At 35.3% G+C, this 144,179-nt stretch overlaps 1 protein-coding gene across 3 annotated transcripts; it reads left to right on the top strand.

The window, feature by feature from the left end:
* Positions 1 to 30,545: 30,545 nt before the first annotated feature.
* Positions 30,546 to 118,612, top strand: CD47 (CD47 molecule). Of its 3 annotated transcripts, XM_051985240.1 has the most exons (11): positions 30,546 to 30,691; positions 40,674 to 41,021; positions 66,517 to 66,606; positions 94,736 to 94,843; positions 98,046 to 98,138; positions 99,411 to 99,503; positions 101,549 to 101,641; positions 106,836 to 106,867; positions 109,345 to 109,369; positions 109,933 to 109,965; positions 112,492 to 118,612. In XM_051985240.1, exons 1-11 carry the CDS (start codon positions 30,646 to 30,648, stop codon positions 112,494 to 112,496), a joined length of 966 nt encoding a protein of 321 aa, XP_051841200.1. In that variant the 5' UTR covers positions 30,546 to 30,645; the 3' UTR covers positions 112,497 to 118,612. The 3 variants fall into 3 exon arrangements, with proteins under 3 accessions (XP_051841200.1, XP_051841202.1, XP_051841203.1); XM_051985242.1 differs by lacking the exon at positions 109,933 to 109,965; XM_051985243.1 differs by lacking the exons at positions 109,345 to 109,369; positions 109,933 to 109,965.
* Positions 118,613 to 144,179: the final 25,567 nt, after the last annotated feature.

Here is a 144,179-nt window from a genome sequence, read left to right as displayed (position 1 = left end):
GACTAATCTCTTTATAGTTAAATCACAAGAATATACAGCACAAATATTATGTTTTGATGCATTTGTAAAGATAGTTGGTCCTTTAAGAGAAACTTTAGAAACTTTTTCTTCAAGAATCCATCACCAATTATGTAATAATCTGGTTATCTTTAATGGAGACCTGCATGCAAAATTTGGAGCTGTGGACAATAAAATTTGCCACTCTGGGATGGTTTCACAACATACATTAATTTGTGCATTAGTATAAAAGGTGTATATCTTGTCAGGTCTTATCCCAGATAATTAGACTGCTTGCTTCATGGCCTTTAATAAAATTCTAGCCATAAGCACTGAGTAAGGAGTAAGGCTTTGTTCTGGTTGTGCTGGGAGGTTCACCCACTTTATCATTTGATGTCTCTTTGATGAAGGACTTGTGTGGGTGCCTCTTGTGTAGCAAAAACTGATTTCCAAAGATTTTTGAGTCACTCTTTCCATCAGATTGGATAAAGCCAGTTTAACTCCTCTCAAAGCCTCTTGAGCTTCTTTTGTAATCTGGCATGGTGAATTTAAAGCACCGTCTCCCCTTAAAATGTCATATAATGGTTGTAATTGATAGGTAGTCAAGCCTAACACTGGATGCATCCATTGGATATCTCCTATCAATTTCTGAAAGTCATTTAAGGTGTTTAGCTTCTCCGTCCTTAAGGAAAGTTTTTGTACTATAAGCACCTTAGGGTATACTTCATATCCTAAATATTGAAAAGGAGCAGATCTTTGAATTTTTTATGGAGCTATATGCAATTTGTAGTTCCTCAGTGTTTCTACGTTCTTTTGTAGACATGCTTCTAACATTTGTTCCTCAGGTGCACATCCCAATATATCATCCATGTAATGTAATAATGTAATAATATATCATCCATGTAATGGAAATGCTTTTCTTCCTGGAGTAAGAGCAGCAGCAACATACAGTTGACACATAGTAGGGCTATTTTTCATTCCCTGTGGCAAAACTGTCCATTCATATCTTTTATAGGGCTCAGCTAAGTTAACACTGGGGACTGAAAAGGCAAATCTTTTCATATCTTTCTTATCTAGAGGGATAGAATAGAAACAATCCTTAATGTTTATAACCCAAAGAGACCATTCTCTAGGCAACTGAATAGGAGATGGAAGGCCAGCCTGAAGAGTTCCTATAGTTTCCATCTGTTCATTTACTTTTCTTAAATCAGTCAACATCCTCCATTTTCCAGATTTCTTTCTTACAACAAATACTGGGGAATTCCAAGGACTTAGAGAAGGTTGTAAGTGTCGTTGGTCGAGTTGCTCCTGTACTATATCTAAGGCCTGAATTTTATTGCAACCTAAGGGCCACTGTTCTATTCACACTGGTGTATCAGTTTTCCATTGCATAGGAACAGGTGAAAGTGTTGGCAGGCCTTCAACAACAGCCCTGCCTGAAAAAAAACGAAGTACTCATTTGTAATCCTAATTGTTGTAAAATGTCTCTTCCCCACAGATTGATGGGGATTTTTTCAACCACAAAGAAATAAAAACTCCTGTTTCACCTTCAAATATCCGTCTCAAAGGGGTAGCACTAGCACTAACTTCAGCTGCTATTGATCCTCCTATACCAGACATGTAGGTATCTGCCTTAATCTTTGGCCAATGACTGGGCCAGTTGGCACCTCTAATGACTGTATGATCTGCACCAGTGTTTACCAATCCTTTTAATGGTATGCCATTTATATAGATAGTGAGCATGGGTCAGTCAGCTGTCACAGCTGCTGTCCAGTATATTCATGGATTTTGTTGCTTGGAGTCAGAATCTGGGTGACTATCACCAGATTGCTTATTAGGAGTTTGTATCAGTAAACCTGATGCTACTACTTCTCCTGGGTGATAAATCACACAGTGTCTACCTGTATTAGTGACTGGGATATTATCTACACATTCTCCAGTTTCCCACATCAGTGTATGGATGGACACCTCTTTGACATTGACTGACCCTCAGAGGATTTGCCAAAATTGATTTTTTTTCCTAAAGAAATCTTTAGCTTATTTCTTTTTCAGAGAAACAATTTGATTGCTTTACATATTGAAATGAATATGTGCTTTGAACAAAATAACCCATATAGAATGCATATCTTGAATTCAAAAGGTAAATAAGATGGCTTGTTTGTATTTTTTTAATTTTTAAAAATAATTTTTATTTCATTAAATATTTCCCAGTTACATGTAAACATTTATTTATTTTCTTAATTATAGTTTTTTATTTACAAATTATATGCATGGGTAATTTTACAGCATTGACAATTGGCAAATTTTTTGTTTCATTTTTCCCCTCCTTACCCCCACTTCCTCCCCCATATGGCAGGTTGACCAATAACATGTAAACATTTAAATTCCACTTGATCATAGTGCATGATCCTTTTGATATATTCCTATATTTCCTTGCTAGTGTTTTATTTAAAAATTTTGGCCTGTTAGTTTTCTTTCTCTGTTTTTGCTTTCTGTGGTTTAGGCATCAAAACTGCATTTGTGTCATAGACAGAATTAGTCTTCTTTGCCAATTTTTTCCAAATAATTTATATAGTGTTCTTAAAATATTTGCTAGAATTCACTTGGTCAAAAGGAATTTTTCTTAGGGAGCTCATAAGTGGCTTGCTCAATTTCTTTTTCTAAGATGGAGTTATTTAAATATCCCATATCTGTTAAGGTTATTGGGTACAATCAGACTCTTCCCCAACTAGACCACCAAAATGATGGGATATAGGATGATATCCAAAAGCATATCATGATTATGGACCAGTAACACAAGTCATCTCAAAAGAATTTGTAGGTATGGACCTTTAAATCAAAGGGCAAAGATTTTACTGTATTGCTAAGAGTAAGCTTAATTCCAAGAGCAGTTAGTAGGGAAAGAAGTTTTAGCAATTAACAAGGAAAAAAGGCAAGTTCCAAAGAGGAACTTACAATTAGCCAGAAGGAATATGCCATGAAAACATGTTAAGTGGGACTTTATCGAACTAATCCTAAAAGAATTAAAGGTCCTAATATGCATTAGTTATTATGACTCTCAGCAACCAGACTTTAACTCAAAAAGGAGTGAGCTAATAACAAGCAGAAAGATATCATAAGGCAGGAGGACACAATGGTGGGCTAATCCCAAAAAGGATTTCAGCTAGAAATGCACCATTCACTGATGAGCTAACTCAAAGAGAAGTTAATAAGTTAGTAAGGTACAGTTAAGTCATTTTGTAAGGGAAATATAGCTCTGAAGGTTTAATATCATAACTTGGCTTTCTGATTGAATATAATAAAAATGGAATTTCTGGAGATTTCCATCTGGGGTGGGATTGTAATCAAAAGGCCCATTTAAAGCTGAGATGATCCTAACAGTACTCTTCCCCACTTGCCTCAGGGAGTATTATAATCCTATCAAAGCTTCAAGCTTTCTCTAACATTGCTCCCCTGGATACCCAGGACCTCATAGTTTTCTCTTCTGTTAATTTATTCAATGTATATTTTCTGTAAATATTCATCCATTTCACTTAGTCAGTTTTATTGGCATATAATTAGGCACAATAAAATAATTTCTTTAATTTCATCTTCATTGGCAGTTAATTTACCCCTTTTTGATAACGATAATTTGATTTTCTTCTTTTTGAAATCAAATTAATACATGGTTGATCTTTGTGTTTCCCCCATATAACAAGCTTCTGGTTTATTGATATGTTCATTTTTTTTTTAATTTTCAATTTTATTAATCTGTTCTTTGCTAGAATTTCCATTTTAGTTTTTAATTTGCTCTTTTTGCTGGTTTTTTTTTTTAGTTGCATGCCTAATTTATTGATTTGCTCTTTTTCTCCTTTATTGATATATACATTTAGAAAAATAAAATTTCCCCTAATTACTACTTTGGTTAAATCCAACAAATTTTGGAATATTGTCTCATTGTTGTCATTCTGTTTAATGAAATTATTGATTCTCTGATTGGTTCTTTGACTCACTCATTCTTTAGGATTGGCTCATACAGTTTCTAAAGAACTATTAATTGCTTCCAAGATCTTTTATTAAATGGAATTTTTATTGCATTCTTATCTGAAAAGGGTACATTTAATATTTCTGCTTTTCTGCATATCATTGTGAGTTTTTATGTTCCAATTCATGTTCAGTTTTTGTGAAGGTGCCATGTATAGCTGAGAAAAAAAAAGATATACTCCTTTCTATTTTCATTCATTTTTTCCCCAAAGGTCTACATATCTAATTTTTCTAAGATTTTAGTCATCTCTATGGTGTCTTTCTAATTTATATTATGGTTTCATTTATCTAGCTCTAAGAGGAGAAAATTGAAGTTCCTTACTAGCATACTATTTCCTCTGTAATTTATTTAATTTTTCCTTTAAGAATCATGTTGCTCAAGAGAACTGTTTGGTTCTGCAAACATATATTGTATCTAGGATATACTGCAACATATCTAACATATATAGGACTGCTTGCCATGTAGGAGAGGGGGTGGAGAGAGGGAGGGGAAAAATCAAAACAGTAGCGAGTGCAAGGGATAATGTTGTAAAAAATTACCCTGGCATGGATTCTGTCAATATAAAGTTATTATTAAATAAAATTAAATTAAAAAAAAAAAGAATCATGTTGCTATGCCATTTGGGTTGATGATGATATTAGATATCATTGTGGTTCATTTTGAGCAAAGTATAGTTTTTCTGCTTACCCCTTTTAATAAGGTTTATTTTATTTTTGCTTTTCTAGAGACCATGATTGCTATCTCTGCCTTTTTAAATATGAGTGAAGTTTAAAGTTTACTTAACTCATCTCTAGCATTTTCCTCTTCACTGTAAATGTGATTTCTTCTGTACTTCTTTTATATGACATCCTTTCTCCCATTCTCCTCTGTTTCCCTTTTCCCAGGGCATTCCTCTTTCTCAATTATCCATTTTTCTTATAACATCCCAATAAAATACACTTCCATGTCCTCTTTCTATGTAGAATCTTAACTTCCTTAATAATGATAAAGTGCTTAGAATACACATTTATCTTCTTCCTATATAGAAAGGTAAGCAGTTTAACAATTTTGAGTTCCTTATGATTTCTCTTTGATATTTACTTTTTTTAGGTTTCTCTTGAGTGTTATATTTGAAAGTCAGATTTTCTATTTACCTCTTATCTTTTCACCAAGAATGCTTGAAAGTTCTCTATTTCATTTAATATACAACTTTTCCCTTTAAGGATTACACTCAGTTTTGACGATACATTATTCTTGGTTGTAATCCCACTTCTTTTGCCTACCAGAACATAATATTTTAAGCCTATGTTCTTTATGTTTCTTTTATGTGTTATCTCCTAAATCTTGCATGATCCTGGCTGTGGCTCCATGGTATTTGAATGTTTGTTTGCTTTTACCCCTAGGTGTTTAAAGTATTTTCTTATTGATCTGAAATTTAGCTATAGAATTCCCAGGAGTTTTCATCTTGGAATCTCTTTCAGGTAGTGATCAGTGGATTCTTTCAATTTCCGTTTTACTCTCATACTCTAAAATAGTGGAGCAATTTTCCATGATAGTTTCTTGAAATATGATGTGTAGGTTTGTGTTTTTTTTTTTTTTTTTTTTTTTTTATCATGACATTCGAGTAATCTAATAATTTTAAAATTATCTCTTCTCAATTTATTTTTCAGGTCAGTTGTTGTTCCATTGAGATATTTCACATCTTCTTCTATTTTTTCATTCCTTGGACTTTGTTTTATTGTTTCTTGATGTCTCATAGAGTCACTAAATTCCACTTGCCCAATTCTAATTTTAAAGGGATTATTTTCTCAAATTATTTTCTTTTTTTTTTTTCTTTTGGCTAATTATTTGTTTTTGTAGTTTTCTTTTCTTTTCTTTTTTATGCTTCTTTTACTAAGTTGTTAATTGTTTTTTCATAATTTTCTTCTTTTGTTTTAATTTTTTAGCTAATTTTTTTCTCTATCACTTCTATTTGATTTTGAAAATAATTTTTTAGTCCTCCTAGGAACTTTTGTTGGACTTGTGTTCAATTCACTTTTTTTTTCCTTTGAGGCTTTGCTTGTAGTGTTTTGACTTCATTGTCTTCTTCTGAGTTTGTTTCTTGATCTTATTTGTCATCCTATTAGCTTTTTGTGATCAGGTTGTTTTTGTTGTTGTGGTTTACTTGTTTTTCCAAATTATTTCTTGATTTAGCACATGAGCTCTGTTTCTGGTGTGAGGAGATTAGGGGTTCTATCTCAATATTCAGGCTTTTTTGTATGCTGTATCAGAGCTAGGTCTGGGGGTTTGGAAGTTTTTGATGTTTCCCAAGTAGTATGATCTGGGGAGAGATGGTTATCCCTACCCTCTTGGTTTGCATTATGTTCTTTATCCAGCTATACCCATGATCTTTTGAGATTGTAATGAATATCACTTCCCAGGGGCCCTCCATACTTGTAATCAGAAATGATATTCTTCCTTAGGTTCCCTAAACCTTGGGCAGGAAGTTATACTGCTCCTTGGAATTTCCACTCTCTCTTGACTGAAAATGGTTTCCTTGAACTGTATGTTCTAGTAATGCGTACTGGCAATGGAGCTGCCAAATAGTAGTTTGGTCCCATGACCAATTAGCACTGGAGTCCCTTGCAAAATATTTATGACGAGTTGCCAGGTCCCATTACTATCTCTGGCTTCCTGAACTTGCTGTTGCTTCTATCATTAATATTTAGTATTCATCATCCATGTGAACTCTGGGCTAGCCTCCATCCCAAGTTGTTTTGGGCTGGAAGAATGTCTCACTCTGATTTTTTGTTTACTCTGTTACTCCAGTATTCAATTGGAGGTTTTAAAGTTCTTTGGAAAAGAATATTGGGAGAGCTCAGTTGAGTTCTCCAGTTTGTTTGTATTTGAAAAGTAGAAGCAAAGCTTAACCAAAAGCAAAAACCAGAGCTCTAAAATATTTGCTATTAAATCCACAGAACTTACCATTCTTATTATCAGATCAAGAGCTGAAATAGATCTTTAAGGTCATATGAAGAAAATGAGAAAAAGAAAGGTCACATGACTCACCAAGTCACATAATTTGTAAATATGAGGTAATACATATTCAGATTTTCCTGACTCTTTAATCCAATGGTCTGATTTTCACAAATCTTATTTAAATCATTAAGATTTCAGAGAGTTAAAATTTTGAATGAGGAAGCCACAGAATAAAAAGTTAGGAGATAACTATGAGATTATCTAGTGTAGCCATTTTACACATGAGAAAGCTGAGAGATTGTGATTTATCAAAGTCCAATGAATTGCAGCAAAGCTAGGATTCAAACTCAGAACTGTGAAGTCAAATTCACTTGGACTCTCTCCATTATGCCCCCCTAACTTCCTAATTTATGTTGGATTCTCTCTCTTCTGCTTCTCTCTCTCCCTCCTGTACAAAGTAGATCTTTGAGTAGCTTAGGACTCAGAGGAAATGTTTTAACCTGCTGTGTAAAGGTCACTTCTTAGTCTTCCTTGGCTTGATGCATTGGCATCAGCTGGGTCTGGATGGTGCATGCTTTACACTTGACTGAAACATTCACAGCCCACAGTGCTGTGAGCTCAACTCTGCTGCCTCCATCTGCCGCTTATGATAAACATTCACGTTTTACGTATATTACTATCGATTCATCCCCCTAGTGCTTTGATGGCTCTTCACACAGCATGCAGCTCCACTGGCATAGAGCCAGTCCTTGGGTGGAGGATGGAAGCCAGACGTATAAAGGACTCAGAGCCCAGTAGGAAGGGAAGGAAGAGAAAATTGCCTGAAGGAGCTAATGACAAAAATTGTGAACTGTGTGCCATAGGCCTCCTGGGGCTGTACACATCACAAGGTAGTGTAACACTGTGTGTATTACTATAGAGGCTGGAGCTAGCTTAATATGTGTGGCATTTGTGAGGGGAGGAGAAGGCTGAGATGTTGCTTTGCTTTCTGTTGAAAAAAGGAGATGAGCATTCCAAACCTGGTAGCCTGACAACATTCTATTATGAGGAACCTCTAGGAAACTGCACTACATAGGAATTTGCTTCTAGCCCTCAAAGGCCCTTTAGGCACACATGCCATCTATGCCAGTCTTCTGAATTTCCCTGCTAGGTTCAGCTGGCAGCTGGCTTCCTTTTCAGTGTTCCTCTCCAGCATCATCACCAATTGTATTTGGGAAAGAGAGATCCATGTTTTGAGAGAAGTCTCTCTACTAAACATCATTACAGCATAAGCCAAAATGACTGGTGTGTTACCATGCATGGCTATTCTTTCACAGTCACAGTGACATAGAACATTAAATCTGAAATGGAAAGAACCTTAGAAATCTTTTTTGCCTAAACCCTTCCTTCTTAGGAAATATGATACTGAAGGGTCAGAGGCAACAGCAGATTATCAAAAGTGTCATTAAATTAGCAAATAATGAGGAGCACCAAACACCCCTAGCAGAATTGACCTAAATTCACATATTATTTTTGCTATTAGACAAAATGGTTAAATAGGCAGCATTAGTCTAAAGTGCTTCCACAAATCACTTCCTTAACATATGGGAGGCATTATGGTGCAGTGGAAAGAAGGTTGATTTAGAATTGCAGGACCTCATTTCAAATTCAACTCTATCACATACTATCTGGATAGTAGTTATTTAAATTTTCTGGGTCTTGGTTTCCTTGTCTGTAAAGTAAAGGGAAGAGACTAGATGACCTCTAAATACTTTGGGGGTGGGGATATTTTATATTTTTAAATTTTTATTTATTTAAAATTAAATACAAAATAAGAAAAAAATAGAAAAAGAAAGAAAAACAGAAAAAAATATTGTTTTGTGCCCATCAGAACATTAGGGAGGATTCAAAATCTGGAACAGTAAATTTCCATTTCAAGAAAGCATATATAATAAGTAAGAAAAGATTATATTCATGACTGTCTCCTTTTTCTTTGCTTTCTTATAGGTTATTCTTTTGATCCCTGCTGTGTTCTTTTCACTTTATTTTTTCCTCCCTTTTATCCTCCCACCTCCTCAAAGCAGACTACAATTAAGCACAGATATATACATATATATATTCCCACACACATATATATCTACACACAAACGAATCTATATTCACACACATATACACCCACACATGCATATCTGCACCCCATATGTGTGTGTGTGTGTGTGTACAGCATACACACACACACACACATATGTATATATATATATATATATATATATATATATATATATATATATATATACATATACACATTTACACATACCTAGACATGCACCTAAAACAATATTAATATGGCTGACATATAATATAATTTCTCTCTTAATTGAATCTTTCAGTTTGATTTTGTGTGAGATCAATGATTACTACTACTACTTTTTTCTAATAAATTCTATTCCTGATCATTGTTATTATATTTGTGTATATCTCTTATTTTTTATTCTTGCTAACTCTTCTACTTTAGTTCTACTCCTTGCTATTATTTAACATCCATCCATCCATGGAATCCCTCCCTTATCTTCTCCTCCCACCCTTTTCCTCCCTTTTTATCTCATTCCCATTAATCTACACCTCTTGTCCCATTACTGTGCTTATTTCCTCCTCACTTATTTCTTTATAGATTTTGGATGGTGCCACAAATATTGTGTGTGTGTGTGTGTGTGTGTGTGTGTGTGTTTATGTATATATAAGCATTTATGTGTGTACACATATATGTTTTCATGTGTATGTATGTATGTATTTATTATTCCCTTTTTAACTCATTCCCAACGTGAATAAGTTTTCAAACTACCAGGCTTTCTCTAATGCCGCTGTTTTGGTTCTTTCTCTGTATCTCATTCATATAGCATAATTACCATTTTTACCTTTTCCTAGATGGTTTTGCTTTTTAGAATCAGATCGTACTCAGCTCTGTCCCAATGTTTCTTTTGAACTTCCCAATTACTGATGTCAATCTTAGACATATAGTTTACATTTGCACATATAAAACATGAATACTTTGTCCTTGAGTCCCTTGAAATTAGTCTTTAATTTTGGCCCTTAAATATCACACTTTTTTTTAAATTGAGTTCAGGTTTGATTGAGACAGAATCCTGAAAATCTGTCATTTCATTTGATGTCTTTTTTTCTCACTCAAATATTATGGTTAGTTTTGCTGGATATGCTATTTTTGGTCATAGGCCTAGTTCTTTTGATTGTTGATATATGATATTCCAGGTCTTTTCTTGTAGCTGCTGATAAAAATTGTACAATTCTAATTGTAGCTCCAGTACATCTGAAGCATGTGAGGTTTTTTTGTTTAATTTTTATAAAATTTTCCCCTTGATCTAAGAGTTTCTAAATTTAGCAATAATGTTTCTGTGTGTTTCCTTTGTAAGATCACTGAGACAATGACGAGTGGATTTTTTTCTATTTCTATCATTCCCTTGTGTTCTATCACTTTAGGACAATTTTCTTTGACTTTTTTTTGTGTGTATTTTTATGTCAGGGTTCTTTTTTTGGTCACAGTTTTCAGATAGTCCAATTATTCTTATGTTTTCTCTTCTCGATCTATTTTCCAGATCTGATGTTTTTTCTTAAAAGATGTTTCACTTTTTCTTGTACTTTTCATTCTATATATTTTGTTTTGTTATTTCTTAGCCTCATAGCTTCACCAGCTTCCCCTTGCCCAATGCTAATTTTCAAAGAATTATTTTCTTCTTTAAAACTCTGGATCTTCTTTTCTAGTTGGTTGACTTTCTTTTTATAATTTTATTTTCCTTGAATGATTCTTTTTTTCTCTTTAGTCTTTTCTCTCATTTAATTTTCAAAATCTTTTTTTTTTCAAAGTCTACAATTTCTTTCAGGGTAGGTAGAAATTTAACGTTACTCTTTGGGAAAGGAGAATCTTTTTTTACTTCAATGTATTCCTCTGAAGAAAACCCTGACTTCCCTTCTTTCCTATTCCTACAGTATATTTCTATGGTTGGGTTCTTCTTTACTCATTTTTTTTTTTTATGAGAACTTATTAGTGTAGCTTTCTGTAATCCTACATTGTTGGGAGATGGTATCTCTAACTTCACCTCAGTTCTTCCCTATAACCTGGAACCAAAAACCAAAAACCCTACCCTCCTGCAAGTGCCTGCAGTCAGTAGCTTCCCTGTCCTATTGCTTCTACATTCACTGATTCCAAATCCTCCAGAGTCACATCTCTGCAGCACAGCTGGATTTTGGAGTTCCTAATCAGCCAAAGTTCTCTCAATCTTTCTGGACTCAGACTCCTTACTCTCCACACTGTCTGAGAGCTTAAAGTTCCTGTGGTTTGGGCTGAGGCTCCATCAGAACCTAGATGGACCACAGGTACTGAATATTATATATCAACAATCAAAAGCACTAAGCCTTGTGGCCAAAGAAATATCCAGCAAAATTTTATTCCAGTCAGCAAGGAATATATTGAGTATTAGAGAATAACAGAGCTTTCCTTAAAAAAAAAATAATTTCTTTGTAACTGGGCAGATGTTTTGGAGTAGCAAAAAGTTAGGAAGGGAGACTAGTTGCAATAGTTCAGAAAAGAGGTAGATGAAGGCTTTAATTAGGATGCTAATGGTGTGACTAGAAAGAAGGGAATACATGTGAAAGATATGGAGGTAAGAAACAACAAAATTTTTTAACAGCCCGGATATATGGATGTGGGGTAACATGTCAAAGATGATAACAAGGTTGTAAAAACCTAGATGCATAGTAGGATCCTTGACAATAATAGGAAAGTGAGGTATTTTTGAGAAGAAAAATAACATAATGAGATCAATGATATTGTCAGGATCATTCCATGAATGCTGATCCTATATGATTCATTGTTAAACTCAAAATGAAAAGGGGAAGGCAGGCCTCTTACTCATTGATCCCATTTTCAAAGCCCTTCCCTCAAGGACCTCTGTCTGGGAAGCAGTGGTAAGAGATGGTATTTTTCCTCTGCCTAGCTACAATGATAGTATATAACTCCAGACTCCAACTGCCCTGGGGAAGCTAGGTAATATAAGGTATAGAGCATTGGCCTTGTAACCAGGAGTACATCTTTATGAATTCAAATCTGTCTTCGACACTTTATAATTGTGTAAATTTAAGCAATTCACTTCACCCTGATAAGCTAGGATGGTTGTATTACAGACAATCCCTCCTGACTGGCTGAGTCAACAAAGGTGGGGTGTGACCTGTCTTTGCATCCTCTAATTGGGATTGAGCCACAGCCCTATTAGGGCAATTCTCACCTGGAAACCCATGAGATTCACCTTGGAGACCATTGCTTTAATATCCTTTTCAGCTCCAGATCTATGATCCGTTGATTATTCCTCCCAAGATATCAAAAGCCCACACTCTACCCTATGATTATGTGAAGAAATGTCATGTCTTTTTTAACTTTGTGGGTGGTGTTTTTGATAATGGTCTAACACTCTACAAGATAACCTATATTAAATCTGTCTTGTTTGTATGATGTGATAGTGGAAATAATTTCATATTGATTACAAAGAGGAAGTGTGACATAGTATGTAGAATGCTAAATATGAAATTAGGAAAACCTGGGTCAGAATCCTATCTCAAATACTTATTAACTACTTGATAGTGGGTTAGTTTATTAGTTTATTAACCTCTGTGAGCTTCAGATTTGGGCAACAATGATATCAACTTTACAGAGTTCTGAGGACCAAATGGGATAATTTTATGTGAAACATTTTGAAACTCCAAAATGTAATACAAATGGCAGCTATTATTAAGGTAGATAGTTCATGGCTATATAGAAAGAGTACTAAGATCAAATCTTGATTAGGGTGTTTTTATAGAAAGCGGTGATAAAAATACACCCATGGTTTAAACCCAGAGTCAGAAACAACAAAGCTGGATTCCCACATAGGCTTAGTGAGAGAGAAATACTATTATGACTGGAAGGAACATAAGAAAGTAGGCATCAATAACTCAGAACTGGGAATTCTGGTTAGAAGATAGCTAGTAACAGTAGAACATTATGAGAAAGGGGATTGATCACAGAATTTGGAAGTATTAGAACCACTTAATCAAATACTGATCAGATACTTATATGCATCTTAATCACTTGTCATTCTATTGTACAATGTCAGCAAACATTTATTAAGCACCTTCTATATACGTGACCCTGTGTTAGTTAAGGATAGAAAAGATAGATAAGAAGTTAAGGATATAAGAATAAAAATGCTTCCAGAAACTTACAGTCAACGAAAGGGATGTCATATACATGGAAAAGAATGATACAAACTAGTGAATGGTAGAATAAAAGAAAGATTTAAATAAAGTGAAAATGTTGTGAATTAGTGGAGTCAAAAAAGGCTTTATCATTCTTTATCTTTTATAAATTTATTCTCATTCTAAATATATGTAAGACTAATAGCCACTCCCCTATAGATAAATGATCAAAGAATATGAACAAATGTTCTCAAAAGGAGAATCGCAAAATATTCACTAACAAGAAAAACTGTTTCTAATCACTAGTAATAATCAAAGCAAAAGAGAAAATAACCCTGAAGTTTTTCTCACACCTGGCTAACAAAAATGATTAAAAATAGCTCTATGTTAAAAGGGTTGTGAAAAGATAGGCATACTAGTACATTGTTGGTAGAGTGGTGAAATGGTGCGACCATTTTGGAAAGCAATTTGAAATTATGCAAATAAATTTACCAAAATATCCATATCCTGTGAATCAGAGATTCTACTACTAGAATGTCATTAAGTAGAAAAAAAAAGTCCTTATAGATACCAAAATAGCAGCACTTTTTCTACTAGCTAGGAACTGGAAACAAAGTAGATGTCCATCATTTGAAATATAGCTAAGAAAATTAATGTACATGAATGTTGTTGTTTTTCTTGTTTTTTTATCCTTCTTTCCCAAAAAGGACCATGAGGTCAAGAAGATGATACTATGACATACAAGTGAATTAGATTTAAATGAGATACAACTATGTAAAATTACCAACCTCACTTTCTCCTCCAGAGCCATTTTTGAGTCCACTGGCAAGATGTAGCTCAGGATGACTAGAGATAGTCTAGATGCTGTGGGATACCTTGGCCTTTTTAAGCTAAGATCTTTAATAGTTTGACTGAGGCAAGGCCCAATCAGTGATTAAGAGTAGGTAAGAAATGAGGCAGAAAATGGTTTCTTTTACTCACTTAAAAAATATCTGGGAGGGGAAGATTTTTAGGGTTTCTGGCCAAAAAAGAAACAATTGCATTTATATTTACTTTGAGCCAATAGGATCCAAACAGTGATCAAGTGGGGCTTGACCTGGAACCTATTGTTGGCTAATCAATGAGAACAGAATGATATAAGAAATAAAATTTGTGATGAACCCAGAGAATCATGGAAAGATCTATATGAACTGATGTAAATGATGCAAATGAAATGATGCAGAAGCAGAACTAAATATATATATATACATTAATCACAACAATGTAAGGAAAAGAATGACACATCAAAAAACTAAAAGTGACTGCAACAAAAATTTACATAATTAGGATATTGCATTAGTAAGTTTTCTTAGCCAGCAATGAAACCCATAGATTAGAGAATCAAGGCATTAAAAGCAAGAAGGTAAGTTAGGAAGTTATTATAAATAGCCCAGGCAAGCTGTGATAAGGGCCTCAATTAGACCTAATTATAATTAGGGTATGGAAAGGAGAGCATGTATAAGAGAGATATTACAGTTGTGGAATCAATAAGACAAAGCAGTTGAATAGAATGATAAAGTAAAGGAAAGAGATATTTCAAAGATAATAAGTTTGGGACCTGCTAGGACAGTGAAGCTATCAAAATGGCTAGAAATAGATGAGAAATATGATGAGTTAGTTGGGTCGTGCTGACTGTGAGAAGTTTGAACACCATCTAGGAGGAATTACTCACCAGATAACTAGAAAAGAGAAGCTGGGTTTTGAAAGAAAGGTAGGAAAAGAAGATAGATATCTGAGTAATTTGATATGGAAGTGGATGATATTAGTATATACAGAGAAGAGAAAAATACCAGGAACAAATCTTTGAGAAACACCCATATTTAAGGGGCAGGAAGAGGGTGAAATAAGCCAACAGAGAATAGTTTATCAAGAAAGACAGATGTGTGTTTTGTATGCTACCACATGTATAACTGATATATTACTTGCCTTCTGAGTGAGGGGGAGGGCCATTATGGGAAGGAGAGAATTTGGAATTACAAATTTAATAAGAAAAGTATGTTAAAAATAAATAAAATTTTAAAAAATTTTAAAGAGAAGAGCAGATCGTCACTGGTAACAGATGTAGGAAGGCTAACGAAGAAGTAATTAGTAACCTTGGGAAGAACAGTTTAAATACAGTGGTTAGAATGAAAGCTGAGTTGCAAGAAGATATGTGGGTAAGGATGAAACGAAGGCAAAGAGTGACTTTCTGTTAAGAATTTTAATAATGAAGAGGAAAGAGGATTGGTTTAGGAGCATCAAGGAGAGAGTTGAGGAATGGCTTTTTCAGTAAAATGCTAACATCAGTAAAAGAAGAAACCAATATATCTGCATAAAGTGAAAGTATAGGAGATAGAATTAGGGATTTATGGAGAGAAGACAAGGTATGGGACAAATATCCTAAGGAATGTCATGGGGCATGCAATCATCAATGAGAGATGAATAAAAAAAATTTAATTAGAGAGAGGTCAGTTGAAATTAGATAACTTTGTAAGGGACTAGAAAAGTCATAACCAACAATCTTGGGACCCATGACAACAATCATGGAAAGAAAAGATTCTTTAAATCAACTATGTGGAATAGGAGATAGGAATGGATTGATACAACCTCAATAAAGGAGACCCCTGGACATCTCTAGACCACTTATAAGGAAGCTGTCATTCTGGAAGAGACTTAATTAGCATTTGGCCCAAGGCCAGGAGGAAGCCTGATTCTTATTAAATTATTTATTTTCACTAACTAGTTTCCACATTACAAAATGAACAAAAATGTTGTCAAAATGTACATGCGTCACATTTTAATTTGAAAAATCTTTAAACAATAATATTTTAACATTTTGTACCTCAAAATATTGGTGCCCCAGGGTAAAGTCCTAATTATAACTTGGGGACTCACTTATCCCAGTTCCTTGATTTCTTCCAGTAATGTTTGGCTAATTACTTGTTAGGGGAATAGAAGCAGACCAGGTAGATACTAGGAATTACTCAGTTTGAGGATTGGCAGAAGAAGAATGGCAAGAGGTCAAAGAGGCAAGGGACTTGGAGGTATTATACTTTTCAGAAAACATCTGTATTTTAATGCTGCCTTCAATGATTCAGCAAAATAAGTGAATAATGGGGAATTTCTAGACACTGTATCTAGGCCATTGAGGGAGACAGAAGAGATGAGAGGGAAGAAGGGGTGTTTCTTGTGCCTCTCAAATCACAATATATAGCCTTCTGCCTGCTTTGCCTTTGGGGAAGGCCAGCCCTGTACCAAACAACCAGAGTGGGGGTAGGAGTAGGAATGCATCCTTAGAGATGTCTGGAAAGGAGGAATTGAGTTTGGAAATTTCTTCTATAAAAATGAACCAGATGATTACAATAAACATTCCCATCTTATGCATACCAGTATCATTTCATTCCCTCAGTGCTTTGAAGGCTCATCACATAGCATGCTGATCCTCCTGGCACAAAACTCCTTCTTGGGTGGAGAAGAAATGCCAGATATAAAAAGAGTTCATAGTCTAGTCCAGAAAGATGAAAGGAAGACAAAATTAATTGAAGAAACCAATGACAAAACTCAGGGTCTATATGCCACAGAGTCCCAGGGTTGACATATCACAAGGCAGTGAGTATTTAACTGCCAATGTGACTGTGGAGGGCAGAGTTATTTTAATGTGCAGCAGTTCTGAGGGTGGAAAAGAGAAAGAAAGCTGAGCTACTGTTCTGCTTATCACTGACAAAGGAGATGAGCATTCCTAGTTGGGGAGCCCCAAAAGATTTTGTTTTTTTTCTTGGAAATCACTGGAATCTCCCAGGTAAATGAGGTACTAACATAGAAAAGTCATCTGATCAATTCAGAAAACAATAAATTCATTGGCCGGTCCAATTGATTTCAACCAGTGGCCCCTCTTGTCATTCTTATAGAATGGATCCATGCCTCTAAATCATTGACAAGGGTCTTTGTTTTCTCTCAAGGAGCTTATACAACATTGTAGAGAAATAAGAGGTAGTATAAGGAAGATTAGTTCAGGGGAAAAAAATAAAACAATTCAGTATGCCTTAGTCCTTCATAGACCGGAATAATTCAATTTGTTTTGGGTATTGCTAGAATGTGACTGAGTCTATCTTGTACGGAGAATATTACAACCCCGAAATTTTCAGCCTACTAAATTGATAATAAGCTTTTTGTACAGTTATACTTCCAAAGAGATTTTAAAAAGGGGGATGGGGAATTCTTACAATTGTCATTTAATTTACTTTCTCAACAAAGATGCCCAGCTCATCAGAAGGCCCCTCTATATATAGAAACTCAAAACATATTTAAAAACATTTCAAGCACGAAATTTTGAGAGCAGCAAACTATATTCAATTAGTTCTTTGTGCTACCTCTAGATTCACTAAAAATGATGGGTTAAAAATATAACATTCCAAAAAGGCACTGAAAAAATGGTGCAACAAGAGGAAGAAGGTGATTTCTTCTAAATTAAAAAAAAATACCTCAAACTAAAAATGAAAACAAACATCTATCAGCCCAAGATTCTAGCTCTTAGAACAATATCTGACACATAGTAGGTTTTAAATAAATGCTTGTGGAAAATGACTACTATTTTATGTTTTACATGTAATGTTTTACGTTGATGTTTACAATATTATAAATGTATTGTATAATGTATTACAATACATTATAATTTTGTTTATAATAATGTCTTATATGACTGTACTTGTTTAACTGTATCAGATGACTTACTATCTCAGGAAGGGGAGAGGGAGAGAGAGAATCTGGGACTAAAAACCAAAAAATGTTTAAAAAATTTTACACATAATTGGAAAAAAATATTATTTTAAAAAAATGCTTGTTGATTTAACATGAAGACTTAGGGTTAAACATCACAAATCAGTGACTAAAGGAAATAAATTCCCTGTGCTCAATGAGACAATCATGGGAGTTTCCCAATTCAGTTTTCTATCCTCCCAAAGTTCACTTTTTAGCCAACTGTTTTGTAAGTTGAAATATATTTATTCTTGGAACCAATGCTATAATTTGCATAGACTTCCAAATTAGACCACAAAACTTTTAAAGGTATGATGAAGCTGAGCTGGCCTTGAAGAAAGAGTGCTATACTTGGAGTTAAGAATTGCTGGGTTTCCATCTCTCCTAAAACACTTAATAATTATGTGATTCTGGGGAGTCACTTACTCTCTCTGATCCACAATTTACTAATCTGTAAAATGTTGATAATAATACACCTATCTCTCAGGGTTGTTGTGATGATGAAATGCAATAATCTATACAAAATGCTTTAAAAACTTTTATTGTTATTCACTTGAATTCTAGGTGGATATGATATTCACCTAAATTCTACATGGAATAGGATCAGACCCAGAGAAGATTTTGAAATAAGCTGTTTATCTTTTTACTTTCCCATCTTCCTAGGGGTATTATTTGTCCCCTATTAAGCCCTTCACTCCAACCAAGCTTGCCATGTCCCATAACCAAAATTCCCATCATTTTAGGATAATGTAAGCATATCCAGATTTTAGGGTAACAATTTGTAACGTATATGACTGATTAATAACCCCTTAATTCTCACAGAGATTTTTGCAGGGTTTTTTGTGGGTTTTTTTGCTTTTTTTTGCTGAGGCAATTGGGGTTGTCATTTTCTAATGTTACACAGCTAGGAAGTGTTAAGTGTCTAAGACCAGATTTGAACTCAGGTCCTCCTGAATTCAGGGCTGGTACTCCATCCACTGTGTCACCTAGCTGACTGGATTTTTACTTTTTCCAAAGGACTAAATTACTTACTCAAATAGGTCTCTGGTAGAATGTTAGACAATACAACTTTTTTTTTTTTAAAGGAGGAAAAATTTTAGTGTGGAAAAAGATAATATTTGGTCAGGAAGTACATGTCACAGGCAAGATTGCGTTTCTAGGTTTCTCTGCTCATAATTATTGCTTCCTTTCTTCAATTCCCAACTCACAGATTCCCTAAAAGATATATTTCTCCACTTTAGTAGGGCTCCTTTAGTAGTAATGTTGAGAAATCCATCTAAAAAGAAGTAGGAGTAAGGAGTTGTGGCAAGTATTTGATTGTCGGGGTCATTTGTAAATTGAATGTGAGTTTAAAATTGTTTTATTTGGGCACTATTATTGTTCTTGGAGAATTCATAGTTTTGAACTAGGATTGGTGTGAATCACCTTTTTTAACTTTCCAAATGGGAATGCAAAATAATCTTTAGCAAGTCAATCTTTAAGCATAGTTTGCAGAGTTCTCCTCTGGAGAAAAGTTGTTTCTGATTTACCTGTAATGTCATTAGAGACAGCCATATTGAACCTGAATTCTTGATGATAACAGAAAGCAAAAGAAATTAGGAGCTCTATGCCTGTTATTTGGGGTAGGAGAAGTAGCTAAGGTTGCTTTTCTGAGTCTAGTGAGTAGAGCAGGACACCCAGACGGAGAGTAGGAGTACTCTGTACTCTGCTGTAGTCAGTGAGCCCACTCTGCCTGATGAATACCCTGGTTAATTGCCAATGAGCTCTAACTTCTCTTTTCTCCCCAAAGTTCCTCTTCTGGAGTGGCGTAGTTTTGTGAAATTTTTCTCTCTCCCCATGCGTCAGTTCCCACATGTGAGTCACTGTTCCATTTGGAGCTATCCATGTAAGCTATCCAGATGTGCATTTGAGTAATGTGCCTATCCAAGAGTATTTTTAAAGACCAGAGAGAAAGGAGTCATATGTTACAAATGAAAGGCAGGATAGTATTAGTGGAAAGCACTCTGGGAAGACCTAGATTCAGTCATGACTACTGTATTGTTGTTCAATTGTGAACGATTCCTCATGACCCCATTTGGGGTTTTGTTGGCAAAGATACTACAGTGTTTTGCCATTTCCTTCTCCAGTTCATTTTTACCACTGAGGAAACTGAATCAAACAGAGTTAAGTGTCTTGCCCGGGGTCACCCAGGTAAGTGCCAGAGGCTAGGTTTGAACTCAGGAGGATGAGTCTTCTTGAGTTTAGACTCTATACTTTTACTGTGCTATGTAGACATGGGCAAATCACTTAAATTTCTCTGATGTTCTATTCACTTGTTCTATTTATTTCTGTTATTGTGTGGACAGCATCTTATGAACTATAAAGTGATGATTTAAGTGATTTTAAAAGTATTTATTAAAAACTTAAGCTAAGCAATAGGGATACAGCTTTAAAAAAAAAAAAAGAAAATGCCTACTCTCAAAATATTTCTAAAACCTCTCAAATATAGGAGATTTTAAAATCCCATCATATGAAAAAATGTTATGTTCCCAAAAGTGCTGCAGCAAAGCAGGTAGCAATGTCTCCTTTTTAATGTCATATCCATTAATAAAATCACACCTGTTTCTGACATTGAAACCTTATTTTAAATAATAATAATAGCATTTTATTTTTCAAAATACATGCAAAGATAATTTTCAACATTCACTTTTGCAAAGCCTTGTGTTCCAAATTTTTCTTTCTCTCTTTCCACCTCATTCGTCTAAAAAGCAAGTAATCCAGCATAGATTAAACATATGTAGTTCTTCTAACATATTTCCACATATGTCATGAAGCACAAGAATAATCAGATCAAAAGGGAAAAAATGAGAAAAAAAAATGAGCGAACAACAATAACAAAGGTGAAAATACTATGCTGTGATTCATATTGTCTCTATGTCTTTTCTAAGGATTATGGATGGCTTTTTCCATCACGAGTCTATTGGAATTGCCTTGAATCACCTCATTGTTGAAAAGAGCCAATGCTCAGCATTTCTTATAGGACAAAAATATTCTATTACATTCAAATACCATAACTTAGTCAGCCATTTCCCAGCTGATGGGCCTCCACTCAATTTCCAGTTTCTTGCCACTGCAAAAAAGGGCTACTACAAACATTTTTGCACATGTGGTTTGTTTTCCCCATTTTATGATCTCTTTGGGATAAAGACCTAGTAAAGACACTGTAGGATCAAAGGGTATACACAATTTTATAGCTCTTTGGACATAGTTCCAAAAATTGCTCTCCAGAATGATTGGATCAGTTCACAACTTCACCAACAGACACTGAAACTTTAAAGGGTATTTATAGGCAAGGAGCTTATTTTATGGGTTTTCGATGGCTGCTGAGGAGGTAGGGGTAGCAGCAGTACATTCAGAGGCAATTGTGTGGTCCCACCTCCTCAAGAGTTGCTATCCTGGATGATGGCCTGGATAGTGATGGGAACAGTGATCTGTGTGATGGAGGTGGTGTTGGGTGAATGTGAAATGTGAGTGTGAAGCAGGATGTGTGGTCTGGGGAGACTAATATTCCTGGGTCTTTGGGCTTACATGCCAGTCAGTGGCAGTAAGTCAGCAGTTGATAGTGTTTATAGGAATGTTGTGCTATTATGTAAATATGAGTTATTATTAACAAAATAATAATAATTAATAAAATAAAGGGGAAAGTTGTTAGTTGAAATAAAAAGTTGCTTCTTTTTAGAGACTTTTGGGACCCTGATGGGCTTGGCTATGACATTATAAATTATTCTGAAGCAGCTTCAGACATGGTGGTAGCAGCAAGAGTCATAAGTAACATAAAAATTCTACCTTGGCTGGCACTATTCTCGCATCTCACAAAGAACAGAGAATAAAGCTAGGTACCAAGCTGCCTCTCTGAAATTCATGCATACTATTTGTAGTTGCAGAAAATAAGCCTCCTGCAATTTCATGGTATCCAGAAGCAAAGCTTTTTTTTTTTTTTTTTTTTTTTTTAACCCTGATGCTCTCTAGCAGAGCATCACAGGATGTGGGTGTCCTATATAAACAGACCCTAGGAGCAGCAAGAAGTGATGCCATCTTGGCACCCAGGCTACAATAAGGTGCTAAGATTCCCAAGCTGCACACCAAGACTTGTGTTTTTATTAACACTTGGGAAGGAAATCGAAAGCAGTCCATGTAATAGTTAGGAAAAATCCTGGATTGGGAGCTGAGGACCTGGGTTTGAATCTTCAACCTGACACTTAAAATCTATGAGATAATTGTTAAATCACAACTTTTCTAGCCCTCAGTATCCTTGTTGAAAAAATGAGCATATTCTACTCTGAGGTTTCTTCTTCTAGCTCTATCTCTATGCTCCCAATATAAATCAGATTCCACATCTCCGTGGAAGAATGTTGACCATGTAAATTCCTCAGGCTCACAAACTGCCTGCCTTTGAGACTATTAGTTCTTGTATTCAGCCCTGACTTAAACTGAGTGGATAAGAGATCTCTTCTCTCACTCAAGCCTCTTTTGTTTATTTCTGTTGCACAAATCCATCTCTCCATTGATCACAGCCCAGACATATCCTTCATCCCAGGCCACATCATCTATCACTCATTGCTAAATAAAATTCTAAACTGGAAGCTCTCATACTGCAGAGGTTTTGGGGGAAATTCCCTCAGGCATCCTAATCCTCCCAGTCAAGTGGCTGAAGTCTGGGTTCTTCATTAAATGATAAAAAAAAGTTAAGGTTATAAGGAACTTTAGAATTATCCTAATCCAGTTCAAATCTTTCACTTTTCAGATGAAGATGTTGAGACCTACAAGAGGTAAAGTGGCTTGTCCAATATCCTATCACTTTTCAAAATGGCTAAAAATATGCTTGGCAGCAGATAGAGATGCATCTAAAGACATATATATATATATATATATATATATATATTATCACAACATATGTATATCACTAATATGTGTGTGTTCATGACTACAAGGATAGTTAATTTATAAGATAGTATTTTTTTTATCTTAAAATAGTAACCAAAGTTATATAACAATTTTAAAAGATCATAATTATAACTGGTTCACCTGCTGTATCAATAACTGATCACTGAGTCTAGAACATATTGGGAAGTTCTGGGGGAATTGGGATACCTGCTTAGGGATTTTAGCTGCTTAGGGAACTTCTGGTGTTGAGACTTCTTTCACTAAAGCAGATCAGAGTCCTCTCTAACACAGTCTTAAAGAGCAACTTGAAGGCATATTGTGTCTTAGTCATATTATAGAAGGAAAAACTGAAACTAGATCTTACTGATTACAAAGCCCATCTTTTCTTCACTGTGCCACACTAGTCGGAGAGTCCATCCTTGGGAAGACCTAAGACATTCAACTAGATGACATGGCAGATAGATAGATCAAGAAGATAAGTTCAAATATTACCTCAGATATTTATTAGCTATGTGACCTTTAACAAGTCACTTAATCTCTAATTGCCTATGTCATTCAGTTGTTTTAGTGTTATCTGATTCTTTGTGACCCCACTTGGGCTTTTCTCGGCAAAGATATTGGAATGGTTTGTCATTTTCTTCTCCAGATGGGGAAACTGAGACAAACGGGGTTAAATGAATTGTCCAGAATCACACAGCTAGTAAATATCTGAGACCAGATTTGAACTAATTAGAATAAGTATTCACTATATCATGAATAGATAATGCTTTACCTACTGTATCATCTACCTATCTCCTAAGTTTCCTTAACTATAAAATGGGGATAATAACAACACTTACTTCTCAGGGTTGTTTGAGACTCAAATGAAATATCTGTATATTAGTATAATTAGTATAGTAATATAATCGGCACATATTCAGCATGTAATAAATACCTCATTTCTTCCCTTTTCTTTCCCTTCTTTCCTCCCTCCCTTCTTTCTTTACTTCTTTTCTTCCTCCCTTCCTTCCTCCCTCCCTCCCTTCTTCCCTCTCCTTTCCTCTCTCCCTCCCTTCCTCCTTCCTTCTCCTTCCTTCCTCTTTTTTCTTCCCTTCCTCCCTTCCTTTCTTCCTTCGCTCTTCTCTTTTCCTCCCTTCTTCCTTCCCTCCCTTTCTCCTTTTTTTCCTCCCTTCCTTCCTTCCTCAATTCCTCCCTTCCTTTCTTCCTTCTTCAGTTCTTCCCTCTCTTCCTTCTTTCCTTGCTTCCTTCTTTCCTTTTTCCTCCCTTCCTCCCTCTCTCTTTCTCCTTCCCTCTCTCCTTGCCTTCTTTCCTCCTTGCTTCCCTTCCCCCCTCCTTCCTTGCCTCCCTTCCTCTCTCCTCTCTTCCTCCTTCCCTCCCTGCCTCCTTCTCTCCTTCTCCCCTCCATTTTTCCCTTCCTCCCTCTTTCCCTCCTTTCTTTCATCGTTCCTTCCCTCTTTCCTTTACTTCCTTTCTCTCTCCTTCCCTCTCTTTTTCCTTCCTCTCTCCCTTCCTCTCTCCCTTCTCTTTCTCTTCCTTCCTTCCTTCCTTCCTTTATTTTCCAACAATCATTCTAGGATTATGTTTTTTTCACTCTAGTCATCAGCAATCTAGCACATATGACATCCATACATGTGATATATATGACCTCCTCCCCTCAAACTGACTGCCTCTTGATTCAGGAATTATAATCAAATCAATACTACCATAACTTCTAGAAAGTACATTTCAAACTGATCTGCTGTTCTACTTACTGTCTCAGGAACTTCTCAGACTAATCCTAATCACTATTTTCCTATATGGATTATCTTTATCATTTAGAATGTAAGCTTCTAGAGAGTAGGGAAAGTTTTATTTAAGTATTTATATGCTCAGATTTTAGAATAGTGCCTGGCACATAATAAACAGTTAAATGCCTTCATTAATTCATTCATTCATTCACAGGACAGGCCCTAATGGTCCCTTCTGATAATTGTTTATATTTTGGAGGGGAATTCTGGTCCATCATAAGAGCCTTTTAATATTCATGAAAGGAACCATCAAAATTCATCTAATTGTGCATGGTGTTATATTAGATATTGCACAATGGGAATTATATAGCACAAATTTTGTTGAGCCACAGTATAACCTGTCAAAAAACAGAATACCAAGCATATAGGAATATAAATATGACCAAAAAATGCAATAGCTCAATACATAAGTAGACTAGATAATACATATTTGCCATGAGTACACATTAGGAGTAGAAGCAATTGGAGTTGATCAGTAATGATTCTATTATTGGGGCAGAATATGAGGGCAGGAATAAACTATGGAAATTCTAAATTCAGTCAGGGGCCATCAGCTCTCATCTAATCAATCCAGAAAGGCTTTTGGGGGAAGATAGGCTTTCAGGACCAACCTAAATAATAAGAAATAGCTATGAGTACAATGGGAAAGACCTTCTTAATATATAGCAAAGTTTTACTGGTCAGAAACAGTATAGAGTAATCAGAGGGAATATAAAGAAAAAGAAAGAGTCTGTTGTTGGGAATCATTTTTTTAAACCTGGGTCTCAAAATAGTTGTGTCACTGATTCATTTCCCACTGCCTTGCCTCCCTTACCTAGTTGTTGTGAGGATAAATTCACAAATACAGATGAAAGAGCCCTGAAAAAGCTGGGTTTTTTAAAAAGTACCTTATAAATGGAAAAATTTTTTGTCATTGTTGTGTTCAACTCTTTGTGACCCCATTTGGGGTTTTCTTGGCAAAGATACTGGAGTGGTGTGCCATTTCCTTCTCCAGCTCACTTTATAGGTGAAGAAATTGAGGCAAACAGATTTAAGGGATTTTCCCAGGGTCTTGCAGCTAGGAAGCTTCTGAGGCTGAATTTGAACTTAGGTCTTTTTGATTCCAAGTTTTGTGCTGTATCCACTGAACCATCTATTTGTCCACTTTTGTTATTTTATTAGAGACAGAAATAATACAGCCCAATTGGGCTCCACAGGAAATGACAATACAGGATGGATTGTGGATTGCTTGGATTAGAACAGATATACTCCCTCCTGCTCACCTCAAGCAAATTCAAATTATTGACCCAGAATGACCCAGAAGGTCCATTATTGTTCTCAATTCCAATCTTTTACCTCTTAAGGTTGAAGGCTGTTCCATGCAGGCCTCTTATTAGTAATTTCTTAATTCAGGTTTAATATTGGGATAAAATGAGGAACTTGTATGTTATCAAGCAAAAAGAGGTTTACTTTGCTCTAAAAAAGAAAGGATGCACAACAAAGGTACCATGGTACTTAACTTCTCTGAAGGGGCTACCCTTGGTTCCATATGGAAATCAGTTTAGTCATCAGGGAAGAACATGGCAAAAGCATGGTGACTCATGTGGTCTTCAGAAATCCACCAAGGTGGAGTGGCCTAGACTCCAAAATGGCTATGACTTTTTATCATTTTAGGTGACCAAGAAGTTGCACTCTGGACTAACTTGTCCTGGGACAGCTTTGTGTTCTTTTAGGGAAAAACAATTCCTCTTGAAAGAAGGAAGGGGATGAAGACTGAGCTCAACCTATAGTGAAAAGGCTGAGTCAGGGAAAAGACCCAGCCAGGTCCTGGGATTACTTTGCCTCCTTTTAGAGACAAAATAAATCCTGTCACAAAAGGAGAGAAAGAAGAATGTGCCTAATCTATTTGTGAAGAAAGTAGTAGATATTAGTCTTTTCGTAGGGTCACTTCTTGACTTTCATACTCCTATTTTGGGATAGCTCTTTTAGACAGGATCATTTTTAGGCAACCAGCTGTTCTGTTATCAGTAAAGGAGGTACACAAAAAGTCTCTGGATCACTTTATTGTATGCAAATACACTATAATTGAAATTGAATTAATGAATTTTCTTGGTAGTGGCTTGGAGTCATCGCTACCATTCTTATTAACACTATTGCTTTTATAACTAAGATAGTTTTATTTTATTTTCTGTCTCTCTGGATCTCCCAAGTACCTCTGACTATTCAGAGAAGAAAGATGCAAAATGAGATTCTTGAATATTTCTACTAAAGAACTATCCTAGAAATCAAGCTAATATATTACCCCCATCCCCAATCCACCAAAGAATTTATAGAAAAGAATGGAAGTGATTTGCAACCATTGAGATTATCTGAACTATCAATACTTTGTGGTTAGGAGAAGTTGACAACAGAATGGTTGGGAGGAGGAGACACTAGTAGGACTAGGATAGGTTATAGTGGAGTCAAGAAAAAAGCTGATTAGTCATAGTTCATACTGGAGAGTAGGATCTTACTGGGGCTTTGCTCTTCCATCCTTCTTTGTCTTTAGGAAAAATTGCCTCCATCCTCCTCTTCCCCCATTTGCCATAAAGCCTGAGGAGTGTGTAGAAATCACAGAAGGAAGTGGGAAATCCCCAAGCCAGAACAGCAAATTGGGAGGAGTGAGAAAAGTAGTTGGGTAGGTTTAGGAAAGTGTGCCAATTTTACTTTCACTAATTTTGAACTGCAGTAGCTTATATGTTGCTTTCCTGAATTTGTTTGGCACAGGGAAAAGAAATTTAGAGAATTATTCTAAGGTTGAGGGCTGAGCCAATATAATTAAACCAATTACCATTTGAATGTTAATTAATACTAATGATCATTACCAGGCTTAATTTGGGGAAGCTACAGTGTGGGGGTAAAAAAGATGTAATTTTCAGTCCCCAATGATTCCCTGACTTTCAACCCACCTCCCCCCACAAAAAAAAAACAAACAAAAAACACACACACACAACACAAAATGACTAGTTTTCTTGGTGGAGAAAGTTCAGTCAGAGTGCCACCTGGTGGTTGACTCAAAAATTTTACTAAATCTTTTGGAATCTCTGCTGGATTTTAAGCCATGTGACAACTGTCTCTTTGTATGTTAGGGAAAGGGACACAGTGCTGAGTCAGTAGTGACACTTTTTTATGTGTGTATATGTGCGTGATTTCCAACAGAATATTAAGAACACTAATTCTTTTCTGCCCTTTAAAGAAAACTAGATCATTAGTTTATGAGCTCCTTGAAAGCAGGAACTATCTTTTGCCTTTTTTTTTTTTTTTTTTTTTTTTGGTAATCCCAGCATTTAGCAAATTCCTCACACATAGTAGGTATTTAATAAATGATAATTGAGTATTCATTTGATTGAAATCAGTCATTAGAATCATATAATTAGTTAGAAAGGACCTCAGACGCCATCAATTCACTCTTCTCAGGGTCCTACAATTTACATATGAGGAATTGAGGCCCACAGAGAATAGTTCAAGGTCAGACAAGGATTCAGACTAAGGACCTCTGATCCAACATTCTTTTCAATGCATTAGAATTTTCAGTAATGATCTGTTCAGTACTCCTATGCCCTGAAACTGTGTTAGCCTGTGAAGGATACTAAAGAAATGCAGTAGAGTAGTAAAAGACCTGAAGTCCAGTCCTGCCTTTGTCACTAACTCTTTGACCATAAGCAAGTTACTTTTATCACTACAACAGTTTCCTCATTTGAAACTGATAGGGGTTGGAAGTGGGGGACGGGTCACACCCCTTCCAATTCCAAAGATCTAGGCATAATTCAGCGTGATACTATCTCTGCCTTTAAAGAAAATATAGTATCTATGGTGAGGAATCTGATGAAATGGATTTACACATATAATTTATAATAAACTGTTAAATTGTTTGTTTATTGATTAGTAAAAGTAACAGAAGTAGAACAGGAAATGAAGTGATAGCTACTCTATAAGTTTTATAATATGAATTTTTTTTTTTATGATGATGACATGGGGATTGAGGAAGAAAAAAGTGAACAAAAGGGGGCATTAGTCCCTTTCTGAAAAGCTAGTAGGAAAGAGAAATATAATTAAGCTGGTGAGCAAAATGATATAGACATTATTATAATAACCCATCAAACTTCACTTCATCGAGAAGAGTTCATCATTTTTGGATAAACTTTAAAGATACCTTAAAAGGGTATTTGCTTCTGGATGACTGATTTTGTACCATATGATTCAATGACATATTCAAAGGTCTTGTCCACATTACTGCTTGGAGCCATACTTAAACCTATTTTTCAATCATGGCTAAACCCAAATACAGCACAGTCATAAACTATGTTCAATAACAGTGCTCGAGGGAATGAGTTGCCACTATACTTTGCTAACACATTTGTTTGTGACCAGGCTTAGTCTCCACTGGATTGTCAGCTTTAATCACATTGGAAAAATACAGTTAAAATAGTGGAAAGAACTTTTCTAATAGACCTTTTTCAGGAAAAACAAGTTCAGAGGAAACAGTCTATGAAAGATGGATAAAACCAAGGGGATAGGGGAAGGGATGAAATATAGAAAAGCAAAAAGAGAAAGGCGGCAGAGAATAAAGTGGAGATCCTAGGACTGACTGACAGTCAATGAGCATTTATTAATTGCTTACAAAGAAAGGTAAAGGACAGTCCCTGATCTCAAATAGTCTAAGGTAGACAATAAGGAAACAACAACGTATAAACATACATTGATGTACAAGATGGGAGATAATTAGCAGAAGGAAGGCATCAGCATTAAGTGACATCGGAAAAGGTTCCTTGTAGGACAAAAATAAAAGATAAAAGGACAGGAGAGATTGGAAAGAGAGACGAAGTATGTGTTGGAAGGGTTATCTGGGAGAAGACCTGTGTACTAGGGTAAAGGAGGAGGAAAAGGGAAACCAGAAGTGGACTAGGGTCAAGATGAAGAAGCGGATGGTTTAATACAAAGAAGAAGGAAGCACAGCGAGATAACGCAGGGGGTGAAACTAAAGGGTGCCGTGGAAACGTGGGTCAGAAAGAGGAAAAAGCAAGGGTGGAGTGGGGTAGGACCGGAGATGTGGAGTGTTGGAGTATGGGTGGAGTCACAAGACAATGGGGAGGGGGGGATACGGTTAGTAGACCGGATGAAGAAAAAAGAAGAGAGCACAAGGTTTCGTAAGCTGGAGGAAAATAAGACACAAGTGCAAAAGCAGCCATGTGAACGTACACACAATACCCCAAGGGGAATGCAAAGTGCAGAGACTACGACTGGAGTGGGGTGATTTTTGTATATATGTGATCCCCCCCCCACACACACTAGTTTATTTTATTTAGGGGGGTTAGGGGCAGAGTTCGCAGAGGGTGGGAGGTAGGAACACTTAGCATCTCGGCCAGCTCAGCAGAGCCCCAGAAGCTGCTGCGTCTGCATCCTCCAGCCGTCTCGCTGCACTCTCCCTTTCCTCGCCGCCGCCGCAGCCGTGCGCACTCCGTCCCCCCGGGGGCCAGGGAAGGCGCGAGGAGGCGGCGCGGGGATCCGAGGAAAGGAAGCAGAGAGGGAAGGAGGTGGAGAGCAGCAGAGTACGCCGCGTCAGCAGCGACTGCCGCGGCCAGGGCTGGAGGAAGGGGGCGGGGGGGTGGGGAGAATTGGGGGTGCAGCGCGTGCGCGCCGCTAGGGCTCCAGCTGCGGGAGGGAAGCGGAGAGCGAGGGAGCGCGCGCGCGCGCGGCAGCACGAGCAGCGGCGGCGGCGGCGGCAGGGGCGGCAGGGGCAGCGCGGGGTCCTGTCCGTGACGGGCGGCGGCGTGTTTTTCCAGACACCTGAGGAGGAGGAGGAGGAGGAGAAAGAGGAGGAAAAGGAGGAGGAGGAGGAAGAAAAAGAAGGAGGGCGGGGGGAAGGAAGAAGAGAAGAAGGAGGAGGAGGAAAAGGAGAAACAGGAGCAGGAGGAGAGGCAGGAGGCGCTGGGGAGGCTGCAGTGGTCGGGGCTCTGCGAGAAGATGTGGCCCTTGGTAGCAACGCTCCTGCTTGGCACCGTGTGCGGCGGTAAGTGTCCCTCCGGCTCCCCGGGACCCAGCTTCCTCCCGCCCCCACCCCGCGTCTGGCGGAGCCCCGCTCCCCAGTCACCTCTCATTTTGCCAGCGGCCCCTGGGGAACTGCGCCCCCGAGGGAGGGCTGCTGGGCGGCGGCTGTGTCCTCCCTGTGCTGGCCGTGCCGGGGCCGTGGCCGTGGCCGGAGGAAGGAGCGAGGCAAGCGGGCGTCTGTGCCCTACACAAACACATACACACACTCGTCCCCTTTACTTTCACGTCCAAAATGAGAACGTGGGAGCGATCATCTCCTCCCCACCCCCTACTTTGCTACGTCTTATGAGGGATCCCCTTACCCTGTTTCCCTTCTCTCCCCCTTCTCCCTCTCTAGTGCAGACGCAGGTCTTAACTCCCCCTTCCACCTCCAAAATGCAGACACCCGAGAGACGTCAAAACATTCATTTCCCACTCCTCCCCCCAAAAAAGAATGAGATGGGGGCGGGGACAGTTGCATTTACCCTCCTCCACTCTTCTTCCCCGCTTTTCTCTCCCCCCTCATCCAGGTCTCTGTGCTTTAGATGTATTTGGGGGGAAGAGTAGGAAAACATGGGCCTCTCTCTTACCAGAGGAGTACGCATTCTGGTGAAGTGAGGAAAACCAGGTCTGTAGTTTACCCTCTCACATGTTCTTAGTACGGAAGAGGACATAAAGGACACAATCAAGTTTCATTTCATTAGGGGAGAAACCTTCTGGCTTTGACATGAGGCCCAGATAATCTCCCCTCAATTAACCATTTTTATAATATATTCTGTACTCAAGCTCACTTACTTTATTTGGAAAATTCTTTCGTAAAGTAGCCATATCTTGTGCTCCAAATATGAAAAATAATATCCAGTAGTTAAAAAATCATTTGCCTGGGACATATTATATAGTTCCAGACAAGCCCGTTTTTTAGACTTTCTGGACCCAAAGCGTTAGGGCTTCACCACACTTTGGAAAATGTCAGCGGTTATGTAGCTCCTATTACATTCAACATCCTAGGTCTGCTTTTTTTTCCTTGAGCTTTTTGTAAACTCTTACTGTAATACACATTTCTGCTCTGAGTAGCATACAATAATAGCAGCAATGAAGTTGATTTGTTACTGCCCTTGAAGTCTTGTTGATAATGGTTTATGACTTTAGACTTATTAAGATTCCAGTAGATCTCTTTCACTTTCCTTTCCCTGAACATACTGCAATGTGCAGTAGTTAGATTATTCAGAGTCCTGATAGTCAAATGCTTCATTTTAGAAATAATGCAAGAGATACTGGTTTTTTTAATCATCATACCTGTAATAATAATTCTGCATTGGTTTCATTTCAAAAATCAGTGCTTTTGGATTTAAATAGTAATAATTAAATAAGCAATAATTCTGCACTGGTATTTCAAAAAGCAGTTTGTTTTTTTAAAGAAAAGGGTTATGGATGTACAAGTATCAACATTTCAGACTGATTGTTAATTCAGATTTAATTCAATCAACTCTAGTCTGAGTTAGTTAAAGGGTTGAATTAAAAAAAAATTTTAAAAAAATGTTCTTACTGCAGATCATGTTGTTAGAAACCAGTATTATCAAAGTAGCTCCCAGGTGTTCCTTGTGGACCTGGTTTAAGGAATAGATAAGACTCATTTGTAATTAGCCATGTTCATGTATATTTTCATTTATTATGTAACAATGAATTTGTGGAGGAGGGAAAACATTTATTTTGAAAAGTTTTAAGTTGAGTTTTTAATAGCTTATGCACCTCTAAAATTTGGTTCAAATATGTAATAAAGAGGATCTACATTGATTCAAAGTAAACTCAGATTTAACACTTCAGTATGCTTGTTTCCAGTTTCATTTCTTATGAGTAGGTAATGTTTTTTCCCGTAGCATAGCAACTTTTTTACAATATCAGGGTCTTTCATAGTAAAGCAAATTCTGATCTTAAAAATTCCTTCCAATTACAATATAGCAGCGTTATACCTTGTGGCATTTCATTACAAGACACATCTCTGATAATGAGTTATTTTCTCTGAACAAATGTGTTTTTATTCTTCCTTATTTCTCAGCCTTCCTATGATCTATTGCACTTCCTCTAAAAGGACATCATTACTCTTGTTGTCAAGCGTTTATTTAATGCAAAATTGATAAATAAGCCAAACAAACCTCAAATAGATGATGACAGGTATATAAACTGCCACTTTCAGGAGTTTTCTTTGTTGTGAGCTTTCAAAAAAATCTTTACTGTCTGGGCAAAATGGTAACTTGTTTTGTTCAAAACAAATGGCTTTTTTTTCTCTAAGAAATATATTTTTAAAACATGACTTGCCATTTTAAAGAAGTAAATGCCTATTTAAAAGTATATTTCTAAGAATGACCTAGTGGTCTGTAGATAGTGTACCATCAGGCACTTGCTCATGCTGCCGCCTATGTTTTGGCAGATGTTTTATCTTTGCCTCTGAATTGGAAATGGAAATTTGAGAGGATAGGTTATGAAAGATAGATGTTTCCCCTCAAATTGATAAGTAATCTATAGGCTCCAAAATCATTCACACAACAAAGCATCAATTCTAGTTCCTCAGTGTTAGTGATGCTATTACAGTACTAAGGCTTTTTTTTTTTTTTTTAATAATTTATTTTAGTAATGGTATTTTTAAGTGTTTTATCACTCTTTTTAGTATTTTCTTCCCATTGAGAGTCCTTAAAGCTAACTTTTCCATGTTATTTTCAGTTCATGTCTCTTGCCCTCCAGTAATGTCTTAATCATGATGTGGAGTTGACTACAAGTTTTCAAAAGCTATTCCAGTAGAGCACAAGCTCTTTAACCTTAGTGGAAAGGTTTTGAGTGTGATGAGTTTGTTGATGAACTATCTGTCTTCCAAGAACCCAGCCTATTTAATTCTTAGCTTGGCCTTAGGGTGATGAATTTTTCAGCCGTAGTAACTTTCTAAGACCATCTACTATGCCTAGAGGGTTAGTGATCTGTTTTGGGAAAGACTTTGTCCATACCAGTGAAATCACAGATCTTTGCAATGTTGGTGTAAGCATTTTTCTTATTATAATGTAATGGATATTTAACACTTGATGAATTATTGCAGTCATTTCTTCTATGTTGTTGAAAACAAGAATATTATTACTGACTAGCAATTTTTTTTTAACAAAAAACAAGTTTATAATTATATTTTATATGTAATCTTTTAAAGTTGGCAAAGCACTTTATATATGTTGCCTAATTTAAGCCTGATAATAACTTTGTAAAATAGGTTAAAGAAATTATTCCATATAGTGAAACATTCCATTCCCTGTAATAACATGATTTGGATTTTTTTTCTTTATAGGTTTATGGAAAGAGAGATTTTGTTTTGGTTTTCATTGCCTTAGACACCTTGTGCAGAAGAAACTACCTCTACTAATCCACATGTGTAACTTCTCAATTTGCAGCCTTATAGTTAGCTAGGGGCAAGTCTTTAACTCAGGTATTCCTGACTCCTCCCCTCCTCCCCAAAAAAATCTACCCATTATTTCATGTTGCTTCTCATAAGTGGAGTTTAGTATAATGGAAGAAAAATAAATGGAATTCTGTCTTTTCAGCAACATGTTGAAATGAAAGGTAGCTTGATGTAGAAGAAGTATTGCATGAGTAAAGGGATCTCAATTCAAGTCCCTACTATCTCACTTAGTAACTATATGAATCTGGATAAGTCTCATAGCTTTTCTGAGCTTTGTTTGGTTTTTTGATAAAATGGGGGTTACTACTTAAGTCAGAAGAGTTATTGTCGGGATATATATAAAATGAAGATTTATGTAAAGTACAGCAAAGCCTCTTGTTAAGGCTCACTAGTAAATATGACTTGAATCCTTGGAACTCTTTTAGGAGTTTCAGAGACTTGAGACAAACAAAAAAATTGTTTATAAAGGGGACCATTGCGCATTCTTGAATGTAATCAGATCTTTTTTTGGAGGGGGGAATGATTATAGGGAAGAAAGGCAAAGATTTAATCCATGTTGGATTGTGTTTCATTCTTTTTTCCATTTTAGTCATCAATAAACAAACAATAAATATCTACTATGTACTCATCATGTTTGTTGGCTTCATATGGGAGCCAAAAAATAACTTGAACCTAGAACTTTAGACTGTAACACAAATGTTGGGATTTCAATTTGGTACCATTTATTTTGGGTGTTGAATAAATTTTTACAGGTATTTCATTTACAACTGTGTTATTGTGCCACCTTAATTTAAGTTCATAGGGTCACAGAATTTACTTAGAAAGGGCTTTAAATATCATATAGTCAAGCTCCCTTATTTTGCTGATGGAGGAACTGGGGCGCATAACTAGAAAATCACTTGCCCAAGATCACATATAGAGCAAAAAGCAGAGATGAGATTCTAAGCTGGTTATAAATGCAGTGTTCTATCCACTACCCAATAATTTTCTTATGGAAAGGAGATAGCTTAAAGATCTGATAGAAACATTAATGAAAATCACCACTTATTTAAATCCAGTTTAAGTGCTCTCTGTTTTCTTGTGTTTTTTGTTTAACATCTTCTCTCCTTTGTAAATAATTTCTTCCTTCTCAATCTCCAAATCCTTTCTGTTTTCTTATCTGCAATATGAGTATAATAATAGCACTTATCTGTGAGGATCAAATGAGATAATATTTTAAAAATACTTTGCAAACCTTAAATTACTATGCAAATACCAATGATGATGATGGTGGTGGTGATGGTGCATCTTCTATGACCTCATTACATTCTAATTTGTAATTACTTATGTATAGCTTAACTTTTGATTAGATTTATTTAAAAAATCAAAATTTTAAAATGTTCATTGAAGATGTATGAAGATTTGTTTTAAATTAAGAAAAAGTTCCTATCCTTATGGAGCTTATAGTCTCATAAAAGCTATGCCCCAGATGTTGGTAACTATAATGCTGTATCATATGTGATAGATGGATTAGATAGGAATTTAGAGAGCTGTTGTAGTCAGTAGATGCTAAGAGTAAATTACTAGTGGGAGTAAGGGCTCAGAATGCATCATGAAAAAGGTAGCATCTTAGTTAGGGTTTTTAAAAAATGAGTGGAAATTCAAAAGGTCAGAGGCATTTTAAATGAATAGGAGACATTTAAATGTCCAAAACAAAAAGGAAATAAAAGGTGTTACTCCACCCTTCCTGAGCTCCTATATCTTGATTTCCAAGAAGACAGCAGCTAAAATTATTAGGAGAAACCTTATTAATCTTAGAATTTATCTCTCATCTACTTTTACCACTCCCCACTTCATCTTTTTGTGTTAAGTTGGAGTTGACATTTTATGACTTGCATATCAACACAGGGCTGGCCTACTCTAGAAAATCTTTCCAGTTGCATGACTCTATTCCAGATCAGAAAGATTTAGGTGATTCTATTTCACTGACATTCATTAAATACTTAAATTATTAGATGATATAAGAAGGGCAAAGAGAAAACTAAGATAGAGTAGAAACTGGGAACCTCTACCAACCCCTCCCATACCTTCATGATAAACATTTTAACTCATAATTATAATACTGTGGAAGTCTGGCCTTGGTGAGCTCTTGCATTATTGAAACTAGATACTAGAAACTAGGCTGACTCATCTTGGATTTTCAGAAAGTAAAGATTTGTCCATTTGTTATAATTACTCTGAGGTGTTTTTAATTTCAGGGCAGAATAGTTTAAAAAAAGCTCCTTGATCAAGGATTATCAAAAACCTTGAATGATTTTTTTTAATGATTCCTGACAACTGGATTTTAACCATAAGGTTTGAGGAGTCTAGAGCTAACAGAGATCTCTGTCAATAGTAATAATGAAACTAATAATGCATTTGAGTAGTACTTAGTAATTATTATTACATTTGATCTTAAAGTTAAGGAGTAAGAAATGGAAACTATTTGATACTCCAGGGTAACTTTTAGGTTCCTGGTATTAGGGAGAGTTTTGAATTGTTCCTAGGGTGCATACTTGGACCTTCACAGAGGTCTTAGAACCCAAATGCTTATTAGTTGGCTCTAAAAATTCTTTCCTAACTCATCTGAATCCTCTTATGTCATTCTGACATCATTGTGAGTTACATTTGTATACTTCTGCCTGATTAGGTGATGCTGATTTTGACTTTGCTGCCAAATCTTGAATATTCAGAAACTAGTTAAATAATTTGGTGATTATCCATGTCTCTTTTGACTTTTTTCCCCCCAAGATTTTCTCTTTTACTACTTCTGTATCTGAAGATTTACTAAAGAAGGCACAAATAAGGAAAGCCAAATCAGGCTCTTTGGCTATTTAGTAACTCAACTAGAGCAGTAATGTAATTAATTCAGCACACATATTTATTAGGTGCTTATTATGTTCAAAACATATTGCTAGGTAATGGAGAAGACAGAAATGAAAAGTTATTAATGATGAGATTCAAATTATTAGTTGGTGGATTACCCAAATTATTTACCCAGGTCAGTCTTGCTTTCAATTTATTGGCATTTGTTCTGCTCAATTGCTTTAGTTATAATAATTTATCTGATTATGATAAATAATCCAATATAATTAAAACTACTTTCTCTTACCCCCTGAAATCAGTTAAAGGAAAAACACTAGATTCTGTGGTGCTGGCAGACTGTGTTTGAGTCACATAATAGATACTTAAGTGTTTTTTGAATGAATGAACCATTACAACCTCCCTCTCAAATCCAGTTGCTTAGGGGAAGTAGCCAGGCCAAAAAGCTGAAATTGAGGAAGGATTTAAGATGTAGAGGTCTAGGACTTTAAGAATGTGTATATGCTTGAAGGAACACCTGGTAAATTAGAGCTGAACTATGGAGCCAGAAGCCCCAGAGCTACCAAGTAGGTCTTTGAACCAAAGTAGACTCTTCAAGTAATTCATTATTAAGATTCATAAGCTTTTACATAGATTCCCTATTGGTTATCTTAATATCCTATGAGGAATTCAAGACAAATATTGTTCCATTTTTTTCAAAGATGAGTAAAATGGGATTCTGGTTAAATAATCTAGCCAAGATCATATTGCTAGCAAATGGCAAAGTTGATAATAGAACATAAGTCTTCAAACTTTCAGTCCTTATTAAAATTTTGCAAAAGCTTGACTAGGAAACGTAATTCTGAGTTAATAAGGAAATCAGAAAAAAGGGATTCCAAAATGAGTAATGATACAGAAAAATATAACTTATTGTAATTTAAAAAAAATACAAGGAGCCAATATACATCTTTGATGTCTGACTCACAGAGTCATGGAGAAAAAGAGGAGTACATGGGATAAATAGTCTTATAAAAGGAAAAGTAAGCAGGGAGCATAAGACAACATAGAAGAACATTTCTCTTTAAATACTGAAGGCAGACCTTTTGAGTGAAAGAAAAGTACTACTATCCAGCTTCCTCAGTAGTTCTCTTCTCTTCCACCCTTCCCCCCTTACATTTAGCATCATTGTGATTAGTTACCCAAAGTGGCAGGGGATATACCCATCATCTTTGTCTTATGGCCTTTTATACTTTTCTAAGAAGTATTTAGTTCATGTCTACAAGTGCTAGAATAGCAACAGGAAATCTCAGTGAAAACAGTGCTGGATTTGTAACTAGAGAACTCAGGTTTGGACCTTTGCTTTGTTACTGCTTGTCTATTCTTTGTCAAACTATTTAACCTCTCTGGGCCTAAATTTGCTCATTTGTAGAGAATCTGGTTAGCCAGATATGGTGCACATCTCTGTCAGCCTTCCTGTCCCAGGAGTTTGAGGTTGAAGGACCTTGTTGGCAAGTTAGAACTTGAGGCAAATTGACTGACCTTGGGAGTTGGCTGCAGTACACTAAAGTTTATTGTGTCCACACTAAGTCTGTTAGCAGTATGGTGAGCCCCCAGGAAGGGGAAGATAATGCTACCAGGCTGTGTAAGAAGGGGCAAAATGGAGCAGATCAAAGTCCCGTGACAATCAGTAGTGACTGCTGCCTTCCAACCTATGAAAGAACCAGTTCTCCTCTCCCTCAATTCCCACCCCCAGCACTACCCCCATAATTCAAATATTGGACTAGATAACCTTTAAGGTAACTTTTAGTTTTAAATATATAATTCATCATTGAGTATTTTTTTGTTATTAGCAATGAAACTACTGTAATTTTGAGAACTGATCCTCAAATAAGTTCAGGTTCTGCCTACCAGCTATTCAACCTTAATCAAATCATTTAAATACTCTAGGCCTCAGTTGTTGTTGTTTTCTGTCTATAAAATGGGTGTACTATTTTTCAAGGATGCTGTAAGAAGAATGTGTTATATCAGTGTAACTGATTATATTGAGGTTTTGTTTTTCATTTAACAGTCACGTAATTCTTCATCTAGATAAATAATCTACATTGTTGGTTCTTTTTTGTTTTTAATTTTTGTATGTATTTATTTAGAATAAAAAAAGAAGAAAGCAGTCATGGTCACAACAAAACATAATAGAATATTCAAGATATATAATAATAAATTTCCATTTCAAAAAAGCATATATAATAATAGAAGACATTGTATTCAGAACCATCCATTATTGCTTTCTTGTAAGTTTTCTTTTGTTCTCTGCTGTGCATTTTTTTCTCTTTTAATATATGTGTATAAATGTATCTCCTTGCATACACACACATGCATATACATATACATTTAAAACAATACCAATATGGTTAACATTTAAGTAGGTTTCTCTCAAATCTTTTTTGACTTTGAGATCAAAGATTACTATACTTACTTTTTTAAAAAATAAATTCTATTCCTAATCATTTTATTGTGACTGCTGGTTCTTAAAGTTTGATCTGAGGAGCCCAGTGATTCCCATAGATCCTTTCAGGAAATCTGTGAGATCAGAATTGCTGTAACAAGACTAGGACATTGTAATTTCTAATACAGCATTATTCATTTAACATATCTTCTTTCTTTCAGGTCTTTAGTAATTTTTAAGTGTAAAGGGATTCTGAAACCAAATGGTTTGAAATATTCTGGTCTAAACTAAAAGCTCTTTAAAACATGAGAAACTTGGTGGGCTGCTACTACCTCTGTTAACATAGTTATATAACTTCGCTAGCAAGTGGCTGATTATTATTTTCCCTCCCAGCTTGTCAAGTGGCAACTTGTCAGATTGGAACATTGGACACCATATATCTCACTCAATAGAATGGGCTCTTGATTTAATTTTTTTTTTTTTTAAATCTGTATCTTGGAGGAAGAAATACCTATAACAGTAATTTTGGAAATCCCTTGCTGAATAGTTTTCAGTGAAGTGTGGGGGTGGAAAATGCCATTCAATTGTATATAACCCTTTGCATATAAAATGTCTACTGAACTCTGTATTTAGCAGTGTGAAAAACAGCCACATAGAATCAGTTTTTCTTGTTAGCATTCTAAGACTTTCCAACCTAGTGGAAAGATGTGATGTGATTCATCCGATTTATTTTGTATATTAAAGTAGGATCAGCCACTTTCCTGGAAATGTAGCATAAGGGTAGAGATAAACTTCATGTCAGTTTAGCAGGTTCTATTTAGAGAAACTGTATAGAATTTGAGGCTGAATATAATACTTGGCCTGCTTTTCTGTTCAGAATTTGTTCGTGGTGAGGACATGACACTTATTTGTCATCAGCAGGCAGCAGCACACATTGCTCCATGCCTTTCAAAGTTATATTTTAAATATATGCACAACCTTGGACAATAGTTGATTCTCTTCTGTGGCTCCCACCCCACCCCAAATGTATACACTTCCTTACTGGAAGACAATATGGAAAAACTGGTACTTTGAAACATCAACAGTGTGTGCTGCTGTTAAAAAAAAATAATTGGTTTTGCTTGTCTTGTCTCATGCTGCATTATCTCATTGCTTAGTTTTGTCAACAATTAAACCGTTAATCATAAGCATTCCTAGCATATGCAGCATTATACATGGCACAATTCTAGAAGTTAAATAAAACGGTTGCTTTTTTTTTCTTTCTAGGTTCTGCACAGCTGACATTTAATTCAACCAGATTTGTAGAAGAAACTATTTGCAATGAAACTGTTGTACTTCCCTGCATTGTTAATAATCTAGAAATAAGGAAAATTGAAGTCATGTATGTAAAATGGAAACACAAAGGAAAAGAAATTTTTACATTCAGTGGAGAGCAAAGTAAACACAATGCCAGTGATAATTTTAAAAGTGCAACAATTCCATTTTCACTCTTAGTAGAAGGAAATGCTTCTTTGCTAATGAAAAAGAGTGATGCTATCCCTGGGAATTATAGCTGTGAAGTTACAGAATCGAACAGAGAAGGAGAAACAACAGTGGAACTAAAGTATCATGTGGGTAAGTTATCTAAAACCTTCTACTTTTCTCATAGTGCAACAATTCAAATCTCAAAGAATAAGGGAAAAATATTGAATGAATCTGAAAGAAAACTTGAAATCAAAGAGGGCTATTAATAACATATGTTGATATAATGTTTTACAGCATTAAGAGTTAGGAGACTTGCTTTATTTCCTATTAGGCATTTTATACTGAAGCACAGTTGATGTCTGACTGTCAAATTTTGTTGTTTATGTTTATTTGTTAAACAAAATTTAAATTTTGAAGACTCTGTTCTTTGGACAAATGATCCTCAAACTTTTGGTCAGGAATTAATTTTATCAAAGTAGAAAATCTACCTGCTTTACCTACTTCTGTTTGTCATCAACAAAAAAGGTACAGTTCTCTATGGACCACATGCTACTTTCAGTTACTTGATCTTTTACAAACTCTAACCTTTGATGAAGGAAAGGTGATATGCCATGACTTCATTGTCAATACTACTACTTGCCTCCTCTTCATACATGCTTCTGCATGCAAATTCTTATAAATGTTAACCAAGATAAGTGTCTTACTTCCTGTGAACCAGTGCTGAGACAATGACTACAGCCTTTTTGTCCCTTCTTTCACACTCCTAATGGTCCCTGTTATGATTACTGAGTACCTTAGAGTTTAATCATTTATTCAACAAGCATTTATTAAGTAACCTACTATGCAGAATGCACTAGGTAAAGTATGGGGAATACAAAAAGAAGCAGAAGGCCCTGTCCTCATGTCTTCTAATTCCTTTCTTTACTATATGGTTCACTAAACCAGGTATGATTATATCCTGACATTGCATTTCATTTTGGGATGGGACTTCTTTTTTAAAGATTTATTCCAAACTTAATAATAGATGAAATGAACGTTCCCATATACGTAGTAGAAAAAAAAATAGATTGTGAATGAAACTGCATATCTGTTCAGCTTTTCTTCTTAAAATATATAATAAATGTAACAACCAACTTTCCAATCTATTTTGTTTCTGATTATTTCTGTTTTCTTCTATACATTTGAAAATCCTCATGATCTTTACTGTCTTTTTCTGTTTTTTTTTCCCTTGGCTACTTTATCTATAATCCACTCTCCTTCTTATCTACTACCAGATTGAAAAATACATGAAAGAAAAGGAAAACCCATACAACAGTAATGCATAGTTAAGCAAAGTAAATCCCCATGTTAGCCATGTCAAAGAATGTATCTTATTCTGTGCTCATAGCCCATCACTTCTTTGTCAGGATGTGGGGAGCATGCTTTATCATCAGTATTCGGTAGTCATACTTGGTCATTTAATGTTATCATTATATTTTGGATAAGCTTTTAAACTAGAAAGTTACTGTGTTGCATTTTGAGAACCATTATTGTTAGACATGAGAACTAGATAATTCAGTAACAGTAATTTCATTTTTATTTCTATTTATATATCTTGTCATAATAAATTTTATTAAATGACATAGGATAGTTTAGTTAATTAAACAGGTGATGTTTATCTATTTGGGGAATGGAGGAAGGATCTGATAAGAGGCAGGCAGCAAATGATAAGGACTACTTTAAAAAAAAAAAATTGGTTTTGCTATTAGAATGTGACCCTGGTTAAGTCACTTATCCCGGTTTACCTCGTCTGTTAAAAAAAAAAAAATGAGCTGGAGAAAGAAAAGGCAAACTACATCAGTGTCTTTGCCAAGAAAACTCCAAATGAGATTGTGAAGAGTTGGGCATGATTAAAAATGACTGAACAGCAGTATACCCCAGGAGCTAAAATCTATAAGCCATCTACATTTTAATGTAAATTACTTTGAAGTATGTGGCCTGGAAATTAAGGGAGTTTGATGTGTGAAAAAGGTGCTAAGAAGAAAGCTACATTTTGATGTACCGGTCACTTCAAGGAATGTAGACTTGGAAGGGGTAGGATTTGAGAATGAGAAGCATGAGATCATTGATTGCTTTTTTGTGGATTTGGAATTATACACAAAATATAGAAAATAAAAGGAGTAGGAAAGTAGGAAACCAAATACTAAATACAGTTTTGCATAGGATTCAAGACAAAGTCAGAGTAGTTCACATTAATAAACATTCTAAAGAGATTTCCTCACAGATCTTTGAAGTAAATAGTGTAATTTGGGGGCAGAAAAAGTGTCATTATGTACCCCCAAAATCCCCTCCATATTATATATATATATATTTATTTACAGGTATATAATTTTATATAATATGTATGAATATATATGTATATGTGTGATTTATATTATAGCTTAAATGTACAAATATAAGTGCACATGCTTCAGATAGTTTTTCAAGAATTAGAATTCATTAAACTTTTTAACAATTGAATATTTCTTTGATGATTTATGGATGAACTGTGAAAAGTTACTTTAACTACACTTGTAATTTGAGAGGAAGCTTAAAATATTTAGATAATAAAAATGGATAACATACAAACTTTCCTTTTTTAACTCATTAAATGAATATGTGAATAATAACATTTCTGTGTTACCTTAAGATTTACAAAAACTTTAAAATAACTGGGTTAGGTAGGTATTAGGAGGACCATTAGGCACATAAAACAAATGAAGAAACAGAGGCTCAAAGAGATGAAATACTTTTCCATAGTCATCCAGTTAGTAAGTTACAAAACTGAATTCAGATGTTCTGACTACAAGATTAATGGTTTTGGATCCCCTGCACTTTGTGTTGCTAAAACAGTGTGGTATAGTGGAAGGAACATTGAATTTGGTTTCAAAAGAATTAGATTCAAATCATTTCATTTTTGATTTATTTTTCTTATTCATAAAATAAAGAGGTTGCCCAAAATTATTTCTGAAATCCATTGGATTTGTATTCTCTTTAAACTTAAGATATTGTGGTAGCTTCATGAAAGAATACAACTTTTTGCTTTTAATGATGTAGTAAGATGGTATCTCACTTTGAAGCATGAAAATCTTATATGATAAAGAAATAATTCCAATTGAGGGCTTTGGAGATATTATAGATAAAATTATTTTGCATCTTGCATAACTATAACTAAGGATACAAATGAGAGTAGAAGTTATGATTAAAAGAATTTAGCTGATAAACATATATAATAGACTTTGTAGTTTTACTTCATTTGGCAGAGAAATACTAATATGGAAAAATTCAATGAAATGTTGAAAACAATATATTATATTTAGGTCTTTTATTATTACTTATTTTAATGTAATGCCTAGAGGAAGCATATATAGTAAATTCCTTTTCTCTGAAATGTGACCTAATTTGTGCATACATTATATTTAGTTATTTTTATTATCACTTATGTTAGTGTGGTGACTAAATGAAACAGTCATGGTGAATTGTTTTTCTCTAAAATACAAACATTTGGAAACCAAAAAGAAAAATCTAAAATAGCTTTTAAAAAGTGATTACATTATTTTTTTCACGAAAAATATTCTTTTTTTTCTCTCTCCCTACATACACACACACACACACACACACACACACACACACAAAAAAAAACTACATAATTATTTATGATTACTTTGAAGTAATACGCAGTGCCTTCTAAATCATCAAATACTAAATTATGTTGAATATAATTTTTAAGATGTCAAACAATTCAAAAAAATAAAAATATATACAACATATTTCATTTGTTTGAAATTGATCATCTATTTGGGCATATGCTAAGAATAATTAATCAGATAAACCCATACTCCATCTATTCTGGAAAAAATTTATATGGGTGAATGGATGAAACATTTATTAAGCGCTTAAGACTGAAGCACTGTGGAAGTGCTGGAGATAGAGAAAGAAAATTAAGAAAATCCCTGTTTTCAAGGAGTTCACATTGTAATATGTGAGATAATACATGAAGTTTTTTGCTATGAGGAAAAGAGAAAGTTTTCATGGTCCCTAGAGAACAGTGTCAAAACAGATGGTAATGCCTTTTCTTTAATGTTATTTTCACTGGTAAAATCATATCACTCTTATAATAAATCATTTGATAAAGCCAGGGACATTGATAAAAAGAATTTTTTCCCCCTGGGGCTTCAGTACATGTGATGGCAGCTCCTGAGTTTCCAGATTACATTGTTCACAGAGGTTATTTCCTAGGATAATGGTTGAGAGTACTACACTGGAAACATTGCTGTTCTCAGGGTTCTTGAACTCATGGTCCTGGGTTGTTTCCATTAGGATCTGAAGGGAGATGATAGTCAAAATGGTGGTAGTAGTTTTAATTGCCTCACACATGTTGCCTCCTGACTTTATCATGGTGCTTTACTGCTTCAGCTAGACTAGCTTGCCTGCCATGTGTGCCACAATTGGTGGGGATGGCTGGCCCCTTTTCTATAAGTATCATTTCTGATAGTGGACATGAGGACTGGACTAAAAGCGGGATCTATAATCTGAGTTGTGCTCTTCCTCCCAGGGTTCCTATTCTTGTCTTCCCATTGGAGGCAGTTGGTTTGCCATTGTCGTTGGTGCCATAATGAATTCTCTCATTAATGATGGCTTTTATGATAGGGCTGGAGGAGACGCTGCTATTCCTAAGGCTCTTATTCAGGATTTCCATCAGAATCTGAGGGAGTGATAGTAGTCAAGGATATAATAGATTGTTATTATACCAAGTTATACTGATGTCCAGGCACAAAAATAACTTATAAAACCTCTTTCTGTCATAGTCTTTATCCTTCAAAGCCAACCCTCTTCTCTTTCTACTTATAATAACTTCTTAGCCTCTAGTCTCTATTTATCAGAAATAAATAGTAGTATTGATACGAATCTTGAATTGGAGTAAAGTTTTGTTGTTGGGATACATAGACCCTCTCAGGATTAGGAATTAGTTTGACATGTAAGTGCCTGCTATATGCAGAGCCCCATGCCAGATACAAAGAGCACATAAAAAAAAGAAGACATATTCTTTTTCAAGAGAGTCTTTAAAGAACTTTGGGATGATATCCTGTAGTATAGAATATAAATGCATAAGAGCAATATGATATGCTTAAACTGGTAGAGAGGTGATGTCTGCCTGGGAGGTCAGGAATGGAGACGGATTAAGGTTAAGTTTGATAGAGGAGATTGTAATGTCTGGGCTAGCTTTCTGGAAGTCCTTCAGATGGGCCTTGGTCTCAGCAAGATAAACACCATGAGAATAGACAAGAATAGAGTCTAAAGCCTTCACAGTCTGTCTCTTTCATTGTCTGGGTCTGTCATAGTCTTACCCAGTCTCAGTCTGACCCAGTCTCTTCCAGTAATCTGATGGTCTGCCGGTCTCAACTAGTCTTCCTCTGAGTCTGACTTTGTCCCCAGTACCCTATTATAATTACATCATTACAGTGTACTGAATATGTGTGAACTAGAGAACCATTATATCACCATACTAAGTACTAAGTATATATGTGAACTAGAAAATCATTATCTCATCAGTTCCATTGAGTTAACACCTCGTTTCAAATATACTTCTCCAGAGTTCTGTCCTCTACATCTCCAGCTTTCTTTTGTCTTAGAACACAGGTGGTCATACCCTCCCTGACTTCTCAGGAAGGTGAGAACACCAAACTAGATAATGTTAGCAGGTTTCCTCTGGACTGAAGGGTTTTACTTGAAACAGGTATACATAAATCCATCAGCATGGGAGGTATTACACAAGCACATAATAATATAAGACAGGCTAGTAGTGATGTAACAAACAACACGAATCAACATGAGGAATTATACATGTCTATAAGTCCTAGAAGGAAGGTACATAAATAACAATCACACATATGTCTCCTTCAGTAGCCAAGAGATAGTCCAAAACCAATCTGTTGTCCATTATTTCATGTGTCAGCAAATCCAATGATTCCTGAGGGTTTTGAAGTCCTGCATCAGTCTCATTGACAATTTTTGATGTCCATGAGTCAAACGCCATAACTGCCAGGCTTTTTCAGTGGTGGGCACAGTCAGTGACGGAACCACCCGATGTTTCTTGGGTCTTCTCCTTCATTTCATATTTCTGATGGACTAGGCAAATACGTCTTGTTGGCACCCATCTGATTCCTTCTTCATCTGTAGAGATACAAGCAAACCCTCTCCCCCAAGCAGTTAACTCATCTGGTCCCTTCCATTCACCACTTTCTGGGTCTCTCCACATCACCTGGCGATTATCTAAAGATAGTGGAGCTGCTTGCACTGGACACTGCCCTTCCGGTGGGTTATAAAACCTGTTTGCCGGAGCAAGTGCATCTTTGTCAAAAATCAAGAAGTTAATTGTATAAAGAACTAAATTTAAGAGTTCTCTAGGGTTACCTGTGGCTCCCCCTTTCTTTTGTTTTTGGAGGAGCATCTAGATTACTCTGTTTCTCCTCTCTAATATTGCCTGTCCTTAGGATTAAAGGATATGCCAGTTTCTTTTGTAAGGTGATGTGGTGAATTTAAAGTAGTGTCTCCTCTTAAAATGTCATACAATGGTTGTAATTGATAGGTAGTTAAGCCTAACACTGGGTGCATCCATTGGCTATCTTCTATCAATTTCTGAAAGTCATTTAAGGTGTTCAACTTCTCTGTTCTTAAGGAAAGCTTTTGTACTGTAAGCACCTTAGGGTATACTTCGTATTCTAAATATTGAAAAGAAGCATGTCTTTGAATTTTTTCTAGAGCTATATGCAATTTGTAATTCCTTAGTGTTTCCCTGGTCTTTTGTAGACATGCTTCTAACATTTGTCTCTCAGGTGCCCATCCCAATATATCATCCATGTGATATAACAATATAACTTTTGGAAATGCTTTTCTTACTGGAATAAGAGCAGCAGCAATATACATTTGATATATAATAGGGCTGTTTTTCATTCCCTGTGGCAAATCTGTCCATTCATATCTTTTACAAGGCTCAGCTAAGTTAATGTTGGGCACTGAAAAGGCAAATCTTTTCATATCCTCTTTATCTAGAGGGATAGAATAGAAACAATCCTTAATGTCTATAACCCAAAGAGGCTGTTCTCTAGGCAATTGAGTAGGAAATGGAAGAACAGGCTGAAGAATTCCCATAGTTTCCATCTGTTCATTTACTTTTCTTAAATTAGTCAACATCCTCCATTTTCCAGATTTCTTTCTACAATAAATACAGGGGAATTGCAAGGATTTATAGAAAGTTGTAAGTGTTCTGTACTATATCTAATAAGGCTGAATTTTTTCACTAGCTAAGAGCCAATGTTCTACCCACACTGGTGTATCAGTTTTCCATTGAATAGGAACAGGTAAGAATGCAGGCAGGCCTTCAACAGCATCCTTGCCTAAAGAGCCAAAGTACTCACTTATAATCCTAACTGTTGTGAGATGTTTCTTCCTCACAGATTGACTTTTTTCAACTACAAAAGGAGTAAAAACTCCTCTTTTACCTTCAAAAATCCATCTCAAAGGGGTAGCACTAACTTCAGTTGCTATTGATCCTCCCATGCCAGACATATAGGTATCTGCCTTAATTTTTGGCCAATGATTGGGCCAATTGATACCTCTAATGACTGTACAATATGCACCTGTGTCGACCAACCTTTCCAGTGGTATGCCTTTTACATAAATAGTGAGCATTGGATGGTCAGCTATCACAGCTGCTATCCAGAATATTCCTGGATTCTGTTATTGGGAGTCCGATATGGGCAAATATCACCAGATTGCTTATTAGGACTCTGTATCAGTAAATCTGATGCTACTACTTCTCCTGGGTGATAAGTCATACATTGTCTACCCATATTAGTGACTGGGATATTATCTACACATTCCCCAATTTCCCACATCAGTGTATGGATGAACACTGTTTTGTAAATACTCTCAGGAGATGAAATAGTCAAGCCTATTGTGGCTGAAGGGAAAGGATCCATAGGCCAGACAGGGACAAATTTCACCTCTTCAGGAGATATCTCAGTAGTCCCAGCTGCATACAACTCTATTCTCCCCCATTGTAATCCCTTTCTCCCATGATATTGCTTTTTGACTGATTGATCATATTGGAATACTGAACTTCTGAAGACTCTCTGGGTGTAACATCAGCTACCACCATGCTCCAAGTGTTTTTTCCCTGGGGCCCTGGAGCTGGGCCCCGGCTTCCTGTTTCTCTGAGTCATTCTACAGTCTGATGCTCATTGGAAGCCTCTGTTGCATTTTGGACGTGAGGTTTGGGGTCTTGTCTCCCACTCTGTTTTTTTACTCTATCTTTATGCCAACATTGAGCTTTCAGATGCCCTACTTTACCACATTAAAAGCATTGATCAGTCTCTCTGGAAGTCCATTGCCAAAAGGAACCCTGTCTTCCCATGTTCTGATTTTGAAAAGTACATCATAGTCTGGGTATAAAAGGTATTTGTGGCCACTGTGCCACAGCATCTTATGATCTCCTCTAAAGGAGCATCCTTGTGTAGTCCTAGTATAATTCTTTTACAAAGCTCATTAGCATTTTCCTTAGCAAGTTGTGTTATCATAATTTCTGTTGCTACGTTTTCACCAATAGTTTGTGTGACAGCTGTCCACAAACGTCCCACAAAATCAGCAAAGGGTTCATTTGGACCTTGTACTATTTTTGTGAAGGCTTCCCCTCTATCTTGTCTTCCTGGGAGGGTGCCCCATGCTTTGATAGCAGCAGCAATTTGCTTATCTTCTGCTTTAGGATAATTAATTTATGCTAAAGTGTCTGCATAGAGACATAAACCTGCTAGTTGTTCAAAGGTGACTGGTATATTAACTTCAGGTTGCCTATTTCGTTGGGCTTGTATTCTACAGAGTTCACTCTACTCAGAAAGCCACAACAAATATTGTCCAAGTTCTAAACATATCCTTGCTATAGATTTCCAATCATTAGGGGTTAAAACTTCAAAAGCCAGATTCTCTAATAACATCTTAACATAAGACAATGTAGGCCCATAAAGAGTATAAGCCTTTTTCAGATCTTTGATAATTTCTAGATTAAACGGAGTATATTTTCCTTTTTTCTTAACCTGAAGAGTCAAACTTTTCAGTCATAGGGTATACAGATTTTTAAATCAGATGTATCTTGCCCTTCTCATTAGCTTTAATTAGTGCCTTTTATAATCGTGTCATGGGGGTGGACAAAACTGCCATATGGGTGGTACTGATGGTGTCGCTGCCTTTCCCCCTCCCCCTCCTCCTCCCTTCACCCAGGAGGGCGAAATTGAGGGAGGATGGTCAAGAAATGGGGAATGAACTAAGAGCAACTGCCCCGGGGTAACTGAGCTGTGAAAGTGAGGAACACCACACCCCTTACGTTCATCAGCACTGTTCTTATCCAATTCTCCATGCTTTTTAGCTGCTTTGTTAGAACTTGTGGGCTCCTTAAAGCCAATATTACTATATTGTACATAAGGAATGTTTCTTTATGAATTGAATCAGGACCCATAGCTTTGTAATAATTAATTAGTTGCTCTCCCACTAGTTCCCACATCTCTGGCTCTAATTTTTCTTCCTTAGAGAACCAAGGAAATGTGCACTCTAATATATTTAAGAGTCCATGGATCTGCTTCCAACAAACCTTGCTTCTTTATTAACCTAACTATGCATTCTACATACTTCCCTTGGAATAGGGGAGACTCTTTTCTTAGTATTTGCCCCATTTTAGCTAAAAAATGAAAGTAACTAGTTTAGCCCTTACCAAAGTTTCCTGCTTGTCTATTTTTATACTCACCCTATTTCCCGGTCACAGGGACTTCTCCACAGATCACATCAGTCACACTGCTGAGTGTAGATCCTCATGTCTATGTTTGGGCTAGCTTCCTGAAGGTCCTTTCAAATGGGCCCTGGTCAGCAGGATCAACACCAGGAGAATGGACAAGAATAGAATCTAAAGTTTTTACACTCTCTCTCCTTCATTGTCTGTGTCTGTCATAGTCTGAACCAGTGTCTTCCAGCAGTCTGACTTTGTCTCCCTCTGAGTCTGACTTTGTCTCCATTTTAAATACTCTATTATAATTACATCATTACAGTGTACTGAATATATGTGAAATAGAGAACAATTACATCACCATACTAAGTGTTAAGTATATATGTGAGCTAGAGAACTATTATCTCATCCCTTCCACTGAACACCTTATTTCAAGTATACTTTTCCAGAGTTCCAGCTCTCTTCATTTGGATTGTACAAAAGGCAAATGACATTTTTTGAATAGTCCTGAGTATAATTTTGCTTGAACATAAAGTCATGAAGAAAAATAGGGTGAAACAGGGAAAGGTGGTTTGGAGCCGGATTGTAAAAAGCTTTGAAAAGTTTGGGTTTCTTGGTGATGGTGGTGAAGATTTTTGAGTAGTATAGCTACATAGTAAGATTTATATGTGAGAAATATTAATCTTGAAAATAGGATGGGATATAAGGCCTAACAGTGTTTCCTATAGAATATGTGCTTAATAAATATTGAATTGTAAGAAAAGAAATGTGGTGAGGGGAATTCTTATAAGTATTTCAGGTAACAGTTAAAAAGGGTTTTGACAGTTTCAGTGGAAAGGGATGAATAGATGCTTGAGACTTTTAGAGAATTGGAACTATATTGAGGCTTTGGGGATGAGTGGGAATCGAAGAAGACTCTGAGATTTGAGCATAGGTATTTGGAGCAAAAATCCTTTCTTATTTCTCAAAGTCACAGAATTTCAGCATTGGTAAGAACCTCAGATGCCATCTAAAGAAATATCCCTCATTTGAAGATCTCAAGGGGGGATATCCATTACTTTCCATAGCTTCATTCTACTTTTGGATATTATTTGAGAAGATTTTCTTAATAGCAGCTCTAAATCCATCTCTTTCAATTAGTAACAAATAGGGAAATTAAGAAAAGGACAAGTTTTGTTGGAAAGATAACTCAGCATTGGACTTCTTAAATTGAATGGTGTATTCCAGCCAGTCAGGTCACAAAGTACCAGTTACGCCTATCAAGTCACATTTTACAATAGGTTCAGATTCGAGTTCAGGCTTACCACTTGATCAAGTGCTTGATCAAGACTATTGACTGTTAAATGAAAAGGATATTCAAAGAGGACATGTGTTACCTTTTTGTCACCTCCAGCCCCCTAGATCTTAGTAATAAAATAACGGTCTAGTTTTTTTAAAAAGCATAGGTGTTGGTATATCTTGGTCTGATTATCATTATCAGGCTTCTTTCTTTGCCTTGTATAACTCAGGAGCTCCACTGTCCAAGTTTAGGGAATAGAATATGTTGCAGAATGATCAGATTTTTATATAGTTTTTCTTGGGAAAAAGTCAATAAAAGTTACTGTCTTGACTAGTCAACTTTTAGCATAACAGTATAAAGCCTTTTAGCATTATAAAGTAGTCATTCTGAAAATTCTGCAGAATTTTTTTAGTGAGGTTTTTAAACGAGGGTGCCTATTTATGGTTTTGTTACAGATAAGCCAATCATTTTTTAAAGTTATTACTCAAATAGGTTACAGAATCATAATCACCCACAGTTAAGGCAGACATTAAATGCTACTATTTGTTGTTCATGGGGGTTGGATGACTTATCCGCACTAAATAGGAAATAAAAGCTCTAGAAAAGAGCAATTGTCTGAGAGGCTATAAACTGTGCACCATAGTCTTCTGCCTCTGTTTAAAAAAAGGGGGAGTTACTAGAATATATTTTCTTATACATTCTTTGGTAATGGATTTGGTTATCCAAAAATGTGTTTTGGACATAGAAATCTATAATGATTAAACCATTTGGACTTCTCCACAATGCCAGAGAGGTAAATGGAGATGGAAGTTCTGGAGCTTTGAAAAGAGATCATAACTAGAGATAGACATTTTAGAATAGTCTACAAAGAAGTTATAGAGTGGAAGAGATTGCTGAGAGAAAGAGAGTAAAGGAATGATAATCTTAGACCAGGGTAAGGAACATCATGCCTGCAGGCCATGTAAGGCAGGGGAAAATCATTTGCTTAAGGCAACCACAAGCAATGATAAGCTGAAAGGGAGGCACAATAATCTCCCACTGTTTGAGTTCTAATAGTTGATAATTTTGTATGACATGCAAATGATATTATAAGTATCCAAATGGCTTTTGGCAGAAAAAAGATTCCCTACCTCTGATCTTGAGGAATCCCTATCTATGGTATAAGACAGAGAAGAAGAGACAGAAAGATTAATAGAAGATAGAAGAGACTGAACTGTTCTTAGATATAAGCAACCATTTGGAGAACTTGTTGATTGAGATTTGGGGAGTTTTGTAGCTGGTCAGTCTTGTCCAGCTCTTCATGATCCTATAGATCACAGCATGCCAGGCCCTTCTATCCTCCACTGTCTCTTGATGTCAGTCCAAGTTTATGGTCATTCTTTCTGTGAGACTCTTTAGTCATCTCATTCTCTGTCATTCCCTTTTCCTTTTGCCTTCAATCTTTCCCAACAACATGGTCTTTTCTATTGAGTCTCAGCTTCTCATTATGTGGCTATAATATTTAAACTTCAATTTCACTATTTATCTTTTCAGTGATTAGACTGAATATATTTAAGTATTGATTGATCTGATCGTCCAAAGAACAAGTCTTCTCCAGCACCAAAATTTGAAAGTATCAATTCTGCATCGTTCAGCTTTCTGTATAGTTCATTTCTCATGGCCATACATTGCTACAGGAAAAGTCACAGCTTTGACTATATGTACCTCTGCTTTTTATTCTGTTGTCCATATTTACTCTATTTTTCCTCCCAAGGAGTAAGCATCTTTTAATTTCATGGCTAAAGTTGCCATTTGCAGTATCTTTGAGCCCAAGAATATAAAATCTGACACTGCTTCCATTTCTCCTTCCTTTGTGTGCCAGGAAGTGATGGAACCATTTGTCAATATCTTAGTTTTTGTGCTGCTGAGTTTCAAGCCAGCTTTTACACTTTTTTCTTTTATCATCATCAAGTGGCTTCCTAATTCCTCTTAACTTTCTGCTGAGTGATGATATCTGAATATCTGAGATTGTTGATATTTCTCCAACAATTTTTCTTTATCCAGCCTTCATTTCATATGATGTATTCTGCATATAAGTTAAATAAGGTGATAGCGTACAACTTTGTTGTATTCCTTTTCCAATCTTAAACTATTCAGTTATTCCATAATCAGTTTTAACTCTTGCATCTTGGTCCATGTGTAAAATACACAGGAGATAGGTAAGGTGATCCAATTACTTCCATCTCTTTGAGGTCTTGCCACATTTTGTTGTGATCCACAACATTCAAAGGCTTTAGTGTAGTCAATGAAGCAGAAATAGATGTTTTTCTGGTACTCCATTGCTTTCCATAATCCAGTCAATATTGGCAATTTGGTCACAAATTCCTTTGCCTTTTTGAAATCCAGCCTGTTTTGGTAATTTTGGGTTCGCATATTGCTGAAGCATTGCTTGTAGAATCTTTCTCTCTCTCTCTCTCTCTCTCTCTCTCTCTCTCTCTCTCTCTCTTTTTTTATTATAACTTTTTATTGTTAGAGCCCATGCCTGAGTAATTTTTTTTACAATATTATGCCTTGCACTCACTTCTGTTCCAACTTTTCCCCTCCCTCCCTCTACCCCTTCCCCTAGATGGCAAGCAGTCCTATATATGTTAAATATGTTGCAATATATCCTAGATACAATATATGTGTGCAGAACTGAACAGTTCTCTTGTTGCACAGGAAGAATTGGATTCAGAAAGTAAAAATAACCTGGAAAGAAAAACAAAAATGCAAGCAGCTTACATTCATTTCCCAGTGTCCTTTCTTTGGGTGTAGCTGCTTCTGTCCATCATTTATCAATTGAAACTGAGTTAGATCTCTTTGTCGAAGAAATCCACTTCCATCAGGATACATCCTCATACAGTATCGTTGTTGAAGTATATAATGATTTCCTGGTTCTGTTCATTTCACTTAGCATCAGTTCATGTAAGTCTTGCCAATCCTCTCTGTATTCATCCTGCTGGTCATTTGTTACAGAACAATAATATTCCATAACATTCATATACCACAGTTTACTCAACCATTCTCCAATTGATGGGCATCCATTCATTTTCCAGTTTCTAGCCACTACAAACAGGGCTGCCCACAAACATTTTGGCACATATAGATCCCTTTCCCTTCTTTAGTATCTCTTTGGGGTATAAGCCCAGTAGAAACTGCTTGCAGAATCTTAAACATGACTTTGCTGGCGTGTAAAATCAGTGCAGTTGTTCAGTAATTTGAACATTCCTTGACACTGTTCTGCTTTAGGATTGGGAAATAAACTGATTTTTTTTTTTCCAATTCAATGGCCACTGTTTTCTAAATTTGCTGGCATAATTAGTACAGCACTTTAACAACATCATATTTAGAATTTCAAATAGCACAGTTGGATTGTATCACCTCCACTACCCTTGTGGTTAACAAAATTTCTAAGGCCTAATTGACTCTCTCTGCCCTTTCCCCTCTATTTCTCTTTCCCCCTTTTCTCTCCCTACTCCCTTGGTCTTTTTCCTTCATTCTCTCTCTTCCCTTTCTTTTCCCTTTTTCTTCCCCCTTCTTTTCCCCTCTCCCCCCTGCCTTTGGGTTTAAGTGGCTTGACCAGCTAGTAAATAACACAGCTAGTATTAATTGAGACAGATTTGAACTCAGGTCCTCCTGACTTCAAGGTCAGTGTTCTATCCATTGTACCATCTGTTTTCCATCTTATATAGTTCTTTAATGAATTCTTGCCATTTTTTCTTAATTTCTTCTTCTTCTGTTAAATCTCTATCACATAACATGATATGTTTTATCATGCCCATTTTTGCATGAAACTTTCCCTTGATAGCTTTAATTTTATTAAAGAGGTCTGCTTTCTTTCCTATTCTTTTATTTTGCAGAATTTAACATCTCTTGGGATTGGGATGCTCTCACCAGAGAGTAAGAGCATGTCCTAAGCATGTCCTGTCTTCTCTGCCCCATTTCTCCAGAACACATTACAGCCTTCTGTATAGGCTAACTTTTCAGTCTTGTAGTGGACATTTTACTGGAATTGGTGACCCTGGGTTTAAATCATTGTTGTTATGATATTTTGCAAGGCATAGTAGTTCTTATTTTCCCCATCTCTAAAATGAGAGAATTGAACTAGTAACCTCTAAATTTTCCATTAACTCTCTCATCTGCCAAGACGGGTAAAAAACAATGATAACCTGCTTCCCTCCATTTCCCCCAATAGAGTTGTATTCTTCCTTTAGATTATTATTAACAGGTTTAGTCATGCCTATCAAGTTGCTATCCTGGGGTTGTTGGATTATAGGGTCCAGGATTAGCTTTTGGGATGACCTGGGAAAGGATAGAAATGGTGGATAATAACAAGAATCTTAACTAGAATATGGTTTATTTATGTAATAGAAGAATTTAGGAATGGAAAAAAAAATTACTGATTCATCATTTAGTTTAAATAGTAATCTGTCCCAAAATAACATTTTTATACTATAATTTTTATTTTCTGAAGTCACTAAAATACCATATGCTTTCCAAATTGTTTCTCTACCTAGAAATACATAATTTTAAAAGTGATCCTGGACATCATCTAGTTTGACTTTTTGTGCCTTCCTAACAGATGTTCACTTAGACTCTACTGAAATAATTCTTTTAATGAAGAGTCCATTATTTAATGGTATATTCCATTGCTTTATTGAAGATATAATTTTTATCTTATTTCATTTACATTGCCTTTATTTCTAATATAATCTTTTCCCTGGCCATATCCAGTGATTAAACCTTGTGCCAAATGTTTTTTAAAAGAGAAAAAAAAAATCAGTCTAACAAAATCAACCAATACTTTGGGTCTGACAGTTTACACAATATTCCACACATGTAGTCCACCACCCTTACAAAGATGGAGGGCAGGTACATTTTTTCAACTCTTCTCCAGGGCCAATTATTCAGCATAATTAAATAGTATTTGATTTGGTTTATTGTTCTTTTTATTTATATTCGTATCACCAGCTTCAGTAGCCAAGAGACAATGGCCAGTAATAGTGTAACTGTCATTTTCTGAGGAGACTGGAAGTTTAACAGCCTTCCCAGAATTAGTTTTGTCATTGTGTGTGTATTATTTGCTTGATGCACAGATAAAAATCACCAGAAAGTATTTCTTTGTATTGTATCCAAAATGGGCAATATATAACTTTTACCCATTATTCCTAGCTCTTTCTTCTTGAAATGTGATATATAAAATATCTCTTTCATTTTCCACTTGCTAGCCATTCCCAAACTGCTTTTTCTTGTCTTTTTCTTGAATTTAGACCTCAATAATTTATTTGGCCATTCTTCATATATATTGAATTCCAGACTTTTTACCATGTTGATCAGCATCTCTTGTAAACATCATAGTTTTGTTAAATATCTAATGTAGGCATTTTGTTAGATACCTAATAAAGTATAATATTTTCTTCTTTTTCTCTTTGGTTTTCTTTTTTGTCTCAAATTCTCCCCCCCTCTTTTTCATCCCTCTCGGCCAGTGAGAACGCAAGAAATACAATAACTGTTATACATTTGAGGCAGTTATAATACTTTTCTGCCCTAGCCATATTCCAGGGAGGAAAAAAAGATGCTTCAATCTATACTCAGTTCTCACTTTGAAGGTGAATCATGAATCCTGTGGAGTTTTGGTGGATCATTTTATTGATCAGAATTACCAAGTCTTTCATAGTTGATTATTTTTGAAGTATTACTGTTACTTTGTAGATTGGTCACGTCACGTCACATCAGTTCAAATGTCATCCAGGTTTTTCTGAAACCATTCCCTCATCATTTTTTTTTATGTTTATATACCATAGTTTTCTAATCTCTCTCCACTTTATGGTCATTTCTTGTTTCCAATTCTTTTCTATCACAAAAAGAGCTGCTGTAAATATTTTTGTACATAAATGTTCTTTTCTTTTTCTTTGATCTCTTTGGGCTACGGATCTTTCAGCAGCATTTTGGTGCAAGGGATATACATAGTTTTATAGCCCTTTGGGCATGATTCCGAATTATTTTCCAGAGTGGTTAGTCCAGTCCACAGCTCTATCCAGAGTGCCTTGGAGAATCTGTTTTCCCATATCTCCTCCAGCATTTGTCATCATTTTCATTTTCTGTCATTTTAGCCAATCTGATGGATATGAGGTGATAACCTCAGAATTGTTTTAATTTCCTTTTCTAATTATTAATGGAGTGATGGGGCTGGAATCAGGATGATCTGAGTTTAAATCTGGCCTTGAGTATTTACTAACTAGTGTGATCTTGGCCAAGTCAATTGATTTCTGTTTGCCATAATCCAGTGAAGAAGGGCATGGCAAATCATTCCAATATTCTGGCCAAGAAAATCCTATGGGCAGTATTGGCATGCTGTGGTACTCAGGGTTACAAAGAGTTGGATGCAACTGAACAACAACAAAAGTATTAATAGTTTAGAGCATTTTTCATATAATTAGTTATAGTTTTGATTTTTTTTTTCCCTCTGAAAATCACCTGTTCAATAATTTGACTATCCATTGGGAATGGCTCTTACTTTAATAAATTTGAGTTTTGAGAAATGAGGTCTTATTCAGAGAAATTTGCTGCAAATAAAATATAGTATTCTAAACGCAGTATTCCAGATGTAGCTTGACCACTGCAGAATATGGAATTCCTATCTCTCCTTAGAAGTGCTTGGAGAGATTTATGATTTCATTTACCTGGATATTCTCTCCAGTTAAGCACATCATAAGTCTTCCATGCTTCTATAGCCTATGTGACTCTTGTCCAGATGTCCTCATTTGAAGGTCTTCTCAACATGCTAGGGTCCTTATTTTTTTTAAAGAAATTATAAGAATACCAATACTTATTTAAGCTATTTGTTAAGTTAACCCTCACTATTTGACCAGTCCACTCTTTCCTTCTGTCATACATCTCTGGAGAAGGAAGTATAGCATAGTGGATAGGGCACTAATCTGGAGTCAGGGTTCAGGTCCTGCCTCTGATACTACCATTGTAATCTTGGTCAAGAAACTTAACCTCTCACAACCCTAGGCAGTTAGCTCACTAAGGCTATCTATCAGGTGTAGATGGCTTGCTATTTTGTTGTTGTAAGGAATTGCCACATGAGTTCCTACACTTGATGAAAATCAATGTCTGGATTAAAAGACCATAATTTTAAAAAAATTCCATCTCTTAGGATACCATCCTTGATGCTACTTCTGCATGCCTCTGTACTGGTGATCTGTTGCAACCTATTTCTATCTCCTATGCATCTCTCCATTGTCTTTTGGATAATCCTTCACATTAATTTTTTTGGAGATTGATATTCCCTGACTCAGATGTTCAAATGACTGGATTCATATTGTTAAAAAGATAGATGTTATACTTTTAGCATTTTATCACTAGTCTTTGGCAGCCTTTAACTGTAAGATTTGGTACTTTGTGCTTATGTTCTACTTCATCCCTTAAGGATTTTCATGTGAAGTGTTACAAAGTCGGATTGTCCCTTATCCTATATAAATACAATTTTTTATTTTAATTTTTTTTTTTTTTGGAAACTGACTACATGATTTTATGTTGTATTCTGTTTTAGTTGGTTTCATGCCATTTTTCTAGTCTACCTAGATCTCTTTCAGTTCACACTCTGTCATTCAGCCCAGCTTCATATTATCTGCAGATTTAATAAGCATAGCTTCAGTGTATTGTTCCTTGTTATAGAAATCCTATGTGTGCGTATGTGTATTTCAAAGATAGGGCCAAGAGCTGAACTCTGGCAGGACATCAGAGACCTTCTCCCATCTTGACATTAATCTAGTGTAGATCTTGACAAATACACTTTGAAACTTTAGGTGTGAAATATATTTAATAAGTTATCCATAAAAATGCTTTCAAATGATCAAATGTACTTTGATTTCTTCTTGTTCTCCCATTCCCTAGGAATTTGTTGGAGGGAGCAAGAAGCTTCTAGGCAATGTAGCAACCTATCAACAGATTAAAATGTTCTCAACTTGGGATAGAATTCCTTTTTCCTAAAGTACAAAACACAGTAACCAGTAGCCAACTAAAGAGTCTAGAGGATAAAGGATAGTCAGGATTGGGGCATCTATTTTAAAGGTATATATGTTTTTTTGATGGGAAAGGTATTTTTTTGAAGAGAGATAAAGATTTTAAATACTCTTAAAGTGGGCATCAGTAGAATGAAAACATGATAAAAATTCATCCAAGCTCCCAGACACAATTTTTGTTCTAGTGGAATTTTCACTGGGGCTTAATGGCCCTAGAATGGGCAGAGCCTTGTGCAGCCAAATACCTCTGGATATTTCCTCTTGTACCTGAAGAAGTTGGTCCCTATATAATGCCTCAAATATTTAAGAATTTGGTGTTCAGTGTTTATTATTGAAGCATATACACCTAGTGTTCTTGTTTTACTATCAAATAATTATTGTCAAAAATAGTTAAGTGCCATAGTGACCTGGTACTCAAGATTTGTTTATGTACTAATCAGCATTCTTTGAGTATAGTTATAAGTTGTTAACCCTTCTTGCCAGTATTTGACCATCCTATCCACAAGGATGTTATGAGATCTTGTCACAGACTTTGCTGCACCAAAAGTGAATAGTGTCTGTAGCATTGCCTTGATAGGTCAGGAGGAGTTATCTGTGATTCCATCAACTTTGGGGAATTGAATCTAGCAGTGCAGTTCACACTTACTGTCTGGTTTAGTAATTGATGATTGGCCTATAAGTCATCTTACTGAGCCTTCCTAATTTCCAGATTAAGAATTGAGTTCCAGCTCTGTTAAAACTTGTGCAGGGTTATACCAATAATAAGCATTATAGGCAGGATTTGAACATGTATCCTCGGATTTCAGGACTCATGCTCCTTCCACTGTACCACCTGACATAAAGACATTAAGATTATTCAATCAGTACCAAAAGCAGTACACAGTCTTTCTGTTTTCAGGTCCTATGCTCAATCTGCAATAGCAGTTTCTGGTTTTAGATTTCCCTCTAATTGGCTTTGTAACCTCATGCCTCAGAACCTTAGTTTTCTTATCTTTACAGTTAAAAACCAGGTGTTTAAATTACACAGTCTCTAACTTCTCTTCTAGTTCTGAAACTCTGATACTGTAACTGAAGAAGTAAGACTGAATTAATCTCTGTTTGAAGACTCCTACTTATCATCATCAGAATTAGTTAGACCTTGCACTTATCTGTATACATATATACACACAGAGGCATTTGTAGGCATTTTCCTTTACATCATATTTTTCTATTTTGCTCATTTGACATTGATTCATAGAGATTTTTCCTTTACTATTTGCTTCATTTCCTGGTTCATTTTCTATTTTTCATGATATACAAATTCACACCAGTCAGAAATGCTTACACAGGCTGGTTTTGCCTCACTGCGTTAAGATGTTATCTCGAGGAATTCTGTGTGTGTGTGTGTGTGTGTGTGTGTGTGTGTGTGTGCGTGTGCAAAAAAAAAATCAGGAGCACCAAAGAGAAGTATACAAGTCATAGCTGTAATTTCAATATTATAATATACAGGTAAGAGCACTAGACTTGGTGTCAGAAAAACCTTCTGCCTGCTATTTGTATATATTTGGCAAATCACTTAATCTTTCTGCTACTCAGTTTTTTCATCTGTAAAATGGGGACTATAATACTTAAACTCTCTAGCTCCAGGATTATAGATGTGCTGTATGCTATGTAAATAGGGCTTGTTTATTAAGTTCCTCACAGGTAGAATTAGATGTGGATAGAAGGGAGGAGAGAAGTTTGAGGTACGCACAGAGAGCTGGAGTAGTCCACTGATTCTATGCAATGACACAGTCCTTGCCACACTCAACATCAAATTGCCCGAGGACATAATCACCAAGGGCAAAAGAGCTTTTTGTTAGCTGTTTCTTCTCCAGCCCTGCACTCTTGTCACTGGCTTCCTATTCAGGAAAATCAATTGATTAATATAGATTTATTAAACATTTACTATATGCCAAGAACTGTTCTAAGCACTGGGTTACAAAGAATAAAGAAAAGCAGTCCTTATCTTTAAAGAATGTTTGATCTTATGGAAAAGATGAGACACACACACACACACACACACACACACAATTAGTGAAAATATTTTAGGGTAGCTTGGTGGCACAGTAGATAGAGCGCTGACCTTGGAATCAGGAAGTCCTAAGTTCAAATTCATTCTCAAATACTAGCTGTGTGACCCTGGGTAAATCACTTAACTCTGTTTACCTCAGTTTTTTCATCTGTAAAATGAGCTGGAGAAGGAAATGGCAAATTACACCAATATCTTTGCCCCCAAAACCTCAACTGGAGTCACAGAGTCAGACATGACTGAACAACATTGTGTGTGTGTGTGTGTGTGTGTGTGTGTGTGTGTGTGTACATACATTCTCTCTCCACTCTCACCTACATCTCTGTGACACCTCCTTGTCCCCTTTCCTGTAACTCACAGTCCTGTCACCTGGGACAGCTCTACCCCCAGTCCTAACCTTTAGGGACAATGATTACATGCTTAAAGTCATTCTTCAATGATGAATTTATTTCCACCATGTCAGACCCTCCCCTTCTGAAACCCTCGTTGCCATTGCTCGAAATATGTTTTCTATCCTTCACTTATTCCTTCCTTATTCCAATCCCTTGAAGACCATGCCCCTCCCCTTACTAAGGTGCCCATTCTAAAGTTACTCACCCTTTTTACTGTGCTCTCCAGAATGGCTGCTCCATAGGTCACCAGCTAGCTTTATTTTGAACCTTTTCCTTCCTTGCTTCCTCCATCTTCTATTCACTGAGACTTGGCTCCTTTCTGATGACACAGCTTCCCTGACTACCCTTTCTGGTATTGGAAATACTCATATCCTCCAATTCACTGGTGCTGGTAGGAAGGTTAGAATCCTTCTTGCTACCACTACAATTTCCAGGCACTCCTACTGCCATCACTCAGTAACCTTTTTTCCTTTGAGGGACATTCAATCAATATTTATCACCCACATAAAAATTAGTAGTTGTTATCTGTGGACTTTCAGGTCACCCCTTTCTTTCCTCAGTGAGTTCAGTGCCTGGCCCACACTTACTTTTATCTCTCCAATACCTTTCCTCATACTACTTCAACATAAATAATGATAAGTCCTCAAATACCTTTACTCCCTAATTTCTTAAGACTTATTCTTCCACCCCAGTACAACTACTCATGAAGATGATTATTCCTATGATCTTGTTATAATCCACAAATGTCCCACTTTCATGTTCGTGAACTCTGAAATGCCTTGATTTGATCATAATCTGTTGTCATTCCACCTCTCCCGCTGAATGGTAATTCCAAACCCAGTCCATCTGGACCTCCAATTCCTCAGCTTTTGAGTTTGATCCTTGATAAATAAGCCCATCTTTGTACTGCCTTTTTTCATGTCTCTTATCGTATGATGATTTTACCTTGCCAAATCTCATCTTTGAGAAACCTACAATATACCTTTGTTCTTTCTCAAAAACTTTTGAAAGCTGGAGAAAAATCATAAAATTATGATCATAATGCCTATTGGACAAGGTTCACTACAAATTTTTGTTACATAATCCTCACTGGGTCCTCACTGCAGCAAGGCAAACCTTTAAAACTAACCTAATTATTCAGTATCCTACCTACCATAGTAATTTTTACAAATCTTTTTATTCTTTCTCAGCCCTTCCATTGTTCTCTGTCTCCTCACCCTCTTACCTAAGAACCTTGTTTCATATTTCACTGAAAAGATTAAGGCCATTTACTGCACAGGAAGACGGAGGTCTTCTCCCTTCCTTTTTATGTCATCTCTCTTAAGATATTTTTTGCCATTCTCTCCTTTATCACATGAAAAAATTTCATTTCTCTTTATCAAAGCAACCCCTTGTATAAGAATAAATGATTCCTTCTATTCCATATATCATACTTATTGTCACTAATCTTCAGGCTTTCCCTGTCTATTAACTATAAACATGCCCATATTTCCCCTATCCTCTTTCTATTAGCTATTGCCCCACATTTCTCTTCCTTTTGTTGCTAAACTCCTTGAGTCTGTATGTAATTGCTATCTTTACTTCCTTTCTTCTCATTAACTATCTCATCTGTACTTCTTGGCTTATACTTTAAGACTCAACTAAAGTTCCTTCTGCATGAAGACTTTCCCTCCTTAGTTCTTCTCTGTGAAAATCTTTAATATATCCAGTTTATAGTTTGTCTGAACATAATTGTTTGTTGTCTCTACTGTTAAACCACAGCTTCTTAAGAAACAAGGACTGTTTTTATTTTTTCCAGCCTAGCACATATCTGCCACTTAATGCTTACTATGACTAATTATGGACAGAATAACCAAAGAGGATGGGGATTCTAAACTGGAGTAGCCTTCCCCAGCTCTTTACCTATTTACTTTCCTAATGGATCAGGTTTAGAACCATCTTTCTTTTTCATCTCCATTGATTCCCTGACACTAATTCAGAATTCTTGATGCCCTGACCTTTTCTTCCCATTTGTTAGTCTAACTTATCCCATCATGATATAAAACTTTAAAAATATTATGATAACTTTATTACTTATATAAAACTAATAATTTGGGACAAGGCTTTATTGTTTTCTCCTAGCCCAGTTTTGTATATCAGTCAATGAAAGTATATTACAAAATATTAGAACTTAACTTATCTCTTTCATTCATAATTTACCACCCTGGAATAGTTAATATTCCTATTAAATGTAATAATCATGGCACAAGACCTTTAAAAATCAGTTTACTTGTAGGACGACAAGCATAAACAGAAGCATAATTCCTTTTGTGGTAGGATTTTAACTGTGGAAAATATGCAGCATTCACCTCACTTAAATAAAGTGGAATAATGGAAAAGTCAAGGCATTAAGCAGTTCTGCTATGCTAGAACATTTTTCTCAGTGTGCAGGTATTCAGTATAAAGTAAGACAATTTTGCAGCATTATTTTCTTTTGTCATTAAACTTTTATTGGACTCATGATCAACATTACAAACAATTATTGAATACCTTCTTAAGTTAAGAAAAAACATAAGTAGGTACTGCTTAAAAAAGTAACTAAGCAATTTCTGTATTGGAATTTCTAATGGCAGCATGTTTGCTATTTATTGATCAATATGAACATTTCATTGGTTTTAATTTTGTAACTTTTATGTTGAAAGATAAGGTTTATTATATGTTGCTTAAGAACCAAGGGTTACTTGTTTAGCTTCCTGCTTATTTGTAGGTGTGGAATTTTTACTGGCATATGTTGATAATGGAGGACAATGAAATGATAAAGGGACCAGAGTGAATTTCATTGAGCTATTAGGCATTTCTAGGAGGAGTTTTTGGGAAGTACCAGATTCTTCCAAGTGGAAACAGAGTTTGGGAGAACATTGTAGATTGTGTTAGTAGCATGGATATGGAATCAGGAAGACTTGGATTTTAAATCTCAGATTTATACTAGTTGCTTGACCATGTGCAAGATACAACCTCTCTTGAATCTCTCTATACACATTTATAAAATGGGGATAATAGTATTTATCTCTATAGTCTCTTGAGAGACTCAATGAGATAACATATAACTTACCTTAAAAGCTTAACTCACATAAATGTAGTTTTTCTTGTGGTTATGATTATTGTTATTATTGTTTTATGCTTAACTGCTAGAAGAATTAATTTTACAATGGGCATATTTAATAATATAGTTTACCAGATGCCATCTAAATTGATTTTCAGTGTCTTTAAAAATTCCATGTGCTATTTCTAATATGTTGAAATACTTTTCCATTAACAGTTTTGATTTGTGCTTCATTTAGAAAGATGGAAGAAAATATTTATTCATATACTTAATGTTCTTAATTTCAACTTTGACATTCCTACTCCCTCTATATACTTTATCTGTTAAAAATCTTTTTTGCATATTCCTAGCATCATTTTGCTTTAGATCTATTCCTTGCATAAAATAAAAATTGCAGGGAGGATTTACACTTCGTGGGAGGAAAGCATTTTGTTTTCTAGTTCTTCTCAAGTCAGATTTTCACAGTGTAGTTTGAATACATCGTGAATTCCTATAACATCAGCCATATCTGTATGGCTCTGTAAAGCAAATACAAAAATATTTTTATAAATAAAATATGCAAAAGCAAAGACAAAAACATTTGATCATCAAATGTAGTTGCTTTTCGTGTCTGACTTTGTGAATAATCTGTTTATTCCTCGTATTAATGCAAATGTTTGAGAGCTAACAATTCTAAAAGCACAAATTATGGAAAATCTGTTTTTCTTTTAAAAATTAAGACATTTTCATAGAATTATAGAATGTTGGACCTTTTAGATCATATGATAGATAAGGAAACAGTTTATACCCTAAGGTCCTTTAAGTTCAAGAGCTATATATGATCTTGTGAATCTAAGTAATATACATAATTAGTTGGAAATGTACTATACCACATTTTTAGGCATATATATACATTAAGTATCTACAGTCATTTTTCCTTTACCACACTAAAATTTGGTTGTATTAATTTAAAGTACTTAAATTGAATATGAGACTTAATGCATATTTCTCTTTTTTCTTCAAAGTTTCATGGTTTTATCCAAAAGAAAACATTCTCATCGTTATCTTCCCGATTTTGGCTATACTGCTTTCCTGGGGTCAATTCGGTATTGTGAGTAAGTACCAAAATAAGTCAATTCCTTTTCTTATTTATGTATATTTTAGTAGTAAAATTGCTAGGTTCTTTGGACACCGTGGTAGAGAAATATTCAGTGAAACCATTTTGCTAATGATATGTAGTTCTGAAACAGTGCCAGTATGATAAAATAAAAATGTTTTGTAGTTTGTGTGTCCTTTACTTAATCTTTTGAATAGGCCCACTCACTTCCTTCCCTAGCACACTTTCAGGTTCCAAGGGTATTTTCCTCTACCTTTTTAAGGCTAAAAAGACAGCACCATGTGTTTTAATGGTTTTAGATCACAATGATATTGAATTTAATGAACTATTTACCCATAATTAAACTTCTCAATATAACAAGTGAATCTTGAGAAAATACAGTATTAGGAATTTTTACTGCTAAGAAGCCCTGTACTATACTGAATAAAACATTTATTTGGAGTCAGGAAAGACCGGAGTTCAAATCCCAATTCTGACACTTGCAAGCTATGTAATAAGAAAGTCATTTAATCTATGTGAGCATCAGGCTATACTCTAACCCTCAAGACTAGAGGTGACCAGTTTGGTATGTATTAGTGTAGCCAATTTCCCTAACAGAACTTCTCTATACTGATCAAATCAAAGGTCATTGAAAATGCTAATTTTCCTTAATCATTTGAATGTTTAGTCATGGGACCATTCATACCAAATACTAACATTCATTTGCTTCACATTTAGCATTGATTATTAATAATCATTTTTACTGAAGGTATATTAGATATCCTCCATGTTAGCTTCTCTGTTTTGTTTTGTTTTGTTTATCTCTGTAGTGAAGTCTTAGTAAATATTTGTTGAATATTTTAGGATTAGGGAAAATTTCTTTGTGTTTACATAATTACTTTTTAAAATAATTCTATTAATTGAGTTTTTACATATTAATGATAGAAATGAGAATTTCCAAAATTGTAGTTGTAACAAATCTTTTATCTGGAAATATTGATAGGATCAATTTTAAAAATATGTACTATATATATTTGTACATATTAGATATTAAGTTGCTACTCATTGAGATGAATAAAGATTTCAGATTTTTGGTATTTTTGCCTCCTTCAGATATGTGAAATGATTCCTCAGTGCCCTCACACTTACATTATCTCTGGCACTAATCTCTGCTGTGTACAGCTGTTCTAATCCAACCAACTGCTTTTCCCTGAAGCAAAAAAAAAAAAAAAAAAAAATAGGCAGCTCTTTCTTCTTTCTGAAATCAGTTATGATCATGTTTTTTCAAAATAGTGATCCTTTCCATTCTCTGACCTTTCTATTTTTCCCAATATGATTTTTTAAAAAAATCACTTTCTATTATCTTTAGTTTTGTTCACCAGACTCTCTGCTCATGGTAAACATCCTGACACTCTTCTTGTTGAGCTTTCTGCATTGTTTCTCAGTGACCTGCTCTTAGTTCCATTTTTTGTTCATGTATTTTTCATAATTTGGTTAGTGAGTTCTTTATTCTTTCTCTTTCTATCTTCAAAATTTCATAATTTAGAGGTACTCATCTTATTGGCTGACTTCTCCTTTGCAAATTGTCTAACCGAATTTACCTATCTTTTCAGTTGAACCCTTTGAATCCCCCCTCTCCCAAAACCAAGCATGCATATCAGATTGTAGCATTTTTCATCTCCTGTATTCCAAAGTGCAAAGTGAAGTAGCCACTTCCCTCCAGGTCAGAGTCATTTTCACATCTTCAGCCAGATTCTATCACTTGGTGAGAATCAGTTCCAAAATCTAATTTCCCCATGTTGGTTCTTATGTATTTTGAAGGATTAAATTATTATTAAGGCAACTCCAGTTACCAAGTGCTTTGTTTTTGGAAAAGATAGAACTCAAGCATTTGTCTTCATTGGAGCATTTTACAAAATTGTCTTTGACTATATGCAGTTGATTGGGTTTTTTGTTTGTTTGGTTTTGTTTTTAATTTTTAATTAATGATGTGGATAAAAGAACAGATGATAAGTCTGTCAGCTTTACAGATGACATAGAGTTGGGATGGAAAACTTCTACAGGATGATAGCGTCCAAAAGAATATTGACAGGCTGAATCTAATAAGATGATATTCTTACTGGTCAAAAAAATCAACTTTATAAGTACAAGATGGAAGAAACATGCTTAGGCAGCAGGTTATTTGGAAAAGATCTGGGATTTTTAGGCGATTTTCAACTCTGTAAATCAGCAATGAGATTTGGCAGCTAAAATGGCTAATGCAATTTTAAGCTTATTAAGAGGGGATATAAAGTATCAAGTTTAGTTCTGGCTGCCATAATTTAGGGAGAATTTTGGCATGTTGGAGAGTATCTAGAAGAGAGCAATGGGATATTAGGGAGGCTTTGAGTCTATGTCCCATAAGGATCATTTGAAAGAATTGGGGGTTTTTAGTCTGAAGAAGAAAAGAAATACCCAGCACGTTCATATACCACCTCTGATGCTTATTGTCTATGATTGGATTTTTGACTTCACCTCTTTGGGCCTTGGATTTCTCATATGTAAGATAAAGGAGTTGGATTAAATGGTCTCTGAGGTTCCTTTCAGCTCTAAATCACTTGACAGAGTGGATAGAGCCTGGAATAAAGAAGAACTGAGTTCCTATCTTGGTCATGTGTATCTAAAATGCTACATAAATTTCACTTGTTCTAGCTATGATTCAATGATAACCTTTTGAGTTTTGAAGGATTGTCAAATGGGAGAGTGATTTGATTTATTTTCCTTGATTCTAGAGGTCAAAATCAGGAACCATAAACTAGAAGATACAAAAAAGCCAAACATTTTAGTGATAATTATGAGGTCAATATACCTCCTTGTATTGTAGTACTTTCTAGTTAGTCTTGCTTATGTTCTATATATGGTGCATTTGTTTATACTGTCTGAGGCCATGGATTTTTTGTTTGTTTTTCTTGTTTCCTTGGATTTTGTCTTAAGTGTCTAAGTGATATTCTTCCTTTGTAGTTGTTCTCTATGCTAATTAGTTTGGTATATATCTCTATCTGGACATCCCTAAAGGTAGTTTTCTCGCCCTTCTTTTCTATTTAAATCCCCTTTCAAAAAGTATTATTTCTATGTGCCCTTATGCTTTTACACATCTTACTTAGTCTGCTATACTCCAAATCTATTAGGAGATAATGGCTCTAAAAGTGCAACTTTTAGGGTTTGGACATAGAAGCCTAGCAAAGGAGAACTAAACAAAAGAAACACAGTTTTTTCTGAGGATGAGTTAATGGGAATTTCTGATTTCTCTGAGCACTATTTGAAAATGATTCTTTATAATAAAAATAGAAGCTTGAACAATAATCAAAAAAGTTTAAGATATACAATTATCCCTAGAAAGAGGATGGCCCTAGATTTCTTCATGCAGTCCTAATTGTTGTACCTAAACAAAAGACTACGAAACTCCTAGGAGAGAAAGAAAATGAGAGAATGTGACTGTAACATCTAATTTCCACTCCTTGGCTCAACTCTAGGAGCCATTGTAGAGTGGAAGGTCAGATTTACCTACTTTTTCATGGCAACATGGAAGAGAAAAGAAAGAAATTGTCATTATAGTACTTGCAGACCATTCTCTTATGGCTAACAGAGAGGAATAAGAAGAAATAAAAACTGGGCATACTATTTGATCTAGCAGTCTCACTATTGGGTCTCTATCCCAAAGAGATTATGAAAGAGGGAAAAGGACCCACTTGTGTAAAAATTTTGTGGTGGCAAGGAACTGGAAATTGAGTGGATGCACATCAGTTGGGGAACTAAATAACTTAGAGTATATGAATGTAAAGAAATATTATTCATTCTAAAAGAAATGATGAGCAGGCTGATTTCAGAAAGGACTGGAAAGACTTACATTAACTGCCGCTTAATGGAAAATATTGTACACAGCAACAACAAGATTATGTGATGATCAACTGGTGAATATAGTTCTTTTATACGATGAGGTTATTCAAGGCAATTCCAATAGACTTGTGATGAAAAGAGCCTTCTACATCCAGGGAAAGAGCTATAGAGACTGAATGTGGATTGAAGCATAGTATTTTTACCTATTGTTGGTTTATTTATTTGAAGTCCGTGTAAGAAAATAAAAATAAAACATTTCCCTCTTATGTTTTGTCATCAAATTAAACTCGTCCTCATCCTCTTAGACTTTTCTTTATATATTTATTAGTCATGGAAAGGACCTTAAAGATCATCTAGTAATCCAGATGGTTTTTTTTTTCCTTGAACCCACCTTACATTTTTTCCATCACTAAATTATTTTAAACGTCTTATTTTTAATAGCATGTACTACAGTTCAAAATTAAATTCTGAGCCTGTTAAATATTTTGAATAAATCATGTATATATTGCTGTGGCTGCATAGTTCAGTTGTTTAAAGAACTGTTAGGCCAAGGGCATAAGTTTGATCCCCTAGCTCACCACTTAGATTTTATTCATCCTATAGTTTAGATCCTAGATTTTACCAGTTGCCTCCCCAACACTTAACAGTTGCAAGGAGGTGAGAGAGTATGGCTGGAGTAATGCAAATCTATCACAACAACCAAAAGAGTACTCCAGGGGCATGCCCTACTGATAATCTACCAAGAATACCATCTCCACATTGTCATTATTATAATTACTATTGCCAGTCTGTTTTCTAACCTCAGATTTGACCTATCTATTTTTTCTCCTTAGCTAGATCATTGCTTTCAATTATCCAGTCATAAAACCATAAAATTGTACAGTTAGGAAAGGCTTTAGAGAGAGGTTATTCAGTCTGACCTCCTCATGTTAGAGTTAAGGAAGCTGAGGACTAGGGTTAATGGAAAGTGACTTATTCAAGGACATTCAAAATGGTAGTGACAATGAAGACTAATATAGAGAATATAGCAAAAAGTTGTAGATGGGAAGCATCATAGTACTAGGAGAAAAAAATAACAGTGACTAAATCCCATTCCTCATACTACCTGTATGAGCTGGGACAAATTAATTAATCTTTCTCGGCTCTGAATACTCATCTATAAAATTAAGGAGTTAAATTTGATGGCTTATGAAGTCTTTTCCAACTCCAGCTCTATGTCCTATGATTGCGAGTTCAGGTGTTGACAGTTTTGAATGAGCAGTTAGTGATTAAGACATTCAGAAGTTCACAAGACCTTGTTTGAGACAATAGTAGTTTATTCTCCCACTTCTGTTCCCCAGTTCTTTTCAATGGGTCTCTTTCATTTTCCTAAATTCGAATAAAATCATCATTCTTTATTCTAGGAATCAGTCTTTATATCTCCTTATCTCTTTCCTCAGTGGCAGAGATATTAAATGTCATTTGTTGCTTCTCTTCCATTATTCGGGGATTGTATAGAGTTAAATTTAAGCTTAACAATAGGGAAAACTCGCTAATGCTTAAAGCTGTACACAAGTGGAGTGGGCTGCTTTGAGTAATAATGAATTCTTCCTCTTTGGATGTATAACAAAAGCTTATTAAGTATGTTCTAACAATAAAGATTCATGTCTTATATAGATTAGAGTGGAAGTCCGTTGAGGTCCCTTCCAACTCTCAAATTATGTGATTCTGGAAATGATATTCGTCGAAGGGCTTTCTAGACCTCTCTTTTAGTGGAGAAATTACAAAAGTCTCTGCTCCCTCTTTGTAATTAACTTTAGTGACAAAAGGTGAAGTCCATAATTTGCTCATTTCATTTCTGTGCAGACGGCTGCTGGATTTAATAGCTAACATTTATATACCTCTTTTAAGGTATACAAAGTTCTTGGCATATGTTAACTCATTTGATCCTCTCCACAACCTTGTGAAATAAGTGTTGTTATTTTCTCCAACTTACAGACGAAGAAACAGGTTGAGAGAGGTAATTTACCCAAGTTCACTTAGCATTAAATGTCTGAGACAGAATTAGAGATCAGTTCAAAAAAGCAGCAAGGTGGCACACTGGATAGAGTATTGGACTTGGAGTCAGGAAAACCTGAGTTCAACTCATCTCCTCACTAGGACAAGCCATTTGGGAATAATGGGAAAATAATAATACTTTCTTCCCAAAGATTGTTGAGATAAAATGGCCATATTTCATTTACATTTTAGTTATATAAATGAAATAGTATTTTATTTACATTTATTTCATTACAATACAGTACAGATCTGACCATGTTACACTCTCTATTCAGTAAACCCTGAGTGGCTTTCTTTTAACTCTAGAATCAAATCTAAAACCATGTTTGGTCTTCAAAGACATTTGCAACCATGATTCTTCTTTATTTCTTACAATGACTCTTTTCCATGCTCTCTAAACATCCATTAACAAAAATCTACTTGTTCTTTCTCTCAAACACCCTATCTTTCATCTCAGTTGCTTTCTCCTCTTTGTCCTAAATCTTTAGAAAACTCTTCCTCTTCCTCTTTGCCTCTAGCTTCCCGCAAGACTCCCAATCTCTTTCCTTCTTTTTCTTCCCGTCCCTCCTCCCACCAGTGCCTTCCTTGTTGTGATTACCTTCCATCTGCTCAATATATATTTTATATGTGCATAATTATTTACATATTATCTTTTCCACCAGAATGTCAGGACTTTTTCCAGTGTGGCAGGGAAAGTGTTTTTGCCTTTCTTACTGTCAGTACTGCCAGTACTAAGCATAGTGCCTAGCTTAAATTTGCTTAACAAATGCTTGTTGACTGTTGTTTTGTTTTGTTTGTCTTCTCAACACATGATGGAACAATTTAAAATTAAAAGCTTATTTTAAAAAAATTAAAGCTATTATTTTCTATAATGACTTACTTTAATACAGTGATTTTTCTTCACTTTCTGAAGTCTTGTAAAAGCAGCAGGTTTTATAAATTGAAAAGTAGATTCTGCCACTAAGCAGCTAGAATGTAGCAACAACAAATTAAATAATGTTCTGTGTGCCAGTCTAGTACAGTAAGGTCTAAATTTAAGCTCTAAATTGGGTCCAAAATGTTTGGAGGTAGCTTACATTTGTTATAGTAGCCACCTTTAACTTATAGAGCACCTTTTTAATCAGTTAGATTAATTTATCTAACATAGGAAAAAAGTCACAGATAAAAGGGCCCTAAAGGGTTTCTGTGTATCAAAACCAGAGTTTTTTTTTTTCACCTTCTATACTGCAGGAATTTATGAATAGGCTAGTTAACAGAACACCACATAATATATAAAAAGGAAAGCAATACTTTGCAAGGTTGACCAAGGAAATTTTTGTAAGGTCAACTGACAAAAAAAAAAAAATTGAACTTGCTTTTGATAGGTAGTGATTGCTAGAGAAGCAGGAAGATTATGCTAATGCATGTTAGAGATTTTTGTTTAATGAGCAAAAATATAATAATTAGTCTTAGAAGCAAAAGTTTTATATTAGAAAATTAGTCATAGCTATAGCAATTATCCAACATGTTGGATGGCATTATATGGAAAATTAGACAATGGATTTCATTTTTTTGATGTAACTTCGGGGTTAAAGCACTGTGCTGGAATCAGGAAAACCTGAGTTCTGATCCAGCCTTAGAAACTTATAGCTGTGTAACCTGCCAAATCACTTAACGTCTGTATTTCATTTATCCTCTATGTTTCCGAATCTTTATCTGCAAAATGGGGATAAGAGTAGCACTTACTTTTATGGGGTTGTTGGAAAGATCAAACAAGTTAATATTTTTAAAGTATTTATAATCATGTTTGGCACATAGTAAGTATTTAATAAATGCTTATTCTCCACCCCTCCCCTCCCATATTTTGTAAATCTAGGGAATTTTAATTTCAAATAATTTTTAAAAATTAATGCTTTAAGAATGGCCACTTATGCTTGAAACAGTCTTATGTGGGTTTTTCCTTATTGGGGCTTTTATCCACTAAATTAGATTCTGAAAAAGGTTTTATGGCTCATTCAGAGGTTAAGAAAAGCAGTGATAGGCTCTGATTTCTAGATCTGCATGACCGTTTCAAACTATTTATGTAATATACTCAGAAAGAAATGTAGAAGTACATGGTATGTTTCCCCTGTTTACAGAGAAGATGCTATTTTCTTTGCTTTTGGGTCCCTTCCACTTAGTTCCCCTCCCAGATGATATTGGCAATCCTAGGAGAGCAGGAGTTGTGAGATTTCTTCTTGTGGTATCTTCCCTGGCAAAAAAAAAAAAAAAAAAATTGTGAGGCATAAGCATACAAGTTCTAAGGGAGTGTGGGCAGAGAAGCAAGGAGAAAGACTATAAAAATTTTCCACATTCAATTCAAAAAACATGTGTTAAATGCATTCTTTATGCCAGATATCACTAGATACTGGGAATATGAAGATGAAAAACAATAGTTCCTTCTTTCAGTAAGCTTATTATTGACTGGGAAGGGTACAGTTGTGTTCCAAGACCTATGATAGAGGCAAAGATAAAATCCAGAGTGCTATAGAATATTTTGCACATAGAAAGAATACTTCCTTGACCAATTCATCTTGATTCTAATGCTTTTCCTCTGTTATTTCTTATTTATCCTACATATGTTTTGTATATATTTATTTGTATGCTATTTCCCCCATTAAATTGTAAGCTCCTGGAGGTCAAGGACCATCTTTCGCTTCTTTTTGTATGCCTAGCATTTCATATATTGCCTTACCCAGAATAAATGCTTACAAATGCTTATTGATTGATTTAGATTCTTTCTGGTCTTAAAATAGTTTTCAAAATGTCAGCTGCAATAAAATTTCCATGACTTCTAAAAGATAGAGCATAGGGACTAGACTTGTGATTAATTAGTGTAGGGAATTCCTGATGACCAAATTCCTTCTTTTTGAAACCTTTTCTCATCTTAAGAGAGTTGCCCAAAGAGCTGAGAAGTTAAGAGCATTTGTTCATTATTCCTTTTTTTTTGTCAGAAGAGATAGATACTTGAACCAGGATCTTTGTGCTTCCAAGTCCAGCCATTTGCTATTCTAGGCAGCATCTCTGAAACAAGGAGAGGTGATTATTTTAGATGGCTAATTTATGACTCCCCCCACCCAAAGTTCCTTCAAGCTTATTTCCCCCATTTTTTTGTTATTTTTATCCATAGAAATCATATTATAACATAAATATAAAAATGTTTTAACATTAATTATCTGTAAATTACTGGCATGTAGATCATCCATTTATGGAAAAATGCACAGAAAATTCTTACTCCTACATTGTTGATATTTCTTCTAACATCCAGCAAGCTATAAGGCTATCCCCTTACTTCTGTCTTATAATATGAGCTGAATGTCCTGTGCAAAACAAATTTTGAAGTGTGTATGTGTGGGGAAGAGTATATGGTGATTTGAACCTACTTTGATTTCAGCAGTTCAGGAACTTCTCACTGTGGAAATTCCCTCTCTCTGATGGAGAGTGGCATTTTTTCTGTCTACGTAGTCGAAGAGTTGCTTGGAGACACTGAGAGATTAAGTAACTTGCTGTGGTCATATAGCCAATATTTGGCTTTTCAAAGAATCAGCTTTTTAAAAAAAAATTTTTTTTTTTTAGTTTGATCATTTCTGTAGTCTTTGTTTTCTAAATTATCTCTATATTTAATCTTAAATCACTTTTTGGTGCTTATTTTGGGTTTATTTTGGTTCTAATTTTTGAAAGTACATTTACTCAGTTCAATTATCCTTTCCTTTTCTGTTTGTTAATGTTTGTTCTTAGAGTTATAATTTACCCACTGAGGATTACTTTAGCTATATTCTGGAAATTTTGGTATGTTTCATCATTATTGTTTTCTTTCTCATAATTATTCGTTATTCTTATGATAGCTTCTTTGACTCACTCATTTAAGGTTTCATTATTAAGTTTCCATTTGGATCTCTACTTCTTAGTTACATTTCTTGAACTGATTACTATTTTTATTGTGTTGTGTTTTGTAAATAATCTGTTTTACTACTTGTGAAGACCAAATTAGCACCCTGGATACCTTAGAATCAGCTGTAGTTAGGATAAGCAAAAGTCCTTGGTCTTTATTCTTGGTTTTTAGGGGTAGAAGTGAATTGGATGGGCGCAGGATCTCCACAACCTCCTTTTTCCTCATCTACTGCCAAAGTGACTCTGGCTTATCCTACTCCACCCCCTAATCCTTCCCACAATTTTTTGTATGCACCAAAAGATTGAACTAGCACAGAATAGTGGGAAGGGCCATTTTCCAAGCATATGCTAATAGAGTATTGTCCAATCGGTAGTTAGCCTTAAGTGCTCGGTTGTCCCACCTCAGTGCATCAACTCAGATTTTCAGCCCTTTACAACTCCCGCTTTCTTTTGTTTTAGAACACAGGTGGACACACCATCCCTGACTTCTCAGGGAGATAAGAACCCCAAAAAGGAGGTGATCACGCCCTCCCTGACATCTCAGGAAGGGAGATGAAAAGTACCAAAGGGAAGTGGGGATTGCTAACAGGTTTCTGGGCTGAAGGGTCTTATTAGAAACAGGTATGCACAAACCCATCAGCTTGGGAGGTATTACACAAGCACATAGCAATAATGTACAGGCTATTAGTGATGACTCTCCCCACAGCCAGTGCAAACTCAATGTGGTATGACAAACATGAATTGTACATACAAGTAGTGATATAACAAACAATGTGAATCAACATGGTGTTGTAAAAGATTTCCAGAATTCCTAGAAAGAGGTTATGTAAACAACAGTCACACACATACGCCTTCTTCAGCAGCCAAGAGATAGTCCAAAACCAATCTATTGTCCATTGCTTCACATGTCAGAGAATCCAATGATCCCCACAAGTTTATGAAGTCCTGCAACAGTCTTTTCATTTTTCAGAAAATCCAATGATTCCTAAGGGTTTTCAACTCCTACATCAGTCTTATCATGTCTCAGAGAATCCAATGATTCCTAAGGGTTTTCAACTCCTACATCAGTCTTATGTCTCAGAGAATCCAGTCATTCCTGAGGATTTTGATGTCCTACAACAATCTTTTCATGTCTTAGGGATTCCAATGATTCCTGAGGGTTTTGAAGTCCAACAATTTTTGATGTCCATGAGTTAAATCCCATAACGGCCATACTCTTTCACTGGTGGGCACAGTCAGCAACAGAACCATCCTATGTTTCTTGGGTCTTCTCCTTCGTTTCAAGGTCTGCTCCGTTTCTCTCCAATGGACAAGGTGAATACGGCTTGTTGGCACCCATTTGATTCCTTCTCTATCTGTGGAGAAACAAGCAAACCCTCTCCCCCCAGTTAATATATCTGGTCCCTTCCATTCACCACTTTCTGAGTCTCTCCACATCACCTGGCAATTATCTAAAGATAGTGGAGCCACTTGCACTGAACACTGCCCTTTCGGTGGGTTATAAAACCTGACTGCCAGAGCCAGTGTATCTTTGTCAAAAATCAAGAAGTTAATAATGTAAAGGGCTAGATTTAGAAGTTCTCTAGGGTTACCTGTGGCTCCCCTTTTCTTTTATTTTTGGAGCAGTGTCTTAATGTGTCTGTTTCTCCTCTCTACTATTTCCTGTCCTTAAGGATTAAAAGGTATTCCAGTAGTGTGTAAAATCTTATACTGTGCACAGACATGTGCAAAATGTTTAGAAGTATTTGCAGGTCCACTATCTGTTTTTATTGCTTGTGGCACACCCATAATTTCAAATGCCTGTATAAGGAATTCAGTGACCACTCGGGCTGTCTCTTTTGCTGCTGATATTGCAAAAGTGAATCCTGAAAAGGTGTCTACCACAACATGGATAAAAGACAGACGACCAAAAGATTAATGATGGGTCACATCCATTTGCCAAATTTCATTGGGTCTCAAACCATGAGGGTTCTTCCCTGGAGACAGTGTAGGAGCATGGAAAGGAAGGCAAGCTGCACAACCTTTTACTATGCTCCTAGCTTCCTCCCTTGTTATTCCAAATTGTAAACGTAAAGCTAAAGCAGCCTGATGATATTTAAAATGAGATTCTTGGGCTTTGTGAAATAAAGGAGTATGGGCCAGCACAGTTAGAAGGCTATCTGCCTTTGAATTACCATCAAAAATAGGACCTGGAAGTCCGCTATGAGAGTGGGCATGTAAAATATAAATCTTAGCTGGATGCTTTCTCACATACTCTTAAAGTTCCTTAAAGAGTTGATATATATTAGAGGCTATATAAATTTTATTTGGGCTGTGGCAATTCTTTGTACCACACTTACTGAATAGGCCAAATCAGATACTATATTTATATCTCCTGGATAATAAGTAAGAACTAGAATGATTGCATCTAATTCATTCTGCTGAGTGGACTGAAGAGGAGTTCTGACTACTCTCTTTATAATTAAGTGACGAGAGTATACAGCACAAATATGTTTTCATGCATCTGTAAAAATAGTTTAAGAGGAACTTTAGAAACTTTTTCTTCAAGAATCCATGGCTAATTATGTAATAGTCTGGTTATCTTTAATGGAAACCCGTGTGTAAAATTTGGAGTTGTGGCCAATAACATTTGCCACTCTGGGATGATCTCACAGCACACATTAATTTGTGCATTAGTATAAAAGGTGTATATCTTGTCAGGTCTTATCCCAGATAATTGTACTGCTCGCTTAATGGCCTTTAATAAAATTCTAGCCACAAGCACTGGGGAAGGAGTAAGGCTTTGTTCTGGTTGTGCTGAGAGGTTCATCTACTCTATGACACTGTCTCCTTGATGAAGGACTGCTGTGGGTGCCTCTTGTGTAGCAAAAACTGATTTCCAAAGGTTTTTGAGTGACTCTTTCAAACACATTGGATAAAGCCAGTTCAACTCCTCTCAAAGCCTCTTGAGCTTCTTTTGTAAGCTGGCATGATGAGTTTTAAAGCATTGTTTCCCCTTAAAATGTTATATAATGGTTGCAATTGATAGGTAGTCAAACCTAACACTGCACATCCATCGGATCTCTCCTATCAATTTCTGAAAATCATTTAAGGTGTTTAGCTTCTCTGTTCTTAAGGAAAGTTTTTGTACTGTAAACATCTTAGGGTATACTTCATATCCTAAATATTGAAAAGGAGCGGGTCTTTGAATTTTTTCTGGAGCTATGTGCAATTTGTAGTTCCTCAGTGTTTTTATGTTCTTTTGTAGACATGCTTCTAACATTTGTTCCTCAGGTGCACATCCCATTATATCATCCATGTGATGTAAATAACATTACCTTTGAAAATGGTTTTCTTACTGGAGTAAGAGCAGCAGCAACATACATTTGACACATAATAGGGCTATTTTTCATTCCCTGTGGCAAAACTGTCCATTCATATCTTTTATAGGGCTCAGCTAAGTTAACGCTGGGCACTGAAAAGGCAAATCTTTTCATATCTTCCTTATCTAGAGGGATAGAATAGAAACAATCCTTAATGTCTATAACCCAAAGAGGCCATTCTCTAGGCAATTGAGTAGGAGATGAAGTTCAGGCTGAAGAGTTCCCATAGTTTCCATCTTTTAATTCACTTTTCTTAAATCAGTCAACATCCTCCATTTTCCAGCTTTCTTTCCTACAACAAATACTGGGGAATTCTAAGAACTTAGAGAAGGTTGTAAGTGTCTTGGTCAAGTTGCTCCTGTACTATATCTAATAAGGCCTGAATTTTATCACTACCTAAGGGCCACTGTTCTGTCCACATTGGTGTATCAATTTTCCATTGGATAGGAACAGGTGAAAGTGTTGGCAGCCCTTCAACAGCAGCCCTGCCTAAAAAAAATCAAAGTACTCATTTGTAATCCTAATTGTTATAAAATGTCTCTTCCCCACAGATTGATGGGGATTTTTTTCAACTATAAAAGGAATAAAATCTCCTGTTTCACCTTCAAAAGTCCATCTCAAAGGGGTACCACTAACTTCAGCTGCTATTAATCCTCCTACACCAGACATGTAGATATCTGCCTTAATCTTTGGCCAGTGACTGAGCCAGTTGGTACCTCTAATGACTGTACGATCTGCACCAGTGTCTACCAGTCCTTCTAATGGTATGGCATTTATATAGATAGTGAGCATAGGTCGGTCAGCTATTACAGCTGCTGTCCAGTATATTCCTGGATTTTGTTGCTTGGAATCAGAATCTGAGCAACTATCACCAGATTGCTTATTAGGAGACTGTATCAGTAAACCTGATGCTACTACTTCTCCTGGTTGATAAGTCACACATTATCTACCTATATTAGTGATTGGGATATTATCTACACATTCTCCAGTTTCCCACATCAGTGTATGGATAGACACTATTTTGTAAGTACTCTCAAGAGGTGAAATGGTCAAGCCTACTGTTCCTGAAGGCAAGGGATCCATAGGTTGGAGAGAAACAGATTTCACTTCTCCAGGGGGTAGCTCAGTTGTCTCAGCTGCATACTCTGTTCTCCCCAATTGTAATCCCTTTCTCCCATCAGGTTGCTTCCTGCCTGATTGATTGTATAATCCCTTTCTCCCATTAGATGGCTTCCTCGTTGATTGGTTGTGTCTGGGCACTGAAATTCTAGGTACTCTTTGGGTGTAGCATCAGCTGCCATCATGCCCTAACTATTTTTTGCCTTGGGCCCCTCATCCCGTTTCCTTGAATCAGTGTACATTCTGATGCCCAATGGAAGCCTGTGTTGCATTTTGGACATGGGGTATTGGGTCTTGTTCTTCCACCGTGTTTTCTCACTCTGTCTCTATGCCAACATTGAGCTTTCAGATGCCCTGCTTTACCACGTTGAAAGCATTGACAAGTCTCTCTGAAAGTACTTTGCCAAAAGGGACCCTGTCTTCCCATGTTCAAATCATGGAGAGTCTGCATCATAGCCTGGCTATAAAAGGTATTTGTGCCCACTGTGGCACAGCATCTTATGAGCTCCTCTAAAGGAGTATTATTGCATAATCCTACTATAATTCTTCTACAAACCTAATTAGCATTTTCTTTAGCAAGTAGCCTTATCATAATGTCTGTTATTGCATTTTCACCAGTAGTTCGTATAACAGCTGTCTGCAAATATTCCACAAAATCAGCAAAGGGTTCTTTTGGCCCTTGTGCAATTTTTCGGAAGGCCTCACCCTTGTTGTTTTTACTGAGGAGAGAAGCCCATGCTTTGATAGCAGTAGCAGCAATTTGCTCATATGCTACTATGGGGTAATTAATCTGTACTGAAATTTCTGCATAAGAACCTACCCCTGTTAGTTGGTCATAGGTGATTGGAGGATTAAGTCCACTATGACTATTTTGTTGGGCTTCTATCCTACAGCGCTCACTATATTCAGAAAGCTACAACAAGTTTTGTCCAGGTCCTAAGCATGTCCTTGCTATAGATTTCTAATTTCTAGGGGCTAAGACTTCATAAGCCAAATTCTATAATAACATCTTAACATAAGCTGATGTAGCCCTATAAAGAGTGCAAGCCTTTTTCAGTTCTTTGAAGATTTCTGTATCAAAAGGAGTGTATTTTCTACTTTCTTGACCTGAAGAGTTAAATTGTTGAATTACAGGATACATTCCTATTTTCAAATCAGCTAAATCCTGCCCTTCTTCTGTGGCTTCAATTAGTTCCTTTTGCAATCTAGTCATAAGAGGGGGTAATTGCTGGGGGATGGGGGGAGATACTAGTGATATCACTGCCCCTCCCACTACTCCTCCTCCCTCCATCCCGGAAGGTGAAGTTGATGGGGATGTGTCAAGAACCAGTTCCAGTTTAGGTGGGGTTGAAGCTGCCTTGTGAGAGGGAGAATCACCACACCCTTCACCCAGGCCCTTCATCCTCACTTAACTCCTCATGCCCTCTGGTGATATTGGCATTAATCTATTCCTTGTCCTCCTCTTTTTCCTCACACTTCCTCATCTGGCTGTTCTTAAACCTTTTCTTTTTTCTATAACTTGCAAGATTCTTTAAGGCCAATTGTTTTATGTTGTATATATTGAATGTTTCCTTGGAAATTGAATCAGGACCCTTATCATTGTAGTATTCACATAGTTGATCTCTTACTAGTTTCCACTTATCTGTCCCTACATCTTTTTCCTTTAAGAACCAAGGGGACGTGCGTTCTAATGTACCCAAGAGTCCAACAATTTGCTCCAAAGTTACAATTAAGCCTTGTCCCTGGATCAACTTAAATATGCTTTCTATAGCACCCCCTCAGAACGGGAGTGGGGGTGGGGCTCAGGTTGGGGGATAGTCTTTTCCTAATATCTGCCCCATTTCAGCTAGAAAAGGTTACTAGTTTATCTCTTAACAAAGTCAGTTCCCTGTTTGTCTATTAAAATATTCACCCTATTTCCTGGTCACCAAGGACTTCTTCAATGAAATTAGGGTCCTTGGTCCACACATTGGGCACCAAAATGTGAAGACCAAGCTAGCAATCTGGATGCCTTACAATCAGCGGGAGTCAGGATAAGCAAAAGTCCTTGGTCTTTATTCTTGGTCTTTAGGAGTAGAAGTGAATTGGTTGGACACAGGATCTCCACGACCTCTTTTTTCCTTGTCTACTACCAAAGTGACTCTGGCTAGTCTTACTCCACCCCCTAATCCCTCCCACAATTCTCTGTATACCAAAAGATCGAACCAGCACAGAATAATGGGAAGGACCATTTTCCCAGCATATGCTGATAGAGTATTGTCCAATCGGTAGTTAGCTTTAAGTGCTCAGTTTTCTAAACCTCAGTGCATCAACTCAGATTTTCAGCCCTTTACAACTACTACTCCCTTTCTAAGTTTATTTGCAATTTTTTGCCTTGATACATGCTTGGATTCACTTGCATGTGTATAATCCTTTAGCTATTTCATATCTTGTTTCTTCAACAGTTTGTTCATATCTATATTTTCCCTTTTGTTTATATTTTAGATTTGTGCAGATCTAGTAAAGGGTAATAGTCTCCTAATATTTTGCTGATTTTTTTTTTTTTTTTTTGTATTTCAGTTAATTTTTCTTTTATGACTTTTTAGGTAACATTTGGAATATATAAATTCAATACTGATATTGGTTGTTTAGCATTCCTTTCAGTTTAATCTAATTCATCATTTGAAAATAATACTAACTTTTGATTTTTTGCTTTGTGTGATGGCATAATTACAACTTTTGCTTTTGGGGATTTGCTTGGTGCATAGTAAATTTTATTCTAGCCTCTTATTCTTGAATATTTTTGTATTTTCAGGGTGCTTTGTAAGCAATGAATTGTGGGATTATATTTTCTTATCCAATTTGTCATGTTTATTTAATTATTTAATCCATTCTAATTTAAAGTTATATTACATTCATATTACTTTTTTTGAATTAGAATTTTTAAAATATATACATTCTTCCTGTTTTTAGATAACATTTTCTTCTTTCAGCTATTTTTGTCTAATCTACCTGTAATGACCTTTTTCCATTAGGTTCTCTTCTGTCATCCTCAAAACCTGCTTCTTTTCATTTGACACTCCTTTCCCTAGTTTTATAAATCTACTCATATTTATTCATTTTTCTTTCTTCCTTTTATCCATTTTTTCTTTTTTCTCTTTTTATTTTACTTTTTGGTTTTTGTTTTGTTTTGTTTTTGGTGAGGGGCCCAAGGCAATTGAGATTAAGTGACTTGCCCAGGGTCATGTAGCTAGGTGTAATTAAGTATCTGAGGTCACATTTGAACTCAGATCTTCCTAACTACAAGGCCAGTACTCTATCCACTATTTCATTTAGTTGTTCTCTCTTCTCTTTTTTGTAAAAAAAAAATCAGTTAAATATTTAAATAAAATCTACTCTATCCTCTTCTCCCCTTCAACTTCTTTTGTTGGTTTAGGATTTTTTTTTTTAATTCTGTACCCTTTTCAAAATAAATAATTTTATTTTGTCTTCCTCTTCATTAATTCTTTTCTCTTTTGTTCTTCACTTTTATTTTTTGATTCATAGTCTTAATACTTATTTATTCTCAGCTTCTTAATTACCTATTTTGAGTTCCCTTCTAAATAGTTTGTGTTATTGCCTAGTAGATGTTTCCCCTTTTCCCAGTTTTTTTCAATTGTATGCCTCATTCTTAGAAGTATCAATTCCTGTGGGAAATTGAGAGGAAAGTAGAAGTATTACCTCATGGTCAAGATTTACATTTTTCTGTATCCTTAATCATATAGTTAATTTCCACCCCTTTCTCTCTGATTGGTGATTTTCTTTCCCATGATATGTGGGTCCATATTATGTTAATCTTGATTCAGGGTTCCCCCAACATCTCTGAGGCAATTCCCTTTTTCTTGATGTAGGGTGTTGTCCATGGAGGCATAAATATTCCCTCAGAGGTTGTGGTCTCTAAGCACCAAATTCTTTCATTTTATAAGCATTTTAAGGTCTCTGTCTTCTATTATATAACATCTCTCTGCTCATTACTCCAGCCACATACCATGGGAAAGCTCATCATTAGGGATTTCCTTTCCATCTCTAAATTCAGATTTTTTCCATTTAACACCTCACCCATAACTCCTCTTCACAGGAATTCTTTTCCTTTAATTGCTTTTATTGACTCAGTTAGTTTGGAAAACATTTTCTTCCATCTCCCAACTTAATTCTTTCCTTTTATGCAGCGCCCATTCTGTAGTTTACTTTGAGATGGCTCTGGAGGAGTTAAGACTGGTGAACTTTGCACAACCCTGTCTCACTTCAATTAACTTGCAAATCAAGACATCACCTTCCTGATATCTTTGATCCTCTTTGTGAATAAAGGACAAATGACAACAACTACTACTACTATTACCAATTACTTCCATCAAAACAAAACAAAAAAATTGATTTACCTGCAGGGAGGAGAATGTGGATGTGTGTGTGTATGTATGTAAATGTATGTAAACATAAGTTTAATTCATAGGCCTCATTCTCTGTCCATATGGCTCCTATTTAAGTTTCAGTTTTATCTTTATCCCACTGTATATTTTTAGGAAAAAGTTTCTTAATGGTCCCTCTGCTGTTATTTTGTTGTGATTGAAATTTGGGTTCAGTTGTCACTAGGTATCTTTCATTTTTCTAGTTTTTTCCCCTTCTTACAAAGTTTTTAAAGATGGTATAATTTAGTTCATTACTTGTATTTTTCATAGTAGCTATATTTATTTACTTTTATTTATGTTTGTGTGATCTAGGGTATTTATAAATATAAATCAAGTAAATTTATTTTGGTAGGAATGCTTCAGATGTCTATCATTGAATAATGTCTATCTTTTTTTCATTGATGAATAGGCTCAGGTTTCTAGCCTATCATTTTGAGTTTCATCTTGAGCTCTTTGGTTCTTCAGAATATATTATCCCATACCATTCTGTGATTATTCATGCAGAATAGTCTTGTGTTGAAATTCAAGTTTCCTTTTCTCACGTTGGAAGGTCTTTCTCCAGGTTATTTGCAGAATTTATTGTTTATTTTTTCCTATTTACTAGTATATATATTTTTTCCAATTACATGTAAACATGGTTTTCAATATTCACTTTTACAAGAGTCTGATTTCCAGGGGTTTTTTTTTCCCCCATAACTCCTTCTCTCCCCCCTCTCCAAGATGGCAAACAAGCTGATATAAGTTATGTTTGTACTATCATGTTAAACTTTTCGTATAAGTCATGTTGTGAGAGAAGAATCAGAACAAAAGGAGAAAACTGTAAGAACGAAGAAAAAAATTAGTGTGCTTTGATTTACATTCAGATTATTTCTATGAATGAGGATAACATTTCTAATAATGAGTATTTTGGCAATATATTGAGAAGAAGAGCTAAGTCTATAATAATTTCTCATCATGTATTGTTGCTGTTACTGTATGTAATGTTTTGGTTCTGCTTCCTTCAGTCAGCATCAGTTCATATCAAATTTTTCCAGGTTTTTTTTTTTTTTAATCTGCCTGCTCATCATTTCTTATAGCACCATTGTATCCATATAATATAACATGTTCAGCCATTCCCCAATTCATGAGCATCCTCTCAATTTCCAATTCTTTGCCACTTTATAATATAGCTTTTAGATCTCATATGATTAGTCCACCTTACTTTGCTTTTTTTTTTTCATTAATTCCCTTGATATCCCTGACCTTTTGTTCTTCCAGATGAATTTTTATTTTTTCTAGCTCTTTAAAATACTTTTTGTAGTTTGATTAGTACACTAAGTAAATTAATTTAAGTAGAATTTAAATTTTTTTATATTAGCTCAGCCTACCATGAGCAATTGATATTTTCCCAGATATTTGGATTTGACTTTGTGTCAAAAGCATTTTGTAATTGTGTTTACATAATTCCTGGGTTTGTCTTGGCAGGTAAAGTGCCAAATATTTTATTGTCTGCAGTTATTTTATGCATGATTTTTCTTTTTGTCTCTTGCTATACTAAGAAAGCCCAATAGCAAGAGACAAAAAGAAAAATCATGCTATTATTTATGTGGGTTTATTTTATATCCTGCAACATCACTAATTAGTCATTAATTGTTAATTATAATGTAATATTATTACATGTTATTATAATTATTATAAATTGCAAACTTAATAATTTCAAATAGTTTTTAGTTGATTCTCTAGGATTCTCTAAATTTTCCATTAAATTATCTGCAAAGAGTCATAGTCTTGTTTCCTCATTGCCTATTTTAGTTTCTTCAATTTCTTTTTCATCTCTTTTTGTTAATGTTACTATATTGAACAATACTGTTTCATTCCTTAACTTCTAGCTTATCTCCATTGCAGATAATGCTTCTTGCTGGTTTTATTTATTTTTTTCCTCAACAATATTTTATTTTTCTAAATACACAAAGATAGTTCCAAACATTCATTTTTGTAAGATTTTGTGTTCCCAAAGTCTTTTTCTTCCTTTTCTCTCTCCTCCCCAATATATACAATTCTTCTAAACATATTTCTATGTTTGTCATGTATAAGAAAAATCAGACCAAAAGGGGGAAAACCACAAGACAGAAAAAGCAAACCACAAACAAAAAAGGTAAAAATACTATTCTTTGATTCACATTCAATCTCCGTAGTTCTCTCTCTGGATGTGGATGACTTTTTGCATCCTAACGCTGTTGGAATTGTCTTTAATCACTGAATTGCTGAGAAGAGCCAAGATCATCAAAGTTGATTGTCACATAATCTTGCTGTTATTGTGTATAGTGTTCTCTTGGTTCTGTTCACTTCACTTAGCATCAGTTCATGTATGTCTTTTCAGACTTTTCTGAATTCAGCCTGCTCTTCATTTCTTATAAAACAATAATATTTCACTACATTCACATATCATAATTATTTAGCCATTCTCCAACTGATGGACATCCACTCAATTTTCCAATTCCTTGCCATTACAAAAAAAAGCTGCTTTTTGTATGTGTGGGTTCTTTTCCCACATATTCCCAGTAGTAATTGCTAGATGGAAGGGTATGCACAGTTTTATAGCCTTTTGGGCATAGTTTTAAATTGCCCTCCAGAATGGTTGGATCAGTTCATCTACCAGTGATGCATGAATGTCCCAGTTTTCCCACATCCCCTCCAATGTTTGTTATTATCTTTATCTGTCATCTTTTGTTGATTAGGGGTGTTGGAGTGCCTTGTGGTAGGAAGTGAGCTAGCGAGGCTTTTGGTTTATTGCGAAAGCCTAGAATTACTGTTCCTATTCCAAGGGGGATGGCCATGCTAATATTTATTGAGAATTGTGTAGGTAGATGCTACTTATAATTTTAAGGAAAACTCTATTTCTTCCTTTGTTCACTAATATTTTTAATATGAATCAGTGCTATATTTTATTAAACTTTTCCTATATCTATTGAAATGATCATATAGTTTCTGTTAGTTTTGTTATTAACATATTGTTGATAGTTTTACTAATAGTGAATGAACCCTGCATTCCTAATACAAGTCCTACCTGGTCATAGTGTATCAACCTCATGATATATTGTTATAATCTCTTTACAAAGAGATTTTATTTAAAACTTTTGCATCAATATCCATGAAATTAGTCTATAATTTTATTTGTCTGTTTTTGGTTCTTCCTGATTTAGTTATAAGCAACATATTTGTGTCATAAAAAGAAGTTGATAGGACTTCAGCTGTTTTTACAAATAATTTATTTACTCTTAGAATTGTTTTTTTCTTTGACCATTTGGTAGGATTTACTTGTCAATACATGAAGCCTTGGAGATTTTTTCTTAGGCAGTTCATTGATGGCATGTTCAATTCTTTTTCTAAAATAGGATTACTTAAATATTTTATTTCTTCTTCTGTTAATCTGGAAAATCTATATTTTTATTAAGTATTTATCCATTTCACTTAGCTTTTCAGATTTATTGGCATACAGTTGGGAAAAACAGCTCCTAATTATTGCTTGAAATTAAAGTATCCTTTTTTCCTCAGTACTGGTGATTTGTTTTTCTTCTTTCTTTTTTAAATCAAATTAATTAAAGATTATTGGTGGGGTTTTTTCTAAAATCAAAAATTATTAGCTCAATAGATTTCTTGTTTTCATTTTCATTGATCTTTGATTTTCTCATTTGACATTTAATTGGTGATTTTTAATTTATTCTTTTAATAGATTTTTTTAGTTACATACTCAATTCATTGATCTCTTTATTTTTAGGCATAAAATTTTCCTAAATATTGTTCTGGCTGTATCCCATAAGTTTTGGAATATTATCTCATTATTGTCATTCTTTTTGATGAAATTTTTATTACTATTTAGGATTCATCCATTTTTCCATGGCCCATTATTATATATCATTTTTATTTCATCATGATCTAAAAAGGGGACAATTAATATTTCTACCTTTCTGCATTTGATTGTGAGATTTTTATGCACTAATACATCATCAGTTTGGAGTAAGAATCATGTCCTACTGAAAAAAAGATATATATTCTTTCTAGCCCCATTTAGTTTTCTCTAGAGGTCTCTTATATCTAACTCTTCTATAAGTCTAATCATCTCCTTAACTTCTTTCTTGTTTATTTTGTGGTTATATTTATTCTAATTCAGAGAGGGAGGTTTGAGGTTTCCCACTAGTATAATTTTGCTGTCTCTTTCTATAACTCAATTCCTCTAAGAATCTGAGTGCTATACCACTTGGTGCATATATTTAGTATTGATATGACTTCTTTGTGCATCTTTTGGCAAGATATAGTTTCCTTCTTTATCTTTTTAAATTAGATCCATTTTTGCTTTTGCTTTGTCTGAGATGAGGATAACTGTGCCTGCTTTTTTTTTTTTTTATTTCAGTTGAAGCATAATATATTCTATGTGTTTCTCTCTACTTCAAATGTGTTTCTTGTAAACAACATATTGGAGGATTTGGGTTTTTAATCCATTCTGCTGTCTGCTTTCATTACATGGGAGCGTTTATCCCATTCACATTCACAGTTATATTTACTAATTGTGAATTTCCCTCCATCCTATTTTCCCCGTTTCTACTTTTCTCTCTTTTTTCATCCTGTCCCTCAGCTCATCACCTCACTCAGTCTGTTCTCCTTTTTATTACCCTTCCTCCCTTTTCTTTTCACTTTCCCTCACTTCTTTTGCCTTCCCTTCTATTCATTCTTGTTTTCATTTTACTCTTTCTCCTGTTTCCCTGTATAGTAAGATAATTTTCTATATCTGACTGTGTATGTTATTCCTTCTTTGAGCCAAATCCAATGAGAGTAAGGTTCAAAGAGTGCTTATCCCACCTCCCTTCTTTTCTTCAACTGTAATATGTCTTTTCACCTCCTCATGTGATGTAATTTATCTTATTTTGCCTCTCTGTTTCTTTTCTCCTGGTACAATCCTTTTTCTAAACCCCCTCCCCCCTTTTTTTTCTATATCATCACTTCAATGTCAGCTTTTACCTACATCCTTTGTCTATATATATATAATCTTTCAAAATAACCTAATAAAGTACAGTTCCCAAGAGTTACAAATATCATGTTCCTACATAGGGATGATAAACAATTTAATCTTATTAAATAACATTTGTGGGGTTTTTTGTTTGTTTTTTTCTTTCCTATTTACCATTTATGCTTCTCCTGAGTCTTGTACTTGAAGATCAAATTTTCTGTTTCGCTTTGATCTTTTCACCAGAAGACTTTGAAAGTTCCCTTTTTCATTGAATGCATCTATCTTTTTCCCTGAAAGATTATATTCATTTTTGCTGGGTAGTTGATTTTTGGTTGTAATCCATACTCCTTTGCTTTCTGGGGTATCATATTCCAAGCCCTCTCATCCTTTAATGTAGAAACTGGTAAGTCCTATAATCTGTGCTTCCTCAACATTTCATTGTTTTCCTTCTAGTTGTCTATAGTATTTTCTCCTTGACTTGATAATTCTGGAATTTGGGTACAATATTCTTTGGAATTTTCATTTTGGCATCTCTTTCAAGAAGTGTTTGGTAGATTTTTTTCAATGATTATTTTACCCTCTGCTTCTAGGATATCAGGGCAGTTTTCTTTGATAAATTCTTGAATGATGCTGTCCAAGCTTTTTTTGTTGTTATTTTCCTTTGTTTTTTAATTACGGCTTTCAGATAGTCCAGTAATTCTTAAATTCTCTCTCCTGGATCTGTTTTCCAGGTTGTTTGTTTTTCCAATGAGATATTTTGCATTTTCTTCTATTTTGTCATTTTGTTTGACTGATTTTTGATGTCTCATAGAATCATTAGTTTCCATTTGCCCATTTCTAATTTTTAAGAAATTATTTCCTTTAATTAGTTTTTGCACTTCCTTTTTTCCATTTCCCTAATTGTGTGTGTGTGTGTGTTTTTTTTTTAAGGAATTGTTTTCTTCAGTGGATTTTTTTTTTAATTTGGTCAATGGTATTTTTTTTTTTTTTGGAATTGTTTTCTTTAGTCAACTTTTGTCTTTTCTTTTTGGGGAGAGGTAATGGTTTGATTTGGTTTGGTTATGTTTGTCCCGGAAATTGGGCTTAAGTGAGTTCCTCTCAGGGCCAGATAGCTAGCAAGTGTCAAATGTCTGAAGTTGGATTTGAACTCAGGTTCTCCTGACTCCAGGGTGGGTGTTCTATTCACTGTGACATATAGATGCCTGTCTTTCCCCATACGCTTGAATCATTCCTACACCTTTCTTATTTCTTTTCCCAATTTTTATTTTATTTGATTTAAAAATCCTTTCTGAGCTCTTTCAAGAATCTTTTGGGCTTGGGACCAATTCATATTCATTTCTCTTTGATGTTTTGCATATAAGAATTTTGACTATTTTCTTTGTCCAGGTTTGTGTTTTGATTCTTCATGTTGCTATGTAGCTTTCTTTAATCATAATCTTTTGTTTCTTGCTCATTTTTAAGCCTATTTTGTGGCTTTTTAAATTGAACTGTGCTCCTGGAGGTAGGGGACATTGTCCCAAACTTCTTTTGCTGGGAAACAGGGTTTCATCACTGGCTTTCCATGCTGCAGCCAGAGGTTCCAATAACTTGTCTACTCTATTAGGTTGGCTCAATCTAGATGCATCTGTTATGCCTGAATTCCAGGGCTCACAATTTCTCTTCTGTTCTGAAACTGGAGGCCTTACAGTTCATGTGCTGTGCCAGAACTGAGGTGTCTCAGATGCTGATCTCTGTTGTGTTTAAGGGTCTCCCATTGACTTGCCTAAACACTGTTGTGATTGGCTGTGCTCCCCTTAATGCAAGTTCTGAAGTTCTTCTAAGTTATCTGAAACTGGAAAGCTATTTTACTTTATGTTTTTGTGGGTTCTTTTGCGCTAGAGTCTATTTAGAGACTTGACTTAAAGTTTTTCTTAAAGAAAACTGGGGGAGAGCTCTGTCAACTTCCTGGCTTTTTTCCACCAACCTTGTTCCACCAGATATTCTCATTTATCATTGGAATTGTTAAATTTAACTGCTATGCGTCTTGGAGTTAGCAATTTAGGATTTTTGTTTTTCACCTAGGGATAATATGGATTCTTTTGATTGACATTTTCTTTTCTCTTTTAGAAGTTCTGTCAACTTTCCTACTATTTCTTATATTATGATGTTCTTTTTTTTTCCCCCCATTTTTCAAGGAGATACGATTCTCCTTCAAGGTGATATGTCTCTAAGCAGCCTGTCTTTGAGACTAGTATGTTTTGTTTACCTAGAGATAATGTCATTTAACATTTTACGTTTTGCTTCTTTTATTCTAAATTGTTTTCCACTTAGATAAACTTATATTTAGACAGGTTAGTGTTACAGTAGCTAAGAGTCCTAGATTCGAAATCAGGAAGACCTAAGTTCAAATTCTATCCCTTGACACTTGATAGCAGTGTGATCTCAGGCAAGTAACCCTGACTTCTCTCATTTCCTCATCTGGAACATGGAGATGATAACAATATTTACTGTATAGTGTTGTTGTGAGGATTAAATGACAATAAATATACAACAATTTGCAAATGTTAAAATGATATATAAATGCTGCCTTTAGTAGGTGTTATTCCCTATCACTTGTTTTCCCTTTTATTTCTGCAGAGAAAACTTTACCACCATGGATTCAAGTTTTCCTATTTAGATAATTATTTTTGCTATGCAAGCCATAAATTCTATAACTTTCTTTCCCGTTTAGTTTTTACTTTTAGGATTTTTATTTCTGTTTTGAACTATTCATCAATATTCCACTGTGATTATATATTCTTAAAGGAATAATTAGGTTTCTTTGCTGTGTCAAGTATTTGTTCAATTTCCTTTGTCTTACAATATTTATTTAGAAAATTTTAATCATTTAAATGGCTTGGTGGTTACTTTCCTTTATGCTTTAATGTACTTCCTGTTGATTTTTCTCTTTTACTTCAAGGTTTTTTGTTTTGTTTTACCAAATTTTTTCCCCCCTAAAATCCTTAGTGATTTTGCTTTTTTATTTCCCTGTTGTACATTTTCTGACTCTTTACCCTTTGATGGCAGATCCTCTTCATTTTAAGTGTCACAGCTTTCTCAGTTTCCTCCCACATTGGTAAATTCATTTTTGCCAGTTTCATTCCCAAGTATGTTCAGGAGTGGGGGAGAGGAGAGGTGCAAAAATGGGCACAGCTGGATTCCAGGCCCTTTTTCTAAAGACCTCATGTAGTTTTCTAACCCTTTTCCTCACTCCCACATGCTAGCATCCTATTCCATTTTCTTGTATCCTATAGTTTCCACTTTCCTATGCTTTCTCTTCCTCCCCAAGGGGACAGACAGAGTTTTGGTATCTGCTGATTGTCCTCAAAGAACATAGGTGAGAGAATAGAGAAATGGTGTACTAGCAGAGGCTGCAGCAGCAAGAAGGAAATGCTGAGTGTATCCCAGCACATAAGTCAGTTTGGTAGATTGTTGGGAGAGGGAGAGTTGAATGATCTTAGTCTTCTGGGCTATCAATTCATCAGGTCCTAATATTGTTAGGTTCTTAGTATCTTGACCTGTGGAGATAATTGCAATTGCTTTACCTCTTAAATATAATTACTGTTTTGGGAAGTTTTTGAGATTTCACAAAGCCTAGAGAAAATAAAATGTCTACTCCTCTATCGTCTGGATCACTTGTTCCAGAATTACCATTAAGTGCAGAGGCAGAGCTTGAATATAGGTTTTCTGGATTCTAGGGTCAACCCCCTTTTACTATGCTGTGCTGCTTCTCATAAAGTAATTTTAGCAAACTAAAACATGATTAGAAAAGTAAATCTTTAATGCAGTTTTTTAAAGTACCTATAACATTTGCTATTTTTGAATTGATAGCAAAGTTGTTGTCAGGGAAAAAAATTGGGATGCTAACTTTTGATAATTTGTAATAGAAATGATGAATGAGTATAATATATATAGAGAGAGAATATAAAAATGTTTCCTTTAATTTTCTTTTAAGTATGAAAACTTCAATTATATACATTTTATCTCCTGTTTTGTTATGAAAACCAGTGGTTTATGTGATCATTTCATTTAATGTAACATAGAGCCTGCTCTTCTAGAATTTGTATGGTTCCATTTTTTTTTAAAACTCACCATCTCTCCTCTTAGCTTCCTGTGGAGTATTCATGGAATAACTTAGCCAAGAAGGATATGGTTGTATGATTGTCTCTGCTGATAAGGGAGAGAAATTGGAGCTCCTTTATAGCCATTTTAACTATAATTTTCTATTTGAATTAAAAATCTGAGGGATTGAAGCTGACCAATAAAGTGGCATAGCTTTACCTAAAGTGATAAGTTACTATTATTGTATTTAGAGTTAAAGTTAGTTATTATTATTGTTTTTAATTACAAGAAGTTGTAGAAGAAAAATGTTTGTTTAAGATTGAGTTGAAGTAACTCTCTTGTTTTTTTCCTTTTAAGCACTTAAGTATAAATCCAACTGTACAAGTGAAAAAACTATTGGATTAATTATTGCTGGATTAGCCCTTACCGTGGTTGTTATTGTTGGGGCCGTTCTCTTTGTACCAGGTAAGTTATACTGAGTAACAAAGGTTTCATCTCAGGGTATAGAGTTGTGACATTATCTTTATTGCATTAATTCAGTACAGTGTGTTATTTTAAAGTGGGTCAACTCAGGTACTTCTGGACCCTGGGATATACTGACCACATGAAGCTCAATAGTCTATAAATAATAATTGAGCACCTCCTATGTTCCCAGCAATATGCTGGGTGTTGTGGGAGAAGAAAAGTATTATAAGACCTATTGCCTGCCTATTTTCTCATAAGAACTTTAGTTTAGATAAATAAAAGGAAATATATGTATGTGGATATACAAATATATAAGTTTATATACATTTTTCCTACTTATATATGTATTAAAATATATAAATATGTGTGTGTATATATATACGTGTATGTCCAGATAAATGTACTTCACACCTAAAACATGTTTATTCCTATGCCTGTGTTTGCTGTACTACATATATATTTATACAAACACAGGCATAGGAATAAACATAATTTGGGTGTGAAGTATACTTATCTGGACACTAAATGCATTGCCAGCAGAATGCTGTATTAGGAATGGGGGAGGTAGGGGGGGCAGCTAGGTGGCACAATGGAAAAGCACTAGCCCTGAAGTTAACAGGACCTGAGTTCAAATCTGATCTCAGACACTTAACACTTCCTAACTGTGTGACCCTGGGCAAGTCACTTAATCCCAATCACCTCAGCAAAAAAGTGGAGGGAGGAGAGATAAAAAAAATTTAGGATACTCTCTTATTTGTAAGCTTCTTGAAAACTTAAGAAGTTTAGAACGACAGATATCTGACGTGAAAATATAACATAAAACAAAAGTGCATGTACTATAATAGATTTTAAGTAGCACTGTGCTTGGCATAGAATGCTTAATAAAAGTTTATTGATTAGATAGGGGAAAGGGGCTTTCCTTAATAGGAAATCTGAGGGAAGGCTTCATGGATTAGGTGGTATCAAATTATTGGTAGGAATTGAACAGGTAAAAGGGCAGTGGGAAGGCATCCTAGGAATAGGTAGGCAGTTATGTGATAGAAAATTCAGAGCTTTGTTGTTGTTTGCTTTTGCTCTGACTTTTCTTGCACAACATGACAAATATGGAAATATGTTTAAAAGGATTATACGTGTATAAACTATATTGGATTACTTGTTCTCTTCAGGAGGGAGAAAAAATTTGGAACACAAAATCTTAGAAGAATGAATGTTGAAAATTATCTTTACATGTATTTGGAAAAATGCTGCTGAGAAAAAAAGAAAATTCAGAGCTTGATGGGCTGTGAATACTTCATTTTCACTGAAATGTAGAGAGTAGAGAGGAATACTGTGAGATAAGGCTTGAAAAATAGATTGAAAGCTGATTGTAACAAATGTCAGCATTTTTTTTTTTCATTTTGGGTTTTTTTGTTTTGTTTTGTTTTGTTTTAAAAACTCCCATGATCTTGGACTGCATTAAGAGGAATATAACTTCCAGGAATAACAAGGTCATAGTTCCATGGTACTCTACCTCTTCTGGATTATTGTGCTCAATTCTGGTTGCTGTGGTTTTAGAAGGCTGAAGTGTTTCTAGAAGGGAGAAACCAGGATGGTGAAGGGCCTTTGAATTTAAGCCATATGAAGATTGATTGAAGGAACTGGTCATGTTTAACTTAGAAAAGAAAAGGCTTAGGGGCAAGTATCTGAAGGCCTGTCATGTGGAGGAGAAATAGATTTGTTCTGTTTGGCCCCAGAAGACAACGAGACAAAGTTGCAAAGTGGCAACAACTTAATTGTCAGGCAGCTAGCTTGATGTCAGGGAATCTCATAGTAATTAGAGTTGTCCAGAAGAGGAATGGGTTGCTTTGAGAGTAGTGGGTTCTCACCTCAATAACGATACTGTTTGAGGATGTATTCTGATGGAAGTGGATCTCTTCGATAAAGAGAGCTTTAATTGACCAAAGATGGACAGAAGCAGCTACACCCAAAGAACGAACACTGGCACATGAATATAAACTGCTTGCATATTTGTTTTTCTTCCCTGATTATTTATACCTTCTGAATTCAATTCTCCCTGTGCAACAAGAAAACTGTTCAGTTCTGCACACATATATTGTATTTGGATATACTGTAACCTATTCAACATGTAAAGGACTGCTTGCCATCTGGGGGAGGGGGTGGAGGGAGAAAGGGGAAAAACCGGAACAGAAGTGAATGCAAGGGATAATGCTGTAAAAAATTACCCTGGCATGGGTTCGATCAATAAAAAGTTTTAAAAAAAGAGAGAGAGAGAGAGAGAGTAGTGGGTTCTCCCTCCTGGGAAGTCTTCAGGTAGAGGCTGAATGATCACTTGGTGAGTATGTTATTATATCAAGGATTCCTTTTGTATATGGAATAATGTCGATGGATATTTTTGAATTCCTATCAAATTCTATGATTCTGTTTTGTTTTGTTTTTTAAGTGAATTTTTGAGCATGTTTATGATAGAGACAAACCTGAAACATTTTACATGTTTGGAAAGTAGTCAGAAATAATGTTGGTAATTAATATGGAGATAAATTATGGAGAACTTTGAGAAACAGTGAGATTTTAGATTTGATATAATGGGAAATTTGGATTTGATATAATAGGAAATTGTCACAAGCTCTTGAATTGAAAAATAATATTTCAAAATGATAGGCGGAATTAATCTTGTAGTAGCATGCAGTTTGGGTTAAATGAGGGAAAAATTGGAATTAGAACACATTGGCATTTATTGTAGTCATCTAGGCATGAAGCGATAAGGGATTTGGATTTAGGATAGTAATAATCAGAATGTTAAAGAAAGGATGAATATGAGAAACTCTTCAATTGAAGACATGGCAGAACTTAGGAATAGATAAGATAAAGTGAAATAAGACAAAAATAATGGAAGAATGTAAGTTATAGGCAGAAATTCAGTGGTTACAAGTAGAAAATCGGTTTGGAGGCAAGAAAGATGTTGAATTCAGTTTTAGAAGTGCTGAATCTGAGGTGAAGCAGATTTTGATTGAGACTTAATTACTGATCTTGCCACTTTAAAATGCTTGTTTCTTAATTTTTTTTTTTACATGAGAATACTATTCTGTAGTATCTATTCACTAAAAAGTTAAGAAAAATATTTTTAAAGATATAAAATACTTTATTTTCTTTGTGGTTGTAATTTAATATACACAAAAATTAAAATTAATTTTGCTGTTAACAGGTGAATATTCAGTAAAGAATGCTGCTGGACTTGGTTTAATTGTAATCCCTACTGTGACTTTAGTGCTACTCCAATATTGCGTATTTATGACAGGTAAAGATTCATTTCTTCTTATATGTTTTGCCCATTTGCCATTTATTTACTTTTATCTTTGCTGGAAATAATTTTTAAAATTTTAAACAAAAATAACTTCAAACATTTTTCAAGTTATTCTTGGTATTATAACCTTTAAACTGTGATATAATTTTTAAGCTGCTTTAGGTTTTGGAGGCATTCAAAACTTCTGTAAAAAGCAATTTTATTTCATGAACTATTTTCATATATATTTGATGTCAGTCAGTCGATTTGAAATCATGCTGTGTAATGGCTTGATATTTCTTTTTATTCTTACCACAGTTTGGTCATCATAAAAGAAAAAAGCAAAGTGAAACCTTTTCTACAAAAGATTTCTACATCTTACATTTATATAAGAAATAAAAATAATGTGGTCAACACTTCCTTTCTAATGGCCTTCTTTCAAAAAAAATGTTATGATGTATATGCTAAACTAATCTCTTTCCCATTTCTTTCTTCATTATTTGCATTATTTTAAAAGGACTTCTACAGAATAGTGCTTTAGTTCATAAAGCAGAAAATGTTCTTTGATCTGTTTTTGGTAAACTTTGAATTTTATAATTTAACAGGGAGTGAGATGAATAGACTATATGTACATCAATCTTTAGTATTTCAATTTTTTAAAAGTGTGCTTTATGAAAATTCACACTGTAATAAAATGATTTATTTTACCTTGAAGATAAATTACCAAGATATTTTTTATTAATAAATACTCTAATCTTTCTGGTATCTGTTAGTCTTTTGGTCATGTAAATGGAGTCTAGTGCATTTTGAGAACAGGGGTTCATTTGTTATAACTTCAAAAACCTCATTAGGTGGCCAGGTAATTTGGTAGACATTGCAATGTTTATAAGAAGGAACACATTTGCATAATGAAATTCTTCACCAGAGCAATTTTGTGTGAGCATGAAAAAGCCATATGGAAAGAAAAATATATAAAATACAGTGGAATTATAAAAGTGTCATTTTAAAGATATTACATGTTTTAAAAAATGTTGGGCTAGCCTCCTGTTGTTGGGACAAATGTAGAAAAGAGGACTATTCTTACGTTTTATAGTTCTAAAGACTTAGATTTCCACAGGAAATGTAAATTTCTTATTATTTTCCTAATGATTTTTGCCTGTAACTTCTAAAAATAAGAAACCAAAGAATTAGTATTCATTTCTTTGATCTTAAATGCCTAAAGAGAAATAAAAGCTTTTAAAGGTTTCTCTTTCAAAAATTTAGTTTATATGGTTTTTTTTCCCCCAGCTTTTGGGATGACTCTCTTTGCCATTGGTATATTGATTCTGCAGTTATTGGGTTACATCTTTGCTGTCATTGGACTAAGCCTGTGTATCACAAGTAAGAAATATGTTTTTTTATATTTAGAATAGTTATATTTCCTTTCTTTTGCATTAATAGTACTGTACTGTTAAAAACAATTTCTCTTGTCCCAACTGGGATTCTTTTAATTTTTTAAAAAACTCATTTCCACCCAACAAGAATGAATTCTTTCTCCATTGTTATGAAAACATTTTTTTTATAGATGACTTGTTTGATCATTGGTTAGAAGCAAAACTGTAGTTAGTATCCAGTTTGGGGGAGGATTGCTTGAAAGAAAAGAAATGGTTTTTGCTGAAGCCACATAGAAATGACATCTTCTTAGTGCAATGAGATATTTGTTATATAGTCAAGGTATTTTTTTTCCTTATATTTTCTCATCATTTCATCAAAGGAGCTAAGAGTATTGTAACAGTGTTGTCTCACATTTTTATACCTTTCTGAGGATGTTTACAAGTATTACAAATTCATCATGCACAAATTTTTTTTTTTATCTCTCATAGTCTATATAGCATTTAGCAGTATTCCTGTTATTTAGCACTTAAGCAATCATAGTTAGTTAGGCATATCATTTAGCTTATAAAAATTCAAGTGCCCCTTATTCTCCAGGAATTTTCCTTCTTGAATGAAAAGGCAGACCAAAGCAAATAGACAAAACAAAATATATTACTCAATTCCTTTATTCCAATAGAGACTTTTGAAACCAGAACATTGTGCTGGGTCCTGGGTATAACATAAGTTTTTATATAATTCTTGTCCTCTTAGGACTTAGAGGCTGGTAATCATAGATATATAAAATGGCATTGTCCTTTTAGATTTTGACAGTGAATTTGTAGCAGGTAACCTGTAAGCTCACTTGTTTCTAGTTTAAACTATTGATTTTAGATACCTCTAATAGTTTTCTGAAATGTAATTCAACAATACTTTAAAAAAAAAAAAAAAAGACTATCCATTTTGCAGGCTTAAAGATCCAGAGATATTTGTATGTAGCCCTGGGATGAGAAGTTCAAACACATGACTTCCATTGGTCTTATGTTATAACAAAGAAACATTCAGGGATTATAAAGCCCTATGATTATTTACTTTGTGATTATCTGTTTTTAGTACCCATTTTTTTCTTGATCTTCTCAACTTTAATCATCTCTCAGAATCTTAAACTTTTATGTTACTTCTGATAAAAATTACCAATAATTGCACATTCACTTCCCCTAAACCTAATTCATTAGATTTCACTATAATTCAAATTCTTAATTTTTAAAATCACCCACTATCTCAGTAGTAGGTTTTCAGTGAAATCTTATTTAGTTAGAGTTCTAGAGGAATGGTATCTGTTTTTTTTTCCCAAAAATAGAGAAACAGATATTCTCCAACAACTTTTGAATATTCCAACTCAGGATCTACTCAGCTTTTCCAGGGTTATCCTGGTTCTGCTGGAGCCATTTTTAGTGTCTTTAAGACTATCTTCCTCTGCCCATCAATTGGAGAATGGTTGAGTAAGTAGGTTTTCAGTGAAATCTTATTTAGTTAGGGTTCTAGAGGAATGGTATCTTATATAACATGACATTCAGTGTGTATAACTTCCTTAAAGTTATAAAAATAAAGATAAAATTGTCATTTTATCAAAGCTTTCATGACATTTTAAAAAAGCATTTGCTCTTTAAATGAGATCAAGTAAATCATTCTTTTTTCTTGATAACAGAAAGTCATAGAATGAACTGTTGTTAATTATGCTAATAATAATAACAACAACAACAATCATAGTAACAAAAACAGCTAGCATTTATATATTATTCTATGGCTTGCAAAGTATTTTGCCTATATCATTTCATTTGATTCTCACCACAGTTCTTCAAAGTATGTCCTATTATTCTCCATTTTTATATTTAAGGAAACTGAGGCCAAGAGAGGGTAAATGACTTATTCACATGCATAAATTCAAGTCTCTTGACCTCAAATTCAGCACTCTATTCACTGCACTACTTAGCTACTGTATTTCTATATGAAATAAATGAAATGAAATTGTTTCATATAAGCTTTTAACATAAAGTAATGTTTGTTTTTGGCAGAGTGTTCTCCTACGCAGGGCCCTCTCATGATTTCAGGCTTGGGTATCATTGCCCTTGCAGAATTGCTCGGTCTAGTTTACATGAAATTTGTGGGTAAGTTGCACTTTATTTTCTGTCACTTTATTCTGAAACCTTGGATTATGGAATTTAAAGTTTTTGCCTGATTTATTCATTTTAGGTACAGAAAGGATTATGAAAAGCTTTGAGTTTAAAAATAAGGATTTGTAGAGAATAATAATTGGGGGGAGGGAGAAATTCTTTTTACAACAACTAATTTCAGTCATTTCAAACCATTTGGAGAAATGAGACAGTTGGAATTAATAGGAGGCTTATATCATAGTCTCCTTTTAAAGAAGAGTCCACTTAGTTAAATTCAAATTAGAAGTGGGTCAATAAATGTTTTAATGAATAATTTTGAATCAGAGTATTAATGTGTGTATGTTAAAATATACTTGCAGAATCCTAACCATTTGCAGATGAGTCTGCCTACAATCTAATAGATGTGAAGGTTTCTTATGAGCAGAGAATAATAGATAATTTTAAAAACTCTTTAAAAATACCAACACACAATCTAATAAATGTGAAGGTTTCTTATGAGCAAAGAATAATAGATAACTTTTAAAACTCTTTAAAAATACCAACAACAGAATTATTACCATTCACATTAAAAAGCAATGAATTTCAAAGCATGTTTTAAAATTAATTTAGTTAAATGTGAAATAAGATTTTGCTCTAAAGTATATTTTATTATTCTTTTACCTTAATGTTTTAGAATTCAAACTGTATAGGGTTTAAAATTTTTTAAATTTAAGTTATTGCTTTTAAAGTTGGCACTTAATCCTAATCCTATTTATCAATTTGTAAAGAAAACCTAATTTCTGCAAATGATTTTTAACTTATAAATGGACACTTCCAAGTGATAAAATTGATAGAACAGCAACTCAGAGATAACATTTACTAAGTACCTGCTATGTGCCAGGCATACCAACCTGCACCCAAAATCAGCTTTCCTTTATAAGATCCTCAACAATTGACCATGTAGTCTCTGCTTTGAAGATGCCTGGCATCAGAATCTGATTTTATTTTTTGCATGATTCTAGTTGTTAAGAGGGTTTTCCTTATATTAAACTACAAAACTGCCTTCTTATTTTTTTCATTTCTCTTGTTATACCCTTAACAAACTAAGGAGAAAAATGTACTCCCTATAGAACAACTTTTCAAAAGAGTTTGGAAAGAATTTGTTCTTTTAAATGAATTTAATATACCTTCCCCTCTGCCTGCTTCTCCTTTTCCCTCCAAAATAATCTGGTTCACACTAGTTATTTGCTTAAACAACATCTTTTCCTTAGGTGAAAACAGCTTTAAAAAACAAAAACAAAAACTAGTAACAACAACCCAAACCCAATTGTCTAGGTTAATTTAAATTTCATTAGTGGAGTTAAAATTGATGAGTTCTTACTATATTAGGATTTACTTCAATAGATAGATTTCTTTTAAGTTGTATAAATGAATTTTTTGTAAGCCAGATCAGTTCTTAAGTGATACCTTATCATTTCAAAATGTTACTTTCCTGTCTGAATTTGCAGCTCCAAATGAAGTCTTATTAAGTTATGTTATCCATTCTGGGTTTTCTCCTGTATGATTTGCAAACACACACACACACACACACACACACCCCTCACAATTTAAAAGATACTCTCATATAACTAGTCTTACTCTAATTCATCTGATTTGTAATTTCATTGAGCATTTTCACAATCAAGTTTTTTTTTTTAAACTTACCTTTCTTATATCTGAAAAATTATGGCTGATAATCCCAAGGCAATCTCAGCTTCTTTGGTTGTTTTAGATATATACAAAGGGTTGATGCTTATTCTGTTTTTATGAATCTATTTTATGTGAATGGAGAGTAATCATCATGTATATAGTTCTTGAAACTTCAAAGTGACACTGCTGGTTTATCAGATGTACTTGAACAGTTTTGTAACCTAAAATAAAAAAAGTCCTATAGCAACATTTTGACATATATTGAACATATAGTGACATATTGAACGTATTGACATATAGACTATAGAAAACTACAGATTAACATTATCTATGTTGGGTTAAACTTCTCAATCATATTTTATTCTTGTTCTGGGTAGTTTTGCAGGGTGCTACTGAATTTGATATCTAGTTTATAGGACAATTGCCCCTGAGCTTAGAAATGCTTCCATTAGTGAGGAGAGCATTTTTTGGGGGGCTTAGTACTTTAATTTTGTATTCTATAGTTCTAACCTGACATTTTTCAGTAATTGTTAATTTAGTAACTTTCTCCCCGTGGTTTTTTTCTTCTTCTTTTTTCTTTGCGCATACTGGGAATACTGTAATCTAGAATGTAGCATCTGGGCAATTACAAACTTTCAACTTTGGAAATAAGCCATAGGGTTTTTTGTTTTGTTTTGTTTTGTTTCTTAATATATTACCATGTACTAGGCACTGTTATCACAAAGGCAAGAAAACACTGTAACAAACCAGTTCTTGCCCTCAAGGAGCTTAAGTTCTCCTGATGACAAATTTCTGACAGGTACTTAGAATTATTTTTATTTTTAACTTCACACAATTTTCGACTTCTTATAATATGTGTTAAGAATGTAGTCTTACATCTTATTGAGAATATCTTAAATTAACTTTTCAAACAAACTTGTTTGATGCCAGAGTTGAGAGGGACTCCTTCGGTCAATTGATGTGCAAGAAGAAAAAAGGTACAGGGGAGTTTCTATTTAGGTGGTGGTGCTATATACTCAGAACTTATGTATCATTGTTCACATACATAATGTAACATTAAGGTTGCAGATTTGAATATACTGATCTGGAAGTAAAAATTAAATGTTCCCATTAGTTCTCACCATTACCCATGTTTTACTTTAGAATGGCTTTGTTCCAGTATTACTTACTAAGCATTTAAACTACTTCATTCTCAAACTCTGAACTGTCTCCTGTATGGCAAGTTGTTATAAGAATTTTAAATTGTGCATTTTTCTTGAGTATTTACATTTGTAGCCTTAATTGTAACATTATTTTAGAATTTTAGGATTTATTTTCTGGAGGGTTTTTTTTTTTGTTGTTATTGTTTTGGTTTGGTTTGGTTTTTTTAACTGAATGTGGATTTTTTTTTTTTAAATGGGAGATATTTTGATATTCACAAAAGGAGTCAAGGAGATAAGAATAAAAACTTAATGGGATAGAATAAGAAAGAAAATTCAAGAAGCTAACTAGAATCATTGAAATAAGGCTTGCTTCTTTTTAAAGGGTTTCCGTGTATCACTTGGAAAGTCTCCCTACTTAAAAAAAAAAAAAAAAAAAGCTATTTTTACTGTTTAATGCAGTGATTCTCAAAGTATGGTCTAGACTCTAGACCAGGGGTCCTCAAACTATGGCCCACAGGCGCAGATGCGGCAGCTGAGGACGATTATCCCCCTCACTTAGAGCTATGAAGTTTCTTTATTTGAATGCCCACAAAACAAAGTTTTTGTTTTTACTATAGTCCAGCCCTCCAACAGTCTGAGGGACAGTGAACTGGCCCCTTATTTAAAAAGGGTTTCAGAGATCCCCAGAATTCTCTAGAGTCTAGAGGAGGACCCCTCTAGGACTCTAGAGAATTCTGGGGATCTCTGAAACCCTTTTAGAGGGTCTACAAATTCAAAAATAGTTTTTATTTCCAATATGGTAAATGTCTATAAATATAATCCAGACAAATAAAAACTTTTTGGAGAGATCCTCAATAATTTTTAATAGGATAAAGATACTGAAAACAAAAGTTTGAGAACCACTAGTTTAATACATTAATGTTCAATTGCATTCTTATGTAAGCAAATCTAGATTGATACAAACCACATTATAATCAGATTTACTTCTGGACTGTGAAGGAAAGAGAGGACATTGAGCCAAGCAAAATTTTTCATGAATATTTGAAACTAGGAAGTAAATTGTTAAGTATGTTAAGAGTCAGAAAGATATATTCTAAGGTCACTGTACAGAAATGCATTGAAAATAAGACTCTATTCATATGGGTAAGGGTTTTAACTTGTTCAAAAAATCTTGACACTGTACTTTTTATCTGTCATAAGCCCCTATATGAGGAGTAACAGTCTGTTAAGAAAGATTAATAGTTATGTTCATTTACAAAGTACTTTTTTGTACAACAACCCTATTAATGGGATTAAGGTAGAAATAAAACATCTGGTAACATCTGACTTTTATGTACTTAGATTTGTTGAGTCAAAGATCTGATCAGATCAATAGATATGATTGAATCACATAAATTTCATTTTCCTATGTTTACCATTGTTTATAAATGTGTTTCATCAATGTATACATGCAAGATTGCTTTTCGGACAACTCCTTAAAAATAATTAGGAATCAGATACCTAGGAGATGAGAGCACAAACCAAAACACTGAGTTTAAGTGTTATTTTGAAGGGGAAAGTAAGTGTTGTGCTTAAACTAAAACATAATGCTGCTAAGAAATACAGCTCAGTGTCTTAAGGTTAAAATTTGTACCCCCAACAAAAATTTCAGATAGAATCTTCATTTCTTGTGTAAATTGCATTATGAGCATGTTGAGAAGGGACCCTGCAAGAATAGGAGTTGACTGAAGTACATGGTGTCTCTCAGCATAAAGTTTTATGGGATTGTAAATGTCTCATAAATGTCTGTAATTTTTGTCAAGAAGAAAAAAAATAGTACTTTAGATTACTTTTCCTTTTATAAAGAGTTTTTACTTTCCAGGTAAGTCAATAGATTTCCCCAACATGAGTTACTCTTTGCCTAATTCTGTGCCCTTGAGATAGTCTTGACTGTGTTGCCTTTAAGAAAGGACCCTGCAAATGATAACTCCCCCCAGAGACAAAACTACATCTGTTAATTCTGTTCCTGAGGTGTCATGGCTTTTACATAAAAGCGAGTTGTACAAAGTATAGTAGGAGGATAAAAGATTACTGACTGTAAAGAAAACAAACAAATGAAAAATAACACATTTTTTCTTAAGATATACTTGGCAGCAACATTTCTATGCAAATGAAACTGCAATACAAAAATTACAATAATTTATTCTCCATTGACTATGAACTACCTAGGATGTAAGAATAATAATAAATAATATAAATTGTGTTATATTGAGCTGACACTTGCTGTCAAGTTGTTCTCAAGTTTAAACTTAATAAAATTAAGTATCATTTATCTTAAGCTTCTTTGTGAAATTCTGATCATCTTTTTTTTTTTTTTTTTGATGTTTTATTGATTTCAGCTTCCAATCAGAAGACTATACCACCGTCTAGGGTAAGTTTCTATTAACATAATGAGTTGCAAGTCTGATGAATGCAGGAATCACTAATGGTCTATATTAAACCTTTTATTCTTTACATAGAATTTTACCAAGTTGGTAAAAAACTGATATCATTCCATTGAAGTTGATGTTACCCAGTTTTCTGTTTTTGTATTTTCTAATGAGTAGCCATAATTCTATACTTGAACTTAGTATTAGTAATTTTAGTAGCAAAGAAATGGATTGAATGAGCCTTTAAAAATCATATTGATAACTTTAAACTCATGACAGTAGCTAAGATCAATTTATAATACCCATCATGGCCAAGATACTTTCAGATTTTTTTCTCAGAATATTAAAAAAGAGTGCAAACCAGAGGTTAGTTAGGAACATTGTGAGCCTATGGCCATAATAAGTCCCAGGACAGGGATGTTCCAGGAAAAGTCAAAGCCTTCTTCTATTAACACAAAGGCAAGAACAAGTCAGGGACACCAGTAGCCTTTATCTGTTGGCCTTCAGACAGAAACTTGGAAGATTAACTAAGGAGTGAGACAAAGATACTGGAAGCCTGCAAAACTCAAAACCTTGAGGACAGTTAGAATTCTATACTTCCTTCAGACAAACCTAATAAAAAGATAAATAAGGAAGAAGTCAAGGAACTGAATAGAATATTGGAAAAGTTATATATGATAGATCTTGAGGCATGACAATGAGGATAGAAAGAAATATCTTTCAAATGTCATAGCAATTTTATAAAAGTTTTTTTGGCAAACAAGTATGGAAAAGCAGATATATTAAATATATCCTTTACTGATCATGGTGCATTAATAATGATATTCAATAAAGAGTCTGTAAAGAAAAGATAAAAAATTAATTGAAGATTAAATTATTCCCCAAGAATTGATGAGTCATGTATCAACTTGTAGAAACCATAGTTAATTTCACTAAAGAAAATGGCAGCAATGTGACTATTAAAAAAAAAGGGGGGGGGGGGTAAGGTGGTTATCAGAACAATCCTTAGGGGAAAATTCATACCTCTGAACATTTTCTGTACATAATTGAAAAAGAAAAGACAAATGATTGATGTGCAATGGGGATTAAAAAAAAGTAACAAATCAAAAAAGTCCAACTAACCACTAAAATAGAAATTCCAAACATCAAAGAAATGGAAACCAAAAATACCTCCATTGAATTGGTAAATAAAATGAGGCTTTTTTTCCCCCAAAAAATAAAATAACCTTTAGCTTACTTAGTTTAAACAAATCAAATCATTGGTGTCAAAAATCAAAAAATAATTCATAGTATATAAAGAAGAAACAAAAGAAATTCTTAGAAAATATTTTGCCTAATTATGTGCCAAAAAAACTGACAACATAAATGGTTATCCATTATCCAAATATTGACATAAAATAAGATAATCTAAATTATCAGAATAACAACAACAACAAAAGAACTTAAGTAACTTTAATCAAGCCATAAATAAACTCACAAAGGAATTTCTTTTAAAAAACACAGCTGAGGACAGATGGTCTTCCATTCAAAAAACAATTAGTTTTAATGTGTTTAAAAATAAAAAGATATGGTTGTAAGACTAATTTTTAAACTGTATCTTATGAATTATTTAGTTTATTCTCCTTTTCATTTCATTAACTTTTTCTTCCTGACATTCCGTCATTGAATTTTATCACATATTCTCAGAATACTCTCAAGAGAAGAGAGATGATCTAGGCAGAGAAAATTAAAAGGAAAACTGATTTAAATCCTCCACAAGTAGTACTGAGCCCCAGACATTATATGGAAATCAACTATTTCATTGAGCTCATCATAAAGCTTCATCAGAGCTTGACCATATTCATGTCACCAGAAATGATCCAAGTTAAGAACTGCTTATAGGTTAAACACACATTGTTAATCTGACAAACTGTTTAAAATGTATATGTCTGAAAAGCTATCAAAATCCATTTTTATGCATCTCCTTATCCCCAAAAGGTATTGTAATCGGCATTCAATGTTACTTAGCCTTTTGGGGCCTCTGTTTCTTCTTCTGTAAAATGAATGGTTGGACCAGATGACTTCAACAATACTTTCCAGCTCTAATTCTATGATCTAATTGGCTCATAAAACTTAACAATTTTTCCTTCTACATTTCATGGTTTATTTTGTGTGGTTTTTAAGGTGAATTCTATCCATTCCCATTTCTTGCAGAAATAATGTTTGTTCAATTGATTACTGTTTTTTGTGATTTGAATTTTTAAAATAATAAATCACTTCTTTCCCAGAAAGAATAACTCTTGATAGTAAATAAATAAGAAGAGTTCAATTATTATATGTTAATGATCTGAGTTAACATTATTAGGCATAAACTTTATTTTCTTGGATATTTAGATGTTAGACTCCATAGTATTATGAAATATTAGCTTAAAGTAGCCTAAATATTAAAGAACATAAAACAAATACAATTTTCATATAATTTATTTTAAATATTTTCCAGAAAGCTGTAGAGGAACCCCTTAATGGTAGGTGTTTATATCAGTTTGTTTATACTGGGTTGTTTTTTTTTTTCCCCCCAAAAAAAGCCAGTTCCTAACTTGGACTGGCTCAGTAGTATAGAGAGAGTGCTTCCATCATACTTTGTGGAGAACTGAGATTCTTCTTGACCATTCTTTTCCTAAGAAAATGTTTCCACTTATTTATTGCCACAATGATTCAGAGTGAACTTTACAAGTTCTGTAATTTAGTGGCAAAACTTTAGATTCCATTTTGGGATATTGCCAGATTTGGGGTTTCTTAAACCTAGGCCTTGGGCTTATGTTCCAAACTGAGCTTTCTTCAGAATAAACCTACTGGGAAGGGGGATGGAGAGGGAGGAGGAGGAGGGAGTAAGTGTAGAATCCAAAGAAATCAACCATATCTGATTATAGGTTTTTAGTTTTTTTTTTTAAGTCACCCTCAAAATTAAATAGGTTTTATACAAGTTAAATAGTTGGTATATCATGCCATTATATATGTTTTTTTTTTTTATTTTGCCTTAATTGTGTCAAATTTCTAACTGCTTGCTTGGCTTGTTACTAATTCTTAGCGTTTAAAGAGTCAAAAGGAATGATGAATGATGGTGAGTATTAAAATTCGTTCGTAACTATAGACTTGTTTCAATCAAGGAATTTTTTTTTTAAATCAATATTTTTGCATTGATGTTAGTAACACTGCTGTGATAAAAAGGGATGCTGTCATGTCATAAAGATGCTAAAATTTTAAAGATATGAACTTTCTTTTCTGTGGTGTCATGGTTGCAGATCATTCCCTACCCCTTGCAAAACAAATGACCAGCAACAACAAAACTTTCATCTAAATTGTCAAAAATATTGTTTGTTTTATGAGACAGAGCAATGATCTGGACAACTGGTGTTAGAGTCACAGTGAAATTGGAGACACAGCCATTCATAAGTATTCTTATAGCTCACGTTGACTTTATAAACCACATTACTAACATTATCCATATTTTATTGTATTTAGAATGTCAAATATCCTCCAATTACATTTTAATGTGATTCAGGGTGTCCTCCAAAGTATGCAGTCTGGGTATTTTATACCTCTGATCTAAGGTGTATCTTTATCTTGACAGAATCTCTTTTATCCTTGTATAATCTTTGAGGACATATCTCTATGCTTTCATGCAGGAATTTTGTTCACATTTTTTTTTGAAGAATTAAAAAAAAAAATCTCCAGTATAATGATACTTAGTTCCCTCCCTCATCTTTTTGTAAAGCATACGCCTGCCTATGTCACTTCCTTACTCAAACTCTAGTGGCTTCTTATTATTTCCAGGTTCAACTGTAAAGTCCTTTCTTTGGCATGTAAAGCCCTTCTGAACTTTGCTCCTTCTTATCTTTATGGTCTTCCCTGCCTTCCCCAAATTCCCTTTTTTTAGTTCACAGGGACTGGTTGTCCCTGCATTAAATAGTTTCTCTTCTAACCTCCATCTCTTAGCTTTTTTGGCTTCCTTCACATCGAATTCAAATGCTTCCTTCTACAGGAGACTTTTCCAAGTTCCTCCTAGCTGCTTTCTCTTCCATGATTATCACCCATTTACTCTATACATACCTTGTATACATATAGTTATTTACATGCTGTCTCTTCTGTTAAAACATAACTATTTTTAGATTTCTTTGTATTTCTAACACTTAACACAGTGATTAGCAGAAAATAAGCTCTTAATAAATACTTTTTGATTGACCCTTTACCAAGTATATCTTTTCATTATTTAAATTTTCATAAGCTTGTTATTGGCTTTTTCTTTCTGAAATATTAATGTCCTATGGATTCATTTTTTCCTATATATGTTTATGATCTTTCCATATTTTTAACAGATTTACGTGGTAAATATTTACAATGTTAACTTGGTTCTGCATGAAAGAGTATGAGATTATGGAATGAATAGCTTCTGTCAGTGTTATAGATCATTAGTCTTTTTTATGTTGCTTTGAAGGCTGTGCCTGAAAAAAAAAAAAAAAAAAAAAAAGGAATAGTGAGCTTGGATTAAGGGTGATCTGGTTTTTGAAATCCTGTTTTGATATTTACTACCCCCCCCCTTTTTGCCTCAGTTTCCTCATATATAAAATGAATATCATAATAAGTCTTGGACTTTTCTCACATGGTTGTTAAGAGGCTCAAATAGGTCATGCATGCCAAGTGCTTTGCAAATTTTGAAATGTTATATAAATATCACTTTTTTTTCCCTTCTTACTATCCCAGAAACAAAGGGTAACAATGAATTAAGAGGGCTTGATTCCTTGTTCAATTAATTTCTCCATGCTATTTATCAACATTAATTTCTAAAGTCTGTTATATGTTGGGGAAGCCTTTTGAAAATGGCGATTCATTTCTGTATAGTAGGAATCACAAAATTTTCATTATTTATATTGGGGGTTTTTTGGTTGTTTTTTTTTTTTTTAACAAACAGATTTCACTTGTTAATTTATTTGGAGAAGAATGGTGAAGGTTCTATTGGTTTTTACTTAGTTGTAATTTAGGAATAAATAAAAAGCCATTTAAAAGTGAACTGGTTTCTATGGAATATGGTAGAGTGGAGTCCCTTGATTACCTGAACCTATATTCTAGTGATCTGTATCTTTTTTTTCTTCATACTTCTTTTTCTTGTTACATGTTAATTTCTTGCAATTTCAGAAAGGCACTAAGACTTTGGAAGACAAGTATGAGAACTTTGAGTCCTCAGTACGACATCTCATCTTTTTTTTGTTTAATAATTTACTATCTTTTTAGCCAATATTTTTGGGAAAGTTTAATGAATGGAATCAATGACAATCACATATTTCTTCTGGATATAATTCTTAATTAAGTTAAAATCTGATTTGTATTTGATACTTTAGAAAATTTCAGCAATAACTTTCCATAAATCTTGGTTGATGACTCAGTGGTTCTTAAATTGTATATATTATTAATTGTTCTTCTTTTGAAACTAATGAGGCTTCAGGTTGCTGCTGAGTGATCAGTGTGCTTGAACTCATGTACCATATAATACCTGATTATAAAGACTCTTGAGTTGCTATTTAGATGCATCAACTTGCTGAATGAAAGTGTACTTGAATACTGACTGCATGTTTGCTCTTTAATTCTGCAGAGTAATTGAAAAGGAATGATGAACTCTAATTTGGAGGATAGTAGATGTGAATGGAATATACTTGTGCTCAGACACCATGGCCTGGATTCATTATCTGAAGAGAAGAAAAGAAGGAAATTCACTGGTTTGCATCTGGGGAGGGGGGGAAGGGGACCCACCACCACCCTTAAACGGTCGCTATGATTAAGTTTATATTCAAAACAGCTATAATTTAATTAAAAAATTTATGGAGATGTATATTGTATTGCCCAATTGAAACTAGTTTTGGGGGATTCATATTGTTCAGTAGGAATTAAGGTAGAAGTTGTACCTTTCCAGAATGTTACCTTTATCAAACCCCATGTCTTTACTTCCTGTAATTTGCTGAATTTTAAAAATATTGGTCAAAGGTGAAATTCACCCTGTACCAGTTGGTGGCTGCTCCAAGACATCTGTGAAACATAAAAACCAATGGTTTCCTTCTAACTTTGAAGAACAGAATTCCTAGGAGTATATTTCACAGGCAGTGTTTATTGGGTCACAGAATATTTCTGCTACTTCTGGGTCAAGAGAAATAGATTTTTTAAAGTCAAGTCAAAGTATCTTACGTCTTGCATTGCCACCTAGCATCTGTCATATGCTTATCTATGTGAAGAGAGGCCTTCATTCTGGAGGGATTACTGCTTTTGCATCTTCACTAAATGGGAAATGCAATAGTCAGAACCTTCTCTAGATTTGGGTTGTTAACTAAGGCCCTGCAGCTTAACCTTGTGATTTTCTTGATGTTTGGTTTTTGTTTTTCTTTGTCCCCACAATCTTTTAAATCCTGTCTTGTCCTCCTGTTAATTGCTTCTGTCTTACAAGATGTTGAGTCTTTCCTCTTCCTTGAACCAGGTTCTGTGATATATTCCAATGTAGTTGCTGAAAGGAATGGATCTTGTTCCCAGAGCACTGCTTTCCAGTCTTAATTTTTTGGCGAAAATAAAATCAGCATCCCAAGGGTATCATTCAGTGTTATCTCACATAGTTTTTGGTCTGGGGCATGAAAAACCAAGATTGAGACTTGAGCTTTGATCTCCTGCATGGCAGTACAGTCTAGTGCATCACCATCAGGCCAGCTCCTCCAGAGGGCCTTTTTTAAAACTATTGTTGTATCTATGTTGCATGGAAAAACAACTCATCAACACCATCCTCTTGTATTCCCTCCTCAACCTCTCCCTTCTCTAAGACTAAAACCTTAAAAAAACACACACAAAAACCTTTCCTGCCCTGGTTTGAAGTTTACCATTATGGCAGCTGTGATTGCCTGTACTTTTAGATTATTAGCACTCGTTTTTACCTTGTTCATGTGTCTATGAGTTGAGGGTGTGTGTCTGTGAGAGTATGTGTGTCTGTGTGTTTGTGTGATAGGCACATGCTTATTTCATGTGGACAATTGGGGTGAACACAGAGCAAATAATTGATTTTCTACTTTCAGTAGTTATTTAAAACAAAGGTATTTAATTAGGTAGAACTGATCATTAAAATAATTTGGTTATTAAAAAAAAAAGTCAGTTGTCCAGCTTTGTGCTCATCAGTACCCTTGATTACCAGCCATTTTCCCCGTTTGTATAATACAGCAGTCATATCTGTGGTTGCATTGATGATAGTTATTTCTTAGTCCACCGAATGTTCCCATGTGCCTCTTTTGTATGCTAGTTCAATACTACTCAACTTAATTTTCATATTTCATGTTGGGACCAAGTGGTTTGTCTTTGGCAAACCAAAATTTAATGACCTTTTGATGCCTCAAAAAAATCAAGACACTTTTTACAAAGCCAGCTCTATTTTTCTTTTATACTTTGTCATTTTTCCTTCCCACACTTTGTGGTGTTACTCAAAATATTGGCTAACATAGAGGAGCTAGGTTACAGGAAGTCCATCAGTTCCTGCTGCTCTTCTTTCCCCTGAGTTATTTCTACTTTGGGAGTATAAAGGGGGAATCCATATTGTTAAAACTGAAAAATAGCTAAAGCAGATGAAATTGCAAAAGTTCAAATCTCTATTTTTTAAAAGAATAGCCAGGTATGAGGATTTTTCCAATGAATTCCTCACTAAACTGCCATTGTCCTTTTTTTTTTTTTTTTTTTTTTTTTTTAAATATAGTGAACTCTCAATATTTCAGAGATGGTTATGCAGGAAGTATCCTTATTTTTGTATTCTCCCTATTTCTACCTGCCTTTGGGGCTTTTCACTGCCACCAAAGCAACTCCATCAGAAAGTGGCAGCCAGAAGATTGTGAAGAGGAAATTAATTAGTCATGTTTGTCTAAGGCATGTGATATAATGGTTAGCACATCGGTGCTTAATAAATGCTTGCTTACTGATTCTCAAGCAGCTCTGGAAGAGGTTTGACCAGGGGGAGGACATTGAAACCACCAGCCAGAGTAGTTTTGTGTTTTTTTTAATATCCATGTATTCATTTTTTTACAAAAAAACTCTGTCTTCCTTAGGTTTCCATATTGCATTTATCACTTAAGTCTTTTTTATTCCTGCCTCCATAACACTGTCTAGATTTCCTTTCCTCTCTTCATTCCCATGTGGTCTTAACCATATGACATTTCAACTACTAAAATATACCGAACACCTATCATGTATCTGTTATTCTTATTAGCATTTACCATGTTTTTATTATTTTTATTAAGCACATTACCCCTTGGAGGAATCATGTAGAGGAATGAGTACTGAACTGAAATCATGAGATCTCAGTTTTAGTCTGCCACTGTGTGACTCTAGGAAAGTGATTTCCTTGAACTTCAGATTTTTTGCTTATCTGTAAAATGGGTGGGTGGGTATATAAAAATATTTGAAATGATTTCTGAGTTTTTTTAATCACCTCTAATATAGTTCTACTCAGTTTCCCAGCAGTTTTCTTGGCTATCTTTAGCCATTTCTATTTATTTGGTCTATATACCTCAACAGGAATCATATTTCTTGCTCATTATTTTGATCAAATTGTTCTTAAACATCTGTTCCCAGTTACTTTAATGCTTCAGAAGATCTAATGGTTTCTCCAACTCTATTCACCTATTAGTTATTTTCTTTTTTATTCTTTGTCCAACCTATCCTCATGTACTGATTTACTATAACCTTGGGTACAGTTCTTTCACTCCCTTTTCTAACCTTTAGCATTTAAGCCCTTACTTATGAAATACCTTCCCCTTTACCCACCTTCCTCACCTGCCTATATACCACCTTTCTTCTTCAGATTCACAGATTGATCATCCCTTTTCTTTATCTTACTAACAAAATCCTTATTTACTTAGTACTTATGTATGTATGTCTATACAACTATTTATGGGTATACCTTGTTTTAAGTAAATCCAATATATAAAACTTCAGAAAGTAAATATGGAAATTATTCCTCTCTAAAGAAGTTCCCTTTTGGTGAATTCAAAATAATTTAGTGGACATTACCTTTAAGGTGCAGACAGAGCTGCAGCATGTTGAATTATACATACCCACACCCATACATGCACATACATATTAAGATATTTTTCCTGTATCTCCCAGTAGATATTTCAGGAGAATAAACAATCATTTTCTTTATTTCTCCCCACAGTGCCTAGTTCAATGCTTTGCACACAGTAGATAGTAATTTGGGTTGGTAATCAAGAGTTGGCTATAATTAAATTTTTTTCCCCCTTCAGACTCTTATTAAAGTAAATAAGAGTTTTTTCTGTTGACAAGTTTTGTGTTATGGAAATCTTAAAAGGTGATTTTTTTTTTTTTTTAAACATGAACCTTTAGGTCAAATTCCCCCCCCCCCCCAAAAAAAAATCATTAGAATGTTACAACTTTTTAAAAAACAGGGGAGCTTTCCTGTCAGTGTAAAGGAAATGAATAACTCCTTTTAGTAAGAGGCCAATTTCAAAGCACTTAAATAATCCCCTTGAGGTCTGAGAGAGTGGTGGTAGAGTCCCATCTTATTGTTTCCAAATTCTCTTCACTTTTCTTAACTACAACAACAAAAAAAGAATTAGTGGTACTTTTTGTGGTCTCTGTGGAAAAAAAAATACTACATATATCCACCATTCATTCATCTGTTTGTGAAAACCAGGAAAAAAAAATATTTGTAGGGCAGCTCTATATGATTTTTATTTGTGTTTTGTTTGGTGTTTTTTTGTTGTTGTTTTTGCAATGTCTGTTGTATTTATGTGCATATTATAGGGAAAGATTGCAAATAGCAATCATCTACTATTCCTCCCAAGCCCATTTAGATCCTGAGTTTGGCTGTTCTCATATGTCAGTGAATATAATCCAATTAATCCATGGAAGGAGACAGCAATAAACAGGAAGTTTTTCTGATGCTAAAATGTTAGTACCTGCCTTATAAGGGGAAGCATGTGCCTGAGGCTCTTGATCATAATGGCTATATACTCTGGCTTTATTTAAAATGTTTCTCACAAATTCAGTCTTTTCAAAAAAAAAAAAAATCACATTTAATGGACTTCCTTGTAAGGCAACAGCAGTGGAACCTTAAAGTCTTGTGATAGGGGTTGGTGAGGACGAGAAGCAGATTTTTATTTTTAATTAAATGAAGCATCATTTACAAAAAGCCATTGTCAAAAATTGGATCCCACGTGTTGTAAATATCCATTAACCATTCTAAATGAAGAAAACTTCAGTTTTGCTATGTACAAAGGCCCTTTTGGGGGCTTTTCTGTATAGCAATTAAAGGTGTGCTATTTGTCAGTAGCCATTCTTACAGTGATTTAAAAACCAAAGTTGTTTTACAGCTGTGTTGTTACTGTCAGTTTTTTTTTTTCTTTTTCTTTCTCTTTTTTTTTTTTTTTTTTGGTTTTTAATATGTATTAAATCAATTTGTCGCTGTTTGAAGCTTTGAAAATCTGCAATCTTTGCCAAGGTATTTTTTTTATTTAAAAAATAACTTTGTAAATATTTCCCTGTAATATTATATATACTTAATAAAACATTTTAAGCTGTTTTGGTGAGCTGCCTATATTACCGCTGTAGTGGACTACAAAAATACAACCATGTGTAATTTGAAGGGATGTGAATTTTCAAAGATTTAAATGTTGAGAATGAGATAGTGATTGGAGGGGGAGAGTAATGATTATTGATTTATAGATACCATTTCAAAATGTATGAGGGAGAGTTAATAACCAAGGTGAATCTCCGTTCTCATAAACATAATGTATGTATTACTACATTACCTCATTATAGTTGAATGTGTGATGCTTATATTTGCTGCATTATAAAAATGGCAATGTTTTTGATCATGTTCCTAAAATAAAGTATTTTGAAGATCAAATTCATCCTAGTTACTGACTCACCCTCATAAATAATCTGGAAAAAGATGGGAATGGAGTAACAAATTACTAAGAGGGAAAAAAAAGTATTCTTGAGACTCATTTTATTACTTATTCTCTGTTTCTGTGGCATATTGGAAGGGATACTCTACAAGATATCCCTAAAGTCTTAGCGCAATTTTAAGCTATTAAAGCTAAACTAGCTTTTTAAACTTTTGGAATACCTTATACTGGGAGAAGATATGGGTTCCAGTCCTTTACGTCACGAGCTTCCTCTATTCCTGGTCCTGTATGTGCATTTTTAGATATTTTCAATAGAAAAATATTTGGAGAGAAACTATCTTATTCCTTACCTAGTAGGGAATTTAATTTTTATGTGTCTAAGGACTTTTTTCACTGTCAGCAGGGTGGCTCTAATGGAGCTCAGAAAGCATTTAATGGTCTGCCTCCTGCCCTGAAAGTTGCCATGTGTAGCACAGAACTGTACTCAATATGATTAGAACACCCACTGAGACGTAGGTCTCTTTGAATGAAGCTGAATTGGATTTTTGGGCAGCACCTTTCAGACTCAAGGTATCAAGTATGACAGCTTCAGAAAATAATAGATTGTGATAACACTGATCACATAAGACATGATTTCACCAATTACTCAAACACAAATTTAAGCAAAATTAGAAGTGGATTGAGTGTCAGAAGAAGGAGGTTTAGGAATTTGGTTTCTAGTTTTTGTTTTAAATAAGGCTCATGCTAATCAGCCCATTGCTCAGCAAAACATTTAGAGTCTGTCATTTTAATTGCCAGAAAAAAATAAACATGATTTCCAACCTAAAAGTTTCTTTTGATCATTTTTGGGGGGAGGGGAGTAAGGCAGGCTTGTGGTTTCATTGGTCCTGCTAGCTCCCAGGTGAGCCAACTCCCTCTATTGATTAACAATTTCTGCTAACTGTTGTTTGGGTGGGGGGGGGATAAGGAGGGACATTACTAAAAGATTAAGGAACTTTGCAAAAGCCTTGTATGTTGATCCAAGTACTGCTGAATCTAAGACTGATTTTCTTTCCACTAATCCACTTTGGATTACTTTCCAAGACTAATTCCAAACTATATCTAGTAAACAGAACCTAAATGATTCAAACATGTCAGTTAATAATTGAAACTATTATTTTACTGCAGTTTGACTTAAAGGCAGCAGCTTTTGAATGCTCACTGTTACTCCAAAATCGGAAGGCAGGCAACAATTGCCTCATTGAAAATGATTCAACTTAACTCAGTTTAGTTAGTCTTAGTTCAGGAACTGCCTAGACTTGTTAGGTTAAAAAAGAAGCAACTTTTTTTGGCTTCAGCATTTGTCTAGAAATAATTGGTAACCCAAATAATAAAGTCTGATGACACTTTTATCCTAAGCCCTGCAAATTCGCTCTTTTGTTATAATAGCCTTTTTAAAAAGAAAAAGAAAAAAACTTATAATTTCACTGTAAGGAAGTTGGGCTTTCTGTTCAGACCTTGTAGGATGAAATGAAAACTTCCCTGGATCTTCTGTTGAAAGTTCAAAATATTCAAATATTCAAAAGGCTAACTTGCCATTAAAAGCCGGAGGTTCTTGCATCTCACTTTTTGTTGCTCAACTTTCCTAGTACCTACTTTGCCAGACAATTATTTAAGCAAAGAAAATTCAAATAAAGCCAAAAAAAAAAAAAAATCAATGTCTTTACTCTCACAAAGTTTATATTCTAATGGGATACACAATATAAAAATAAGTAGGACCATGAGAGTTGATGGAAGTTCACTTTAGAGTTGGGAAAGCATGGCCTTCCTCCTCTAGATATAACTTGATAACTAGGTTATTTTAAAAAGCTTCTAAATTTTCAATAAAAAGCCAACTTCATGATAAATAGTTGTTTTTGAAAAATGGGTTAGTTGGAATGAGTCTATTTCCACATTGAAATGATATAATTGAAGCAGTTCAACCAGTACTCAGCACTGTGGCTCAACAACATTAGGAGGGATTCAGTGTTTTGGGGGTTCTTTGGTGGACCACCTTTTTAACTTTAATTACCATAACATTATTTCTGTTGAGAAAATGGGTTCTGTGGTATTAGTCCTATTCAAAAATAATTTCTTTTTCTTTCCATCTAAGTTCAGACTCATTTGTCAATCAGTTGATAAGTATTTATCAAACACAATTACTAAGTTCCAGGCACATCCCTAATAGCCAGGGATATAAAAAGATTTTAAAGACAGTCCCTGTCCTCAAGTAGCTCACAATTTAATTTATCTTGCATTGAAGACCTTCAATCACATACCATTCTACCATCCTTATTTTTTCTCCCCATAATATACTTATGCATTAAAGATGGACTATTTTCCATATACTTCTGTCTTCAGGCCTTTGTTTATCCTTTTCTTTGTGTATGGAAAATCTGTGCATCTGTTTACCTGTTGTATTATTTCCCACTCTTCAAAGCCAAACAAATGCTACCTTCTACCACAGAGCTTTTCCCTGATGCTCCCTTCAGCGCCAATTTCTTCTCTTGAACCTCATAGAGCTTTTTGTTTTGTAACTTTCCAATATACTTATCACTGAATAGCATGCATTAGAGTAATCTATGTATGTTTTATTCTCTTGTTAAACCAAGTTCCATGTGGGCAGAGATCCAGTGGATTAAATATAGAAGAAAGAACAATAAGGCTGAGTAAGAAGACCTAAATGCAGATCCAAGTTTTCCTATCCTTCTTGTATGAAAGTACAAGCTTATTTCCCACTTTCTCCTTTATTACAGAGACTACCCAGAAGCCCAGTCCCACCCTATTCAGAACTTTGATCTGTTCTGTGTCCAATCTGATCTGGTATGAGATTTACCCAATCTTCAGTAACCTGATGGCCCTCTCTCCTGGAAAGTCACCATATTAAAGCCAAAATTAGTGCAGAGACCAGTGCAGCCCAGATTTCCCCATCTCTAAAAGATATACCAGCCTCAGCCTCTGTCATAGCAGACTGCACTATACCCAACTCTGTTTCATGAAACCTTTGTCATCTGGGACAAGTTGCTTACATCTCTGGGTTTCAAGTACCTCACCTTTAAAATAAGGGGGTGTTGAATTAGACAACATCTGAGTTCCCTTCTACTTCTAAAACTATGACCCTAATAAGTGATAATTGTATGAGTGATGAATAAGGGTCCTCAAGCAACATCAACATTAAAATATCATTAGCAACTACTTTTTTAAAAATAATATTCTAATTTTTTCCAATTGCAATATAAAGATAATTTTTCACATGCATTTTTTTCCAAGATGGAAAGCAATTTGATATAAGTAATATATGTACAATCTGTTAAACATGTTTCCACATTAACTATGTTATGAAAGAAGAAACAGAACAAAAGGGAAAAAACAAAAAAAAAAGTGAAAATGATAAACAGACCTGTATTCAGACTCCATAGTTCTTTCTCTGAAAGTGGATAGCATTTTCCATCATGAGTCTTTTGGAATTGTCTTGGATCATTGTATTGCTGAGAAGAACTAAGCCTCTCAGAGTTGATCATTGTACAATGTTAGTACCAACTACTCTTAACCTGCTCTTTGAATGTCACTCATCTTTTCTTTTCATTGAGCAAGTCTTTGGCTCTGTCTCACTGAGAAAGAAAGAAAGGTATGAGGGACTATATCTTAACTCCTCCCTCCCTTCACAATAACAAAAAAAAAAAAATGGAATTGAAGATTTTCTTAAAGATTATCCCCTTTTTGTGTTACAGATGAGGTTAAGTGAGGTGCAGAGAGGTTATGATGTGTTCTAAGTAATGCAGCTAGTTTGTGACAGAGAGCCCAGACTCAACCCAATCTTCTGATGCCTATTTTGCCTCTCTTTCCATCACATTGCCTAACTAACCATACCTAGGTTGGCCGTTCAGAAAGAGATTCATTAAGGTTTTTGACACGGAGGAATGCCTATTTTTGGTTTCCTAAAGAGGCATTCATTTTTTTTTTCTAATGCAGTATTACTATGTGTTTAATTCTTTTTATGATTGATTCAAATTATATGATGGCTATCTTTTGATATTTAAATTTAAGAAATTTAAGTCCCCAGTTCAAGGACTGACCAGTATCATTAATCAACAATATCATTAAAATGTTTTTAGATGGGTTATATCTATCACTCAAAGTGCAGTGTAGAAAAGATTAATATGGTCTTTTTAAAAATAGGCTGGATTCTCAAATTAATAACAGGTAAACTTAACACATCCATGAATTTTTATAAAGTGAATTTTAGAAAAACTTGAATTATCCTTTAATTCCCTGAGAAAGTCCTGCTAAAATTTCATTTTTTTTCTTTCAAGCTTCTCTTAAATAAATAATGCTTAATCTAGTTAACCAAGGACCCTAAAAATTTATGGATAGATTTCAAGGGGATCCATGCATTTGAAACTTCTATTATTTTGATAATTATTTCAGTGTAATTGGTTTTCTTTATAATCCTATATATTTTATGTGCTTAAAAAAACCATTGTCTATGGAGGCACACATCCATAATTTCTACTTCTGAGCAGTTTAAGTCTGGACTGAGTGAAGCCAATATAACTAAGCAATATGCTCTCTGCACTAGGTTCCACATTAATATCATAAGCTCTTCTATGTGAAAGATAATCTGGTTGCCTAGGGAAGGGAAAGCTAGTCCAGGTCAAAGCATCTGTGCAGTTCAGAGTGGGAACAGGTCCTGGGTTGCTCCCTTCAATTCCATCTTGGGAGACATAGGGAGATGCAGTCTTAAACAACAATATTATTCTGACATGAAGTCCATAGGTTTCACCAGAATGCCAGAGGGCTCCATCTCACATGCACATACATGTTTGTACAGTAAGAGAACTGTACTTAAATGAGTTTAAGGGGAAAAAAAGCAAAACTTATTTTTCAATCCTGTATTTACCATAATTATAAACCCTAATGCAGTCAACTGAAAGTTGTGAAAAACACTTCTCTTGAAAAACTATCTCTCTAATCTAAAAGTAACACTCCCATATTTCATACAGAGTGCTTTCTAGGAGCATCTTTATACCTGCAGCCTGCTTTTCTGCAGAAACATTTCTCAGCATAGTCCAAGTTCAGACTAGAGTTAATACAGCTACCATAGGCATCCTGTCTCCTACTTCAAAACAACAGGGACACTCCAAAACAGCTGATAATATAGAAGTGACTGAATAGCCTCAGAACAGATTTTTTCCTGAACAGCTAAGCCCAGAGGGATATTACTTAGTCGGTTGTAGCATGTGCTAATGAGGCCAGCATTGCTGGTTCAGTCCCCACCTGGGATAGTTATCTTTGCTTCCAGGAAACAGATACACATTCTCTAACACACAATTCCTCCTTTCAGCAGTTACAGTACAGCCAGCTACCACACAGAGGAATATATACATAGCCCATATTCTATCACTAACTTCCTTTCCAGTTATGTAGCAAATACATGATAATCAAATCCCTGCAGGTGATGTGGCTTAAATATTCTGAAAATATTGTTCAGAAGAAAAAAAAAGTGATTCTACTGAAATGGAAAATTTCCTTTTTGTTTGATTATAGATTTGGAGCTGGAAGGGACTTTAGAAATCATCTAGATTAATAGTTCCTCAATTTACAAAAGTCCAGAATGGTCAAAAGAGTTGTTCAATATCACATAGGTAGTTAAGGCAGAGCTGAAATTTGAACCCAGTTCTGGCTCCAAATCCAGTACTATTTCTACTGTAGTCAGTAATCATAAATATATGTTTATTAATCACCTATTATGTGCCAGGCACTAGATTAAGCTCCAGAGATACAAGAAACAGTCACAGTTCCTGTCCTAAAGGAGCTAACTACTATATCAAACTGTGAGAAAATGGATTTAGAATTGGGAAGAATTTCCCCTCTTCCCCCTACCCTAATTTGACAGAGACAGAGATATTGGCAAAGATGGAAAATGAGATTGAAAGAGTTCCTTGCCCAAAATCACACAGGTAGTAAATGGCAAAGCCAAATTTTTTGGTTCTGTTTATCTCTACACTGCAGTTTCTATAAAACAGATCGTTCCCCTTTCCCACAGTTTTAACAGGTATTTTAATGGAAACATTCATCTCTATTCTGGATAACATGTTTACACTAGAGCAGCTAAGTGGTGCAATGGATAAGTACCAAGTTTGGAGTCAGGAAGACTCATCTTTCTGAATTTAACTCCTGCCTTAGATATTTCATAGCTGTGTGACCCCAGGCAAGTCATTTAACCCAGTTTGCCTCTGTCTCCTCATCTGTGAAATGAGCTGGAAAAAGAAATGGCAAACCACTCCAGTATCTCTGCCAAGAAAACCCCAAATGGACAGCTAGGTGGTAACATTGGATAGAGTACAGACCCCTGGAGTCAGGAGGACCTGGGTTCAAATCTCCTCAAATATTTGACATTAACTAGCTCTATGACTGCCTCAAAAAAAAAAAAAAAAAAGAAGGCCCCAAATGGTTGTTGAGATTCAACCCATTTCCAAATCAAGGAGCAAAATTTATTATAATTGTAATGCCAGCTAAACACGCTAAGTTCAGAAAGGTTTTAGCAAAAAACTAGGATCAAGGAGATAAATTTATAGGAAAAGAAAGAGATTTCAGATCATTCATATCACTGATAGGCTAATTTTATGGCTTTGAGGTAGAACTGAGGAGTAGTCTGGTATATACTTCAATATTGAAATTTATGGTTTAGAGGTGGGGCTGAGGAGTAGTCTGGTATTCATCTTACCATTTGTCTCAGAAACCCCATTATCACTGACCAACAGATTATTATTTGGCCGTCAGCAATGTTTCTAAGACTATACTATAGTATTCCTAAAGCCAGGAGACTTGAGGATCATTGACAAACAGCTTGTTGGAACAATAGCTCTCCTAAAGACTGAGGGCCTTAGGATTGTTGCTATTTTTCTCCTAGAAGCTGCACCCTATCAGGGTCACAAAGAGCCTGAAGTGACTGAAAAATGACTGAATGACAACAATGCTTATATTATATATGTGTCATAAGGGGAAGTGGGGTAAGAGCAAATGAGAATGTGTTTGGGAAAATCATTCTTGGAGAAAAAAAAATCCCCTGCAAAAAAGACAATCAGTATTCCTGGATCTCATCCAACCTAATCTGCCAGGAATACAAGTGCTGATGGAAACAAAAATTTGTTAGTCTCCCTTTCCTAGTTCTCTCCTAGTTACTTAACTCTTTAATGGGGATGATGACATCAAAAGGTGACGAGGAAGAGTCTGTATTCTTCAAAAACATTAATAAGACCATAGAGGAAAAAACAACAATCCTATTTCCTAACTGTAACTTACCCAGGCTTTTAAAAGGGTTGGGTTTTTTTTTTTTTTTAATATAAAAATCTTTACAAGCCATGGTAAAGGTATCAAGGACCCCCTGGGGTGTGGTTAAAGTCCTGTCAGGGATTTAAATTTAATTATTAGCCTGAGAGTAAAGAAGAGAAAAAAAAAAAAAACTCCCTAAGTGTCACCCTGGAAAACAATAACAGGCCAAGCCAAGCACGGCAGCCCAGTCATTAGGCTTTAATGGATAGTTCAGCACATTTATTCTTGCCCTTGAAAAATGGCCAGAGAGGTTGCAACATTTTCTGATAATAGTTGGTGTTTTAGAGGAGTCTCTAAATGAGTCCCAGGTTTCTTCCTAGTAGTCTCTCATCTAACCCCATAGCCACAGCACAAAGACTTGGTCTGTTACCAGAAAGGTTTAAATGTAGAGTCTGAACACCTAGCCTTGAATGCTATATTTTGGAGACAAAGCCTTTCACGGATAACTAAAGTGAGATCCACACAGGTTAAGTTATTGGTCCAAGGTTATATATATATAGCCTGTTGTAATGGATAATGATGGATAGGAGACAAGTTCAAACCCCGCCTCTCATCCTTGCTGTGTGATTCTGAGTATGTCAATTGATCTCGCTGAGGCTTTTCTGTAAAATGAGATTGTACTAGATGCTTCCCCCTTTCCCCAAGATCTCTTCCCACTTTAAGTCCATGATATTATGAACTAAGAGAGCATCACAGGAACAATAAATGACCCAATCTTTGCTCCCATCGAAGTTAGATTAATTTTTTTTCAAAAGATAGGGAAGATGGGGGCAGCTAGTTTGTGTAGTAGATAGAGCACCATCCTGAAGTCAGGAGGACCTAGTTCAAATCTGGTCTCAGATATTTAATACTTCCTAGCTGTGTGACCTTGGGGAAGTTACTTAACCCCAATTGCCTCAGGGGGAAAAAAAGGTAGAGAAGATGGGGATTTATAGTAGATAGAGCATTGACCCTGAAGTCAGGAGGACTCAAATTCAAATCCAGACTCATACACTTGATACTTTCTAGCTATGTGATCCTGGGCAAGTCACTTAAGCCTGACTGCGGAAGCCTGTTTCTCCTTCATTCTTCAAGAAGACGGTGACATCTGGGAAGGATGCCATAGCACCAAGTAAATTAGATTTAAGTGAGGGATTTTAAGTGTACAAGGTAATACACCCGTAGGGAAGACTATCCAAATTGAATGTCATTGACAGTTTGAGTTGTCTTCCCTTGCTTGATCTTGTTGAATATTCTCATCCCAGTATAAATAAATATGGCTACTTTTGTAACTATAGAATGATGTATCAATGTCTCACTTCCTAATATCAAACCTAAACTACCAATAAACTGGCCCGGGGAAAGCCAAACTAAAACAGGCTTTCAGTGGTTTGGCTGGGATTGGAATCCTGGTCTGGCTTCAAATCTAGCATTCCTTCAACCATGCTGCCATGGAATTCTCTTACTAGCTTTAGAATACACTCCTTCCCTTTATCCTCACCCCAGGCAAGTCACTTAATTTCTATACCCCAATTCCTCATCTATAAAACTGATGTAGTAGCACTTGTACTACATATTTTACAAGGCTATTAGAAAGAAAACATTTTTTAAACCTGAAAATGTTACATGACTATGAGTGATTAATTCACAGTCACATTAGGGCCATATTTCCTGGTGGACCATATCTCCCAGAAGGCAACCCTAGTACTCCTCAGCAGTGCTAATATATTTAAGAACCAGTTGTTGATGATAAGAAAGAAAAAAAGCATGAGAACTGAGATAGGTATAAAAGTACAAGGTACACCCGGAAATGTAGTTCCTTTTATTGGGCCTTTGCCAGAAAAATGTTAGTAAAGCTAGAAAAAGTATGTTAACATGGAACTGGATCTGTCAAATTTCATCACATCCTCTCCATGCACAATATTTTTTGTTGTGTGTCTGACTTCCAAGGCCCTTTCAAACACTTTGTTAGGAGGACAAGACAGGGAAAAAACCACAGCCATTAATAAAATGGTATCAAAGAAAGACAATTTAGGTAATCCCATTTACTAGAATGCAAACATGACATTTTTCCCAAACCAGAGAGCCTTTGGATTTCCCCTCTGCCAATATGACTGAGATAAATCATTCATTCATTTCAATGATGATCTCCTGATTTTCTGAAGGTCCATAAAAAACAAACCCTTCAGTCACAGTAAGGAAGATAAAAAAATGAGTACCTAGGGTTGTTTGGACACTAATTATGTTAAATAAGCCATGATCATTAGAGGAAGCTCTATAGAAACCTAGATAGACAAAAATGCTGAGACCTTGGCAATATGAACTCAAATGATTACATCTCAGGCATATTCATTGGTGTCTTCAGGCAGAATGAGACATCTACATGATGGAGTGACCAGTTGCTGGTTTTAGGATGAGAAGGCTTGAGTGTGAATCCTGCCTCAGAGAAACAGTCTTGTCACAACCTCTCAGCCTCAGTTTCCTCTGTAAAAGAGGGATAATAATATCACCTGCCTCATAAGGGTATAATCAACTGAGATTACATGGAAAGTGCCTTGCAAAATTTGAAAGAACATCTATTCATAAGTCATATATTTATTTTTAAAATCATCTGAGGTAACTCCAAAATATTGAAACCTTGGTCTATATGTCCTTTTAGAGGGATAAAATGAAAAATCAGAGAAAACACAAGATATTGATAGGTTAGTAGCAGGGCAGAGAGTTGTGGGAACCTCTCTTTGGCCAGCACAGGTCCAACGTGAAAGAATTCACGAACGCGAAATATTAGACTGGCAAAAAGGAAGTTTATTGTGGGAACTGCAGAAGTCAGCTTTGCTAGGAAGACTGACTTTCGAGTGACAAAGTCCTGGCAGAGAGATAAAGGTTCTAGCAGAGAAATCCTGGAAGAGAGATAAACAGAGTTGTTAACACTGAGAAGAGAATGTCTTCACAGCAGGCAGGGATCCTGACAGGCAACTATACTAAGGAGAGAGGTTCTTTGACAAGGTATGCTCCTATCTGGAATTATGCCCAAAAAGTTATCAAACTGTGCATACCCTTTGATCCAGCAGTGTTTCTATTGGGCTTATATCCCAAAGAGATACTAAAGAAGGGAAAGGGACCTATATGTGCCAAAATGTTTGTGGCAGCCCTGTTTGTAGTGGCTAGAAGCTGGAAATGAAAGGATGCCCATCAACTGGAGAATGACTGGGTAAGTTGTGGTATATGAATGTTATGGAATATTATTGTTCTGTAAGAAATGACCAGCAGGATGAATACAGAGAGGACTGGCGAGACTTACATGAACTGATGCTAAGTGAAATGAGCAGAACCAGGAGATCATTATATTCTTCGACAACGATATTGTATGAGGATGTAGTCTGATGGAAGTGGATTTCTTTGATAAAGAGACCTAACTCAGTTTCAATTGATAAATGATGGACAGAAGCAGCTTTTTTGTTTTTCTTCCCGGGTTGTTTTTACCTTCTGAATCCAATTTTCCCTGTGCAACAAGAGAACTGTTCAGTTCTGCAAACATATATTGTATCTAGGATATACTGCAACATATCTAACATATAAGGACTGCTTGCCGTCTAGGGGAGGGAGTGGAAGGAGGGAGAGGAAAAATCGGAACAGAAGCAAGTGCAAGGGATAATGTTGTAAAAAAAATTACCCTGGCATGGATTCTGTCAATATAAAGTTATTATAAAATAAAATAAAATATTTAAAAAAAAAAAAGACAAGGTATGCTCCTGCTTTGGACCTCTACAAAGAAATGAGCACAAAATTACCCTTTAATAGGAAATCTGAGACTCAGGTTTCAGGTTGAAAAGAAAGCCAATCCCCTCCCCCTCCCTCCCCGCACACACACTTCCCCAGGCCCAGATACTCATCTTGGAGTTTCAGTCACTCTATATCAGGCTCAGTTCTCCCAATAGAATTTGAATGGGGATCTGGATATCAATATGGGGGTGATTTCTCTTAAAAAGGCCCAGCCTGAGAAATATATTCTCTCATAGACTCTGTAGAGCCTGGGAGACCAGGAATCTCCCTTCTTTTACAGCTCAAAAGGGGACAAAATTTCAGAGTGATAATTTTACAGATTAAAGGGACCGCAGTTTCACACCCCTGGAAAAACTATATGAACTAGAAAGGTTATCTTCATAGGATTTAGAGATGGTATGAATTGAAAACCAAGTATTTATTAGCATCTACAGCGAGCCACACATTGGGCTGGGTGCTAGGGATAAAAATATGTTGAATGAAACAATCCCTACTCACAAGAAGCTTACATTCTAATAGGAGAGACAACAAAGAACATATACAAATGGACACAGGAGGAAACTTAGCTGCTATCTATCCTGATTCATTCATTTTACAAGGATGAAGGTCACACAGCTGGTATCAGAGCCAGAATTTGAAATTCAGTGCTCTCACCATCCTACCAGGCAGCCTCAATTTGCTTTAACAAAGAGTTATTAAGAGTCTATTGTGTGCTATGGAGAATTATGCCAAGCACTGAGGGAGGTGGGAAATTTAGCTAAAACACTTCCTTCCTTCAGTATAGGCTCTAAAGGGAGAATATGTCGAGTTCACTAACTAATTGAGTCAAATCAACAAGCCCTTATTAAGTAGGGACAGTGCAAGGTTCAGGTGGGGGGAAGGAGAGAATTTTATCCAACCTGTGATTTTACTGGAATAGGAAACTCCCAGTGGGAAGTTCTTTCAGCTAATATAGATCTGTAACTTTTCTGGAATTTAGTTTTAGGGCAAGGATTGTTTTTTTTAAATTATTTTCCCCAAATACAAGTTTAAAACAATATATATATTTTTTAAGATTTTTAAGTTCCAGATTTTCTCCCCTTTTTGCCTTTCCCCTCATTGAGAAGGCAAACAATTTGATATGGGTTATACATGTGCAGTCTTACAAAACATATTCCCATGTTAGCCAAGTTATGGGGGGAAAAAAAGAAAAAGAAAGAAAAAAAGCACATTCTGATTGGAATTAAGACTCCATCAATTCTTTTTCCATGAGGATAGCATTTTCTATCTAACATCCTTCAGAGCTATCTTGGAACATTGCATTGATGAGAATAGCCAAATCATTCATAGTGATCATCATAGAATATTGCTATTATCCTATACAATGTTCTTCTGGTTCTATAGAGCAAGAATTATTAATTTTTTTTTGATGTCATGGTCTCCTTTGGTAATATGATAAAGCCCATGGAATGCTCAAAATAAAGTTTTTAAATACAGAAAATCAAAAGGATAGAATTATAAAGGAAATTGATTTTATTGAAATTGTTCTTTACTTCATTTGTGCCCAACTCTTCCCAATCCTATTTGGGGATTTCTTGGCAAAGATACTGGAGTGGTTTACCATTTCCTTCTCCAGCTCATTTTACAAATGAGCAAACTGAAGTTCAGGGTCACACAGCTAGTGTCTGAGGCCTGATTTGAATTCAGACCTTCCTGACTCCAGGCCCAACACTCTATCCCTTGCACCACTTAGCTGCCCTTTTATTGAAATATAGTTATTAATTTTTTTAATTTAATGGACTCCAGGTTAAGATTCCCTATTTTGGAATTGGCTAGGAGCACTGTGAGGTTAAACTACTTATCCAGTGTTCCACAGTCAGTATGTGTCAGAGGTGGGTCTTGAATCTTTCTGACTCCAAGATTAGTGAGTGCTCTATCCATGATGGAAAGCTACCTATCAAATGTTGGGGATACAAAGGACAAAACTAAAGAATAAGATGTCCTCTACCCTCAAGGTTTCTGCAATTTACTATATTACATAAATGAAAACTATAATAAATAAATACAAAATAATTTTAAGAGGAAGAGTATACTTAGAACTGAGAGTGGAGAAAGGGTGACCAAAGGGGATCAGGAAAGACATTCTAAAGGAGGTGCTCCTTGAACTAATATCTGAAGGAAGCTGAGAATTCTAAGAAGTGGAATGAGGAGGAAAGAGAGTATTACAGATATGAAGAACATTACCTGTGCAAGGCTTAGGGGATAGGAATGCTGAATTGGGGCCAGCAAATAGATCAGTTTGGCTGGAAGAATGGAAAGCATGGAAGATAAAAAATCTATTTAATAGAGAGAGATGGGAGAAACTGGCCAATCAGACATCAATCCTGGGAGCATAGACAAAGGACTCATATAGATGTTTGTAGAAATTCATGAAAATGTGGCTTGAAGGAGCTCAGCTTTCCATTTCAAAATATATGCAGGTATTCTCTGTTTCCTAATTACTGTATGGTATAGAAAAAGCCTTTTGGTTGTTTGCTGAGCTTGAACTGAGCACTTACAAAAGAATCCCAGTGGAGAAATTCACTACTTTTCCCTCCTGCTGCCCATAAAGCATAAAGACAACTCTCTGAACTCTAAAGGCCAGAGGTAGTAGACCTTTATACATGCTCTCCCCAAATTCACACAAAGGAGGCAGGTAAGTACATGACTGCTAGGCAAGCCTCTATATTGAACAGGGGACATCTCTTCTTTGTCTCTTCTTTCCTTTGATACATGGTGTCATGTGAATTTTGAAAGGTCAGAGGATTAGAGGTCCAATGACAAGAATCCATAGGAGAATTTGCCTGCAGTCAAACCCAGTGTGCCCACACAGGCTTGAGGATCAACCTGCAAGACCGAGACCATTAGGAGTTCAACCTAAAACCTACAAGACATTTTCTACAAGCAGGAGACTATCTTTGTCCCCTGGCCCTGGCAGATTCAGAGCAAACTTGGTGGGGTGAATACTTTGTAGCAACTGCTTTAAATTTGAACCCACTCTCCCTGATGACCATGGTTTTAGGGAGGAAAGTATACCCTGTATCTTCCACATACACATGCTGATCTATCCAATGAGATCGGGAGTTGTCTTTCCATCATGTGGCTCATCAAACAGCTCTGTGCCTGTTTACAGAAATGGGATGTCATTGCCTGGTCCTCCCTCAGTACATCTAGAAGTACATCTAGAAAGGAAGGGTAGGTATAGATTTTTAAGGGTGTTAACCACCTGGTTGAATTTATAATGTATAATTTAACCTAGCAGCAATAAAGTTACTGATGCTTCTTCAGCAGCAGAGAAATATATTCAGAGATATTCTTTAGGAATATTACTTTTGGTAACAAGGTGAAAGATGGATTAGAGAGAAAAGAAATTAGAAGAGTTCCAGGAGGCTGTTACAATTCCTCAGAAGAGAGACTATGAGACTGAACTGGAACGATAGCTGTATTAATTGACATAGGACTCTGCTATTCATACTGCTTCCCCATGGAAGTCCTCTGAGACATTGTCCCCAAGCCTCCCTGCCATCTGCCAGCTTTGTATCACGCAATATTACAATCCTTAAGCCTAGGCCTCCTAAGAGTCCAATCCCTCCCACCTCTCCAAGATCTTTACTTTTCCAATTGATGTATTCTCATCTGCTGCTGGAATTTTGGGGAAGAGGGATGGGTGGAGTGGAGGGGGGGGAAACCTGGGGATCAAGTATCATTGGCCATCTTTCTGAGGTTTGAGTTTCTCATTCTCCTGGCTCTTCTACACCACTCCCTTAATCCCCTAAGAATCCCCTCCCTCCCCCCCCAAAAAAAAAATACTGAATGTACCCAAGGTAATGGAGACTCTTGACTCCATAAAGGAAAAAGTCTTTGAGTTGGAGGGGAGAATCAAGGGCATAAGTAGAGGGACTAGCTTCAATGAAGGATATTTGTACTTTAGTAACTAAAAAAAAGTAGGTATAAATGGGTAATGATGCTGAGAAGTTTTGAAGAACATAGTGGTTCAGGAAATTCAGGTATGAGGTGGGTGGTCCTTGAACTTGTTTAATCCAAATTCTCCCCTAGAGAGAGCTCTAGAGAGCTCCCTTTGCTGCCACCACCAGCTAATTAACTTTAGATCAACTGCTACCTTCTTTATGAAAACTTATTGATTTTCTCTTCCTACTTCCCAGGCCGGCTGTGATTGCTACCTTCTCTAGAGAACAATGTCCTTTTGCCTCCCTTGTGATATTTATCACATGCAGGCTTGTGTTTTAGGCATCTTTGGGTTGGTTTTACTCTCCTTACTTGATTGGAAGCTCCTTAAAGGCCAAATTGTATCTTTTTTTCGATTTTTGTACACTCATGTAGCATTGTGTCTGGTACATAGCATCCAAATCAATAAATGTTTATTGAATGGAAGAAAAAAGAATGGAAAAGTGGAATTGAAGGAGTTCACATTGATTGGGCTCAATTTTTTTCAGTAAGATAGGAGGCTAGGCCATTTGGAGTTAGACACATGGAATAGGAAGTGAGGGTGGGGGCATTCTCATTAAGGTAAGAATAAAAGGTTTGAAACAGTTTGTACGGAATGAGGCAGGGAGTCAATAAAGGTAGAACAGAAGAATTATCAAGTAGCAGCAAGGGCTCAGCTGAAGACAATTGTCAATTTGCAGTGGGTGAAAATCAATTTGATTTCATTATTTTCTCCATCGCTATTCCGTAGCCATGGAGCAGAACAGAGAAACTGAATAGTAGAGAATGACCAGGGATGAGGATTGGCAATTCAGGAATGTATACATGGTCAAAGGGAAAAGGAATTCTTAAATGGTAGCTACTCAAACACTAAAGTACCAACTCAAGGATGGTTATGGGCATGAAGTCAAAATTGGGGATATGTATTGGAAAAAACTGAGATGATTCAATATAGATTATATATGAAGGGCATAGATTATAATAAGGTCAATGAGTAGGATGATCAGAGAATCACAGATTTAAAAACAGAAGAGACTTGAGAAGCTATTTATCATTTTGTAGATGAGTAAACTGAAGCTTCAAGAGGTTGACTTGTCCAAGTTGACAAATAAATGAAAGAATAGGATAGGTTTACTGTAAATGAAAGAAGGGAAAGGCTGAAAAAATAGGTGATTAACTATATTTTACAAGTGGTGCTAATCCAAGAAAGAATGAAGTTTAAACTATGTTCATATATATTATATGGCCTGGTTAAAGTAGAGTAAAAAAGAAAATTGTCAGAATTGAAAATGTTAAGGAAATTAGTGCAGTGTTTAAAACATCAGAGAGACATAGTTTCTGAGTAATTTAATCATTTTATTAATAAGGCCAGCATGTTTATTAATAAAAGGATAGTCATTTGGTCATCTCTCTTAAAACAAAAATTCCTCATGGTGAGAGGCTCACAGTTTATATGCCTTTCAATGAGTTCCTGAGGGTGGCAATCAACTCTGATTTGTTTGCAATTAATGAAAAAAAGAATATTACAATGAGAGGATGGACTATATTACAATAAAGATCTTGTGATATATGATTTGGATGACTCAAATCTTGGCCAAAGAGATTTCTTGACTTTCAAATCACTGGTTTGACAAAAGGAAGATCAGCTTTTTCCAGATCGGTTGGAGTAAACAACAGGATGCATCTATTAGCTCAAACTTAGGATTTCTTTTATTGTATTTAGTTAGATCTCAGCTGTTCTGTTTGGGTAAGTATTTTAGAAAGATCTCCCATACTGGTTGATTCTTGTTGAGAAAGTAGAAAAGGGAAAGAGAAAAATAATCATTCTCCCATAATATTCAAGTTAGAGGTACTGTCAGCTAAAGTGTTGAGGAGAACGCCCATCTCTGAGGACAATATACATAGAAAGAAGGACCAGAGAAGTAAATTTAAAATTTAAGAGAATTATCTGGAAGTCATTTGCTGATATCAACAAAGAGGAGGAGAGGGTGGCAAAAACAGATTTATCAAAAGTGGAAAAAATAATTAAAGGATAATGGCAAAAGAAATCCAAAAGAATTAGTAGGGAACAAGAATGCCTAAGATTTCTCAGGTCCCATGATTCAGGAGGACTAGGAGAAATCAAAACCTTTAGTGGAAAAAGTTGTGAGAGAAAAAGGATCCTCAAAGAGAGGCAAGTTTAGGTTAATAAGGAGGAAGAAGGAATACTGTTAGGAATATTTGAGAATGCAGGGAAATGTTCTGATATTCATTCAACAATTTTTATCAAATATGAATCTCTAAGTAAAGCACTTGGATACAAAAAAGAAAAATGCCAATCCTCAAGGAGATTACATTCTATCAGGAGGGTCAGCAAGCATATATATATATACACACACACACACACATACACACACACACACACACAATATTGTTGCTGTTGTTGTTCTTCATTCTTGAAGAGGAACAATGACACCAGGAAAATGATGCCATGACCTGCAAATGAATTGGACTTCAGTGAGGCAGGGCTGCGCAAAGTCACCAATTTCACTCTCTCCTCCAAAGCCATTTGGGTCCAGTGGTAAGATATAGATTAGGATGATTAGAGATGGCCTTAAACAAATGATAAACAATAGAGATAGATCATTACAGTAAGGCAATTCTACCCATGTAAGTGTCTCACAGTTTATATGCCCTTCAATGAGTAGGTATTCCAGAGGGTGGCAATCAACTCTGATTTATTAATAATTAATGAGAAAAAGAATATTACAATAAGAGAGTGGACTGTATTACAATGAAGATCTTTGTGATAGCTAACTCGCCGACCCAAATCTTGGCCAAGGAGGTTTATTGATGTCCATATCACCTGTTTCACAAAAGAAGAATCAGATTTTCCCAGATATACAAAGATTTTCATCTTAAAGAGTTGCCCAGAATATTGAGTGGTTAATTAATTTGCCCAAGATTACACAACCATGTCTTAGAGCTGGAACTTGAAGGCAGGTCTTCCTGACTCTGAGGCCAGTTCTCCACCCACTATACCATACTGATCATACAAAATATATTTAAAAATAAATAAACACAAGATAAACTTAGAAGAAAGGTACCAGCAGCTATTGAGGAGATGGGATCAGAAAAAAGCCTCCCAGAGAAGGTGATTCTCTATTTGAACAAAGAATAACATTATGAGATACTGAGAAATAGTCCAGGCAACAGGCTAATTGGATAGAAATGGTTTTGGAGAGGATTGATTGGAAGATGTATCTGAGATTAGGATGAGGTAGGAGACATGCACTAGTACCTAAGATAGTAAAATTGAGTGAGCAAAATAGGGAAACCAGAACAACAGAAGTTAGATTGGTGAGATAATTTTTTTTTTTTGGCAGAACTTAACCAAGAGAGGATGTACAGATTCCATCTGTCCTAGAAGTCAGAGAGCTTGGAACACTGGTCTTTTGGGATGTCTGGGCAGGCTCTGACTCCTACATGTGCTGCTACTGCTACCCCTCCATGGAAAGACAAACTTTTCTAGAAAGCTTATTTGATAAGTTCACTTTCTAGGAGACAGATAACATCAAAATTTCAAGCACTTAAGACCGGAAGTTACAACTACCAAAAACTTCTGAAGTCAGAAGAAATGGATTTTTAGTAGAGATAAATACATGGGATCATGGACTTAAAAATAGCAGAGATTCTTGAGATCACTATGGACTCCTGAGGGCCCCAAGAGGTCAACTGATTGTCCAAGATCATATAAGTAATAAGTGGTAGAAGCAGGATTTGAACACAAGTCCCTCCAACTTTAAATATACCACTCCTCTCAAGACACCAAAGCTTCCTCCAGTTTGTAAATTAAGTTTGAGATGCCTGCAGGTCACATATTTTGAACAGTTGGAAATGCAGATCTGAAGTTCAGGAAAGAGGTTAGGGATGAAATTACAGATTTTTAAATTAATTACTTAGAAATTGCATTTGAAGCTGTGAGAATAATGAGATGAACAAGAGAAAGGATTTAGAAAGATGATATTCGGGGAACACTCACATGATGAAATTAGAAAGAAGATGAGGAGTCAAAGAAAGTGTTGTTAGAGAAATAGGAGACCCAGGAGAATATGATATCTCTGACATAAAGAAAAGTTCTGTCTAGTCTAGCAGGAAGAAAGGGGCTAACTGGCAGAAAGCCCCTATATGGGTGTGGAAATGTGATTTTATAATGGAGCCATTTCAAAAGGTGATACAGGAAGCATACCATATTTTTTTTTCCTAAGGCACATTTTGACCATAAGCCTTTACTGCTTAGCATCTGATATGCTCTTCCATAAAAGGGAAAATGGAAATATTCTCCTATCCTTAGCATCACAGGTGTTGAATCTCCGTGCTTGGTCAGAGATGTATGGCAAATCCATATGTCAGAGTTCATTAAAAGAAGCTTCTCTATTTGTGTTTGGTATTTAGAAATGCAAAGTCTGTACAAAGGAGTTTTATTTTAATCCTGTCATCTGTCTTGTGGGAGTAAAGAATGATGCAAAGAACCAATCACAAGGCATTTGTGTCCCTTGTATGGTCAAGACAGACCTCACTCTACACTCTGCACTCCTCAATAGAGCATTTTGTGGACAAAAAAGAAAAAAAGCCAGTATGAATTGTAGGATTCACAATAAATTAATTCATTCTGTAAGCAAAATTAAAGTGGAAACTGAAAGCAACTGAACAAGGATGTTAGTGTGTCTAAAGAAAAGTTTAATAACATTGAAGGAAATTAAGCAACAAGTTTGTGGTTGCCAAGTAAGACTCTATAATGCAAAAGATCCACTTATGGGAAACTATAGAAATCAACAATTCTGTGTTAAAAACAAGAAGTTCAATAGGAGAGAAGTCTTTTGCATCAGCAGTAAGTCAAAGATCATGTACAAGTCTAAAAACTTGTATTTAAAAAGATGCTTATATAGATAGATCATGTTGAATGCCATAATAGTTGTGTTGAAGAGGGACGGGATCCAGAAAAGACTACATTGTTGAGCTGAAACAGGATGAAATTTAATAGATATAAATGTCTGAGTCTAATCTTCATAAGTGTAAAATGATTGAAATTAGGCTCTAAGAGTGGTTTGTTTGACAAAGATCTTTAGGGCATACAAGCTCAAGATAAGTCAATAGTTTAATTTGGCAACCAAATAATCAACTAACGTTGATGAGGTTCTAGATCCCTAGGTGCAGTTAATGGAGAGAGCTGGAAGTATTGATAAATTACTGCCTGAGGCAAGCAGAGAGGGGCACTGATGGGAATCATTAACCTCATAGACATACTTTCTGTGGAGTTGTGGATAGTTTGCTGTGTCCAGCCAGAAATCCAAGTTATGTCTAATCCCTGAGTTTACATTTCCCCAAGAAATATGTGCATAGCCGACACCATCTTTGCTGAATCCCTTTTGGACTTGTAGCCTGTCATAGTAGTCTTTCTCCTCCCCCCCCCCCCATGCCTCATAGTGTCTTTCTTCTCATTCCCCCCACCATGCCTCATGGTGTTTTTCTCCTTACATAGCTAACTAACTCTTTTAGGATGCTAAATTCTTCTATGGATTTAGCCTGCCAGCTAAAGGCATACTCCAACCTCATGGGGTATTCCCTTTCTCCTGGTTAATTGTGAATTTCACCAGGGAACTTGTTGTTTCCATTATTAATTGTTATATGCTCTCCCAATTCCATTTCATATTTATCATTACTGGTGTTTAGTGCATCTCTTCATTTTGCTTGTAACCTCTTCTCCTAAATAAACCTACTTTTGCCAAAAAGAATGGCCATTGTAAATTCTTCACGTGACTGAACCCCAACATTCGGTTCCTAAATCTCATCATTTGGAACTAAGTAGAAATTGCTCTCATAAATCACATCAAGGCTAAGATGATAGGAAAAGATAATGATGAATGTTGGAGGGGATGTGGGAAAACTGGGACACTAATACACTGTTGCTGGAATTGTGAACTGATCCAACCATTTTGGATAGCAGTATGGAACTATGCCCAAAGGGGCTATCAAATTCTGCATATCCTTTGATCCAACAGTATCTCTACTGGGCTTATATCCCAAAGAGATCATAAAAAAGAGAAAAGGATTCACATGTGCAAAAATGTTAGTGGCAGCTCTTTTTGTAGTGGCAAGTAACTGGAAATGAGCAGATGCCCATCAGTTGGAGAATGGCTGAATAACTGAATAAGTTATGGTATATGAATGTTATTGAATGTTATTGTTCTATAAGAAATGATCAACAGGATGAATTCAGAGAAGCCTGGAAAGATTTACATGAAATGATGCTAATTGAAATGAACAGAACCAGGAGATCATTGTATATAGCAACAACAAGATTATACGATGATCAATTCTGATGAACGTGACTCTCTTCAACAATAAGATGATTTAGACAAGTTCCAATAGTCTTGTGATGGAGAGAGCCATCTACATCCAGAGAAAGGACTGTGGGGACTGGGTGTGGATCACAATATAGTATTTTTACTTTTTGTTGTTGTTGTTTGCTTGCATTTTGTTTTTTTCTCATTCTTTCCTTTTTTGATCTGATTTTTCTTATGCAGCATGATAACTGGAAATATGTATAGAAGAATTGCACATGTTTAACATATTGGATTACTTGCCATCTAGGGAAGGATGTGGAGGGAAGAAAGAAAGAAAAAAAATTGCAACATAAGGTTTTGCAAAGATGAATGTTGAAAACTACGCATATGTTTTGAAAATAAAAAGCTTTTTTATAAAAAATCACATTAAAATGATCTTAGGATCAAGTGTGTGCTAGAACCAGCTCAGATCAACAAAGAAAGTTGATTTTTAAATTTTCAATGTGAGCATCTACATTTCAAAAATCAGCAAATGTTATACATTGGGATTTGATTTTTTTGTTTTTTGTTTTGTGGACTTAAGAAAATGATGGATAAAATATTATTAATTCACATGAAATTTAAAAGTTTGTCCTGCTTTTTTTTGGAGTCAGTTGTCATACATTTTCTAGCATGTGCTACTATACTTAAAATATATCCAGAACAGAGGATGTTACTATCCCATTCTCTATCTTAAGTAGATCACATCAGAGTGTTCAGTTTATGGCTGATCATTTTTCATTTTCAAAGAGGATTAGTGAAATCATAAGAGTGATGTCTTGACTTGCTCATGGATTTGGATTAATTGAGGCAGGGCTGTGTAAAGTCATCAAGCCACACTCCTTCCTTCAAAGTCATCGAAGTCCAGCAGTAACAGAAGTCAATGTGACTGGCAATGGCTCAGGATACAGTGGGTGACTGTTGGCCTTTCTAAATTAACGTGTTTTTTGGGTCTCAGTAGGTCTGAGGCTACACCCACTCAATGAATAAGGGCTGAGTAAAATATTGAGACAAAAGATAGCTCAATTTACCATTAATCTGGAAGGGATTTTCTGGTCAGAACAGAAAACAGTTGTTTATTCTAAGCCATCACATCAGTTTTGACTACCACACTAGATATTAATTAGGGTGGTAAAGAGACAGATGATCGTGCTATGTGAGAGTCAGTGGACCTGGAGAAATGAAGACTAAAGTGGAACACGATTTCCACCTTCAAGCTTTTGAAGATCCAATATGTGAAAAAAGGTTTAGACTTGTTATCCCTGATCTCATTGGGTGGAACTACAAACATACTACTGGGAGAGATATTTCAGCTTAATATGAAAAAATCTTACCAACTTATTAAAACCAATTTACTAACTTATACAGAAGTAGAATGGTCTGTCTCAAGGAGTAATGGGTTCCCTCTTCTTTATTCCCTCTTTAAGCAAAGGGTGAGGGATGACTTGATGATGTTGTAGAGGGCAGATGATTTGTTGTAGAGACAGATGATTTCCAAGATTTCTTTCAACACTAAAATTCTGTGACATTTAATTAGATTTACGCTAAACAAAGCTACTGGCTGTATGATTTGTTAACAGTGTAACAAATAATAAAACAAAGGCATAATCACTTGCTGTGAGAAAGGTTGCCTCTAATCATTTTAACCGATGTCTTTGTTATAATTCAGGAATCCATTCCCAACATGTTCAGGAGAGCAGCCATCTTCAAAAATCCCCTTTATAAAGTTTCATCACAAGAAAAATATTAAAACAGTTCTCTCAGGAAAGAAGTTCACTTCATTCTCTTTCTTTTTATAGTCATGACAATAACAATCTTTCCAGAATGATAAACTACCAGGCTCCTTCTTAAACATTAAAGTGATACTGTTCAAGATTCCAAAGATGCAGCAACAGTATCCCTAAACAAGGAGTAGGGAAGTTGATGTTAAGTAATGGAAGTAACAATCTCCTTATTTGAGCACGAGGTAGGCTTTGGCTGAGTTTAAAAGGGACCTCTGAAGAATTAGCTGAGCCAAGTAATACCGGAATTTTCATTTATTCATTTAGATCATTTCCTCATTGAATTTCATCATTGTAGATAACTGCTGGTTAGGAGCTTCCTCTACAAAAGTCAACTTTTCAACAATTTATAGTCAGAGTTATGGGTCAAACAAGCAATATGTGTTAGTCAGTCCTTGAAGTCCTCTTCCTAACTCCAAGATTCAGCTCTCCTTCTGCTATTCCATGTAGATATAATGAAAACAATAGACTTTTAAAATTTAGTATATGTAAGGGAATATGCCACATGGTTTAACTGTTTAATATAGGAACATGATACAAGATTGGGGTTATAAGAAAAGGGATGAGGTCAGGCTTGACCCACCAAATCAGGGCAGCAGCCAATAAGCTGAAGAGAGATGCTACCAGAACTGCAAGGGGCCCAGGAATGGTGAACCTCAGGCCAAAGCTGAAGGAGTGCATCCAGCAATGGTCTTATTAGTGGCTGCCTCGGACTTGGCATATCTTGGTAATAAACTCTTGATATTTCTCTTATTTCTCTGTGTATGGGGAGCTTGGGTTGCTAAAGAGAAGCAGATATTTTAGAGCATAATAGGAACAAGTCTGATTTGTTTCCTACTACTAATACCAAAGGAGGTGCTTATCGGGGATGTGACATGGGAAATGGAAGTTTCTAGGATGGAAAGCCCCTGAAAGAGTATGGGAAAGGGGTTGTGAGTGATAAACTGGAGAAAAGAATATGTATGGCCAGTTCAGAGAAAGCAAATTAGAGGATGACTAAGTCTGAAGGAGAAACAAAAAAAAGAAGAAAGCAAAAAAAGAAAGATAAAAAGTATTTTTTTTCCTGGTCTTCAACAGAGTATATCACAGATCATTGGTCTCTATAGGTAGAATATGGGTGAGAGGAAAGTCCTTAATATCTTAATGAAGAGTTAACTGAGAGTTTAATCCCCTAAATTAAGAATTTCCCCAGATTCTTGACAGTACATTTCTTTATCCAGCTAATGCACCTTATGTTGGCAGTGTTAGGAAAATTTAAAGGGAAGTTTTAGATTAAAATCATTCTCTAGAATCTATCCCCTATTTTCCCCACTCAGTGGAGAACTGCTTCCTCAATGGATGTCCTCATCATATCTTGTCTGGATCTCTATAATAGCCTCTTAATTGACCTCCCTATTTTCAGTCTTTCCCCAACTTCATCCATCACACAACTATCAAAATAATCTTTTTAAGGGATCAGTATGACCATGTCATTTGCTTCCTAAAAATCTTTCACTACTTCACATTGCATATAGGATAAAATATCAACACCTTATAAGGTCTAGTCATCTGACTGTGTTATGCCACAGTTCTCTTTAACTGTCCTGACTCAGTTTCCTTGTACAAGTTTCCCTTGTCTCAGTCTTCCTAATTACTCCCCTAAGCTGTAAATCTCCCTCTGGTCCATGAAGGCTGAGGACCAATTAGTCTAAGGATATAAATTGTTAACCCAAGCAAGATAAACAAGAGAGTAGACTTCCTGATTATCTTCTGTCCTTGAGAATTTACAACATGCCTCTAAAATATTCCAAGATATCTCTGGGTATTCAGACATCACGTCTCTGGGTTCCTCTTTGATTCACAGCCTTTTCCAGCTGGGCTTTCCCTCTTCTTTGTCTCTAAAAGGTATATAAAGGTTAGAGATTCTCCATTCATTGCTGGAGAATGGCGGCTGGTGGTGGATGCTGGACGCTGGATTCTTTGAGATGATAGTCTCCTCCAGACCTGGGACCAACATGAATTCGTTGGTCCCAGTATATCTTTATCTCTGTCTGACTGGATAATTTGAGATGAGAGTCCTGTCCAGTCAATCTTACTCTCCCATTAATAAAATATTAAAAACTCTCTAATCTTTCTCCTGCCTCAGTTTCTCTGGCATTACAACTGTTACCTATTTTTCAGCATGATTTCTACTCCTTCTCTCTTAATGAGTTTTATGTTCCATATAAAGTAGACAATTTGCCATTTTCCAAAGTAAGTATCAGTTCATTCATGCAATTCATTTCCCCCTGCCTAGAAGACACTATAATTAGGCACTAGGGATACAAATATAATGAATGAAACATCACCACTTGCAAAAACTACACTCGTAATAGAAAAGAAGTAAATATACGTAATGTCTAGTCTTAGTGCAGTTTTAGTTTCTAATAGTTTAAATAGCTTTTTAATTAACAAAGTGAAAATGCACAGAGAGTTTGGGGACACCTCATAAAAGTAAATATAGAATAAATATTAGGCAAATAAGCGCAATATAGTTTGAGGAGGAGGAGGATAATTTTATCTTACTTCTATTATTCAGGATCCTTTCCTTCAAGGTAAATTCACTCTGCTCAGGTATCACTTCCTCTGAAGTCTTAACTGATTCCACTGCCTTCTCCCTAAATGTGAGTGCTTACTCTTATCTCAATTTTCCTAGTATTATACTTATTTGTATAATGTTTATCTCCCCCCCTACAGAATGCATGCTTTTTGAAGGCAAGGACTATTTCATTTTAGTCTTTGAATCCCTAGCACTTGGTACCATGTACATAGTGGATGTTCATTCCCAAGAAGAATGATGCAGTGGTGTCAGCTGATTTTAATTTCTTTAGGATCTTCAGGAAGTAAAAACAAGATGAGAAAAGGAACAAAGACTTTTCTCTCTCTCTTTAGAGAGCAAAAAGGATGAGCATCAGGGAAATGGACAATCCTTACACTTTGCTTTTTCTTAGCAGTACTGAAAAATGAAAAAGAAAAAAAATTTGTGGTAGAAGAGGTTAAAGTTTTTGACTAAAATAAGGTTTTAGGATTAAATAGCAGACCACAGACCAGAATCCACAGGGCTCATAGGTCCCTAAGCCAAGCCTTAATGGCCAGACCACACTCCATTAAGGAAAATGAATCCTTTATCTCTAGTTGTGAGGTTGAAGATTT

The sequence above is a fragment of the Antechinus flavipes genome, chromosome 3, assembly GCF_016432865.1.
Source record: "Antechinus flavipes isolate AdamAnt ecotype Samford, QLD, Australia chromosome 3, AdamAnt_v2, whole genome shotgun sequence".
NCBI lineage: Eukaryota > Metazoa > Chordata > Mammalia > Dasyuromorphia > Dasyuridae > Antechinus > Antechinus flavipes.
The sequence above is the reverse complement of the archived record's forward strand: the minus strand, read 5'-3'. Positions and strand labels throughout refer to the sequence as shown.

What these genes read in the sequence shown, in the direction of transcription:
- CD47 (XM_051985240.1), top strand. Translation starts at nt 30,646, where the DNA reads ATGTGGCCCTTGGTAGCAACGCTCCTGCTTGGCACCGTGTGCGGCG. An exon ending in GGGTCAATTCGGTATTGTGA is followed by an intron (nt 66,607 to 94,735) that starts GTAAGTACCAAA and finishes TTTCCTTTTAAG; the next exon opens with CACTTAAGTATAAATCCAAC. An exon ending in AGACTATACCACCGTCTAGG is followed by an intron (nt 106,868 to 109,344) that starts GTAAGTTTCTAT and finishes AATATTTTCCAG; the next exon opens with AAAGCTGTAGAGGAACCCCT.